Raw genomic sequence first — 144,179 nt, forward strand, 5'->3', positions numbered from 1 at the left:
CTCACATCCTTGAATAAAATTACTTAATGTTTTTAATTTTAAAAGAGTATGGAATAACTATTATAATTTTTAAAATACATCGTATCCTTGAAGAAGAAAATTAATAAATCATCTTATATTATTAGTTTGGTTGGATATATACCCATCACCTATTGTGACACCATAATTTATATTAACTTATTTTAAAACAAATTTAAATTTTTATATAAATTTTACCTACAACTGAATTTTTTTTCTTTCTAGAAACCGTAAACAAGGGGTCATAAAACATTCCTTAAAAAAAATGGTCTTAAAACATCAAAGTTAGGTTTATCGTTTTCTTATTTTAATATGTATATGAGTCTGAAGAATATTTGAATGGCTAGTGTCTTTCACGTGGACTTTGACATTTCAAAGTCTATACTCTATTCTATTAGGGCGGCAGCCGGCTCTGATTTGCAATTTGTAAAACGTTTTTTTTTTTCTTCCAATCATTGATGATTGATTGATTGGTATATCCATCCATAACATAACTGCATCTGTGGTGGACCATCATCAGCCACACAAGAGCAAAGAAGCAGCAACAAGCATAAATGCACAATCTTACAAGGAATTGAAGAAAATCATCTTTCTTATGCATGTCAAGTTAAGGCCCTAGGGTTCATTTATTTTCTGTTTGACAAATGACAATGACACACTGTAGAATATCCCCTTTTTATAATATATCCGATTCCAATATTCCATTTTATGATTAAACTTTCACACTTTTCAACTTAGATAAATCAAAACGAAAAAAATAAGTCTTTATATGAGATGAACTTTGTCTATCATATATAGATCACAAGGCATATACTTCATGCGTTTGTGAATCAATGAAATAAGTATAAAATATACAAGGTGCATTGGGGATGCATTGCATATGAGGTGAAATATCACGAGAGAAGGTTGGATTTATGTATTGGATGGTGGAGTTGGGTTTGGAAAAGGAATGAGCGGGAAGAAAAGAGGAAGGAGTGTACACCTTATTTGATACCAACTAGAAAATGGAGTAAAAGTATTTTGACCTATTCTCCAACAAAAAAATAAGTATTTTAACCTTGGTATATTTCCTAAGATACTTTGTATATTTTTAGAGCAATGATATATCTCTAGAAAAATAACATCAAGAATTCTTCAAGAAGAAAGAGCAGCCAATCACAATGCACTATTTGCCACAATTTAAGGAGGTGTGGCTGAAAAATAGGAAGTAAACAAATAAATCATGCAATTAAAACTTGTCAGCTGTGTCTTGACAAAATTTTGATGCTATTTTTCTATAGAAATAACATTTTCCATATTTTTATTACAAAACACAGATACTGTTTATGAGTGCACCAATTTTATTTTTTTAAGAAGGCAAAATAAATTATATTAAATAAAAAAGAACTTCAAACTTGCAAAAGCGTTTGACGATGACTTAAAAGTAGTTTTTTTTTTACAAGTAGACAAAAGAACAGAAAAGGAAAAAAAGAAACGAAAAAAAGAACACTAAAAAAACTACTCTCTAGAATAGTAAGTTCCAGTAGCGTCCATCCTAAGGAGATGCAATAGATCTTCTGGAGGGGAGGCATGGTAAAGCAGCTCGGTATCCAAAGAAGCTCCGAGCTTGCTCGTGAAATCCTCATAATGAATACCCTCTCCGAGAATATGGCAAACAATTACATTACTCTGCTCAATCAAATCATTCACATCTTGGATCAAAACCGCATAAATATGATACCTCATTCTTTGAGGAGGTTGATACAATGTAAAGGGTCAAAGTAGCAAACAAACTCGATTAAATCTGACTTAAAAGTAGTTACAACCAATAAACCAACAAGAAGAAAAAACTACAAAACCACTCACTAGCAATCAAAACAAAACACTAGCTCGATAAACATCATCAAGTCTAATTGAGGACGCCAAATTTGTTTGGATTTATACCAATTAAGTTTTCACATAAAATATGCCTACACAAAATAAGAAATTCATAGTAGTGATTAGATAAACGATGGTAACATTCAAAACTAAGATTTTTTTAGAGAACTTTCAAACTAAGATTGTATTTAGTAAAAAGTGAACATATATTTGATAAAATAAATTCACTAATATCATGAGTTTATATTATATCGGATAGCCGCCAGTAGATTGATTTCGTAGTGTTAAGTAAAATTAACCATTAAACTATCTCATAAATTTGAAATGATATAAAAAAACATTTTTAATTAATATAAATTTAAGATCTTCCCTCTTTTGAATGGGGCATCATCCACTCATCAATAAATTTTTATTAGTTCCTTCAAAAAAAATAAATTTTTATTAGCAAATATTATAATTTGGACTTTTTTTTCAAGGAATGATAATTTAGACTTCTAAATACTTATTATTATTTTCTGAGGGGTTCTAAATAATTATTATTGATTTGCTTAAATTTAACGTGAAGTATTCTCAGAATTTTTTAAACATTTCAACTATATCATAAGTAAATTTTGTCAAAAAAAAAAAAACTATATGATAAATAAATGAATATCACCGTAACAAGGAAACATATTTTGTTTTCTATCATTAAAAGAGTAGAAGAAATATATTAAAGTGGCATGGGCCAATGTATGATTATGGAGTATGCGTAGGAATCAATTCATTTGTACCTAATCCCGGAAACTAGAAGAAATGGATAATTGTGTCTTAATCAACAACAACAAAGTCAGTCAATAATCCAAGAGATCAAGAGTGTGCCAACCACCATATGGTGATTGGTGAGCGAATACTCTACGCTACAGTTGTAAAGCCATGCATATTTTTTATTGAAGTTGCTTATTTCTTTCGTTTTTTTTTTAATTTGTTTCTATAATTGTAACATAAAAAGAAGGCGACTTCTAGCGTGAGCATGCGTTATAGGTCTCTCACGGTGAAACTGACTTTTGTACCGCATATAGTGGGCGAAACCGGTTTTTTTTCATTTTTTTAATAAATATTTAATAGTTTAGGTTAATATGTTTTTTCTATTTCTATATTTTCCCAAAAAACTAAACAAACAAATTAAAAAAAAGAGGCATACAGTAGATCTGAAAGAAAGAGAAACTGAAAACATACAAGTGCAAAGGATCTGAGGTTGAAGAAGGCGAAACCAGTTGATACCCGGTTGAAGATCATAACGAACATCAAGGTACTGACCTGTTTAGTTGTTGTGCATCTTATTTGTGTTTTGTTAAAAGCAAGATCGATTGTTGTTTTGTTAAGGGGTGGAGGGATTGTAGATGAAAACTACAATCATCTCCCTCGTATTTCATCACTATTAAAACCTTTGAATGTTGAATGAGGTTGAAGATTTTTGTAGAGACTTGTTTAGAAATTAGGCATGTTACTATTGTTTGGGGTTTTATGTATCACACACACTTTGGGAAAGTTAATTAACTTTATGTTACCTGATTCATTTAAAAATTTGGTATTCAGAGAAATGGACGGACGTTCGGAGGCTGTGAATCCTTTGTTAGAGCGCAATGGTGTGAGAATTTCAAGAGTAAGTTATCGTAGATGTGAAATTTGAAATTGAATGGTTTTTTAAATTAACTTAGCATGTGGCTAAAAGAAAATTTTCTTACAGGATTTTGAAGATGAAAGTGGAGGTAATAACAACACAAATTGCGAACAAAGCAATGAAGATGTCAGTGGAAGTTCAAATTCAGTTGAAGGCTTGGAGGATGAAACTAATGAAGTCAATCCGATTATGATAAAAGATATGGTTGATATAATGAAGATTGACCTGGAAAACTTTTGTGTGGCTGATGTGGAAAGATATGAATTTGTTGCTTTAGATGTTGCCTACATGTTTTACTCTTGGTTTGCCAGAATGTCAGGATTTTCAGTTCGTAAGGGGCAAGTGGTGAGGGATCGAAATGGTGAAGTCGTCCAGCAGACCTTTGTTTGCAAATGATTTATCTGAATTTATAACCTGAAACTATTAATAGAATTTTTAATAGCTAATAAACACTGTTGCAAGAGGTTTCCAGTAAAACATCCTGACCGCAACATTTAATAATGATATATCTAATGGACACCAATCAGTTTGCACCGTGAGAGACCTATACTGTATGCTCACGCTAGCCCGACCCTAAAAAGAATGTTTCTATAATTGAAAAACATTATTCATTTTTTGAGGAAGTAATTGAAAACCATTATAGTAGTGTAGTAATTATTTTAAATAATGGGATTGGAAGATTGATCGCGGCGAAGGCTATACAATTAGTGGTATGTATATCATATGTTGTTTAATTTAGAGCAATTTGATCGATCAGACATTACATATATTTTTTTGAAATAAAGTAGTTTTTTTGAAGGTCTCTATGTTTGTTTGGCGTTTGTTATGTAATAGGATTCTTGCGAATGACAATTTGTTTCGTCGTATAGCTATTCTGCCAGATTCTATTCTTTGTACGAGTGATTGTGGCTTGGAGGAAATCGTTGATCATATTTTCGGGAGTATTTCGTCTCTTGTTTTGGAATAGTTACACGTTCACTCGACGCGTCTGAAACGTCTTTCTGATTATCTTATTCAGTTTGGCAACTTATGAGTGTTTCCTGACTTAATTCGATCTTGTATTCAACTAATTTGGATGACTTGTGTTTGGGTTGTTTGAAAAGAAAGAAATTTGCATATCTTTTAACATAGGGAATCTTTGATTCAACAATTATTAGAAAAAGTGAAAATTTTAGTCTCTTGATGGTTGAAAACGAAACATGTGCATTTATCTTTTTAATTTACATTCTTGGTGGTTTAATCCTATTGTTTATTTGGGTTTTGTCCCATAGTTTGTGATGTTTTTTTATGTTATTTTTGTTCTCGTACTCTACTTGAAATTACTTTTGAATCATGTATTTTAGGGATGGCAATGGGTACCCAATGGGTAGGGTACTATAGTACCCTTCCCCATACCCGCGTTTGTAAAAAATGCATGTACCATTCCCCATACCCTCGTGGGTAACAACTTTAGTACCCTTCCCCATACCCTATGGGCACCTAAGTGCCCATACCCGTACCCATTACCCACACTTTAATTATAAAAAGACAATAAAAAATATCACAATTGAAATAAAACTATGATCCAAATTTTTTTAAAACAACTCATAAAATAGTAGAAATTGTAATATTTAGCCAAATTAAAAAACATCCAAAATATTCCTCGAAAATTAAAATAAAAACATTAAAAATACATATAAAAAAAGTGCATGATAAAATAAACATCAAATTGATTTAAATCATAAATTTGTAGCTCGTGAGCTTATGGATGCATGAATGAAACGATTACCATATTAGTTTTTAGGTTTAAGTTTATATTTAAATAGCTAAATAAATTAAATAACTGTACACCAAAAATAAATTAAATATTTATTATATTATATAAATATGTATATGCGGGTTGCGGGGGCTGGGTAGTATAGTGCCCTTACCCGCACCGATACCCATCTAAATTTGCGGGTAATTACCCGGACCCAAGCCCATACCCATAAATGCGGGGTTTTACCCTACCCATTGCGGGTATTTTTTGCGGGTGCCCGTCGGGCCTGGGTCCAATTGCCATCCCTAATGTATTTGCACTCTTTGGGTTGATTAGGATTTTTGTCGATTTTAATGTATTACATTTTTACTTCTTAGAAAAGTTTCTTGAAATATTATAATATTAACCAAACATCTTTTTTCTAAATATCTTGGAGTAAAATTCACATCTTTATATTCTAAAAAATGTTATTCTTAAAAATAAATTTGATAAACTTTGAAACAAACACAGTCATATCTTTATAGAGATATAAATTAAATCTATTAAGACGGTATCTTTAATCAATTAAAATAAAATCCAAATTAAATCATCTTTATAATTATTATTATTTTTTTTTGAAAATGATCTTTATAATTTTTATCTAAGATTATGATTTTTATTGCTTAAGAAATCATAATCTTCTTGCCGTGGGCTAGAGTTAGTTTAATAATTATTGATAATGATGCTAAAGTTATGAAAATGGGTCCAACGGTCGGTGCAAACGTGATGTTTAGTTTTAGAGTAGTGTTATTTGAACAATCTTTTTTGTGATAATTTTTTGGACAACTAAATTATACAAAGAAATTTAGATAGTGGCACAAAAATCAAAACAATAGAGAGAGAAAGTAGAAAAACCATGTGAGTGTGAGAGAGAAAGTTATCACAAAAGTTATTAAAAAATAATTGTTCAAATATCATTTCTCTTAATTTTAATAGGAAAAAGATAAAATATATATTTCATTAACACGCTTATGATAAGGAGGAGAGTGATACAATTTTAAAATCCTTTATTCAAGATTTTTTTAGCATGTGTAGTTCTAATCGGTTTGATAATTAGTCTTTGTTGTTACTGGTAAAAAAAAACAAACCTAAAATAAAAAGAAAACAAAGTAGTGTACCCCACCCAACAACATGAATAAATCCGAAACAAGTAATTAATGTTGAAGCTGAAAATTCAATCACTGCAAAAACAAAACAGAATAAGAGAGTAGAGGGAGGAGGAGGAGGAGAAAGTTTAACACTTTTTTTTCTTCTTCTATTGCTAAATCAACCCTTCTTCTCTCTCTCTCTCTCTCTCTCTCTCTCTCTCTCTCTCTTTTGTGGTTGGTAAGAGATGTTTGGTTTTGAGTGTTCTTGTTGGGATAGTTTGCCAGAATTCTTTGACTCTGATCCACTTCCCTTTTCTCTTCCTTCACCTCTTCCACAATGGCCACAAGGTATTATTATCAACCTTCCCTTTTTCTATTATTTTTTTCTTCTTTCTAATTAAAGCAACATATTCCTGTTTTAATCATCAACTCAAACTAGACAGACACTTTTATTACTGTGTTCTTTCTATTTTGGACAGATTATTCAATCATAATTTGTTTTGGTTTTTTTATATTTGTGCTGTTTTTTATTGGTATTACTGTGATTAATTTTGGAAATTGTAGTATTTTTTGCAGATATTGGTTTTACTTAATTTTCAAGCTTACTTCTTGATTTTGTTTCATATTGATGCATTAAATAAGTATCTTTATTGCATATTTTGCTATGTCAATGTTTTACAAAGTTCTTGCTACATATATCAAAATTGAATTTTTTACTATGAATACTATTTGATTTCGTTTTGGTTATTGGCTATGTATAATGTCGAATGTTTGTGACTTAAATTATCTTATTTATAAACTAAGTTCTAAGCTTGTGAGTGATCTACTCAGGTGGTGGTTTTGCCGGTGGAAGAATATCCCTTGGGAAAATACAAGTTACAAAAGTAAACAAGTTTGAGAAAGTTTGGAGATGCACAAATTCTAATGGAAAGGCACTAGGTTTCACATTTTATAGACCTTTGGAGATTCCAGATGGATTTTCCTGTCTTGGTTACTACTGCCACTCCAATGATCAGCCGTTGCGAGGACACGTTCTTGTCGCTCGGGAGATTACTTCCAAATCTCAAGCTGATTGTTCCGAGTCAGAATCCTTGGCTCTTAAAAAGCCACTTAATTACTCGTTAATATGGTGCATGGACTCACATGATGAATGTGTTTACTTTTGGTTGCCTAACCCTCCAAAGGGTTATAAAGCCGTCGGCATAGTAGTTACCACCAATCCAGATGAACCGAAAGTTGAAGAAGTTCGATGCGTGCGAACCGATCTAACAGAAGTTTGTGAGACATCTGATCTCTTACTAACAATAAAGTCAAAGAAAAATTCTTTCCAGGTTTGGAATACACAACCTTGCGATAGAGGTATGCTAGCTAGAGGTGTATCTGTCGGAACATTCTTCTGTGGCACCTACTTTGATTCTGAACAAGTGGTTGATGTTGTGTGTTTGAAGAATCTTGATTCTTCGTTGCACGCAATGCCGAATCTGAACCAGATTCATGCTCTCATTGAGCATTACGGGCCAACGGTATATTTTCATCCTGATGAGAAATACATGCCATCATCGGTGTCGTGGTTTTTCAAGAATGGAGCAATTTTGTATACTGCGGGTAATGCAAAGGGTAAAGCTATAGATTATCACGGCACAAATTTACCTGGTGGAGGATATAATGATGGTGCGTTTTGGATTGATTTGCCTACCGATGAAGATGCGAGAAATAATCTTAAGAAGGGAAACATAGAGAGTGCGGAACTCTATGTTCATGTAAAACCAGCATTAGGAGGAGCCTTTACTGATATTGCAATGTGGGTTTTTTGCCCATTCAATGGACCTGCAACCCTTAAAGTGTCATTGATGAACATTGAGATGAACAAGATCGGTGAACATGTCGGTGATTGGGAACACTTCACCCTTCGCGTGAGCAACTTCACCGGAGAGCTTTGGTCTGTTTTTTTCTCTGAGCACAGTGGAGGTAAATGGGTTAATGCATTCGATTTGGAGTTTATTAAGGAGAATAAACCAATAGTTTATTCATCAAGACATGGGCATGCTAGCTATCCTCATGCAGGGACTTACCTTCAGGGATCATCCAAACTTGGAATAGGAGTTCGCAACGATGCTGCTAAAAGTAATTTTATTCTGGATTCGAGCTTTAGATACAAGATTGTTGCTGCCGAGTATCTTGGTGATGGAGTCATTACAGAACCATGTTGGTTGCAATATATGAGAGAGTGGGGTCCTACCATTGTATATGATTCACGTTCTGAAATAGAGAAGATAATAGACATGCTTCCAATATTTGTTAGGTTTTCTGTGGAGAACCTTTTTGAATTATTTCCAACAGAGCTTTCTGGTGAGGAGGGGCCAACTGGTCCAAAGGAGAAGGACAATTGGCTAGGTGATGAATATTGCTAGTCATGCATTATGCTAACCATATGCTACTAGCCATTTCTCATGAGCTGGATCCAATCATTCTTATGGTAAAGGATTAAGACATCATCTTTCTGTCCTAATAATGGTATGTTTTCGGATTTTGATTTGGTGTTGTCCCAAATTTACGCATTCACGCAGTCGGCAGGCACGTCAGTGGTCATTGGATCGAGATCAGACTGTGCAGAAAGCGAACAGATTTTGATTTTTGGTTACTCTAAAATTCCAAACTTGATATCTGGTCCGTCCAATCTAGATCCAACGGCCACCGATGTGCTGATGATAGTGTGAATGTGTGGGATTTGCGATTCCAGACAATCCAAATTCTTTTGTTTTCAGTGTGTCATTGATGGTCGATGTGACCAAGATATCGTCGCCATGTATCAACTGTATGTATAGAAGGGGTATAGGAGGTGTGCCTTGGATAGTAGTTACTTATAGCTTTCTTGGTTCGCAAGAAAAAAAATATGTGTAGCTCCAATGTTTATGTTAGTTAAAAAGAACATGTATAATTACGCAAAAACTTAGGACATGTATATACATTTGTGGTCTCTTTGTAAGATAATATTATTGCTAAAGGTTGATGGGAAACATGAATGTTTTCATTCGTATTGCTTGTAATGGAAGAGGAATGTGCTTGGTTCAGTGTTGCTATAAGACATAATATACTTGCATTGCATTTGTTTGTTTGAAATTCTTTTCCATCTATTCTGGCTTACTAACTTTACAAGTTACATGTCAACCTATGAAGTAAGGAAGTAATTAAGGGAAAAGATTAGCATGAGCATACCTCCAAGCTCGATAGATAGCCTGAAGATCATATGTTGGATTCCAAGAACCATCAACTATAACAACACGATTAGCTGCATGAAGATTAATACCCAAAGAGCCTGCTCGAGTTGAAATAAGAAATATGAACCCACCTATACCAATCTCTTCCCTTCTTCCACAGCTTCCCTCGCTTTCCACTTCGTGGTAGCTTTGAGAGATATAGTTCTATGAGGTCCAGGGTTGGCATGCTCTGACTAAAAACTAATACCTATCACCCACGTCCGAACTCATGGTGAGTATATCAATTACTAAAACGATTTTGCCATTTTGATCAAGCTCTTTAAAAAATGGGTCATGTTAACCAGTGCCCCCGGGGCACTGGTTAAAGAAACTAAAAAAAGAAAGTTATAAAATGAAAGTAACACTTTTTATACTTTTGAAAAGTTGACAGCACAAGTTCCAATGTAATACTTACCACATTTGACTCCTTAACCAGTGCCCCGGGGGCACTGGTTAACATTACCCTTAAAAAATTTGCCCTGAAGAATAATATCTTTCCACCAGCCCTGAAAAATTGTCAGGTAAGACCAATCACTAAAACTCTAGGAGCAAAATGTTAAAAGTATAACTTATCAGGTGATCAAAATTATGATCCACACAGAGTGATGTCAGAATAATCAAAGCGGGCAACATTGATGTATTCTAAGTCAAAATGTGTCAAGAGTATGTGGTATTAGCCTATAAGGTTATGTTTTTGTTAGCAAAGACTTTCTTTTAGAATTGTTAGTAAATAGTTACTGAAGCAGTTAGGTACTACTTCCTTCATATAAATACTAAATATTGTAAATTTAGTTGGTTATCAAATTATACACAACCTCTCATCAGTTTCTTTCACTAATCCCTTCTCTTTGCTTTCTTTCATCAAAGAATCAACTAAATAATAACATCGATGCTATTGATATCAAACTATTGAATATGAGAAATTGTATAAACTTATGTATTATTTTTGTTGTTAGAACTAACATTATTTTGAAATAAAAAAAAAAAAAGGTCTATGAATGATTAGAGAGAAATGTATCTTTAACATAGGTTAGTAAGAAGAACTCAAATTTATTGCATAGTTCTAGAGAACTCAAATTCAATTTCTGAGAGAAATAGTTCCTTGTCGTATTTTAATTACAACACAGTTATAATTTTAAACATATACAAAATAGTTAATACTTTTCTTAAAAAATTACAAAATAATCTCCTAAGTTGTTTATATTAAATTTTAATGGCAAATTTTTGTATGTTTAACCGTGCTATGTTAGTTACCATGACTTAATTTTGTAGTTTTACTTTTACTTTAATCTATGACAATCGGACACTGTAAATTCTGCAACGTCCATTGTTGCATAATAATGCGGAAAAACAAAAACAAAACATAGAAAGTGCAACCTCTGCGAACCACATTTAATCAACTTCATGCCATTTGAGTGATTTTTTGGTTTATCCATGAAATTAAAATCTCAACTTTAACTCAATCAAAATGATTCAACACAAATGATTCGAATATTTGATACACATTACATTAGCATCCACTAAAATCTCAAAGAGATAACGCTATTACAAAAAGGTTAAATACTTCAACATCATAAAGTATAGCAAAAAACTTGAAATAACTCAAGATGAGGCTCAAAAGAAGTAGGGTAAATAAGAATCAAGTGTCAAAATTCATTTCATAACAAAATTATGATTGGAACCATTTCCTAAGCTGTTTAGATTGTTTTTTCTCGCCGTCATTTCCTTGAGAACCCTTGTGTGAGAACTTGGATCTATATTGTTCTATAAGCATGTCAAGCTTATCTACTGTGTCCTTCCCTACTGAATCTTTGTTCTTCTTTGGCCTTTTCCTAGAAACCTTTTCCCCTGCTTGTTCTTGGTTATGCATCTTCCTCTTTCCAAATACTGCGTCTTCTTTCTTACCTGATATTTTCCTATTACTGTCAATGGAACTATTTTTACCTTCATGTAATTTACCACCATGATTCTGGCCATCTTGGTTATTTTTTAGCTTCCTTTCCGAAGAAGCTTTTGGACTTTCTTTCGATGAGATCACTTCGGTATTTGTACTCTTGGGGTCCCCTTTCTGTCTTTTGGATTTGCCTCCTTGAGGAGATTTTCCATTTGGCACTCTACCACCGTGTTCACTATTTGAATCTGGTGCCAAGTCTTTTGCTGGTTTGTCATGCTCTTGAGATTTTCGTTTTCTGTCAGTTCCATGTGCGTAAACTCCCGCATTGTCGGGTTTATCATTTTCGTTTCTGCTGTTGCCATTGTGAGGAGCCCGCTGCTGATACTGTAGCTTTTCGTTACGAAGTTTCAATTTCTGGATATTATCAAGAGCAAACTCCACAATTGGCCGATGTTCAGGACCAAAGGTTTCTGTGGTCAATGAAAGACAACATTATATTACGAGAAAAACACAGCACACCGCACATAGAAATGCTAGCAATACACTTTTTTGAACACACTTCTCCGTACACATTTTATGATTGATTCATTTTTATTTTTATTTTTATTTTGGAAGCGTTCAATTTATGGGGCCAGTTGACAATTTTAACAAAGTTAGTATATTCACACAGCTAATATCTTCACAATTGAGAAATGGGTGTAATTGTTTGTTACCAGGATTATTGTTAAGAACTCTCAAAGCAACAAGAGCATGTTGATGCTCTGAAAATTCAAGAAAAGCGACTCCACGGGAATACTGCTGTTCTTGAGTAGCCTTTCCTTTCCTGCCATCTTTCAAAATCTTTATCTGCAAAGTACATTTGTAACATTCAAAACATAATGGAAATCATAAAGCTATACAGAAACAATAATAATAATTGACAACTTCAAGTCATGACCTATTTAACCAACCTGCCGAATTACAGGTATTTGCTTGGTAGCTCTAGAGATGACTGCATCAATGCAAAGCGTCTTAAGTTGTTTTTCAGTCATTGACTTTGGTAAGTTGTAGATAACAAGTCTAGTTTTTGAAACATGAAAATTTGGAGATTGAAGCTTCATCTTCTTTTTCCTTTCCAAACTATAAATATTTCACAAATAATAATGTAAGATCACTACAATCAGTTACAGGAATTAGACTAAAAGCAGAAAAATAACAATAACTTTACCGCCCAAGTATGGAAGATCAAATACAGCATAAAATAATAAAGAAATGAGAATAGTAAAGTGGATGTAGCAATGATACATACACAGAATATAAATGTCATTTGCACTCAAAAGTCAACCATAAAATACTCACTTTTTGCGTTTTGACATATCAGTGGCTGAAACCCCTTCGGCAGCTGGAGTTCCGTCAAGAATAAGTCCCTCCTATTAATTACAATTTAAAAGAATACAATTACTCTCCTATTGCATATCAGCTACCATAGCCTGGAACACGAGGTACAGAGGAGAATACATACCTTCGCCAAGTAAAGATTGCGGTGGTCTTGAACTTCATTTTTTTCTTTCTCCTGTTCCTTGTCATGAGCCGATTTCTTGTCCAGAGCCTTTAAAACCTTTAATGGTCTACCCCTTACCAAAATACCCATCCCAGAAGCAGTATTGGCAGTTGAAATTGCATTATCAGCTGCTTCCGCGGTTTTAAACTTAAGAAAACCAGTCCCTCGTGGACGCCTGCATTGAGTAATAGAGGAGTATGAATAATAATCTGTGTAACACAGACACACACAAAATATTGTTCTAGGACATACTTGGTCACTTGGTGGAGAACAGGAGCAAAATATTCTACTTCACCAAATGCAGAAAACCGTTGCTTCACTTCTTCGGTATCTAATTCAAAGGGAAGATTGGTTATAAAAACTGTTTTGTGCAAATCATCTTCTGTTTCCTTGGAAGTTTCAGGCTTAGAAATATCTGAAACCTTGTCGGACTCTTTAGATGTTTTACTATCTGCACCCTTAACAGTTTCCTTGGATTTTGGCTTGTTCTTTTCTTCAGAAGACACGGAATCGTTATTTACAGATTCGTCTTTGGCAGAGGATGTAATCAAGTTGTTAAGAACTTTTCTTGCAATGTCTGCTTCCTTGTCAAAATCATCGTCAGAAGGAAAATCTTCCTCCACAACACTATCAATATCACTATCATCTCCTTGATCAGATTCTTTGTCAGTATTCTCAAGATCATCCTCAGTAGTAGTACTACCATCTTCATCTGTCACCTTTTGTTGTCCTAAAGAAATCATAACAGATGTCTTATTTAAATAGTTTGAAACAGAGTTAAGACAGAGTTAAATGATGTCTTGTTTAAATAGTTTGACCACATATTGTTCTAATGTCGGGTACATATTTCAAAGACAATGAACTTCAAATAAAAATAATTAAAAGATGTCTTGTTTAAATAGTTTGAGCACATATTGTTCTAGTGTTGGGAACATATTTCACAGACAATGAACTTCAAATAAAAATTAATAATTGTTATACCCAGAAACATGTGTACATACTGCAGATAAATGATTTAAAAAAAATAAAAAAACAAACAATAGTTGCCCTTTGGTAAAATACAATTTGCTATTATTGTATTGTTTCTCTTACTGTTGTATGTGCATTGGTTGAGACTGCACTGTCTAGCTGCCTTCATAGAACATTTTGTAGCTATGATGCATGGACAGCCCTGGATTTAGGCGAGTCCACGCTTCAGAAATGGACAACCACAGGATACTTATCAGACACCTCATTTAAAAAAGTACTTTTTGGCTGTTCCGACGTGGTGAGGTCACTGTTATGGTGAAGGGACACCTTCTTCATGATGTATTGTGCCTATTGTTTATAGTTTTGTTGCGGTAGTTTGTAATTTGTTGTGGATATTTGTATCAGACACCTTCATTTAAAAAAGTACTTTTTGGCTGTTCCGACGTGGTGAGGTCACTGTTATGATGTATTTGTGCCTATTGTTTATAGTTTTGTTGCAGTAGTTTGTAATTTGTTGTGGATATTTGTATCAGACACCTCATTAAAATAAGTAATTTTTTATGTTGAATTTCACCCTTTTTTTTTATCTTTAATCAGTAATGCTTATTTATTATATTTATGTATATGTGGCAGTTTTCCATTTTCTCTAAGTATCTTTCAGTCTCTTAGAGCATCCACAATGGAGACCCTCACATTTGAGGTTTTAAATGGGTTCCACATGGACACATCACTTTTTTATTATTTTTTAATAATAGTACTCCCTCTGTCTCGCAATAGACGACCCATTTGAAAATGTGCAATTTTGACCTAACTTACTTTGACCGTATTTTTCTACTAATACACAAAGATAAATAATATCATATAAGATGTCGTTAGATTCGTCTCGATGAGTATTTTCAAAATATCAAATTTTCATAATTTTTTCTGATATATTATTCAAGATATTTAAGCTCAAAGTTATGCATTGGCATGCGTAATAAGGTCAACTGTGTCAAGTATTATGGGACGGAGGGAGTACCTAATAGGTACTCAACCACTCCAATGGAGATCCTCTATCAAAAGGTCTAAATGGGTCCCACCAATAACTATTTATTAATGAAAAGCAACAAAAACAATTCAAATAATGATTATTTTATTGAAAAGTGGTCGTGGTCCACTTAAGATTGGGGGTCTTAAGTTAGACCCCGAGTCTTAAGGGCAACCCGGTGCACTGAAGCTCCCGCATACGCAGGGTCCGGGAAGGGGTCCCACCATTTGGTGTATTGTACGCAGCCTTACCCTGTTTTTACACAAGAGACTGTTTCCAGGACTTGAACCCGTGACCTTACAGTCACATGACAACAACTTTACCAGTTGCGCCAAGGTTACCCCTCCCCGAGTCTTAAGAGACCCCCAAATTTTTTTTCCACATTGAGGGTACCTATTAGGTACCGGGTCTTAAATGTTAAAGACCCTACCAATGTGGATGCTCTTACCTTCTATAAATCTAAGACCCAGAATTACATCAATAGGATTTTTTTAATCTTAATTATCTTTGTTTCTTCATATATATAAAAAAACAAAATGATTTTGACACTTGTGAGGAAGATATGTTGCACGTTCATTCAAAAAATGGTCAATATGTCTACATCTGAAGTATGATAATGTCACAGAACTCAAAATTCAAAAGCATTGTGCTTTAGCAAACTCTACTAGTTAACAAATCGATAATAAATCATTTGAAGATGCAGTATCATTTCAACAAAGAAACAAATTACCTTCCTCTGAAGCAGGAGCATCATTGGTATCACTACTAAATATCTTTTTTGGAACAGCCCAATCAACAGCTATGAGACGACTCCCAAACTTCAATCCATTGAGTTTTCGAATCGCCTGAAACAGAAACAGGAAACTTATATACAACTATACAAGTGATTTTAGAATACAAACAGTATGTAAAGTAAAACTTTTGAAACAGTTCATACATTTTCAGCATCTTGCTTGCAGGTGAATTTTACAAATGCAAAACCCTTTGAAAGACTGCACACAGGAAATGAGGCGATGAAAACAGCGTAACAAAACATAATGTATAATACAGTATCGAAACGCTTTATATCTGGAAAAGAAAAGGAATATATACCCTGTGTCGGACTTCTGTGGAATGAATACCTCCCATACAGTCCCCGCAGATGAAAATGCGTCCCTTATTTCATTTTCTTTGGCCTGTATCCATATATAGTCAAGTAGATAGAAAACAAGGTCTCCAAACAAAAAATTATTTTATGTTCTGTAACTCAACAGATCGAACCTTGAAAGGAAGGTTTCTGACAATAAGCTTCCATTTCTGAGTCTTGGCTCCCTGGCCCACATACAACAACAAAAATGTTAACAAACTAAGTGTCATAAATGGTAATATTCATTAAACAGGGAAAAGTTCATTCTGCCTATGACCAAATTAAAAATCAATACAAAAAATACGTGAAAAGCATGAAGAAAATGAAATCATTGTTAGAAACCAATTTACGAAATTCAAATTATAGGATAAACATAGTTGATAGAAATGTTGAACAGGGCAGATAAACAAAACTTCTACTTTAAAGAGCTGATTGTCACGTATCAGAATCAGATACAAGGAAAATAAAAACAATTTAAAGAATATCTTAATCTACAAACATGGGAAATTAGGACAGCACCAAAAAGAAAACCCTTTCAAGGCTCTAGACGCATAATATATCACAAATTCCCATGATGTAACTCCCTATTTTTTAAGACAATGCATATTTTCGTGATCAACGCTTAGCAGAAATAAACCTGTAGTTATTAAGATTTTTTGTATTTGATTTTTGGAAGAATATTAACACATCAAAATTTTATGACAAAGCTAAAATGATTTTTTTATCAAAATACAAAGCAAAATTATTCATTTTATTAATATATATCAGTACAAACTCTCCTAATCAGCTAGCAGTTATCACTCTATATAAAAGATACTATATGGTGCATGATGATATTATCCTCTGATGTGTTCTATGACGAGCACTTTACCTCCCCACCAAGTTGGCGTGCCCAAACAGTTCCTCCTCCTATCTCTTTTTTATGCAATGTTGCAACAGAAGCACGGGCTGATTTTACACTTGTATAAAGTACAGCTGAAGCATTGAAAGTACAGCCTTCTTGCAGCAGACCTGGGAAAAATACCATAATTACCTTACTATCCTAAGCAGTATAAAGAATCTTTATAAATATAATGCATGATTCAATCTTCTTGATTTGCATCCTAACTGGAAAACTATCTCATCAGAAATTTTAGTGAAAGAACAAACTTCAATGTCCTTATCAGCATACTCAACAATTGATCATATGGGATACAATACAACTAGATGTTTAATTATAAAATAAAAAGGCTTAGCATTAAAAAGAAATTAACAATAAGATTGACAGCTTCCAGAGCACATAAAACAGCACAAGACAGAAGCAAATCTATATTAGAAACTGCTTCATACACTAACCATGAGATGGCTCAACACGAAGTGCAAAACAATGGGAAAATATGAACTGAAAAGAACAGGAATACAGCATATCATAATTATTAAACAGGCGAAAATAATATATTTTTTAAATATTTTCTAATATAACATGACATAACACACCAATAACAATTATACACAAAACCTATCTTGTCTGTAATTTGAAAAGATAAAATCAGCAGTTACCATGCTGCTGAAGATCATTCCTTGAAAGGGGATGCTTAATAGAACACACAGTGCCGATTTCTCTGGCTTGGCGGTGAACATCTTCGGCCATAGCAGAATTCACGAGACCACCAAATATAACAGTTCTAGCAACCCTACCAAAAGAAAAAAACATAGAGCAAGGAACAGCTTTTTAGAAATAAGATATACATTCATGATACGAAAAGATACATCCATAAAGAAAGGATCAGATCAACTCATTATCTCTTAATCCCAAACATTAAAAAAAAAATTAAAAAAAAATATTTCATGGCTGAAGTACTACTAAGAAAAGGGAGAAGAGTAAATACTTCTGTTTTTCTGAGCCACCCCCCTCATCTGCTGTGTCATTACAAAGAGCTGCTTTTTTTATTTCCACAGGCTTCCTTGAGTTTTTCGGTTTATCCAAAACTTTCACTTCTAAAAGGAATGAAATATAATACCCGGTGCACTGAAGCTCCCGCATATGCAGGGTCCGGGAAGGGGTCCCACCATTTGGTGTATTGTACGCAGCCTTACCCTGTTTTTACACAAGAGGCTGTTTCCAGGACTTGAACCCGTGACCTTACGGTCACATGACAACAACTTTACCAGTTGCGCCAAGGTTACCAAAAGGAATGAAATATAATATCAATAAAAAAGCAATAAATATATAAATGAACAACTGGTAAAGCTAATCAAATGCACGTAAACTCAACCGCAACCTTCTTCCTTTGGTTCTTTTGGAACTGAAACAGGCTTCTCTGCTCCAGACAATCCGCTGTCTTTATCATCATTTTTTGATTGTGTGAGATCGCCTTCATTGCCCTCTATTGCATCATAAAAGAAAGAGTGAGAAAAGAAAACAAGGGAGGAACAATGATAAGATCAAATCATCTGTACATCATTCGGAAAATATATATAACATCTCTATCTGAAACAGAATTGGTAGCATCAATCAACCTTGATCCGGTTTCGATCTTCGATTTTCACGGGGAGGACGAGGCATTGCGTGCTTCACTACAATTTTCCGGTCACCAACCAATGAACCGTTCTTCAGCTCAATGGCTTGGTTAGCGTCTTTCTCAACAGCACTGAAGATGACATCAATTAATAACAAATCAGAAAGTCATGCTACAAATTATACAATTCTAATAATATATGTAAAACGGAATTGCACAAAAAAGAGTCCATCAAAATATTGTGATTACGGATTAGTTTACCACAAATTACCACAACACGCATAGTGAACATAAAAAGACTACCCGGATACTATTGAAGCAAGCACTATAAAACTGATAAACCTATAATAAAGTTCAAAAATTGTATCCCTCCTAGGTCCTCATGATATCAATATTCTCCTCTTAACTAAGCTTTGTGAACCAACAGTAGCATGTTTAGTATTATTTCTTCGATTTTTCAACATCCAGACAATACACTCAAATTGTACTTACCAAAAATGGCGAACTCTTTTTACTTACAAAGATGGGGTTGTGGTGAGTATTAATCATTCAGGTCTAATCAATCGCAGATCGCAAATATAGTTGTAAATTGAAATTCAACTACACAACAATGCTACAACGCTGATATAGCTACTATTTGGAAACATTGAACTAAATAACATATCGGTATATCACATAATAATAGCGATTTGTTCAAATTTTGCAGTTTTATTTACTGAGTTCTACATTCTTATTTCGATTATTATCAAATAGGGATGCTCGTGTTAAACAGCGGAACACTATAGTGCGTGCCACCATAGCTGTTATTTGACAAAACTCTATTAAATATCATATCATAGGATAGAACAGTAGTGATTTGTTGAAATTCTGCTACTGATTCATAATCATATACATACTTAGCTACACTTTAGTTCATACACAAATGAGTTAACTGAACTTACAATTGAACATAACCAAAACCACGATGTTGTGTAGACCCTGAAAAAAAAAAACTTATTTTATTAATTCAGCTTAAAATGTTGATTAATTAAGTTAAGCAATTAAAAATTCATATTTAATTCATTTCATGTCAGAAAATTCTAAATTTTAGTAAACGAACCTTTCATAGTGTTCTAATCTTTTCTCAAAAAAATCGTTCAAAAATTTAAGAGTTTAAGGATAATTAATCAAACTTTGTTTTAGCAGGGACTAAAATTATAAGTAAATTTTTTTTTATAGGAACTAAAAATGCTATTAAAATTAAGTAGGGACTAAACTTACAAGGTCGCTATTTTATAGGGACTAAAGACATAATTAACCCTTAATTAAGTTAAGCAATTAAGTAAGTTACCCTTTTGTGTAACCATGAAACAGCGTCTAACAGGTCCAACTTCACTGAAAGTTTGTTCAAGCTGAATAAATTCAACAACAAATGAAATTAGCATAAACAAAAGAATGATAAATAAAAATGGAAAAGAATGAATGAATGAAAAAAAGAGCGAGTACCTGAGAGTTAGTGAAGGAATAGGGTAAATTAGAAACAAAGAGTGTTAACGGCGGACATTGTTTAACGGTGCCGTCGTCGCTATTTTCCTTCATTGCTTTGTTTTTCTTGCCCATCGCCTCGCCGATGATGATGATGATGAAGAAGAGATGAAAACGAAGAAAGAAAGAGAAAGAAAGAAGGGTTTGAGCGTGCGTGAAACAGAATCGAAAAACCATGGACCGGGTGGGTGGCCCCATATGGATCCGGGCTTTTGGGCTTTGTTGGTTACGATGACAAAGTCCGATAACATTTTGTGTTGAAATTGAAAATTGCTTTTCATAACGTCACAATGACACATGGAAACGACATTTTTATCACCAACGGTAGTTTGCTACCACCGGATTTATCCTCATAGAGATGTAAATTAAATCCATTAAGATTATATCTTTAATCAATTAAAATAAAATCCAAATTAAATTATCTTTATAATTTTTATTGGTTAAAAAATTATAATTTTGCTGCCGTGGGCTAGAGTTAGTTTAATAATGATAATGGTGTAAACGTGATGTTTAATTTAACACGAAAAAGATAAAATATTATTCCATTAACACAGTTATGATAAGGAGGATAGTGATACAATTTTTTTTTTTTATAAATTAACTCAACAATTAGGGACAAATCACGAAAAAGAAAAACAATTTGATATGATAAGGAGGATAGTGATACAATTTTTTTTTTTATAAATTAACTCAACAATTAGGGACAAATCACGAAAAAGAAAAACAATTTGACTTTAGAACAAAATTAGTGTGTAACAAAATATGGTGGTTAAAATAACAAACAAAGTAGTGTACCCCACCCAAAATAGAAGGTAACAACATGAATAAATCTGAAACAAGTAATTAAAGGTTTAAGCTGAAAATTCATTATTCATCACTGCAAAAACAAAACAGAATAAGAGAGAAGAGGGAGAAGAAATTTGAACGCTTCTCTCTCTCTTCTTTCTAATAAGAGGTTGCTTTGTGGGTTTGGTAAGGGATGTTTGGTTGTGAGTGTTTTTGTTGGGATAGTTTCCCTGAATTTTTTGACTCTGATCCACTTCCCTTTTCTCTTCCTTCACCTCTTCCACAATGGCCACAAGGTATTCTTTTTTTCTTTCTATTTAATCATCAACTCAAACTAGATAGACACTTTTATTACTGTTTTCTTTCTATTTTTTGGAGAGATTATTCAATCATAATTTACTTTTTTAATACTATATATTTGTACTGTTTTTATTGATCTTATTGTCATTAATTTTGGAAATTGTAGTATTTTTTGCAGATATTGGGTTTCCTTAATTTTTAAGCTTAGTAATTGATTTTGTTTGATATTGATGCAAATAAGTATCTTTATTTCATATTTTGCTGTGGCAATATTTTATAAAGTTCTTACTATATACATCAAAATTGAATTTTTACTATGAATACTATTTGATTTCTTTTTGGTTATTGGCTATGTATGATGTCAAATGTTTGTGACTTAAATTATCTTATTTATCAACTAAGTACTAAGTTTGTGAGTGATATACTCAGGTGGCGGTTTTGCCGGTGGAAGAATATCCCTTGGGAAAATACAAGTTACAAAAGTAAACAAGTTTGAGAAAGTTTGGAGATGCACAAATTCTAACGGAAAGGCACTAGGTTTCACGTTTTATAGACCTTTGGAGATTCCAGATGGATTTTCCTGTCTTGGTTACTACTGCCACTCCAATGATCAGCCGTTGCGAGGACACGTTCTTGTCGCTCGGGAGACTACTTACGAACCTCAAGCTGATTGTTCCGAGTCAGAATCCCCAGCTCTTAAAAAGCCACTTAATTACTCATTAATATGGTGTATGGACTCACATGATGAATGTGTTTACTTTTGGTTGCCTAACCCTCCAAAGGGTTATAAAGCCGTCGGCATAGTAGTTACCACCAATCCAGATGAACCGAAAGTTGAAGAAGTTCGATGCGTGCGAACCGATCTAACAGAAGTTTGCGAGACATCTGATCTCTTACTAACAATAAAGTCGAAGAAAAATTCTTTCCAGGTTTGGAATACACAACCTTGCGATAGAGGTATGCTAGCTAGAGGTGTATCTGTTGGAACATTCTTCTGTGGCACCTACTTTGATTCTGAACAAGTGGTTGATGTTGTGTGTTTGAAGAATCTTGATTCTTCGTTGCACACAATGCCGAATCTCAACCAGATTCATGCTCTTATTGAGCATTACGGGCCAACGGTATATTTTCATCCTGATGAGAAATACATGCCATCATCGGTGTCGTGGTTTTTCAAGAATGGAGCAATTTTGTATACTGCGGGTAATGCAAAGGGTAAAGCTATAGATTATCACGGCACAAATTTACCTGGTGGAGGATATAATGATGGTGCGTTTTGGATTGATTTGCCTACCGATGAAGATGCGAGAAATAATCTTAAGAAGGGAAACATAGAGAGTGCGGAACTCTATGTTCATGTAAAACCAGCATTAGGAGGAGCCTTTACTGATATTGCAATGTGGGTTTTTTGCCCATTCAATGGACCTGCAACCCTTAAAGTGTCATTGATGAACATTGAGATGAACAAGATCGGTGAACATGTCGGTGATTGGGAGCACTTCACCCTTCGCGTGAGCAACTTCACCGGAGAGCTTTGGTCTGTTTTTTTCTCTGAGCACAGTGGAGGTAAATGGGTTAATGCATTCGATTTGGAGTTTATTCAGGAGAATAAACCAATAGTTTATTCATCAAGACATGGGCATGCTAGCTATCCTCATGCAGGGACTTACCTTCAGGGATCATCCAAACTTGGAATAGGAGTTCGCAACGATGCTGCTAAAAGTAATTTTATTCTGGATTCGAGCTTTAGATACAAGATTGTTGCTGCCGGGTATCTTGGTGATGGAGTCATTACAGAACCATGTTGGTTGCAATATATGAGAGAGTGGGGTCCTACCATTGTATATGATTCACGTTCTGAAATAGAGAAGATAATAGACATGCTTCCAATATTTGTTAGGTTTTCTGTGGAGAACCTTTTTGAATTATTTCCAACAGAGCTTTCTGGTGAGGAGGGGCCAACTGGTCCAAAGGAGAAGGACAATTGGCTAGGTGATGAATATTGCTAGTCATGCATTATGCTAACCATATGCTACTAGCCATTTCTCATGAGCTGGATCCAATCATTCTTATGGTAAAGGATTAAGACATCATCTTTCTGTCCTAATAATGGTATGTTTTCAGACTTTGATTTGGTGTTGTCCCAAATTTACGCATTCACGCAGTCGGCAGGCACGTCAGTGGTCATTGGATCGAGATCAGACTGTGCAGAAAGCGAACAAATTTTGATTTTTGGTTACTCTAAAATTCCAAACTTGATATCTGGTCCGTCCAATCTAGATCCAACGGCCACCGATGTGCTGATGATAGTGTGAATGTGTGGGATTTGCGATTCCAGACAATCCAAATTCTTTTGTTTTCAGTGTGTCATTGATGGTCGATGTGACCAAGATATCGTCGCCATGTATCAACTGTATGTATAGAAGGTGTATTGGAGGTGTGCCTCGGATAGTAGTTACTTATAGCTTTCTTGGTTCGCACGAAAAACAATATGTGTAGATCCGATGTTTAAGTTGGTTAAAAAGAACATGTATAATTACACAAAAACTTAGAACATGTATATACATTTGTGGTCTCTTTGTAAGATAATATTATTGCTAAAGGTTGATGGGAAACATGAATGTTTTCATTCGTATTGCTTGTAATGGAATAGGAATGTGCTTGGTTCGGTGTTGCTATAAGACATAATATACTTGCATTGCATTTGTTTGTTTGAAATTCTTTTCCATCTATTCTGGCTTACTAACTTTACATGTCAACCTATTAAGTAAGGAAATATCTTCAAGGCAATACAATAATCTTGAGACAAGGTAAATGAAGATTGGTATCAATTTCATTCTTGTTACTTACTATCATCATTTTTTTTTTTTGAAGAAGCTAAATAGCCCACCCAAATTGGCACCAAAGAGAATCGAATCTGAGACCTTACGGAGGACTTACTATCATCATTTTATTGTCTTAATCCTCTGATTTACGTGAGAAGATGATATGATAATGAATTTTATAAGCATCTAGAAGGATACATATTTAGATGAACTGATGATATGATAATGAATTTTATAAGCATCTAGAAGGATACATAGTTAGATGAACTGATAAACTGATTCCTTAACTGAAAATTTATTCATTTAGTTTCAAAAACATATCCCTAAAATTACCAACTTAATGCCATTATGATATAAACTCTACAAATACTAATCGAGAAACAACTTGTTCAAAATTTTGCAATTCAATCTATCATTTTGAAATATATTAATGTAGGGTTCATAAACCTGATCAAAACTTTGCAATTCAATTGCATCCAACTGAATTCAGTTGATTGAAACTTTTTGGGGTCCGGCAACATACAGCTGATCAAATTTTCCACGTCCCTCAGGAAAAGCCATCAGCAGCCCAAAACACATGACAAACATTTCTATTTCATCAACATAAGATTATAAACATCCTCCTAATCAATTTACAACAAAAAAGAAAGTCGGTTATAAATGAACATTCGGATTATGCCATCCTTCATGTTACTATATTGCTATTATTTCTTCAAGTCTTCCCACCTTACCACCCGGGCACATTCCCCACAGACTGTATAGCCCCCAATTTTTATTCTCTGGCTTCTAAGTGTCAGCAAATGCGCAAGGTTGGTGCATTGCCGCTTTGTGAAACGATTTCTCAGCTTAGTTGAAAGCTGCCAAGTTTCTAATTCAGGTTTTTCGTTTTCTGCCTTTGACACTTCTGGCTTTGGATCAGGCACAGACTCACCAATCGGTACTCTTTGAACTTCTTCCCATTCCAGCGATTTGCGATACACCTCCCAAGCCATATCTTGCTCCTCTTTTGATAGCTTTTCCTCTTCGTTTTCTTGTAACAGAGATTCATGTAAATGATAATTGGCAATCCACCTATTATGAGAAACTACATCAGCTGATGTGTGAAGAGAGGAACTTAATAAAAATCATTTGTATCTTAGGTCTATTGACTCTACCGACAAATGTGGTCTAGACTCTAATATCATGTTGAAGCTATAAGTTATTTTTTTGTGACAACGTTGAAGTTATAAGTTATAGTTCTACGGATGAAAAAAATAAAAAATCGAGTAATGAATAGGGTTTGATAAAAAATGTTCTTACTCTACAACCGCATCTCCAACTGCGGGTGTTTGCGGGTTGGGTCTAATTTGACCAAACCCAAATCAATCAATTTGTCTTTGCTTTGGGTTGAATGTACAACATGTACTGTTAGCACTAAAACCGAACCAAACCAACGGCCATCAATGGGCTGGGTTTTAAATTCTAAATAAGTTAATCAATTAAAACATTTGCGGTACTTGAACATTCAAAAAATCGTAAAATTCCAGTACTTTCGAACAAAACACATCATTTAATGCTTAAAAATTCTTCCACAATTTGAATAAAGTCCAAAAGCAAAATAAATTTAGAGACCTGTTTTAGATATGTTAATAGAGAAATGAGGTCTCTCAATTTGGAATTAGGCTTCAGTTTTTATAATTAATAAAAACTAGAACCGTAATAAATAAATTGATTATGGTAAGGAATGTATAAGACAATTTATAAAGAAACATAATAAAAATAAGAGGAGTGCTAGGAACACTCGCTTTTAACAGTCTCTTTTCAACAGTCGCTCTCTTATTGGGTGAAAACATGTAAATCCCACCACTTCATGTAGAACCCATTTTCAAATTGGTGGGACCCACTTGAATTTCATCCAATAAAAGAGTAAGTGTTGGAAAGTGAGTGTTCCTACCCACTTCTCTTGGTAATAATATGACATGCCACATGTTGGACCCAAACTTGATTTGGTTAGGTCAAAATGCGGGTTGAGTTGGTTTGCGGGTTGGCTCTGACCCATGAATGCCTTGATCTACAACTATGCCTGCAATTATAGTCATCCCCTACTATGAAAGATTTTCCCTCAACAAGAATGTGAAGTCTGAACAATAGGTGCACTTAATTAAGATCTTATGAGGGTGGAACACTCGCAGCATTTTCATGTAACATTAATCTTGTTTTCTTCATGACTCGTAACCCCAGTATAAAATAACACATTTTGACGGGTGAACATGTTGGAAGAGAGAGCACTGTATCAGAATGGACAAGGTGGGGGAAAAGGGAGAAGAACATAACAGGGCCCTGCAAAAGGGAGACACGAAGTTGGATTGAGGCAAAAAACAAATGCATCCAAAGGTAAGAAAGAATAGGGACCGAACATAGGACTATGTTCTTCAATAATCCCACTTGGGGCTCTTTGGAGGAAAGTATTTCAGCAATTTCCATTGTGTGCCGCGTATCCCAACCCATTCATTGCGTGCAACCCACGAGCTCAGGATCGCACGATCTGGAGATTCATCCAATACATGTTCAACTTGTATGATTCACGTTGAAAATGATTCTTCATCCAATTTGAGTCAGTTACTCTTGATTGGTATTGAATAGACAAAATATGTGATTCTTTGCACACTACTTCTAAGTTCTAACAATCCCCCTCAAACTTACCAAGCATTAATTGTGATATCAATTCTTAGATTTTGGGTCAAACTCAACTCCACAAAATGGGTATGCACGGTGAGGTGTACTCGTTCTTTATCAGCCTTCTCCAATTTAAATCTCTAGTAAAAGTAGAACTTAGATTTATCTCAACATACCGCCTCACATCCAGCACTATTGGGCTTGGTGATCTAGGACAGGCACTTAAACCAATTTAGTTCTGTCTGACTAAACCCCACAAAACAAATTTTGAAGGTGAAAGGTGTCCATCTTTTATATACTTTTCAGGAATTATCTCTAATCAATGTAAGACTTAGATTTTTTCCAATAATATTCCGTGGACCATTTTGGGAAGAAAAAAATCATAGGAAAAACATATATAAGCCATTTTTTAAAATCTAATGACATGGATCAAGTCATCAAAAACATAGAAGTTACGTGTCACAATCATGAATTTAAATGAAAAATTTATTCCATTTTATCTTGCTTAAAAAATTAACTCAAAAAAAAATATCTTACTTAAAAGTTGAAATTGATCCTAATAATCAGTATTTAGACAATATTTTGTAAGCAAAGTTCAAGAGGCACTAGCCTCAATCTCTTAGACTAATGTGATGATGTTGAAGGTTAAATCCTCTGTCAAGCCAATAATAATTCTTAACGGAAATATTCTATCAATAAAAATGTTTTTCAGGGAGGTGAGATTTCCCTATTCCAAGGTCAAGGCAATGCTACAAAAGATGGCCAACAATACAATGAAAGACTACATATTGAATCAAATCCAATACCTATCTGTCAATGTTTTTATTTTTGAATGACAGATGTTAATTGCTAGTTGTTATTTTATTAGTGTTAAACACATGACCTCTTTATCACTCCCAACCCCTATATCCCTACCTCAAACCACAGAGCCACCTACACTCTCTTTCTGTCCCACTGATTCACCACGAAACAAGTTACACGGTTGAAAAGGAAAAAGAATGTGGATCATGCATATACCATAGAAGTCAAACTGAAGAAGACATCACCATCATGAAAGAAGACATAATCAAATAACAGCTGGAAGTAGAGAGCATACCGGGGATGATGCTTGCCTAGTAAGCTTTCCATTAACTTATCAGAATAACTGCTTCCATTTGAATGTGGTACTGTATGTTTCAGTGAATCCCCGGCCAAAATCGGATTACTTTGTTCACTTAGTTCAGCCAAAGTCTCAGGATTCTCGTCATCACCAAATTCAAAGAGATGCAGCATTTCTTCTTTAGATATGGTCCTATGCACCTGTTGTCTATCGACCACTCTAGCAGCAAGCCCCTCTTTTGTAACCTAGTGAAACCAATTTTATATATTAGAGAAAGTAAGTAATTAAAACACAATGAATAGAAGCAATCATATTGTATTACCTGGCGCTTATATATTTTCTCTTCCATAGTTCCATGAGCCAGCAACCGATAAGCAAACACAGGCTTTTTCTGCCCATACCTGCAATGAAAAGTTATCTAGATTTCAACCACATTTTTTACTTATAGATGCAAATCATCAACTATAAAATGTGTATCGTTTAAGATCTTTCCAGAGAGAAACCAGTCAAACTATTTAAAACGAAGGGAATATTTTGATTTGCAAATACTGTGGTATCAATTATGTATCACCATGGAAGCAAATTTTTGAAACCAGTCAAACTATCTAAACCCAAGAGCAAAAAAAAAATTCCAAGAATTGAAAAATATAGGTGACCATAATACAAAGTGGAAGGTTAAAAACTTTCAGATAATATCATAATGGCTTAGTGTTAATAAAAACTAGAGGTGGCAGAATAGATGGATTGATTGACTTTGGATTAGGATTGTAATGGTTGGATTAAAACAATCCATCATAAAATGTCGGTACATTGTAATCACCCCTCAATTTTCTAAATAAAAAATCGAGTTTAAACATATGGCGGGCGGGTAGATCTGTACATTAAGCAATGTCCACGTTTCAGGCCTAAATAAATCTTGCATGAGGGTTGTGCTATCTAGAGATGTAATAAAAACATCGTCCATGCATCTTCCTCCAACAGTCTAAACTAGAAGGGTTGGTATATGACACTTAACATTAACTATGAGAGAAGAACTCAACTTGACAGCCTTTTTTGAATTTATCATGTTTGCTTTTTAAGATAAAAGCAGAATCCTATTAAGGTAAAAAGAAGATAAAACAAAAAGATAGGAGAAGATATCCTTCTCCAAAAACGAAATATACACAGAAATGAGAACACAAATAGATAGGAGAAGATATCCTTCACAAATCTGTTTCATCCCTTAACAATTTTAAAAGGGAAACTCCTGTAGAAAGGCAATAAGCGTTGCACCGAATAGAACACCTTTTCACAACCCAAATAAATTTCTAACAATGCATATAATTCAAAACCATTACTTTACCAACATTCCTCCAAAAACTATTCCTATTAAGTGATGCTTCCCCCAAAAGAAAGCTTGTTTTTCATTAAGGGAAAACAGAGAAATTTCTAACATTGCATCCAATTGAAAATCAATAATTTACCAACATTCCTCCAAAATTTTATTCCTATTATAAGTGATGCTTCCCAAAAAAGAAAGCTTGTTTTAATTAAGGGAAAAAATTAACATGAGCATACCTCCAAGCTCGATAGATAGCCTGAAGATCATATGTTGGATTCCAAGAACCATCAACTATAACAACACGATTAGCTGCATGAAGATTAATACCCAAAGAGCCTGCTCGGGTTGAAATAAGTGTGCATTTAACCCTTTTATTCAGAGGCTCATTAAATCTCTCAACAAGCTTCTGCCTTTCCGAGCTCTCTGTCCTTCCATCCAGCCTGGAGCACCATATGCATTTTGATATTAAATTAACAGAGTTGAGAAGAAATAATTGAAACCTTTAAAAAGATACAAGACATCTACAGCTATGTGCCCGAAAATAAAATAAATAACGAGAAAATTTGCATACATTAATAATTTGGGCCTGCCTATATAAAAACATTACAGAAGGATGTTAAAATAATAAAATTAATCTGAATAACTTAAGGAAATCTAAGCGGCAATACTCACACAGGGAAAGAGGCCTTTATTCATCAAACTAATAACATAACAATGCCCACATATGGAAGTATTCAAGGAAGAAAGCATACATTCCCAATACCAAAATAAATTTACAAATAAAAATTAATAATCAGTAAAATAAAAACAAAGCAGAAAATTAAGAGTAGCAGAAAATTTTACTAATTTAAGAAAAATATGAACCCACCTATACCAATCTCTTCCCTTCTTCCACAGCTTCCCTCGCTTTCCACTTCGTGGTAGCTTTGAGAGATATAGCTCTATGAGGTCTAGGGTTGGTATGCTCTGACTAAAAACTAATACCTTATCACCCACGGCAGAACTCATGGTGAGTATATCAATTAGTAAAACCATTTTGCCACTTTGATCAATCTCTTTATAAATTTTGCCCTGAAGAATATCTTTCCACCAGCCCTGAAAAATTGTCAGGTAAGACCAATCACTAAAACTCTAGGAGCAAAATGTTAAAAGTATAACATATCAAGTGATCAAACTTGTGATCCACACAGAGTAATATCAGAATAACAAGAACTGAACAATCAAAGCGGGCAACATTGATGTATTCTAAGTCAAAATGTGTTGAGAGTATGTGGTATTAGCCTATATGTTTATGTTTATGTTAGTAAAGACTTTCTTTTAGAATTGTTAGTAAATAGTTACTGAATCATTTAGGTGCTACTTCCTTCATATAAATACTTCATATTGTAAATTTAGTTGGTTATCAAATTATACAACAACCTCTCATGAGTTTCTTTTAGTAATCCCTTCTCGTAGCTTTCTTTCATCAAAGAATCAACTATAGAATAACATTGATGAATTTAACTTGTTTTATGATTACCTTTATGAAAAATCCATTACCATCCTTCCTTGGCGGCAAATCATTTGTATACTTCAACTTCTCTGTAAGGTAATGAATTGTTAAAAAATAACAAAAACAATTAAATTCCAGATATGAAGAACAGATGGCATAAAAATAAAGAAAGCTCAAAATAGTCCATGGATTATTGGATTATGTATAAAAAGGTCAATGGATTTTTGGATTATGTAAAGGCAAGCCATGTGTTTATAGCCAACTGACAACTTTCATTGAACAGACAAATTTGTTGTCGTATTTATTTGTTAAAAATCAACAGAACATAGTTACCTCCAGCAAGCACATTAGAATCGGAATCATCACTTGAGATATCATCAACAAGTAAATTCTCAACAGCATCTTCAGGTCTAACACATTCCTTGTCTTCTTTTGCCATTTGCAAAATCCCAGGGTGGTTCCATATCTACTACAAACAACAAATTCATTATCATCATGGTACACTAAGACAAGATAGGAAATAACCATAATTTAACAAAACACAATAATCACTTGACATTCATTTTTAGTTCAAAAGTTAAAACATTTTTTTTAAAAAAAAAAAAAAAAAGTCACACTAAAATTAATACAAAATCACTAGGCAATTTTGACAAATGTTAAAATCTGATAACAGAGAAAGTATAAAGAACAGCATTGAACAATTGAATGATTAACTGATTGCAATACAACTGGAACTAGATCCAGCTAAAGATATTTAGAATCCCAATATTTAGTTAATTAAAGTAGCTGAATAAACGGAACTAACTGAAGGTAGTTCAGTTAGTAACAGAGGCCAAAGGTTCAAGAGAATACAGCCCAACAGACAAGTGAAAGAATATAAAATATTAGCTACGACAAGTACAATGCAAAACCAAAGCTGCGAGTTACACTGTACTCTTTTTTTTGGGTGAACAGTTACAATGTACTCTAAAAATAACAAATCTTTTTTTTTAATTAACAAACGTTACATAACATCTATACATTAATTTTATGATATTTAATAAAACTTTCCCCTCAGCATTTTATGTGACAGAAAATGAAATTAATAAGCAACTTAAATTATTTTATCTCCAGAAGCCATAATCTGCGGTGTTATGAGTGACTTGTCAAAGAAAGCACTGGTTCCCCGTGAGAGAGTGAGAGACCTTACAAGCCAGTTTTGTAAGGATGAGCTAGACCAAATATAAAAACCTAATATGGTCTTAGACCATATCCATTTGGGTCACACATCAAGCCCAAATCCCAATAAAGCTGATGTGAGAGGGAGTATTGGGAAAAACCCAGGTCCCGAATTAAAACAAGACAAAGCCTGAAAAAAGTTTGCAAAGTGCGGCACCCCTCACCTTACAAGAATATTTTGTAAGAATGAGTTAAGTCTAACTTAAAAACCTAATACTAACTAATGCAAACATTTATATTTATCCAATTTTTAACCCAAATCAACGGCTGTTCACAATTTCCCCCCTAATTTATTACCCCTCAACAAAATTAAGAAGAAAAAGAACACCCTAGCTTCTTTAACTCCCATCCTTTCCATCTAATCAAATTGCTCCTGCCTCTTGGAACCATCTTTTATTCATCAAATCATGATATCTACTGAATTTACTCCGACAATTAAATTGATTACGAAGTTCTCCAAAGGTGTACTTACCCGAGCTAATGCCTGATACCCAGCAAAAAAACTCCTCTTTCTTAAATTTTCCTGATTTTCCTTAACATTAGAGAACCCATGCACGTCAATGAATCTCTTGTACAATTTTCGTTGTAGGGGAGAAAGCTTGACTGTTATCACGAAAACAGTTTTGGGCGGTAGGTCCTTCTTCACAACATTCATGTCCATTCTTTGGACAAAGCCTTTTAATTGTTCATAGAGGATGTGAGACCTTTGGTTCATAATTTTTACATCAGTCTGAGTGGAATTAGTGTGTTGACCATTCTCTATAGGATTTTGGAAGCTGCACATACAGGGAAATATTTTCAGAAGTGCATATTATAAACCATAGTAAAAATCAGAACAGAGAAAGTAAACAAAGCCTTACCGGTTCCTAAACTCATGACTGCTTCCAAGAAAACCTTCTCGTACAAAATCAACCATCTATTTCAAATAAAACGATGAGGAGTCAAAGATTGTATGCAATAACTTAATGGTCTCTAAATTGTAACTTTTATACAAACTTACACAATAATATTCCATGAGATTGTTTTGAAGAGGTGATCCTGTAAGTGCAATTCTTCTCTGGCACTTTACTTGTTTCAAGGCATGAGTAACGTCAGCCTTAGTATTTTTAATGATATGGGCTTCATCACACACAAGAATGTCAGGGCCATCCTGCATTGACATGTAAACAACCTTAAAAAATGCAATAACAAATGACACAAATTAGAATACAAGTTTTAGGAGTCTTAATGAAGTCAATATTCTACTTCTGAGTTTCCAAAATATGCAACGAAAAAGTTAGAAGTCTGTGTTTCCACAGTTAGTTTTCGGTGGCTATCTCACTTTAAGTGTGCTTGTCTCTCTGCCATGGTTACCATATAAACTGGCCTTTTCCATGTCTAATTGGCAGTCCAATCCCACCATTGAAACCAAAATGAAAGATCTGTAGGACTTTCAAATTTCAAATTATTAGGATATTCACACCCTACCTATGTTACCCATCTCCAGCAGCCTTCTTCACCACATCTAACTAACCTGCCTATTGTGGTCTAGCCCCCCTTTTGAAAGTGTGGCACCAGTATCATTTGAAAAAACAGACAACACCATCATAATCCTAGGCCATTGACTCTATACAAAATGAAACATCGTGATCGAGACTTGGGGGTAATATGAGACCTAAATCCTGCATCTAGTAGTATGGGATACTCTGAATTACTTAAGTGGATTGGTTCTTCCCCTTTGACAACTAGCTTTTAAGGGAGGGTTCCCCAATTGCTTGGGTGCTCCCTTTGCTTTTTTCACATTTCTTAAGAAAAGCTGACAGTGTAATTATTATGTCTGTTTTGTATGTTAATATTACCATATTGTCCTTTGTTTGTATATGTATTAAATTTGACTTTTTAAATTTCAAAACAAGTTAGTAGTATTAATTAGGGGTATGTTTAGGAAAAAAATAATAAATGCATATAGTAATTTGAAAAGGGGTTTAGATTTAGGGACAAAAATAAAATCAAATGGGTGGTTAGATATAGGGACGGAGGGAGTAGCATGAAGGCACCTCAAAATACCAAAGTCCCTATCACAGCACTACTGCCAAGAGGCAGCATCTCGGTAGCTGCACTCTGCAATTATTTACTCAGCCTCTCTGTAGGTAGCCCTTATAACATTTGAGAAGCAAGGGCACAATCTTGATAGAGTACATGTATTGTACCCTTGCATGCTAAGAAGCCTAGGTACATAGTACGATACGATGTGGAGGATATGGGGATGCAGGAAATTAAGCTCAAAATTTCATAAAAGAGGGAATTATAATGAATGAGTGGGCACAAGAAAAAGTAGAAAAATATAAAATCATTATTTAGTTAGGATAGCACTAGCACCTATTAGGGAAAATGAGACAAAGTTTTTGTTCTGCGAACAATAACGATTTGTTCGAATTCTGCTATGATATAGCCGCTATTTAACAACACCACTGGAGAAGACTTGTGGACACCCCAAATAGGAGGATATATCAAATGGAGTAGCGGTCCAATATTTAGAGGAAGAGAAGATTAAGAAAAACTATAGGTTAAACCATTAAGAAGAATGTCATTGAGACGTTTGATTTATGTAGCCTACCTCATCTAATGGGAAAAGGATTTTGTTGTCATAATGTTAATAGAAAAGCTTAAGTATTCAACATTATCTAGGGGCTATGATGCATAGGTAAGGGTACGGTACCGGGTACAGGTAAAAGATGAGGCATTTTTAGAGGGAAAAAATGAGGTACAGGTACATCATAGTTTTTTTTTTTATAAAAACATAATAATATAACAGTAAAATATAAACGAAAATTATACACTATACAAACTCAGTTTTAAAACACTAATGAAGATTATATTAATATTTTAAAATTTAAAAGAATAAATCCACTGACTGACTGAGTGATTACAACCATGTTTTCAGAATTTACTCTTTCGAGCGTCTTTGGTGCAATAGTTTGAGTTGCCAACTCGCTTACATTTGATTAACAAGTTATAGGTTCAAGTTATTAAATCAACTAAATAAAGATATTGCAAATGCAAGGTAAGGCTGTCAACAATAAACCTACACTAGGTCTGACCCCTGTTATAGCAGGAGTTTTATAGAAATGAGAGGCCCTAGATTCACTAGCATATGAATAACAACACATGTAGGAATATTAATAGATTACGATTATGGCAGTCATTAATTTGTGGAAATCAGCTCTCTAATCGGTCCTTGGTTAGCTCTTATACTTGATGTGCTCGTACGATAAATGAGAAGATTATGCATAAGCTACACACTGAATTTCTCTCGAGCACATTTTGTTCCCAATATATTTAAACTCCCAAACTAATATCAAGAGAGTTGACAGCAATGCCTAAAGAGGTGCTATTTCAATAATTTTACCTGCAAAGCATGGCAAAGTTCTCTGGCCATCTCCCGGTCTTTCACGTGCTTTCCAAAAGACAAATTCCGGAAAGCAGCATAGCCGATTAACAGTACACCACCTTTTGCTCTCCATTTGGCGAGCAATTGTGCCCTCCTATCTCTGGGAAAAGGAAATTGTATTAGCACGATGTCGAGTGAACAAGTTGTTGGCTGGAAAAATTATAGAAGTGACAGGGGGTAAAGCCACATGGATTTTGCTGTTGCCTATTTGCTTTCGCAATAATGTCTAATTATAACAATCAGTCCCATAAAATAGTCAAAAAAATAAACGGAATGTTTTCATATATTTTTCTCGTATGATAAAAGAAGAATAGGAAACAGAAATGAATTAGAGAAGAGGATAAGAAATCCACCAAGAGCAACTCAAAAATAAATCACAAACATCCGGAGGCGGAAAGCAGCTATAACAAGATTTTCTAGGGAAATAAACATGTGTGTTACATCTATTCATACAGGACTAGAGCACAAATATCACACAGTCTCACTAAATTTGCTTACTGACGGGTCTTGAAAATTTCAAGATTCTTCACCAGGATTTAATCCTGATAAACGGACTGAGTTGAATGGGCCACTAAATTTACTAACTACGGATCTGACATGTGATCTCTAGTATACACTTGAAGAGTTTGCAACCTCGAGGGATTGGAATCAAGACACCCATAGCTTTCCCCATTTCAGCCTCAGTTAGCCAGTCCCCAACATACTTGCAATGGGAGAGCAGCAAACCACCATTTGAAAGATTTTTGGCTTCAATCCAATTAAGTAATCCTGAGAACCCAGTTGCTTAAGAGCAAAAACAGTATTGAGTTTTGGGATCAAGTTCTGGACTAGCTCCGCACTGCTCCCAGTTATGAAGGAACAAGTGGGAAACAGTGAGAAACAGAGAGCCGTAATTAACCAGTCAGAAAATGATGAATTCAGTAATGAGCTCTTAATATGTCACAGAAAGTGATGGAAACTGTTGCAATGGATTCTGACAGAATCGGAAAACAATAACTAACCAAATTGTCACAAACAGTAGCTACCTAAATAGACCAACAAACAGTCCAACAGCTTTAAGTCTCTGAAATTATTAAAATGTAGTATGACTATAACTCTATCTATCCAACAATTATTAAAATTTCAAACTCGAGTAGTTGGTGAAAAAATCCAGAGTAATAATAAGCAGAAAATACATGAATCAGACCTTATTAATGTTAAAGATGTTAGTTTTAAATAATTATTTACTATAGATCGAAGTGTAGTAATATCTAGTTACAACACAAGCCAATATGGTAACTTCGCTTGGCTAGTAAACATAATCGTATCAAAACAAAATAACAAACAAACCTAGATACATCTTCCAGCATGAAGACCTTTAGTCGCTTTAATTCTGATGGTGCCCATTTGATGAACTCCGTCCTCCAATTATGTAGCACATTTACAGGTGTGACTATAAGTGCAGTTCTTAAACCCAAATCAACACTTCTCATTGCCGTATACAAGAAAGCTATTACCTAGAAGTTCCAGCACAACCAGTAATAAGAACAAAACCGTAAACAGCAAAAGGAAAAATCAGAAAGAAAAAATAAATCATAAATTATTCCCAACTAAAAATGCACAGAACTAGAACCAAAATTCCTTTGCCTTTAAATTTATAACAGGATATATTTCTCATTTTAACTCTTATTATTTAGTTATCCTTTAGATGCTTAATTACTATAGAGTACTCCCTCCGTATTTTATTATACGTCGTTTTGATATTTTCACACATTAATAAATGTAGTTAATTTTGATTGGAAAGAGAAATTATGAGTGATTTTACAAAATTATCCCTTATTAATGACATGGAAAAAAGAGATTAAAGAATGGAAAGAAGAGAGCGTAATAAATGGTAAAGGGTATGATAGGAAAAAATCATTAATGATGCATTGGTATTGTAGAGCAACTTATAATAAAACACAAACGTTTTTTTTTAAAGTGACTTGTAATAGTATTATCCAGTACAATGAGCCTTGAAGAGAAGTACAAAACTTAGAGGTCCAAATATAAGATACAGCTCTGTTATCAACGCGGCGCGGCGCGGCTAACCCAATAATTGGCGCGATAAGGGAGCGGGGCGCGGTGCGGGCGCTATTTCGGTGGTGCGGCCACTAATAAATTTAATACTAGATACCATACTATTAAAAAAGAAATACTAAAATACCCTAAACATTACTCAAAATTTCATGAAGTATTCATCGTATGAAATAAAAGGGATGGCAAAATCGAAAATGGCTAATACCAAATATATACAACTATGCCACGCGCTGACGCGGCCTGGTGCGGTGGTCCTGATTTTTCCACTCCGCTCCGCTATAGCGGCGGGCGCGGCCGCTATTGACAACAGAGTGATACAGCATAGAAGTAAAGCTCCATGCAGTCTCCCGTTCAGATTAGTGGGTGCCAGCTTCACAACCTTCGTTGCTGGAAGCCTTGTTTTTGCCCTAGTGGCTACTGGTTTTTCCGTTTGAAAAGATTAAAGTATAATTACTTCCTATCCTCCAATTGCAATTAACTTCAAATTTTATGCAACTTCTCATCAGACACTTCATTTTGTTATTTTGGATTTGATAAAAAAATAAATAAAAAAATGCATATCAATAAGCATGCTAATTGTTGGTGGATGGTAATGTCTTTCCTCAAAAGAGACATCTAGTACCAGTGTACTGAGGAAGAAAGCTAGAAGGTCAAGCAAAACAAGAGGGATATGAGCAATGTCATCAAAATCACGATTCAAATCTTGATATGGCACACTTTTCTTTTTTGATCTTGTTCCACTTTTACATTTTGCGATCTTGCCGATCCTAGGTAACTATCCTGATCCTGGCAAGATCTGACAACATCGGATATGAGCCAAAAGACAGAGCAACGATGGCTTGGGAAAAAGTTGAAGGAGAAGGGTGCTCATTAGAAGAGCAACTAAAGATACTAAAAGAGGCTTTATTTGTTGGGGGTTTCTTGCAATGTTTCCAATTCAAAGTTCTTGCACCAATGGTAAGACTATGAAATCTTTGATCTAAAGAGGTTCAATTTTGCTACTGATTCCTGTTTCTCAGGTAGACACATAGTCACACGGTTTGTGGTTCGCTTCGGTACGCGGTACAAATTCGGGTACGCGGTACGCTACCCCTAGAAGAATTCGGTACGTGGGGGGTATACAGAGTTGGTACGTTATGGGTTCGTGGTTTGTTAAAATATAATAGCTTGTATACTAAGAATAAAAATATTTTTTAGTTTTTTGAAACCAACAAATATATAGTTACAAAAATAAAGATTTTGAAATATTTATCCTAAATATAAGAAATAAGATAACCGCATAAAATATTTAAATGAAGTTACTATTTTTGAAGGGGAGTTAAATAAAGTTCACTTCCCTATAACAAAAACTAAATAAAGTTGAATAAGTTTTGTACCAAAAAAAAAAAGGAGTAAGTTATTGTGAATCTTGAAAAGGCCACTTGTTTTGGACTTTGGAATAAGAACGCACGTGGTTGCATTGGAAAAAACCACTTGTTTTGGACTATGGAATAAGAACGCACGTGGTTGGTTAAACAAGTCTTTTCTCATTCTAACCACTTCATCTTCATCTGTAGAACAAAAAAAAAAAAAATCATCTTCTTTGAATCTCTTCAGCAGTTCTTCTTTCTCCAGTAGCTATTTCTTCCATCTTTCAATTTCGATTTACAATTAATAAGAGAATGATGAAAACTCATGAAATTGCCCCGTTTTTTCACCCTAAATTGCAATTCAAAGCTGAAAAAGGGGAAAACTGTGAGAATTTTGATCGGTTCTCTCTTCATCTTGCCGGTACGTTGTTTACTGCGAATTCAGACGCGGATTCGGACGAACCAGTTCGCCAAAGTACCGCGAACCGGTACGTGCGAACCAATTCGCGGTTCCTTGGTAAGGCAGCGAATTCTGTGACTATGGGTAGACATTTAAAGATGGCATGTAACAGCTTCTAAGGAGAAACAGGATCTCCAATAGAAATTAGTTAATCAACTATTGCTTTTACTCTGAGAAGATATTTAGAGACAGTGATTTTCAGGCTTTGTGTAGCGCAGCTTAGTCCGCCGTTTCCTAGTTTTAACATGAGTTTGCACATGAAAAGTGTTGTGGATTTTTTCCCACACCACCTTGGAATGGACACGGCTGTTACTACTAGTGAGGATGGTGCTAGATATGGAGATTGAGGACTGCAACCAAGACAATCTCATTGCGCCCGAGGTAGACACACTTCATTAACTTTGACTGCATTTTGATCTTAGTGAAAGAGAAATTGCAGTGGAATTGTGGGGTTGTCTGCAAAGTGATGAGGTTTATAGCCTTAAATCACCGGTTCTACTTGTTAATACCAACAAAACGGAGTTGTAGAAAGAACAGAGTAAGATGACAACACAACGGTGGTTGTTGGCATCGTGAATCTAGTTGCGGATAGACGAAATGGCAATAGCCACTTGAAAACTCACAACACACAAGTGGAGGAGCCGGGGTTCAAACCCTGTTCACAGCGTCCTGCCTAGCAATTTCGGCATTTTTGCCAGATGAGCAAGGACTCGGGACACAGTGTAGTTATCTCTATTGATGGTGATGCAGCCAGTGAAGATACCATACACGGTTTATGTGGTAGAAAGAGAGAAGTTAGTAAATGAAAGAACTGGCAGAATCTGGCTCTGGAAATTTGAGAGCTGGATTGATTGAGAAAAGTTAACCCCTTAAGAATGTTGGAGTTTTTCCAATTCTTGGCCTCAACATAACTACTATCATTGCTGCCCATCACAGCAAAAACTGTACTTAGGCATGAACCTGTGTGTAATAGAAAAGTGTGGTTGGTATATTCCAGCAGGTACAAAAAATGGGTTTATTTAATTAGAAGTAAGTTTGTCTGGAAGGTGAAGAATAACAATCCTGTCAAAGACTATAATTCATACCTGCAACATTCTGAACAGAAGTCACACTGTCGGATTATATTTGTTCAGCTTAATCTAAAGCTCAAACCATAAAACGCACATTATCATGAATTACAAAAGGTTGGTAATGACAATTATTTAAAAAATTAACAAATGAGAGAAGAAAAAATAAAGAAAATGCATACTCAAGCAAGAACTGTACATTATCATCAATTTCACAAAAGAGATGTAGATCCGCAACGTGTATTTTCTAAAAACAACAATTCAGAATTCAATTATATGCAAATATTAGAATCACCGGAATGAGTACAATACCTGAAATGTTTTACCCAGGCCCATGGTATGCGCTAGAATACACCCTAGACCTTTATCTCCAGACTTAACTTTTCTGATTGACTGTATTATATTTTCCCACATGAATCTTATTCCGGCAATCTGTAGATATGAAACTGTTAAGAAACCAGAAAAAGAATTGGAAAAATTGAAAGAAAGAAATGAAAAAAAATAGCAGAATTCTTGTGAAAGAACAAGAATAGCAGAGAATAGAGCCATTGCCCTATTTATTATGTACGCTAATTTCATGTAAAAGATATCAGAGAGAATATTTACTATTACTATTAAAATCAGTTTATATCATTGTTTCCCTCATTATTGTTGATCATGTCATTCTTTAATTTAAGGAATAGCCGCTATTTGACAATACTTTGTACTAAATAGTGTATCTTGGAATGTAACAATAGAGCGATCTGTACAAGCCACGCTATAGCGCCACTATAGCCGCTATTTAACAACATTACGTAAGTTAAATTTAAATCATGAGGAAAAGAAAAGGCAAAAGTCCGTAAGTTAAATGACCTGATGGGCTTTCAGCTTTGCTGAAATGCTCGGAGGTATTCTAACCGCTTCTTCACCTTTTTCTCTCACAACATTCACTATATAACCTGCCAGTGCATCACCAAGAATTTCAACGCTTGCACCTTCGGATGAACTCCCATTACAGCCAGCAGAGCTAGTGTCGAACGATGAAGCAGAAAACTGTACTCTCAAAGACTTCAGGCGTTCTTGACGTTCCTACAAAAATAGAGAGTAATGAATAATTTGGACTGGTAAGTTTAGTTTCGACAAAACAAAGACTTCATTGAAAATGTTACCTTTTCAATTGCTATTTTCTTTTTTGTTTCTTCTCCCAATTCAGTGTCATCAAGTATCCTCCTAATCTTCTTTTTGCGTCTTCGTTTAGTGCTGAAAAAAAAAATGACAAAATGTGATAACGAATACAACTCAACCACATAGTTAATTGGTGACTTGATGTCAAGTATGTACAAAAACAAGTTAAAATAAGAACAGCATGAAAACCATATAAACCTCAAAATCTTATTTACAATATTTCATTGAAATGAGACAGCTACAGAAATTCTTATTCCGAAAGATCGTAAAAAAGAACCTGGGTGAAACAACAGAATAATAACAGAAACTCGCATAAATCATCAAGTAAATTTGTTAAATTGAGATATACTTTCCTAAAATCACAAGAAAACAGAAAGCACGATGTTTTTCAAGCCACCTTTAATTCCTTTTCCATCATTGGAGCATATCAGTATAAGAATGACCCAAGAAATAAAAATGTATACATGTATGCATCACTGACAATCAGCCAGTATCATCTAGTGCTATGTCTCAACTGTAAGAATGTCTAAAGAACTACATCAAAGCATAGGCATTGAGAAAATCAGATGATTGCATGCAGTTCAAAAAGCCACCAGCAACCTCAGTGTGAGGATGAGGTGTAGATCGTGATTACCAAGCAAAAACATGGAAGGAACTATCCAAGCAATAGGAATTAGATCAAAAGATCACATTGGCTGCAGCAATAAATTTTCTGTAACATTACTTCACCTTATTGAAACATTTATCTCTGAATCATCTGAATCGTCTGAATCGTCTGAGTCGTCTGAGTCATCTGAATCACTACTACCAGAACTGGAAACGGGTATATCATCGTCACTGTTGACGATATCAGCCCGGCCCTTCTTTTTATCAGCATCAAGCTCACCGTCATTTAGACGCTTGGTTCCTCTCTGTTCAATATCATCACCCAGTGGAGATTTGGGAGGATCTTGCAAATTACCATCTCCCATAGGCTTTCCGTTGTCAAGATGAAAATTGGCATCAAAACCTTTAATTTTAGTGGCCTCCATATTCAAACCTGCAGCCTTGTTATTGTCAGACAGAATTTCCCCTTCATCGCTAGTTCCTTCCTTTGTATCAGGGTTAAATTGATCAACAGATGAAGACTTCTGTACATGGCTCTCCATCGACAGGATAGGTGTACTTGTTTCTCGCTGAATTACATTTAAATTTAGTTAGAGGATATGCTTATGTCTAAAGAAATAAAACAAATTGATTCAATCAACAACAAGTCAAGTGGATTCCTACAATTAGGTGCCATCGCCAAACTATGAACATCAATAACCACTTCTCTTTGCTCTATACAAAAAACTATTGATTGGTGTTTTTAACACCCAAATAATCATTTGCGTGTGAAATGTAAACAAAACTACAAATGACAACATCCTCTGCTAAGGACATAGAGTATTATCCGACAGATTCTGGATCAACCAAATGGAAAAGGAGAGTTAAAGTCCTAAAACTCACCTGTTTACTTTTTTTTCGATGCCTCCTGTGTTTCAAACGTACTTGAAGCTTCCTATCAACAATTGCATCATCCTCTTCTTTGACCTGTCATAGAAAAGCAGAAGAAAATTTGAAAAACTTCCTAAGCATGAATTAGAAAATATACAGATATGCAGAACATCAATTAACATGGAATGCCTCTATATGCCAGGATGTATCTAATAATACATTGGTTGGGTACAAGTTCCAATATCAGTGTGGTTATACAAATATGTTCACACCATGCATGATTTAATCCATGTAGTTGATTCCACCTAGGGGAAAGAGGTTTTTTTCCTTATTGTTGTTTGTTCGAAATTCGTATTCCCAAAAGCATGTTTGATTATAAGGCCAAAAGCATGTTTGATTATGATATTATATATAAACTATAATACTACTATTATGTTATTTAACAATTACGCGCGCACGCACACACACACGACCATATATTATTCAATTAATATTTTAATCTTTTTGTCAAAAAAATTATGATACTTTGACTTTACATAATACTTAAAAAATTCTTGCCCCAAATTTGTTAGATCTCTGGATCCTTCCCTGCCACAATAGTTTTCAAAACCCCTCAAAATTGAAAACCAACAAGCTACATATGTCAAAAATCATAACAAATTTGACAATTAAGACTTAAGGTGACTGAAAAAAATTATGACAAATTTAATTATACTCGCACCAAAAAGACAGATTTGATAACATAAGCAGCACCTGAAGTAATTATAAGAATAGCGGCTATTATATAGAAGACTTATTGAGAAAGCAGAAGAACAAACAGCGGAAGAATTAGGAATCCTCAAAAAAATTGTACCATTAATGCTCACCTTAATCGGGGAAAGTTAGACCATACAAAAACGTAAACAAATAAACTAATTCATTCCAAACAGGAAATCCTCAATCATAAAACAAAAATATTTTCCTACTGTGTAAAGTTGGTTATGTCTGGCAAGATTGGGATCTACAAATGACGGCAGTAGAGATTCCGGTTACGCATCGGGCAATGCCCTGAACATGGAAATCACAGGACGCTAACCCACAAGGTTGTCACCAACGACGCCGCCACTAGAAACATACATCTTGAGATGGTTGACCTAATGGGCATTATAAAGGAGAAACAAGGAGCGAAAGAATGGGCTTTGTACATGGGTCTAGTGTATGACCTAATGGGCCAGGCCCAAATAAGAGTAAATGGAAAGTTCTGCCAGCCAAGCACTGTTTTGAAAATAACGGACCAAACCCGAGCCAATAACATACAATGAATATATGCACACCCATTATCTTACTGTTCATGTAGCACTGTAGATTAGAATGGAAAAACAAGGTTGAATGAGGGTTTCCCATGTACCATCTTTTAGATTGCAACATGAGGAAAAAGTTGATTTTCGGGGGTGGTATTCTTAGGGCATTGTTGAGAAAGGAGAGAAACAAAAAAAAAGTCAGAGACAATTAGAGTAGGTTAGTGAGGATTGGTGAGAAGGGATAATTAGTCAGGGCAATTGGTTAGCATGAGGAGATTATTCAATATGGTACACAAAGATGCATGCGAATTGCGAACATTGTGTACATTTGATTTGTGAGTAAAATACGAGATCTTTTGTGAAGGGAAACCCTTGGGCAGAATTCCATTTTCTATTTTCTGATTCATTTTTCGATAATACATTCCTATTCTTTTGATCCATCCTATCTTTCTTGCATTCCAATCTCTTTTGGTTGCCAACAACTTTGTCAAGGAAGGACTTAAGATATGTATATTGTGTAACTTACAATACAGTATGGTCTCCATTTCGGCTGAAGTTAATTCTAGTGTAATTAGGATTCAGTTGTTTCGTCATGATTCAGAATCAAGTAAATTACTACATCAATATAATTTTATTATTCTGGGTAATTCATTTTCCTCCTTCTGTGCCTAAAGGAATAAGCACTACAACTACAGAGAAATAACAGAAAATGAATATCGGATATTAAACTTTTGGTTTCCATTGCATTATTAAGAATATGAACAGACTGCACACGACAAAGAAATTTATAGCAAATAACACACACTAACAAGGCTGTCAAACAATATATCTTAAAAATTATCAGTTCTAGAAACGCTAATAATCAACAATTGACGGTTACTGTACTATTATATTGATCTTGTAAGTGTACGACATTTAATAATTAGTTGATTATACAATTTAGCCATCGAACTTACTTCATTCATGTAATAATACATAAAAACTGAAAAGTAAAAGCAAAGACTAGTATGAAATTAGTTTGCATAATTTAAAAATTAAATCGTACACTTATTATCATAATCAGGGACAGTTTGGTATACTTTTATGGACCAATATATCAATTTAGTTTGCAATAGATAACTAATAATGAAATAAAAATACCTTTTTAAATTGTCGTCTTTGCTCCTCAGAAAGATCTAATTCTTTTTCATTAGCAATGGCTGCTGCAACAAATGGATCGGTAGAATTGCCATCAATATCATCAATTTCTTCCACCTAAACAAAATCAATCCAAAAAAAGGTAACTAAGATAGTGGCCATTCAACACTTACGAGAACATGTTACAAGAAATGGCTGCCAAAATGCATTAAAATATGAATGAAGCTGGAAATTAGAAATGTATTGATAGGATCAAAAAATCCAAATACAAAATAATAAACCAATTCTCACATCTATAACAAAACCAATAAACACACCTGAAGATAATTCATGAATCCCTAAAGCAATAATTAAACAATCACAGGACCCATGCACAATAGCGATGCCATATGGGGCAAAAAAACAAAGTTAAACCAGTATTCAAGGAAAGTGGAAGGGGATGATAGAGGCAAATAAGAAAACTTGCTCATATCAACTCTGTAATTTGTATCCGTTAGTTGTCAAGTCAATTGGAAGAGCACTTAAGTGACTGCAAGTTAGTTATGATATCTGACTAAATTTATGTACTCTATAAATCTGAGTTTTCAAACTCAGATAATCAGAATATTTACACATTTCAGATTCACTCTAAAGTCTAAACCTATCTTTTCTCTTTAATCCTCTTGTCTCAATTACTTTCAGGGGGAAAGTAACGCATGCAGCATTCTACAGTGTTAGGAAAGGTTACTTGGTCAAACCCAACATTTATGGGGAACAGAAGAAAAACCAATGATTCCCTAATACCCTTTTTTTCATTGGATAAAAAAATAGCATCCATAATACTTCCTCAGCCAATTACTGAAGAGTGTGTGTGTGTGTGTCTATATATATATATATATATATATATATAATGAACAACATATAGTCCCAATCATCAAGAATCCAAAATTCAGGGGGCTCAAATTTAAAGGGGGGAAAAGTAAGATAAACAGAACAAACTAATAACATCAATTATTACTTATTTTCTTTCCCTACCTTTGGTTTCTCAGACATATACATCCAATCCAATATAAAATATTAAAACAGTAAAACAGTCGAAAATATATAGCTACCTCGTTGACTCCAGGAAATTCGAGTCCCATCAAGGCAGCTTGCTGTGGAGTGCTGGCCAAATAAACAGAAGCCCAAGTCTTACTGCCAAACGAGGCATCAATACCACTCTCGTCAGAAATTATTTTATTGAACACATCCCAGTCCCCCTCAGTTTCTTTTTTTCCAAGTTCCAGAGTTTCAGGAGAAATTTTTTTTTGGAGAAAGCCACTAGCACCCTCTTCCAATAATTTTCCATGTCGCCTGAACCAAAACCACAACCTTCTATGAGTTCATGTTTCAGTTTTGCCAGATCAAATGCCAATTAAGAACCGTACCTTCTAACAGGTCTGTTTATTTGTAGATACTTTTCAGCATCAGAAACTGACGAAGCAATTTCAGTAGTTGCCTGAGACCCAACCCAATGATTTCGCTTTTTCCATGCTTCAGTGCAACAACGATCTGGAGCTTCTCTTTCAATCAACTTATAAAGGCTTGGGAGCTCAATTCCAGCACCATCAAGTTGTTCCTATTCAAAATCATATCAGTGAATAGCAGAAGATAAATATAAGCACATGTCAAGAAAGGAAGAGCTTATAATCTCAATAAAACTACAATTCATATCAATCAAGCAAAAATGCCAACACCTAGCAACATTAGGCTCTAGTGTGATTTTAGTATACACAAAATCATATAAAGGGTAGGATAGTTGCACAAGATTCCCACCATTGTGTGATCTGGAGGATGGTCAAATGATGCATACATCCTTAATCACAAGAATGAACGGACTACTTCCTTATCCAGAACTCCTGACTATCGTGCCACAACAAAGCAGAATTTGGTAGTGACAAAAGTGCCACAACAAAGGAGAATTTAGTAGTGTCAAAAGGCTAAACAACAACAAATATTATGGAGATGAAAGAGTAGCATAAGAAGCAGCTCAGGTCAGATTAGACCAATTTATAAAGACTGATAATGTGTAACAGTAGTCAGTCTGTTTAGTGGCTGGTGTGGGGGAGTTAAGGAGTGAAGTGATAAGGAGGTGGAGGATTTGATCTCCACTTCCAACATAATACCAACAATTACTAACAATAGTAACATTGCTTGGTTAAGAAAAAAAGACATGTAACGGCAGAAAGAAAGAAACAACTTTTAAAGAGAAGATTATAAATCATAACATTTAAATTAAAGTTGGAGATAGAATAAAACCAGTAAGTGGGAACTTTCAGTTTCAAGGTCATCCAGAACAGCTTCCCACTCTTCTTTAAAAGCAGCCATCTCATCAGCAACAGCAGTTTCCAGCTAATGACAAAGCAAGGACAAGTGAGTCGTAAGCAAAGAAAACAGAAAGATGATAAAGCAAGGGACAAAGAGAGAAACCAACATCATCCCCCTGTAGAGTTTGCTCCAATTCTTGTCTAACTTCACTTTCCACTTTGGCAAGAGACTCTTCTTCAAGAGTTTCTTGGGCCTCTGCAGCCTAAAAAAACATTAGAGAAGCTTGGTTAGACCTCTTAATAAATGTTCAAAATAAAAACATATGATTATAGGGTTGCATACCACAAAAAACACTATGCAAATATTTTAGTTAAATGATATTCTGAGAGCCATTTATTAGTTTATTCTTATACTTTCTAGCTACTGGATTTTCTCTTATCTAAGGGGGGGAAGAAAAAATAAAAAATATTCCGAAGTAAACTCTTGGGAGTTCGCTAAAATTTGGAAGACATGCATATATGGAACAATTATAAGTCATTTCAAAGGCCTCAAAAGGTGGAATGAGGTTATATCTCTACTGGGTTGTACATTCGTGCATGAGAATAGTATGGGATATATTAAGATGACTGTACAGCTGTAACTAACTGATGGGCCTCAAATCCATGTGCATCTTAATTAAGTCAGCCATAGAAGGGATAGGAGGAATAAGGGTGATGTTAGGACTTAGAATAAAGGGGATTTTGTTAGGATTTGAGCTAAGGATTTACTTAGGGTAGTTGCTAGTTGAAGGGTAGTTAGGTTTATCATGTATAAATAGGGAGGTTAAAGAATCGGAGAAGGCATCATTAATATTGTGAAGGGGAAACCCTTGGAAGAGAGTTTTTCTCCTATACTTTCTTATTTTCTCAATACAATTGTGCATCCTTTTCAACTCAATTTTTGGGTTCCTAACAGGCAATGGTGTACAAGAATCTGTTATGCATGACTCTAACAGATAGGACAGGTGACAGCCAGCAATTGGAAAGGGTGATACAGCAATCATGAAGGTTGAAGGGAGCCGTGAACTTGAGGGAGGGTGGTGAATATAGGGTCATTATTTTTTGGGGTTTATTTTGGATGGCTGAGGTCACAGGGCAAAGCGGGCACTGCCTCACTCTCTCCGATAATTTTCCTTCTGTTTATGCAATTTCCCATTGTAATCGTAGTTTTCTTCTCTGAATTTCTCGTAAATATCATATAGCAGTGTCAGTATCGATCACTAAGTCTGACTCTTGAGTTAGTAATATTTACCGTCAGATAAGAGGAAATAGCTTCAGGTTAAAGTCAGCTATCTAAAGATGATAATTGATACAGTTACAGACTTACAGCTGTATAGCAAATGCTGTTTTGAATAAAAAACAATCTCTGAACCTCTCTTTCAATGAACTATATCCTAATCCTAATAATCAATAATTGAGTATTCTAATCTAATCAACAAAATATAACCGACAATATAATTTAACAAGAATGCTAAAATTGTAACATTTCTGTTTCTATTCTAAAACCACTCCTAAAGCTGTTATGCTCAGTTTGTGACAGATAAATCCAGCAAAACATTGGCAAACACAGTCAAAACCTAGCCTATCAAACCCTAAGAACTCTGGCACCAATATACAAATACGAACAACCAAAAATATAGACATAAATGCCTATCAGACCCCAATAACTCAGACACAGTGTACAAATCAAAGCAACCTATATAACCAACACAACCAAATATTATAGGCATAAATATATTTGCGGTATTGCAGGGAGATCTTCCATTATTTCCTTTTATTTGCATAGGGTTGTATACTAAAGATTCATTTCCCATTTGTCCAATCGAATTCGTATTCTTAAGGTTGTAGTGCATATTATCTTTCCTTAATTAATATGACTCAAGTGCATGTCGCATGAGTTCATAGATCATAACTTTCGTTTGTGTTGTTGTGTAAAAGATGGAACTAGATGTAATATTTAGTGAATTCCCTCCTCTCTTTTCAATTTGATATCAAAGCTCCCAACTTGGAGGACTCTACTTCTACATAAAAACCCAAGCAGCCTTCACTGCAGAAACTTGGGTTGTCTTCAATTGAATGCAGTTAGAAGTTTCCATTCGCCACAGCAAATATGACTAGCAGTCCGACCAAGAGGAACACCTCTCTCAGATCGGCCAATCCTTAAAGACTCGGCTTTAAGGATTCACCAGGAGACTTTCCAAAGAGCAATTTCAACATATTACTTGCAAATTGGCAATGATAGAAAAAGGGGAGTGTTGTATTATAGAGAAATCATTCACTAATTCCTTTAATTTGTATATTTTTATCTCCTATATTTGTACAGCTGATTTCATATTTTTCAATTGTTAGGACCAATGTTGACTGTCTATTTATGTTGCACAACTGTTGGGCTCAGTCGCTCTGAAGATCAATGGGGATATGGAAGGTAAACCAAGGGATCGTGGGATCATTTGCATCCCTAGTCCTTGCACGTGATTTTAGAATTTTCAATGAAGAGTTTTATATGGTGACCCAATTTCGAAAAATCAAACCCAATCCTTTTTAGGGTTAATTTTGTGTTCAATACTCATTTTCCAAAACTGTTGTGGTCAATTTTTCCCGCCACTTAATTCTTTTTCAAAGGATCAAAACAACTTTTTTCACTTTTTAAATGTAAATGATAGAATTAATTTGTAGAAGTTAATGTCCATCTTACCAAATTAGATAATAATAATAATAATAATAATAATAATAATTTATTTTGTTATATAATTATCGCTATAGGTATTAACTTTATATAACTTCGCTTTAGATTATTTTATTCTTTTTAGAGAAATGATATTTGTACAACCAATTTCTAACAACTTTTTGACAACTTTCTCTCTCATACTCACATTATATTCTTATTCTCTCTCTACCTTTTTCTCTCTCTATTGATTTTGACCAATCAAAATAAAGAAAAACAAAGTTGTCATGGAAGTTGTTTAGAAAAAGGTGTACAAATATCACTTCTCTTCTTTTTATATGTATTGTATATATAAAATATAATATGTAATATTAATAGGGTAGATATTTCCTAATGGATTGTCACTTTTTTAAATGACTTCAATTTTTAGCTTCACTTCAATGGGTATACGACGTAATGAAAATGAGTTTGTTAATTTTCACCATGCTTCCCTGAGGAAAGTGAGTGAGAGGATAGTTAATATAGTTTTAAATGTATGGATCCATCTGAATTTTAACCAATAAAAAATAGTGTGTTGAAAACAGTGTGTTGCTAGCATTCCTTTTGAATGTTTCGTAAAATTTCATTGAGTATTTGAAATCTTATAAATCCATGAAGTTATTTCAAATCCTATAAATTCTTACTTATAAATCCATTAAAATTCAAACTACAAAATCTTAATTACATTCTTACAGTCTTTTAAAATCCGCTAAGACTTTTAAAGCGAAAATTGTCTTTAAAATCTCAATTCAAACCCCCTTGGAAGCAATTTCCTCAAATAAACAATGATCAAAGTGTGATACATGAGTAACCACGTAAGTGATTAGTTTTCCCTAAATTGAAATAAAAAATTTAATTGTAAGTTTCCCTAAACTAAAGATGATTACAATAAGTGGTCATTTACTGAAAAAACAGGAAAGAAATTTTAACCGATTGTACTGAACGTTAAGCCAACACACAACTTAGGAGGCAGAATATTACCCAATCAAGAGATCAATAAAGGCTGTGTGTGTGTGTGTAGCATCTATCTAGTAGCATAGCATGCCTATGTTCCTATGATGTAATGAATTGTAATACCTTACTCTCAACTTCTAACAGCTCAGAAATAAGGTCTTCTATTTCCGCCTCCGTTAGAGGTTCCTGCATGATGTCCATAAAAAAGGAAAAATAAAAAAAAAATACTCTGAAGTTTACATCAGGAAAGTTAACACAGACAGCTAGGTTTCTACATGAGTATACCAAATTTTATCATCAAAATGTTTAAAGGAAAAATGATAATGACAGACGAAATGTATACATGACTGACCTCAAGATGCAATTTGTCATCAATTTCAGAAGGCGAAGATCCCTCATCGTCTGAGTCGTCATTTGCAGAACCACCAGAAGCACTCTCAACATTTACCACTTCATCCTCAGGTATTCCCTCCATATATGGAGAAATTACTGTAAATGACAAACAAACATACAAGATTACATGTTAAATTGGATGGCCCTACAATAGATAATTTACAGAGTAGAAGATAGACCAACTGCAAACCCAAAATTTAATATAATGTGAACTGCACATCCATGCATTCAAAACACCCATCTGAATTCAAGTTTACCAACAAATTAGACAGACAAATACACCATATCTTAGGATAAACAGTTATCAAAGTTTAAAAAATCATGAATTGGGCGGAAAAACACCAAACCCAAAGTACGTCAAACATTCAAGCAGCACAAAACCACGCTCATATTTCAGGAATTAGATAGATTACAAGCCACACACACTTTTTCTTAATGCAATGCAAACAAGCTTGATCTCCCCGACACAGTCTCACTAAAACTCACAAGCAGGGTCTACAACCTATCTCGAAAGGAAATCAAGTATCAACTTGTAATAAAAAGACAATTAATGATAATCAAGACATGCCATAAATAGTTTCCGGGAAATCCGCCTTAATTGTGGCCGCCCTTGCGGTCTATTGCTGGACCATATTGTCTGCTTTCATTGCCGTAATAAAGCACGTTTAGTGTGCAGGGTCACCGCGTTGGTTTAGTCCCACATCGCCTAGAGATATTGCTTTCGTAGTGCTTATAAAGCTTGGACAGTTCTCGGATAAATAGTCGAGTGACCAAATCCCGATAAATGCACTAAAAGTAAAACCACGAAATCACGATCTTTTTTCAGGAATTTGATAGATTACAAGCCACGCATTTTTCTTAAAGCGGTGCAAAGAAGCCTGATCTCCATGACGCAGTCTCATCAAAATTCACAAGCAAGGTCTACGACCCAATCAAAACTCACAAGCAAGGTCTACGACCCAAAACGTAAGTAAACCAAATATCAACTAGTAATTAAAAGACAGTTATTGACAATTAAGACATGCCAGAAAGTCAGAAACAACCGTTGGAAAAATCCGCCTTTATCTCGGCCACCCTTGCAGTCTATTATTTGATCACATTGTCAGCTTTCATTGCCGCGTTAAAGTGCTGAATTGCCGCGTGGGTTTGGTCTCACGTCGCCTAGAGATACTACCGTTAATTGCTTATAAAGTTTAGGCAATTCTCACCTTACAAACCAATTACGCGGGATAGAATAAATTAAAATAAAATAAAATAGTTTAACATTCAAAATTTATTTTTTAAAACCTAACTACACTATTACATTTCATTTTACACCATACAAAGACTGTGATTATACAAAAAAATAAGAAAATAATAACTGAATAAAAATACTCAACAATAAAACGAAGCAAAAATACATAAACAAATGAGTGATGAATAATAAACTAAGTTTAATCAGTGTAATACGAATATCTATCTATGTTGTAATGTGAATTGCATAGCTTTAGCGCGAAATCGCGGTACGAAGTGAAGCTTCGGTAACACGCGATTCTACGATACGTTGCGTTTTGGAAGGAAAAGTAAAGAAATGAAGAAAAAGAATTGAAGGATTTTCTTCTTACTGTTTGATTGTGGCGGAAACGAGCTTTTGCTTCTAAGTATGGGGTGGACAACGTACGGTTTCGGCCGGGCTCAAAACTCAAATCCGAGCCAACCCGTGGGTGCTATAAACATTGCAGATGCCCAGTTCCGATCAGAAATATCTGGAGAAGATGAACCGGCGTTTTCCTGTTAGGGTAAGGATTTGTACTGTGACTTCTGAAAACAAATGAAGAAGAAGAAGGAGTGTAGCAAAGTGAGAGAGAAAAAAAGGAGTTAACTGCAATCAAACTTGTTTCTCGTAAGTGAAAATGAGTTTTCTTTGTTTTTAGGGTTTTAATTAAAATGAAATGAAATTTTTTTTAATGTCGAATATTATTATTTTTTTTGTTACAAGATAATGCAAACAGAAACAAAAAAAGAAAAAGAAAAACAGGAAACACAAGAAAAACTAGCGCCTAATAAAACGAAATTATGTGTAAGTATGTGTAAATGAAATTTATCAAATTAAAAATAAAATAAAATAAAAAATGGTCATGTAATAATGTTGTTTCATTAGTAGGGATGAAAATAGCCCACCAAACTAGACTTTGTAAAATAAGAAAATATTATTTCTTTCGAAAAGATTAATAACCGACAAAGTCAATAGAGATTAAGGGATGGCAATACGGGTCAGCCCGCCTCATTTAGGCCCAACCCGCTATTAGCCAGCCAAAAAAGGAGTGGGGCGGGGCGGGCCAACTTGAGGGGGTGGGCTCAAACTGTAACACCTTGTTTTCCCAACGTAAAAATTTCTTAATAAAATCAGAGTTTTTCTTCACAAAACGGAATGTCACATTTCTTAAAAATCATAAATGAAATAAATAAATATTTATCCTTCAAATTCAATTAACAAATTATTTAATATATCGCAGCGGAATTAATTCAACATCTAAAATAGTTTTGGCACGCAGGCCTCATCTTAAATGATCTCATAAATTCTTATTTCAATAATAATTCTTAAACTTCAAAAAGGCAATACGTAAAGGAACAGAAAATAGTATCAAAATCCTCATCCCGTTACGTATCAGAGCACCTAAGGACACAGTGAGAGATAGTCACTCACGACCGCAGCTAATCTTGATTACCTTCAAGTTACCCATAAGAAGAGCAACATTTTCAAGCAGAAGGGGTGAGATTTCTCAAACAATAATATAAAGCTTATAAATCATAAATTACATTTAACAACTTAAATATCATCACATATCTTAACAATAATCATGTAACATCATAGGATTATCTAAACATAGCATTATCATAAACATAACATTATCATAATCAACTTCATAATCAAATTCATAAACAACTTCATATTCAAATTCATAATCAATTTCATATTCGTTCAGCAACATCACTTGATAAATAGACTTAACACTTGACTCGACAGTGCAACTCAACTCGACTATGCAACTCAACTCGACTATGCAGCTCTTGTAACAGCCCAGGTGGGCCCCTCGCAAGGCACTGCACCCCCCTGCACTGCACTGTTACTCACAAGCTTAATCACTATCCCCCTGATAGTGTTTTTGCCTCCCGTGGGAATCGAACCTAGTACCTGGGGTTAAGTATTACGACGTTCTCCCAACGTCGTAATATTAAATATAATATATATCAGAGTCAAACAAATAACGAGGTATTACACTACATATCAAAATTTCATCATAAATAGAAATAATACTATTTATTTAAACAACCATCAACCTCATAAATATCGCAGCGGAAATAATTCTTTTTAACATAATCCAACGTCAACATAACTTGGCACAAAGCCCTCAACAAAATCATAATTTTCATCAATATTATTCTTCAACATTAATAAACCTCCAACAATAAAATACTTGCATAAATGTGATACATAAAAAATAAGGAAAACATTCGCGACGATCCCCATCCTAATATGTATCAGAGCCCTAGACACTTGAGTCATACCTACTAATCTTCAGAACCTGCAGGTTACCCATACGAAGGGCAACAATTTCAAGCAGAAGGGGTGAGATACACATCCAATAATAATAATATATAATTCATCAAATTAAGGAAAACAACAACAATTCAACAACAAGCATTATCAAGTTCATATATGCGTGTATATATATATATATATAACTCAGCATCATATTCATTTTCAACAACATTAAACAACATCAACAACAACACAAACGTCATTATCAACAATGAACACCAACTATTTAACCGACAACGACAACTAAGACAATGCAACTCCGACAACAACTAATGCATTATGCATGTGGTACCAACTACGCGCGTTGAATGCTAAGCATTCCAGGGCATAAGCCCCCACCAATTTGGATGGTTAAAACATCCCAGGGCATAAGCCCCCGCCAAGTGAATGATAAACATTCCAGGGCATAAGCCCCCACCAGTTGAATGACTAGCATTCCAGGGCATAAGCCCCCTCCAGAACATGAGTATGCAAATGGACTCGACTAGTGTATATCAACATACAACTCCAACAACATCTACAACAACAACAATGTGCCTAATCATTTATGACACATAACCCCACAACTTAAACAACATCGACACAATAACACCAAACAACGGAATTCATCGACATAACACATATACATTAATTGATTACATTCATATCAAACCAAAACATTCTTCAAAACAAATCGAGTTTGATCAGTAAGACATAAGCCAAATACTCGTCAAACACTTCAACTGAATCCCTAATACTTAAGTTTGAAGTTGGGAAACCAACCATAAGTTTTTGGACTAACTCGGAATTAGTATGCTGAGTTTGTCTTAAGTTTTTCTCAAGACCCACCTGGACTATTTACATCATAACTCAAAATCTACAAATAATTTTCTAGCCACTCCAAAGCCATTAGGAAGCCAACTCAATTATCTACAACTTTCATGTTTACACCGAAAGCTAATTCAAAACAGAAACGGGTGAAAAAGACGCAAGAACGTAAAACATGGAAAGCTGTCAAATCGGAGTACGATTTGGAAAATCGGAGTACGATTTTCTGGGTCAAAATTTGCATTTTCATTCGTAAATAATCGGAGCACGATTTGGCAAAATCGGAGCACGATTTGGCACAGGCTGTTACAATTTTTGCACCATTTTTCACCCCAAAACTCAATTTTTGATCCCCTAATCACCCAAAATGAATTAGGACAATGTTTACAGGTTCTATATACAACATAGCAACCAAAACAACATAGAAACATGCATCAAACAACACAATTCATCATATTTTCCTCAATTAACATAAAACTTCTAACCCTAAAACCAAGAACAACAATTCATCAAAAATTACAATTATATATACATATTATTGAAAGGAATCCCACCCTTACCTTAACTCCGTAAAATCTACAGCAAGAAATGGTTGGATTCTCTCTTCCTAACTTTTCTCCTAGCTTTCTCTTCTTTCTCTCAAAAACTCCCTTTTTCTTGTTTGTACGTGAAAATGTTTTGTCTGACTTTTCTTTCTTTTACTCAAAAACTATAACATCCTCTTTTCTCACTTAACTCCCACTAAACTCACATAATTACTACTTAATTCCCATTAACCAAAATAATAATATTTTACTCCTATTTTATTAAGTAACAACATATATTTAAATAAAACACATCACACCAAAAGTCATATATTTCACATAAAATCATATATATAACAAATAAAGTCATATAAAAATATTCACACAACTACTAAAAATAATTAAATAAAAATGGGGCGTTACAACTCTTACTCATCGTAAATCATCTTGATATGCAAATGCATGTGGTACCAATCCAGGGCATCAAGCCCTCAACATAATTAAGCGTAAAAAGGCTCCAGGGCATCAAGCCCCCAACATATTTGAGCGTAAAAAGGCTCCAGGGCATCAAGCCCCCAACATAATTGAGCAATAGCTCCAGGGCATCAAGCCCCCAACGTATTTGAGCAAAAGCTCCAGGGCATCAAGCCCTCAACTTTGAATGAGTATGCATGGACTCAACATCTTACATCTTAGACATCTTAAACTTCTTAAACAACTTATATGATTCCAAAAATTTGGACAACTTCTTACGACTTCACAACTTAGACCGAGACTTACAACTTTATGACATTAATGGTCAACAACAGCAAACAGCAACAAGTGCAGCATATAACAACTCTTATATAACACATCTTTAAATCACACAACTTCAAATAGCACATCTTTATATAACTCATCTTTAAATCACAAATCTTCAAATGAACATCATCGTCAAATAATTCATATCTGCTAATCATTTAAGGTTAAAGTACAATTTTGATGACTATGATTCCGGTCAAGGATAAAATACTAAAATCTTAGAAGGATATATTCATACTCACGTGTAGCTTATAACATGTAAGGTGGACTATAACCTCTAATCTATATTATAGTAATTCACTTTTCCTTCTTCTATAACTAGAGATTTTCAAGGACATCAACGTAACATTGATCTACCTAAGTACAAAGAGAGAAACTTGAACCAAAAGGTTTTAAGGCTAGTGGCTATTTAATGATTCATTCAATTAATATAACTCTTAGTATGAATATAGCTATAACAGTAATGTACTTATCTCTCTTTAAATTATTATAAGAAAAGAATGTCATATAAACTGAAATCATAAGACCTACGGCCAGTAGCTAGACATGTTTCGCTAGTTTTATTTCTCAAATGATAGTAATCCAAATAATTTTAATAGCGTTGCATTCAGTTACTTTTAAATTACAATTAATGGCTATCTGTATGTGTTCTCTAGGAACTTGTTGGGACCATCACAAAAAGCCTTCACAATTACTTTATATTCAATATCAGTAATATTCCAATTGCTAATGATCGTGAATCAAAATCGTAGGGTTGAACTATCATTCATAAGAGATTAATTCGAAATTCACGTATCGATTCCAAAACAACAAGTATGCTAACCAATTTCAATCATATTCAATATAAAAACATCATAACTCAGAAAAATGAAAATCGAACATATAATAATAGCAATATTAAGGATACAAATTTGACAAAAGAAAAAAAAAGCATTAAAAGATCTTGATAAACAATTAAAAACAAAAACCCTTCACTACCAAATGAATATACAACCCTTACGATGAATAGAGACTCCCCCTTTACAAACTCATCCTAAAGACTCCCCCTTTACAAACTCATCCTAAATCATGTTAATCGTAATCTAATGATTCACAGACGTATTATTACTGCAAGATAGTCTCACCCTTACCTTAGATTGTTTCTCTGAAATCAAAAGCAGCGTTCTTCGTTCCTAGGGTTCTCTCTGAGTTCTCCTCTTTCTCCTCTTTCTCCAAAAAGCGGTTTAACGTAAAAAAACTTTCTAACCTAAGTTTCCTTATTTATAATACTAGATACTCTTCCTAAATCTATTTAGGCCCAATAACTTATTCTTCTTTCTATTCTAACCTCCAATTCTACTTACACTAATAATTCTCATATTCTAATAAATAATAGAATAATGCCACATAATAAAATACTAACACCTCATATATATAAATAAATCACATAAATAGATTCTAACTTAATAAAAATAATTAAATAAAAGGAGGGCGTTACACAAACTCACACCCCGCCCCGCCTAAAGGCGGGCTGGCGGGTTGGCCCGACTATTTTTTAAAATATTTTTTTGTTGATTGTTATTAACAAATACGTTGCTATTATTAAAACAATAAATTCAATATAAAGACTCTAACATTAAACAAATCTCAAAATAAATTCACCATACATTGAACAATGTCCTGTAAACTAAAATAAGTTCAATTTTACCCATTTTAAGGATATTTAAATAGAAACTTTAGTTTTTAGAAATTAAGACAAGAAAGAAACTAATATAACATATCATGGCTTCAAAAAAGAACAAAGGAAGAAATAAGCAGATCAAAGCAAACATTAAGTTCACTCAACACAAACAACAACTAAGATAAATGAGCAACAAAGTTTACCTTAAACCCAAGTGAATCGAGCAAATCAGACTCAGACTGAGAGTGTAAATTAAAAACATGATCACTAATAGTAAAAGAAAGAAAGTTTAATAAGCATGCGGGCCAGCCCGCCCCACCCCCATGACCCGCTTTTTTAGCAGGCTTAACTGGGGCGGGCCAACTATGTTGAGGACAAAATCCTTATTTGATGTTTTAAAGATCACAAACATTATATATGTTTTTACTTGTTATCTACTAATATGTTTTGTGAGAATTGTTTCATGAAGAATGTTCTTGTTAAAGAGAAGAACATTCTAAGCTTATAAATATCTCATCAAAGCAAAAGAGCAAAAAGACACAAGTGCACTTTCTGCCAATAACACTTGCATCATTGAAAGCAAGAAAATATTGTTCCCTTTGTCTCACTAAAAAAGGATAGAAAGATACCTTTGATAAATGACTTTAAGGAAGCAATCTAATGACAAGGAAAGGCTTGACAAACAAAAAGAATATTCAATGACAAAAGGCCAAAGACTCACGTGAGTCTTAAAGAAAAGAAGAAAGAATCAAAGCTGCACAAGAAGAAGGTTCTGGTGAAGCTTACAACAAACAAAGAATGTTCTCAAGCTGGTCTGCTGAAAGTACAACAAAGATAAAGACAAGTTCACATGGCCACCACATCACAGCTGGTGATCTTTCACGTGTATGCTTGCTGTAAACAGCTGGAACTCAAAGAATGTTCTCAAGAACATTCTGCCACTCACAAAGAGTTCATTTTTTGCATCCTTGCACTTCAAAGAAGAAAACACACGCACATGGGATGTTTCATGGAAGGACAACACAGCTGGTTCTGTCTTTAATTCATGAAGCTCAAAGCTTCTATAAAAGCAAGCATGCCTCCACTTAGTTTCTCAAGAGCTTAAAAACAAGAATACATAATCTCTCAAAGCAAAATCAATTGTCTCTCTCACGTGAATATCAATCAAGAATATTCATCAAAGTTCTTCAAGCTCTTCAACTACAAATGTAACACCCCGTTTTCCCAACGTGAAAATTTCGTAAATAAATCAGAGTATTCATCGTAAACGGAATGTCACATTTCATAAAAATCATAAATTGAATAAATAAATATTTATCCTTCAAAATTATTCAGCTTAATCTTTAAAACTTCGCAGCGGAATTAGTTCAACAACATAAAAGTCTTTGGCACGCAGGCCTCATCATAAAAGTCTCATAAATCTTAGTTCAAAAATAATTCTTAAACTTCAAAAGCAATAAGTAAAGGAACAGAAAATAGTATTAAAATCCCCATCCCGTTACGTATCAGAGCATCCTAGACACGATGTGAGGAGTCTACTCACGAACACAGCTAGTCTTTATTACCTGCACATTACCCACGGTCGAGGCAACATATACGCAGAAGGGGTGAGATTTCTCAAACAATAATATTAAGCTCATAAATCATAAATTACATTTAACAATATAAACATCTTATAATTTAACAATTATAATCAAATACATAGACATCATCATTTCATCTTAGCAATATATCATCATATAGCAGTCACAATCATCATTGCATATTATCATACTAAAAGGCATCACAAAGTAATTCGTTAAAACATCACAACTTAATAACTTGACTTGACAATGCATCTAGACTTGACTATGCAACTCTTAACGTCTTAAATCATCTTGAATCATCATGAAAATGCAAATGCATGTGGTACCAATCTAGGGCATAAGCCCTCGTCGCTTATGAGCATAAATATACTCTTAGGGCATAAGCCCTCATCGTCGTGGTTGAGCAAAAGCTCCATCGTCGTGGTTGAGCAAAAGCTCCATCGTCGTGGTTGAGCAAAAGCTCCAGGGCATGAGCCCTCATCTATAAATGAGTATGCATGGACTCAACATCTTACGTCTTAGAAACTTCATGAACATCTATGACATCTTAGCATCTTGACAACATGACATCTTAACAACTTGATGACTTCATAACGACTCGACGACTTAACAAACTCTTTGACTTAGACCGACATTTACATCTTAAATAAGATCAACAACAACATATGCAACACTTATAAAGTCACATCATATCAGCATCATAACTTAACAGTATCAAATGATAAACATCAACATCTTAAACATCGCATCAACATAAGCATCATAAATAACACATATTTAAATCACACATCTTAAATAATACATCTTTAAATATCATCAAATATTCATCATCATTGATTCATGCACTAACATAATATAATAATATATATGTATATCTATATATTAATCATAAACACGTACTGTAGACTAAAAGAATAAAACAAGTATAATATTAAGTTAATAGGATACATGTCGATTTGGTTTAAAAAAAAAAAACAGGAGAATAGCTACTACTCATATCTCATAATCTTCTTAATAATTAGGCAAGAGCAAGATATAAAAATCATAATCCAGAATAATTGATCTTGAGTTTATCGATAAGGTAGTTATTGAATATTGGCCCTAGTTCCTAAAGCATTTAAATTACAAGAACCTTAAAACTATGTTTCATGGGTTTAATTCAAATAAACATTATATTTATTATGATAACTAACTATAATGAATAGAAAGCAAATTTTCTAATCAAACAGGAAGGTACTAATCACAAGTTTTCGGTTCCTTAGAATGTGGATCATTTCTTCTTCTTTTAACAAACACAACTTGGCAAAATCATATATACTGTGTTTGTAACTAATTATTATATGATTGCAAAATAAACCAAATAAAGAAAAGATGATTTGCCTTTTACCTGATGCATATCACGTTTTTCTTTTTCTTTATGTGATAGAGAATTAATTTGTGTACTTCTATGTAACAATTTATCAATTAAGTTCAGCGAAACAAACATAAATCCCAAATAAATAATTCAACAAACTATAATCTAAATAACTCGGCAAATCAAATATATATTTACATCAATATCAAACAACACGAATTTAACAAGTTAGAAAACAATGAAAATTAACAACCCTTCACTACCCATATGATCATGCAACCCTTACGGTGAATAGAGACTCCCCCATACATCAATTCAACGGTTTTTCATCATCTAATCATCAATTCTCACTCAAACCCTAATTCTCATAATCTTACAAAACTCATCCTAAAATACGTTAGATGCAATCTAATGATCTACAGACTTAATATTAGTGAAAGATAGTCTCACCCTTACCTTAGATTGTTTTTCTGAAATCAAAAGCAGCGTTCTTCGTTCCTAGGGTTCTCTCTCTCTCTCTGAGTTCTCCTCTTTCTCCAAAAAGCGGTTTAACGTAAAAACTCTTTCTAACCTAAGCTTCCTTATTTATAATACCAGATACTCTTCCTAAACCTATTTAGGCCCAATAACTTATTCTTCTTTCTATTCTAACCCCCTTCTTATTTCTCTTACACCTCAAAACTACTCTATTCCTCATAATCTTATTTATTTCTAAATTAAATATATCTCTCACAAATAACAAATATATTTCTACACCAAATAACAAATATATTTATAACAAATAACAAATATATTATTTTAGTAAATACCAACATATAACATAACAAAATATCACTCATCAAAATAAATCGACTAAATCATAAAAAGACATCTAATCTCAAAACTACCTCCAAATCTACTTACTCTAATAATTCTCATATTCTAATAAATAATAGAATAATGTCGCATAATAAAATACTAACACCTCATATAAATAAATCACATAAATAGACTCTAATTTAATAAAAATAATTAAATAAAAAGGAGGGCGTTACAACAAACAAACAAACTTCTACTCTTACACTAGATTTGGATCATAATCTTTTAAGTTTGTTTTATCATAATCTCAAACAAGTGTTGAGAAAATAGGATCCACAACCTAAACCTCTCATAAACAATTTGTATTTAAATCTCAAGTCTATTGGGCTTAATAGTTTGAGATAGGACTGATCTGGTGTGATCAAGAATTGTGACTAGACTGATCTGGTGTGATCAAGAACTGTAGTGCTACTAAGGACGATTTGGTGGCTTGAAACTATAGTGGAAAAATCTCACACTAAAAGTGTGGGGACTAGACGTAGCCCACGTTGGGTGAACTAGGATAAATCTCTTGTGTTCTCTCTCTTCTCTTATCTCTTATATTCTGGCCGTCACATATAACTATAACTAATCATATTAATTTTCCAGAGTGTTCTGGTCCTTAAACTAAAATTAAATAATTAACTTACTACTTAATTAATTATCCAGAACCTTCTGGTCCTTTATCGCTTTATTTATTTCAGTTATATATCCAGAGTTTTCTGGTCCTTTACTGCTTTATTTATTTCAGTCTTTTATTCCAGAACTTTCTGGTCCTTTTACTTATTTTATTATCCAGAGTTCTCTGGTCCTAATATTATAATATTCTATTATTACTCACGTAACACTAACCAAGAACTTTCTTGAGCATACATATACTTAATTTTCTTTTCAGAATTAAAATTTAAAAAGGGTCACAATTCAAACCCCCCCTTTCTTGTGACGTTTATTGCTACTTCAATTGGCATCAGAGCCCGGTTCCAAACAAAAAACACTTAGTGTTGGAAAAAGATTCAGAAAGAAGCAATGTCAAAAGAAAAATACATACCAGAAGGTCTCTCATGTACTAGACCACCATACTTCAATGGAAAAAACTATTACTATTGTAAAGGAAAAATGGAACTATTCTTAAGATCTCAAGATGTGGATATGTGGAAAATAATAACAGACGGAAACCATATACCTATGACAACTGATGATATTACTAAAACAAAAGTAATTACACCAGAGGCTTCATGGACAAAAGAAGATAAAGAAAAAATACTCTTAAATTCTAAAGCTCGACTCTTTCTATCATGTGCACTAAGCATGGAAGAAAGTGAAAGAGTTGATGAATGCGATACTGCAAAAAAGGTGTGGGATACTCTCAAGGTTCATCATGAAGGAACAAGCCATGTTAAAGAAACAAGAATTGACATTGGTGTTAGAAAGTTTGAAATCTTTGAAATGATTGAAGATGAAAACATTGATGAAATGTACTCTAGATTCACATCTATAGTCAATGAACTAAGATCACTTGGAAAAACTTATTCTACCCACGACAGAATAAGAAAAATACTGAGGTGTCTTCCAACTCAATGGAGACCCATGGTCACTGCAATCACTCAAGCTAAAGACCTAAACACTTTAGCTCTTGAAGATCTCATCGGATCACTAAAAGCTCATGAGACATTACTTCAAGAAGATAAACCAATAAGAAAAGGCAAAATGATCGCTCTAAAAGCTTCCCAAAACGATCAAGAAATTTCACCCACACAAAATGAAGAGATCAAAGAAACCGAAGAAGAAGAAATCATTCAAGAAGAAGCAGAAGATGAACTAGCACTCATCACAAAGAAAATTCAAAGAATGATTAGAAGAAGAGATCAAATAAAAAGATACTTTCCAAATAGAAAAGAAAATCCTAAAGGAGATACAGACAAAAGTCAAGTAACCTGCTATGGATGCAACAAACAAGGACATTACAAAAATGAATGCCCACTAAACAAGAAGAGTCAAAAGAAACCGCCCTACTCAAAATCCATGTTTACATGGGATGATCTTGAAGAACCAAAAGAAGAAGACATTGAAGCAAATCTTTGTCTAATGGCAAACTCAGAAAATGACGAGGTATTTCTCTTTGACAAACCTCTTTTAGATTTTACTATTGATAACGAAGAACAAATTATTACTAACAATAAGGATCTGGAGAATACAATTGATAGTCTATTATTCGACTCAAATTTCTTAACAAACAAATGTCATTCTCTGCAAAAAGAAGTTCTTGAGATAAAACAAGAAAAAGAAAAACTTCAAGTCTTGAACGATAATCAAAAGAAAATCATTCAAAACTTGCAAGATTCATATTTTCAAGCAACTGAAAAAATCAAAAACCTTAGCAAAAATAAATTTCCAGAAACTTCTAAAGTTACTGAAAATGATTTGCTAAAGATCGAAATTAAAGAACTCAGAAATGATCTTAATCATTTTATCAAATCAACTGAAACATTTCAAAATATTATGGGTTCTCAAGCAGGAATATTTGATAAAGCTGGTTTAGGTTTTGATATTTCCAAAAACCAAAAAATGTATGAAAATTTCTTTATACCTGAAAAGGATAAAATGAAATGTTCCTTTTGTAACAAAAATGGACATCTTGAAAGGTTTTGCTTTCATAAGAAAAGAGAAACAAGACTAGAACATTCTCATCAAATGAACCCAGAACATTCTCAAGAACATTCTCTTAGATTGAAAAGAAAAGAATGTTTATATTGCAAAAGAATAGGCCACTTAGAAATAAATTGTTTTCTCAAGATTAAAAATCTTGAGCTTAAGAAAACTAACCACAAAGGACCCAATTCATCATGGGTACCTAAGGGACAACTAACTCAAAATGCAGGAATCCTCTCAAAATGCAAGGAAAAAGCCATGGTACTTGGACAGTGGTTGTTCAAGGCACATGACAGGGGATAAACAATGTTTCATCTCCTTCGAAAAGAAAGAAGGAGGACTGGTTACCTTTGGAAATAATGACAAAGGTAAAATTAAAGGTAAAGGTATTATTGGTAAGAAAAATACTGCAAAAATTGAAAATGTTCAATATGTTGAAGGATTAAAACACAATCTACTAAGCATAAGTCAATTATGTGATAGTGGTTTTGAAGTTAGTTTTAAAACCAACATATGTGAAGTAAAACAAATATCCTCAGGAAAAACTTTTTTCACCGGTTCTAGAATAAAGAACTTATATGTTTTATACTTAGATGATCTTCCAGCCGAATCATGTTTTATGGGTTTTGAAAAAGACAAATGGATTTGGCACAAAAGAGCTGGACATGTAAGTATGAAAACAATTTCAAAAATTTCTCAACTTGATCTAGTTAGAGGGCTTCCAAAAATAAATTTTGAAAAAGATAAAATATGTGAAGCATGCACAAGAGGAAAACAAGTTAAAAGCAGTTTTAAACCTATAAATGATATTTCTACTCAAAGGCCTCTCGAACTTCTTCACATAGATTTATTCGGCCCTGTTAGAACTGCTAGTCTAAGTGGAAAACAATATGGATTTGTTATAGTTGATGATTTTTCCAGATATACATGGGTGTTATTTTTAAAACATAAAGATGAAGCTTTTGAAGCATTTAAAACTTTTTGCACATTAGTTCAAAATGAAAAAGAATTAAAAATCATTTCTGTAAAAAGTGATCATGGAGAAGAATTTGAAAATACATATTTTAAAAACTTTTTTGATGAACAATGAATATCACACAATTTTTCATGTGCAAGAACTCCTCAGCAAAATGGAGTAGTTGAAAGAAAAAATTGAACATTACAAGAAATGGCAAGAACAATGATTAGTGAATCAAATGTAGAAAAATATTTTTGGGCTGAAGCCATAAATACTTCTTGCTATATTATAAATCGTGTCTCTATTAGAAAAATCTTGAACAAAACCCCATATGAACTTTGGAAAAATAAAAAACCTAACATCTCTTATTTTCACATTTTTTGGTGTTATTGTTATATTTTAAATGATAAAGAAAATCTAGGAAAATTTGATTCAAAATCAGATAAAGGAATATTTCTAGGATATGCAACAAATTCCAGAGGATACATAATTTTTAATCTAAGAAACCAAACTATGGAAATTAGTATGCATGTTATCTTTGATGAATTCGATGATCTAATAATTAACAAAGAAGATGAAGAAGAAATTTCTCAAAAAGAAAATGAAGACAATCAAGAACAGTCTCCACAAGCACCACCAAGGAGTTGGAAGACCATTGGTGATCATCCTCCTGAGCAAATCATTGGAGATACATCTGATGGGATAAGAACAAGACGATCTTTTATGAACAATGATGGTAACATGGCAATGATATCACATATCGAACCAAAAAATATAAAGGAAGCAATATGTGAAGAATCATGGATAAATGCCATGAAAGAAGAACTATCTCAATTTGAAAAGAATGAGGTATGGACTCTTGTTTCTAAACCTAAAGATCAAAGTGTAATTGGAACAAGATGGGTCTTCAGAAACAAACTAGATGAAGAAGGTAAAGTCATTAGAAATAAAGCTAGACTTGTTGCACAAGGATATAATCAACAAGAAGGTATTGACTATGATGAAACTTTTGCTCTAGTGGCAAGGTTAGAAGCAATTCGTATTCTTCTTGCATATGCATCTCATAAAAACATTAAACTTTTTCAAATGGATGTAAAAAGTGCATTTTTAAATGGATTCTTAAATGAAGAAGTTTATGTGCACCAACCTCCTGGTTTTGAAAGCACAAATAAACCTCATCATGTCTTTAAACTAACAAAGGCACTATATGGTCTAAAGCAAGCTCCTCGAGCTTGGTATGAGAGGTTAAGTACATTCTTAATCAAAAATAATTTTTCTAGAGGAAAAATTGACACAACACTTTTTTAGAAAAGATGATAAAACAAATTTTCTTATTGTTCAAATATATGTTGATGATATTATATTTGGATCAACAGATGAAAAAATGTGTGAAGAATTTTCCGGTCTCATGCAAAGTGAATTTCAAATGAGTATGATGGGAGAATTAAGATTTTTTCTCGGTTTACAAATTAAACAAGAATCAAATGGAATATTTATTTATCAAGAAAAATATATTAAAGATCTTCTCAAAAAATATAAAATGAATGAAGCCAAAATAATGGTAACTCCCATGCATCCATCTTCAAGTTTAGACAAAGATGAAAACGGAAAAACTATTTCTGAAAAAGAATACAGAGGTTTGATTGGATCTCTGTTGTACTTAACTGCTAGTAGACCAGATATTGTTTTTGCAGTTGGACTGTGTGCACGTTTTCAAACATCTCCTAGAGAATCCCATTTAACTGCTGTAAAAAGAATTTTTAGATATCTAGTTGGTACTACTGATCTTGGCCTTTGGTATAGAAAAGGTTCTTCTTTTGATTTAATAGCTTATTGTGATGCTGACTATGCTGGAGACAAAATCGAAAGAAAAAGTACAAGTGGTGCATGTCAGTTTCTTGGAAATGCACTTATCAGTTGGTCATGTAGAAAACAAAACACAATCGCTTTATCAACCACTGAAGCAGAATACGTGTCAGCAACAAATTGTTGCTCCCAGGTATTATGGATAAGAAATCAACTCGAAGATTTCTCAAAAAGGTACACAAATATTCCAGTATTTTGTGATAATACTAATGCTATAAATTTATCAAAAAATCCCATTCAACATTCAAGATCAAAACATATTGAGATAAAACATCATTTTATTCGAGATCATGTGAATAAAAAAGAAATTGAATTAATCTTTGTTGACACTGAAAATCAATTAGCAGATATATTCACTAAACCTCTGGTAGAAGATAGATTTAATTTTATTAAAGAAAAATTAAATATTATTCAAAATCCTCATAAAAAATAGGATGTTAACTCTTAGAATGTCTTTAGAACATTTTTTATATGTGTACTTGTGTGGGGCTCACGCTCAAAACTTGTTTAGTTATAATTCTCTAGTTAAGTGAACCAAATCATCATTAGCTTACTCTAAAAATAAATTTGACACTGCCCAAGGCAAGTTTGATGCTAATCACATCACTAAGTAAGGCCCACCTGAACTCTCTATTGTTCCCAAAACCACTCTCAATCAAATCATGTTGTACTTCCTTCTCTCTTCCCTAAAACGAAACTCTTTCTCTTCTTCTGCAAAACTACCAAAAACAAAAATCCATCATCTCCTATAAAACCCCAAACTCTCTTCCATAAAAAATCAAACTTTTCACTCTTACAACAATGGCAAGAACAAAAGGAAACCATGCAAACTTTCGAACTCCTTCACCACCCTCACGGCCATCTTCGCCGGCAAATCCTCCACCGGCCTCACCAGAATCCTCAGAACACCAAATTCCAACTGAAGCTACTCCTCACACCTCTCCCCAGAACGAATCAAAAACCAAACTTTCTTCAAACCCTAACCTCATTAAAGAACCTTCTCTCCAAAATCCTTCAACCAAACCCTCTCCTCCAGAACAAGCTGTTCCTTTATCTTTCTTCCTACCACCACTCTTCCAAGCCATAGCTCCAAACATAAATCAAACACCCCCACATCTTAAAACTCAGGCAAAGAAGGCAAACTCAGCTCCATCACTTCGTCCACCACTCGTACGAAGAAGATCCAACAGGTTACTATCTGCAAAAGGAACGAAGAAAAAGGGAGAAGCAAATAATACTGTTTATGAAATAAGTGACTCAGATGAGGAAATTTCTCAACAACCAAACCCTAACCCTATTCCTCAGAAAACCGCTCCAGCTGCTGAAACGACTAATCCACCTACAAATAAGGAAAACGAACAAAATCAGAATGATTTTGTTGAACCAGAACCAATCTCTGCTGAAGTTGCCTCTGAGAAACCTCCTTCTCCAATCGAAACTCCAAAGGAAGTTCCAAAGTCTCCTGTGCAACAAGAGGAAGAAGCTCAAGCTGCTCCAGAACGTTCTAGAGAAAGCGCTCGAATCAGGAATAAGGGAAAGAGAAAGCTCACTGAAGACTCAGAACCTTCTCCAATCAAGCAGTCAGTTTCAAAAAAGGGTAAATCTCATAATCTATCTGTGTCTAAGTCTAGTCGCATTCCTCTAATCAATCCTGAGTTAACCAAAACTTTTTTTGACAAATGGGCATCTAGACCTATTGGGGTAGGTAGATACTTTGATTTTGAAAAACTCCAAGATGCTGAAATCTTTGTCAAACAATATCCTGATGCTTTAGGTTGGGTTCCATTCCTACAAATTAGGGAAAAGTATTACCCAGAAGCTGTTCAAGCTTTTTATTATATGGCTGAATGCTATCCAGAAAAGAATTTGATCATTTCTCACATTAAGGGAGTCAAGATAGAAATCAACTTAGAAACAATAGCTAAATTATTGAACATACCTCTAGAGGGTCCAGTTGTGTTTGGTGATGATTGGTATGATGTACTTCATCTAGATCGTACTACTGTTTTTGATACAATTTACCAACCAAATGCAACTGATTTATCTTATTCAAATCTGTTACACACCACACAAATCCTTGCAAATATGTGTCACAACAGCCTTCTTCCTAAGAATGGCACTTTCAATCACATCTCTCACAATGACATTCTGTTAATCTATCACATGTTCACTGGAGAACAAGTTAATCTCCCATTTATCATTCTTAAAAATATGATGCTTGCTGCTAACTCCACACACAAAACAAGCACTGTCCCATATGGAATGGCCCTATGCAAAATCTTTAGGTTACTCAAAGTCCCTTTGCATGATGAGATGTCCAGTTTCAAAATCTCAACATTTGGACCTAAAAATGTTCACCAAATGAAAACCAAACCTGAGTCTGTAACTCCTTCTGTTGAAAATGTGTCTCAATCTCATGGTCTCAAAAGGAAAAGCCCAATCTCTATGGAACACCTTTTGAATTGTCTCCAAAATGAAATCACAACTCCTAGAGAAAGTTCTCCTGTCTCACAAGAACATGCTAGGCTATTAGACAATTTTGCCAAACATCCCATTCTTCCTAAATTTCAAAATTTGGATCCAATGAAAAGCTTCTTTGCAGAAGCTGCTCCAGCAAATAAAGTTTCTGTTGTTGCTCCTATCTTTATCTCTCCACCAAGGCACAGTTATTCAGCTCTTTTTCGATCTGAATCAATAGACAAGTTCTTTGCTGATCCACCATTCTATGACTCTTCTGTTCCTATGAAATCTGCCTCTCCTTCCTTTAATGTTCTAACTGGGGCTTCTCTTCCTCCTTCAATGAATGAGCGCCCTCCTAAGCGTTCAAAAATTGAGAAAAACATTAGAAGGATTAGGAAAGACATTCTCAAACTGTTTGAATTTCTGCATGGTATTATGAATCATATTGTATATGATTCCATGGAAAGAACTTTGATTAGGCAATGGTTCACAAGTCTTGCTGCAAGATAGGGTGTTGATGCACCACTGGCAAATCCATTTCCTCCACCACCTGCCATGCCCATGCCGGTCCCTTCAGAATCATCTTCATCAGATGGATCTTCTCCATCATCTTGATTCTCTGATGCATTCCCTCCTTTTTTATGTGACAAAGGGGGAGAAAAATAAGAAGTACTTTTGCTATTTGGAGTGGTATTGCTGCGCACTTAATGTATACAAGGACATATTTTTTAGGTTGCTAGCTGCTTCTTAGAATATGTTGCTGCCTTGTATTAATATTCCATGTACTTCTGCATTATGCTATGTTATATTTTGTCTTTATGCTATTTTGCTATCTTATGTATTTGAACCTTGTTGGACTTAAAATATGTATCAGCATCATTATATGAATGCAATGTTATTTCGGTTCAAAATTTGCATATATTCTCAAGTTATTTAAAAAATCTTGAATGCTAAAATTGAGGGGGAGCTATTGATAAAATTATTTCACATTATTATCAAAATCTCAATTTCTAAATATCAAAATCAAAAACAAATTATAAATGTTTGTCATCATCAAAAAGGGGGAGATTGTTGAGGACAAAATCCTTATTTGATGTTTTAAAGATCACAAACATTATATATGTTTTTACTTGTTATCTACTAATATGTTTTGTGAGAATTGTTTCATGAAGAATGTTCTTGTTAAAGAGAAGAACATTCTAAGCTTATAAATATCTCATCAAAGCAAAAGAGCAAAAAGACACAAGTGCACTTTCTGCCAATAATACTTGCATCATTGAAAGCAAGAAAATATTGTTCCCTTTGTCTCACTAAAAAAGGATAGAAAGATACCTTTGATAAATGACTTTAAGGAAGCAATCTAATGACAAGGAAAGGCTTGACAAACAAAAAGAATATTCAATGACAAAAGGCCAAAGACTCACGTGAGTCTTAAAGAAAAGAAGAAAGAATCAAAGCTGCACAAGAAGAAGGTTCTGGTGAAGCTTACAACAAACAAAGAATGTTCTCAAGCTGGTCTGCTGAAAGTACAACAAAGATAAAGACAAGTTCACATGGCCACCACATCACAGCTGGTGATCTTTCACGTGTATGCTTGCTGTAAACAGCTGGAACTCAAAGAATGTTCTCAAGAACATTCTGCCACTCACAAAGAGTTCATTTTTTGCATCCTTGCACTTCAAAGAAGAAAACACACGCACATGGGATGTTTCATGGAAGGACAACACAACTGGTTCTGTCTTTAATTCATGAAGCTCAAAGCTTCTATAAAAGCAAGCATGCCTCCACTTAGTTTCTCAAGAGCTTAAAAACAAGAATACATAATCTCTCAAAGCAAAATCAATTGTCTCTCTCACGTGAATATCAATCAAGAATATTCATCAAAGTTCTTCAAGCTCTTCAACTACAAACAAACAAACTTCTACTCTTACACTAGATTTGGATCATAATCTTTTAAGTTTGTTTTATCATAATCTCAAATAAGTGTTGAGAAAATAGGATCCACAACCTAAACCTCTCATAAACAATTTGTATTTAAATCTCAAGTCTATTGGGCTTAATAGTTTGAGATAGGACTGATCTGGTGTGATCAAGAATTGTGACTAGACTGATCTGGTGTGATCAAGAACTGTAGTGCTACTAAGGACGATTTGGTGGCTTGAAACTATAGTGGAAAAATCTCACACTAAAAGTGTGGGGACTAGACGTAGCCCACGTTGGGTGAACTAGGATAAATCTCTTGTGTTCTCTCTCTTCTCTTATCTCTTATATTCTGGCCGTCACATATAACTATAACTAATCATATTAATTTTCCAGAGTGTTCTGGTCCTTAAACTAAAATTAAATAATTAACTTACTACTTAATTATTTATCCAGAACCTTCTGGTCCTTTATCGCTTTATTTATTTCAGTTATATATCCAGAGTTTTCTGGTCCTTTACTGCTTTATTTATTTCAGTCTTTTATTCCAGAACTTTCTGGTCCTTTTACTTATTTTATTATCCAGAGTTCTCTGGTCCTAATATTATAATATTCTATTATTACTCACGTAACACTAACCAAGAACTTTCTTGAGCATACATATACTTAATTTTCTTTTCAGAATTAAAATTTAAAAAGGGTCACAATTCAAACCCCCCTTTCTTGTGACGTTTATTGCTACTTCAAACTAGAGAGATGGGATTAAAATCTCACTCCAGCCCGCCTAAAATGGCGGGTTAAACGGGCTGGCCCAACGGTCCGAGCCCATTTTGCCACCCCTAATAGAGATGGTATACTCATACTTTCAATATTGATTCTTTCTTTTTTAGTCACATGTGTGCTCGATAACGGAAGATCTAGCTATTTAAAACAAATTGTGATATGATCACGGTTTTTAAAGTTATTTATTTTTGTACGTGCATACTGACTTTTAGAAATTGTTGTGTGGACAGTGTGGTATACTAGTCTAAGTAAAGATATATTTTATATATTTGTCGAGAAAAAAAATCTAGTTGATATTAAAGTTTCTTACTTTCTTTAAATCAGACAAAATCAACTCATTTCATTATTCAGTCAATAGTTAATACAAGGAGAAACATAATCAAAAACTCGGTGATTGGCATAAGAAATTGTCGTTTTAGCTAAATAATGAGTTTTCGTATTTGTTTGCCTCTTTGCAAACGTAACCTCAAAGTTGCAACTTGATATTGATAGACATCTAATATTCAAAGCCTTTTTTCAGTTATAGCGTGGATAATTTTGAATCAATAAGTAATGTCACACTTTGTATTCCTATCTTCTGAATTCAATGCATTCTATTCAGCAACGCCATTGCATCGCCTTCGTGAACTTACATATTAGATCGGGACCATCAAATTAGCGTCTTCGCAAACGTTTCAGCCAATAAAGAAGTTAACATAAACACGACAAATAAACTCTTTTTGAACCTCTTTTTGAACCGGTGGTTGATTGATTAAATCTTACAAATTGCCTGCAAGCAAAATTTGTGAATTATGGGACCATGGTGGAGACTTCCATAATCATCCACCTTGAGGACAAAGTGAATTATTATTATTATTATTATTATCAGTATTAAATATTGTTTGTGTAGTAACTGCTTGTAACTGTTGTTGGTAATCAGAATTATAAATATAGGTTGAAAGGGAAAAGGGAGGATATCAGATATTATGTATATGAGTTGGTTTGAGAGAGACTAGGCTCTATAATTCCTAAAGGTTTGTTAGTTTTATCCAGTCACTTTCATGTGCCAACAGTTTGTTAATGTGTCTATCTCTATTGACATAGAATTATCATTGGTGTTTATTCATATGTGAACCGATATTTATCAGATTGCTGTTGTGATTTTGGGTATGTGAATATTTATGATTGCGTGATGTTGATATGTTAAATCCATATTCCAATTGTGTTTATGTTTTATTTTTGAGTTCTATGTTAAAGTGAGTAAGAATCGTAAGAATTTTTGGACAATTTTTGTAACGCCCTACTTTTATTATTTAATATTTTATTGAGATTAGATGTCTTTTTATAATTTAGTCGACTTATTTTGATGAGTGATATTTTGTTATGTTATACGCTGGTATTTACTAGAAATATATGTGTTATCTGGTGTAGAAATATATTTGTTATTTTGTGTAGAAATATAGATGTTATCTGGTGTAGAAATATATTTATTATTTTGTGTAGAAATATATTTGTTATTTGATGTAGATATATATTTGTTATTTGGTGTTAAAATATTATATACATATATATTTTGATGAAATATGTTATTATGTGTTATTTGGTGTATGAATATTATTTAGTGGGAAAATATATTTAGTGGAAGAATATATTTAGTGAGAGAATATATTTAGTGGAAAAATATATTTAGTGGGAGACTATATTTAGTGGAAAAATATAATTATTAGAATAAATAGATTTGGGGGCTGAAATAGAAAGAAGAGAGTTATTGGGCCTAATTAGATTTAAGAAGAGAAGTTAGTATTATAAATAGAGGAGGTATTAGGTTGAAAGACTAACATAAAAAAAAAGGATTTGGAGAAAACAAGGTTTAGAGAGAAGAACCAAGAGAAGGGCTGTCAATCGATAATTCTAAGGTAAGGGTGAGACTATCATTCGGTAATATTAAGTCTGTAATTCTGAATTTGCAATTAACATGTTTTAGGATTAGTTTGTGAGAATTTGCGAATTAGAGTTATGAGAGAGAATTGATGATTAGATGATGAGAAGTTGTTAGATTGATGTAGAAATTGTGTACAGGCCTTAGATAATCAATGGGTAATCATAATCATAGAGCTTGAAGTAAATTTATGTTGTTCTTAAAGGTTTTCATGAAAAATGGGTCAAATGGTGATTTTTGTTGAAAGGGTGTTTTAGTTCAAGTTTTATATGGATTTGGGTGTCTTTTCATGTTTAGAAATGTTTAAACAAACTCTGGGACCAAATTTGGGCTTAGGGGATTCAAAATTGGGATTTTGGGATGAAAAATGGAGTTTTTCCGAGAGCTATCTCTGACATCATTCTCTGTTTCATATTTTTGCGTTTTGTTCATATGTTTCTGTTTTGAATTGATCTTTGTTGTAAACATGAAAGTTGTTGATAATTGTGATATCTTTCCAGTAGCCTTGGTTTGACATGAAAATATGTTGTGCATGATTAGTTATGTTCTTACAAAGATGCATGATGAATTGTTGATACTTGAATACGATGATATATGATGAATTGTTGATGTTTGAATATAATACTAATGATGATCTGTGAAGTTGTTGTAAGATGATTTTATGTTGAGGCCCTTGTGCCAAAGATTATTTAAGATGTTGAAATATTTCCGCTGCGAAGTTTTAAATATTACGTTGTTGAATTTTTGAAGGATAAATATTTATTTATTCCGTTTACGATTTTAAGAAAAGAAATGTAACATTCCGTTTACGTTGAGAAACTCTGATTTATTTTTGAAATTTTTATGTTGGGAAAACGGGGTGTTCCAACTTTGATGAATTCTTGAGGACCAGACAGAGCTTTTTATATCAGTCGTAGCGTCTACGTCACAACTGGAGCGCCTAGCGCCCTATAACCCGAGAGTTGGTGCCCGAGGATACTAGTCCTGGCGACCAACGTCCACTAATGGGTCATTTCCACCCTTTTCTGTTCTTAATTTAGTTTAGGTGTCTTCATGAAAATTGTAGGTATGAATGTTAACTTTTATTTGTCTTTGGTTTGACTCCATTTGGACATCTACAACTTGAGATGTGAATAAAATACTGCACATTAGGTGTAACGCCAGCTTTGATATTTAATTATTTTTATTAAGTTAGAGTCTATTTATGTGATTTATTTTAAATATGTGAGGTGTTGGTATTTTATTAAGTGGCTTTATTCTATTATTTATTAGAATATGAGAATTATTAGAGTAAGTAGAGTTGTGGGGTTATAAATAAGAGAAGTTAGGTTTAGAAAGACACGGAACGTACGATCAGTTTTTGGAGAAAACAAGGTTTAGAGAGAAGAGAAGAGAAGAGAAGAGAAGAGAAGACAAAGAGAAGAGAGAAGAGGCTGCATCGATAATTCTAAGGTAAGGGTGAGACTAGCATTCAATCTTATTATGTGTATGATTCTAACGATTAGATTTAACGAGTTGTAGGAAGAGTTTTTGAGAGATCGAGAATTAGGGTTTAAGTGAAGAATTGAGAATTAATGGTTGTTGTTGTTTGATTTTGATGATTAGAGAAATTAGGTTTCACTCAAAATTGATGAAATATAATATTGTTGATGATGAATTCATGGCTGCTTGTTGCTGTTATTTTTATGATATGTTTTTGTTAATGATTGATGCAATGGGTAATCATAATCATAGAACTTGAAGTGAATTTATGTTGTTCTTGAAGGTTTTCATGAAAAATGGGTCAAATGGTGATTTTTGTTGAAAGGGTGTTTTAGTTCAAGTTTTATATGGATTTGGGTGTCTTTTCATGTTTAGAAACGTTTAAACAAACTTTGGAACCAAATTTGGGCTTAGGGGATTCAAAATTGGGATTTTGGGATGAAAAATGGAGTTTTCCCGAGAGCTATCTTTGACAACATTCTCTTTTTCATGTTTTTGCATCCTTTTCACACATTTCAGTTTTGAATTGGCTTTAGGTGTAAACACGGAAGTTGTAGGTATGGATGTTAGCTTTCTAATGCCGTTGGTTTGACTTCAAAAGGATTTATAGAACATGAGTTATGGTCAAATTACTGCACGTAGGTCACAGTGAATTTTTATGGACTTTCAGCACAACTTTTCCAAATTTAAAATGAAAACTGGTATTGATCGGTACAGAATTGGTCTTAGGCGTAAACATAAAAGTTTTAGATAATTTTATTAGCTTTCCAGTGGCTTTGGTTTGACGTGATTATGATTTTTAGTTTTTGAGTTATGATGAAAATACTCCAAGGAGGTCTTAGCGAAATTGTACGGTGACAACATTCTCTGTTTCATGTTTTTGCGTTTTGTTCATATGTTTCTGTTTTGAATTGATCTTTGTTGTAAACATGAAAGTTGTTGATAATTATGATATCTTTCCAGTTGCCTTGGTTTGACATGAAAATATGTTGTGCAAGATTATTTAAGTTGTCAAACTATTCCGCTGCGAAGTTTTAAATATTATGTTGTTGAACGTTTTAAAGGATAAATTATTATTTATTCCATTTATGATTTTTAAGAAATGTGACATTCCGTTTTATGATGAAAAACTCTGATTTTATTTATGAAAATTTTACGTTGAGAAAACGGGGTGTTACATTAGGCATGTTGCGTTACCGTGGAATTTCAACATAAATCCTTCAGTGGACTCTAAAACATCATTAAAACAAGGTCTTGTTAACCGGTGCCCCCGGGACATTGGTTAAGACACTAAAAAGTAGAAAGAAAAGTTATAATTTACATTGAAAATAGCAGTTTTTTTACTTTTAAAACATAAAATACATAGTTTCCAAGGAAATATTTCCTTTTACAACTCCTTAACCTGTGCCCGATGTTATACCCTAATTTTGGACCTAAAAATACTAGCTCAACTCTTCTTTTCTTGTATTTCAAGTCATTTGATATGTCTCTGATCAATTGCATCTTTCTCTGCATCTTATTTCAATGTTATTTGCAAAATTCATGAAAAAGGGTATTTTGGTCATTTCCTGCATTCAAACTCATTTTAGTCTTTGAAAATTGTTTGAGTCCTTTCAATTGGTTTGTATAAGTACTTGCTTCAATCCCATGTCAAAATCCATTTCAAAAATTACATTTGAAGTCACTTTGAGTCAGTTTAGCCCCTAGGGGCATTTTAGTCATTTCCAGTGTTAAAAGCTCTGTTTAATCTCTTAAGATTGTCTCTGAGTCTTTTCAATTTGTCTGAATAAGCTCTTGCTTTAATTCCATGTTAAAACCACTTTAAAATTGCATCTGAGTCATTTTGAGTTGTTTTAGTCGCTAGGGGCATTTTGGTCATTTCACACAAAATGTTGACAGAGAGAGGTTACTTTAAAGTACCTCATTTAAGTAGTTGGTTCATTTTAGTCCGTTTTGTGTTTTTTATTAGTTTCACTTTACGTTATTGTCCATTTACCAATTTTAATTCAATTTTATTTTTAATTTTCATTTTAAGTCCTCAAACTTCTAAAAATTGCACTTTGGTCCTTTTTCGTCCATTTCAGTCCTTAAAAACTTTAAAGTTTGCATTTCTAATTCTTTTTTTTTTCCATTTCAGTCCATAAAGTCTTTGTCAGTTTCAGTTTTAGCCCTTTAAGTTTTAACAATTACATATTGGTCCAGTTTGTCAAAATTGCATTTTGGTCCAGATACTTTCGAAATTGCAGGAAGGTCCTTGAGCCAAGTTCAGTCCAAAACAAGTCCGAGATTACGTGGCAGTCCCACATTGGTCCAGAATATCACACCTGGCCTATAAATAGAGGCCAACTCATCATTACACAGCATCATCACCATTCATTCATTGACACATAACCACAGAAAAGTCTAACCACTTTCTCTCTCTTCTCCAAGTCCTCTCCACCGTAACAGAACCCTAACCACCGTAACAGAATTCTATCACCACCATAACAGAATTCTGAACCACCCTAACTACCTCAAATCACCACCACAAGCTCTCAGATTCACCACCGCACCAATCCTCCATTGAATTTCTCATCAAAAACGCAAAATCAACACAAATTGCCAGAGAATCAAAGCTAAAAGCATATTCAATTCAACAAAATCTTTGCGAATTAATCGAAGTCCTCAGTGGTTCTCTGTGAGAATCCTCATCATTGGACTTGATTCTTTGCAATTCAAGCGTGAATCCGTCCATAACTGTGACGAATTCGACGCGATCACAAAGAAGGCGTCAAGAGAAAGAAGAAGAGAGTTCGAAGCAGAAACAGGACCGGCGAAGAAGAAGAAGGAAGATACCTTTCAGTTTTCAGTTCGTTCACGTTACCTGAAGCATCAAGAACGAGTTTCGTGAGGATTTCAGCTCTTCATCGTCCTCCAAATTCAACAAGGTAAAGATCTTACCTCTTCTCTCTAGTTTAGGTTGTCCTTTTCTTCATGTTTGAACTGTGCATGTAAAAAAGGTGAAACGGCGTGAATCTTCACCTCTTTCCTCGTTTTCCCTTGAAAACGTTTGTAAATAGAGGAAGAGAAGAGGATTTACACCGTAAAACAAACGCCATAGCCTCGTTTCAACTCGTTCTTCGTAAATTTTCAACCTAACCGAACCATAAAAGTGTAGATCTAGAAAGATCTACGAGTTTTTCACAATAAACAAGGAAAGATTCAGAAAGAGAACGAAAAAACGAGTGTTATGGTGTTTCGTTTCATTAAAAACGTTAGGGTTTCATGTTCATCGGAATCTGGAGGCTACGACGGAGAAGATGAAGTTTCCGATCAGTCTTCATCCTCTCCGACGAGCCATTTGCAGAGCTCTTAGAGAGAGAGAGAGAAGTTAGAGAGAGAGTGAGAAGTGAGAAATGAATCGTGGACCGGTCCTTGTGCTTTTAAAGGGACGTGAACCAGACCGGTTCACCTGAACCAGTCTGGTTCATCCTGGACCTTGATTGCCACCGTCTGATCTAGGGTTTAGGATCCTGGATCAATCCAACGTCCCTGATGTGTTTGGATGATCCAGGATCCATGCAGGTATGGGCTTGGGTTTATGTCTGCGCAGGCTTTAGTTTTTTTGTGTTTTTTTGCTATCTTTGCACTGCTCCTTGCTATTTGCACCTCTGTTTCATCCAAAAAATCTTTTAAAAATTCCTAAAAGTTTCTTACATGTTCTTGACAATTTTATTGGCATTTTTGTGATATTCTTATATGTCAAAACTTAAAGGGAAATATGTGGTGGTTTTCTTGCTTCTTTGTGATTTTTTTTAGTGTTAAAACTTGGGGAAAAATTGCATGTTCTTGATGCTAGTTCTTGATGCATATTATTGAATTGATGATTATGTGAATTTACAATGTGTATCCCCCTGAGTTGATGTTATTTTCTGTTGTTTTGATGAGTTGACTTGTTGATTGCTTGTTTCACAAGTTATGTGTATACTTTAATATGTGAATAATGGTAAAATAGGCTTATAATGAGTCATAATCTTTAAGAGCTTGACATGGCTTTGTAGTTTTCATGTTGTGGTTGAAATAAGCTTTTGAAAAACTTGTCACAACATGAGAATTATAGGGCATAGCCTTGCCTTGATATTATGATGCATATTGTAACGCCCGTCTTAACTATTTAATTAATTCAATGAAGTTTAGAATATATTTATAAATATATGCTTATATGATTTATAATTTGTGTAATTTATGTGATTTATGATTTGAGTAAGTTATATGATTTATGAATGAATTATGTGGAGTATTTGATGTTGTGAAGTTGTTATGTTGGTGTGACTTATTTTATTATTAAATAAAATAAGATATTAGAAATAAAATAAAAATATTAGAAGTTGGGCTGTGAGGTGGAAAGAGTAAGTTTATAGGTGAGATGAGTAATAAGAGTAAATAAATAATACAGACATAACTGGGAAACGTTTTTACGTGAAACGCTTTTGGAGAAAAGAGAGAAAGAGTCAGAAGAGGAGAACCAGAGGGAGAGGCTATCGATTCTGCAATTACAAGGTAAGGGTGAGACTAATTCTCAATATTATTAAGAGTATGATTCTATAGGATAAATTTAGCATGATTAGACTAAGTTTTGGTGAGAATTGGGAATTAGGTTTAAGACCGAATTTGATGATTGATTCATGAAAAGATGTTAGGTTGATGTTAAATTAGTGTACAGAACTTAGATACACCATAAGATGATAATTAGATGTTGAATTGAGGATAAAATTACGAGATTAAGTGAAAAGTTGGAATTTTTAGGTTTCTGGCCGTACTGACATTCATCGCTCGCACCTGCGAGCAAGAACACTCGCATCTGCGAGCTAGAACCCAGAACTCGCAACTGCGAGCAGCACAACTCGCAACTGCGAGTGACCTGTGAGCTCGCAACTGCGAGCAGAATAACTCGCCACTGCGAGTAAATACGTAGGAACCCAGAATGCACACTTTGCTCGCCATTGCGAGTGAAGTTACTCGCCACTGCGAGTTAGGCTGTTAGTTGCCCAAAATTGTCCCGATGCGATCCTTTCGCACGTGTAGTCTTGAGATGACCTTAGAAGTAAGTTAGAGAGCTGTTTAGGATGCTTTCATAAGCTCCAGAAGTCTGTTATGGTGACTGAAATTAGAAGTGTTACTACATGAATGCTATAGTGATGTTTTGTGCTATTTATATTGATGTAATTAATTCTTTATGTGAATGTTAACACATTCCAGTGTTGTTAATTGTTGTATGTTGCTGCTGTTTTCTGTTGTCGACTGTAGTGTCTTGAGGTTGCATGAGTCGGTCTATGTTGTTGGAATTTAAGAAGTTGTCCATGATTATGAGTCGTATGAGTTGTACACGTCGTTGTCTAAGTTGTTGGAAGTCGAGTTCATTGCATACTCATTAAAGTTGGGGGCTTTAGGCCCGGCAGCCTTTGTGCTCATTAAAGTTGGGGGCTTTAGGCCCGGCAGCCTTTGTGCTCATTAAAGTTGGGGGCTTTAGGCCCGGCAGCCTTTGTGCTCACACGTTGAAGAGCCTATTATGCTCATTTTGTTGCTGATTGGTACCACATGCATTTGCATATCAAGAAGTTCATGATGTTTAAGTTGTCAGGTTGTTGTCGAGTTGATAGAGTTGCATGGTCAAAGATGAGTCGTGTTGTTAAGTTGTTGTTGAGTTGATAGAGTTGCATGGTCAAGGATGATTTGTGATGAAAATTAGTAATGGTATTTGATGATTGTATTTGTTATGTAATGAAAAATGTGCTAATTGTTAATTGTTGATATGTTATTAATGTTTAAGTTGTTAAATGCATTTTATTGGATTATATGCTTAATGTATTGATTATGAAATCTCACCCCTTCTGCGTATATGTTGCCTCGACCGTGGGTAATGTGCAGGTAATAAAGATTAGAGGCGTTCATGAGTGGACTCTTTGTTGGTGTCTAGGTGCTCTGATACGTAACGGGATGGGGGCTTGCTTTTACTTCTATTCCTTACGTGTCTCTTTTATGAACTAATTTATGAGATTTTCCAATAAGGCCTGCGTGCCAAGACTTTTAGATGTTGAACTATTTTCCGCTGCAACAATTTTAAGATTTTCATGATGTTGAATTTGAAGGATAATTATTATTATCCGTTTTATGATTTAAATGAAGTATGTGACATTCCGTTGTGATCAAAATACTCTGATTTTAAATGAAATTTTTATGTTGGGAAAACGGGGTGTTACACATATTAGGCATATTTTACTATCTTTTTTTTGACTAAGTCTTTTACTTCATGTTTGTTAATATTGCACTTTGTTTTTAGTATTTCTTTTTGCTTACAATTTCCATTCTATACCATGCCTTTTATCACTAACCATTTGTTCATTGTTTCATACATCATGAGTATTCCATACTTCATCTCCTCCTTCACTTTATTCCTTGCACTTTAAATTTTACCAAGGGTTAGAATGTAAAAAAACTTAGGATTTTTTTGTACTTTACTTTTATGCAATTTTAATTTCTTGCAAGACCATAGAATGTAAACTAGGGCATGATGTAAAGGACAATGGACTCTAATGATGTACACCGACACAAGCACCGACACATGCACACACATCACATGGATACTTTTGATGTATGACTAGGATATGCATGCTTAGATGTATGTTTAGGATTGAATGTTTAAATGAATGCCTAGGATTTACACTTAGAAAAATCATTTTCCAAATAAATATGAACAATATCACTCAAATCATTTTCTAAATAAACCTTTGGGACCAAAATCCCATTGTATTTTCTCTTTATTTTTCTTAATCAAATTTCAATGAAAATTAATCATACTTGACTTCTTTCCAAAATCACTAATCAAACCTCACAATTTCACAACCTTATGCCCTTGAGGCCTCTCCCTCTCATTCTTCAAATTCCAATTTTCAAACTTAAGGTCAACCAACAAAAACAAAAACATTTTTGGAAGAGAACTACGGTGGATTTGATCCCTTAAAAGGGTCGTAGGCAAGGAATCAAAATTCCTTCAATTCAAATAAAATAAAAATTCAAACATCTTCTTCTCCCTCCAATTCTTGACTTAGTAAACTTTAGGTGTAAATATCATTTTTTAAATAACATGTAAAAATAAAGCGCGCGCGTAGAAAGTAAAGACGGCTCCTATAGGATACTATAGTCGTTATGGGTGCCTAACACCTTCTCGTAGCGAAAACAACTCCCGGACCTCGATTCTCAAGGGTTTTGCTTACTTTTCTCCCTTCCCAAGAAAAAATGAGATATCAACGGTTAAAAAGGTTCAAACGTAATCAATGTTTGACGACCGAAAACCAAAGTAAAACACCCGAGGGCACCAGTTAACATTTCCCTTAAAGCAATAATAAGGCCGAGATAGAGATAGATAGAAGAGCGTATGACCATAATGAACAATTAAAATGGTGAAATTGTTTAAGATGAATTAATGATAATATGTTAGATTGGAATAGGGATTATGATGGTTAGAAAGGTTTTGAGGATGAAGCTTAGAACATGTTTTAGTATAGTCGATGAAATAACCTTAGAATGCAGTAACATATTCAAACGATAGGAAGATGGACTTATGAAATAATTTTCACCGGTAACGAGTGAGTATGAGTAGAGAAACTTAGCAATTTCAAACCCCAGACACCTCAATTATTAATCTTAAAAATGTGAATTCTTAGTCACAACCTGAAATAAATTTGGCCAAATACCGTTTGCGCTCGTTTAAATCTATGTTTTTTTTTTTTGTTACAGATTGATCACTTAAGTCATAAAATATTCACATCATTAACCTATTTTTATCAAACTCGGTTAAAAAGTTTTTATGCGAATGTTTAATATTAAGTTGATATTTTCAAATTCACTGCTCTTAATAATAAGGTTCGTACATGTATTATTTAGTTTTGATTTAAAACAATATTGATCGGTTACTTGATTTATAATATCGTTGATGAAATATTTATCCATATAATTAAACTTGAATTCAAAAGGATTAAATTTTATACCAAATTTTGTGTTTAGTTCCTATAAAAAATTAACATATTTTGGTCCCTATGAAAATGTCGAGCACAAAATTTTTGTCCTGTTAAATAAAAATTTATTTAACAACGATTAAACTTATGATTTTTTGAATAATTTTTTATTGACACGTTGAAATCATTATAAGAATTCCTCAAAAAGAATCATTATAAGAAATTTTGTTTATGAAAAAAATCATATTTTTTTAACATGTAATAAATTAAACATGAACTTTTCTAAATGTAAAAAATTTAAAATGAAAGTAATGAAAATTTGGACTTAAAATCAAATTTTGAGCTAATTTTTTTTGCAGAGAACTCTATATAAATAAGTATGTTAAAAATCATTCAAAAATTTAAAAATTCAAACACAATCAAACAAATTTTAATTCTACAATGACTAAAAGCATGTGTTGAAAAATTTTATATGAATCAAAACATGTCCTTTTTTTTTTACGAGGAGCAAAAGCAAAATTTACTATATTTATAGAGATAAAAAACTTATTTAACCCAATTAAAAAACAAGAAGAAGAATATGTCAAAAAACAAAACAAAAAGAAGAAGAATATGTGCATAAGTAATCATGTTTGATGTTATAAATTTTTTTAGACTTATCAATTTAATGTTAAACGATTAATAAGTACTTTATAAGGATGTGGATTGAAAATATTAATAACGGTGTAAATATTCTATGACTTAAAAGATTAATTTGTAATGAAAAGAATTTAGACTAATATCTAAAAAACTTAAAAGTTAATTTGTTGTAAAAATCTAATTTAAATGAACTTAGATGATATTTCACCAATATTTGTCATTGTAATAATAGTCTCTCTGGTGTTCTTCGCTAAACCCATTTCGTTCAAAAATCTCAGGATAACGCTGCTACTCTACTACAACACTTTGTAGTTTCTACTCAAACTCAAATTCAACCTCAATGTATATCTAAACTGATTCATGGATTCCATTCTCTATTCTTCTTCTTCACCATCTCTTCGATTTCCATCACACCTTCCTTTCACCTCTTTCCGCCCCCTTCCAAATCATACACTCCTCTTCAAACCACCACCACGCGCTTCCATCACTCTCTCCGCAAATCAACAGAACAACCACACCGTTTTATCCCTACCAACAAACTCAACTCTTGTTTTATCCCAATGCTGCTTAACAAAACAACTCATTCTTCGCGCGTTATTCTGTTTCGCCGTCGGTGTTTCCACCTTCGGAACATTTCAAATTGCGCCGGCGTTTGCACTTCCGACGATACCTTGGGTTCAATTTTTGAGTAAGAAGAAAGAGAAGAAGAATCAACACGAGTATTCTGATTGCACGCAAAAAGTGTTGGATGCTGTGCCGAGTGTGTTGAGGACTATTGAAGAGGTTAGGAAAGGGAACGGTGATATTGAAGATGTGAATGGAGCTTTGGAATTTGTGAAATTGAAGAGAGATGAAATGGAGAGAGAGATTCTCGAGAGGATGCATCCGGTTTTGATGGATTTGAAGGAGGAGTTGAGGTTGTTGCAGATAAAGGAAGGTGAGATTAGTTGGCAGATGGCGGAGGTGAATAGGGAGTATAGAAATTTGATTAGGAGGGAGATGGATACGATGGATAACGTAGTGAATGAGTTGGAGAAGAAGGTGTTGGACAAGAGAATGGTGGAGTTGGAGAAGAAGTGGAATGAGATTTTGGTGAAAATTGATGAAATGGAGGATGTCATTTCGAGGAAAGAGACGGTGGCGTTGAGTTATGGGGTGTTGGAGATTTGTTTTATTGAGAAGGAATGTGAGAACTTGGTGGAGAGATTCAAACAAGAAATCAAACAGAAGAAAATCGAAAGGTTGAATTCTATGATTTGATAATTTGATAATGCACTCATTTTTAACACTAATCACATGTCATGTGTGTTTGTATTCATTATTACCTGTAGTTTTCTATGTGTAATTATATGGATATGGAGGTTTTATGTGATAAATAGTTAAGGGAGTGGCCTGGTGGTATATGACTTGGGATCTCTAGGTGCTAACAACTCTTGAGTTGGGCCAGTCCATATAGGTTTTGCTCTGGCTTCAATTTGGCCCGAGCCAGTGGATGGTGAAATTGGTCTCCTGGATTAGTCGGTCCTTGATACCCAGTTTTCAGAAGGAAAAAAAAGTTAAATTAAGGATGGATTTTAGGTTTTTTAGGCCGTGACTTCTCTACTATTTAATAATTTTGGAATATTTGTTGTATCTGGTTACCGTTGTTTATTTACTTGGCCGAAGTGCTTAGTTGAAGTCTTGAAGAGAGAAGTTGACTTTACATCTTGACTGGGACTGAATCTTATATCTTGAAATTGTGTTTGAATTGGAATATCTTAGAATTAAGATCGTATAATACTGTTGTTTTCTTAATCGATTTGATTGACAGCGACACAATTTGTTTTCAATGTTGGATGCAATAGCTTTGTTGGTTGCATAATGTCCTGTCATGCTAGTTAGTTTTTCCTACAACTCTGTTGAAACTGTATGTGATTATGCAAACATTTTTCATGTGGTTGCAGTTCATTCGCAAGCTCAGTTAACAAGCTATCAAAATCCGTCATTCAAAAAGACTTGGAAACTGTGCAAAGAAAGCAAATAGAGCAAACTATTCTACCTAGCATTGTGGATGTTGATGATCTCGGGCCATTCCTTCATCAAGACTCTGTTGATTTTGACCCACATTTAGAAAGATGTCTCAAAGACTCAAGGGAGCAGCAGAAGAATTTAGAGGCCCAGATAAGGAAAGATATGAAGTATGACAAGGAAAAGCGTAGTGTTGTGTACTCACCTGAAGAAGAGGTGATTAAGGGTTTACTTATTTGTATTTTCTATGAACAATTCTTTGGAATTCGAGAAACAAAAATGTCATATATGCTGCTTACTAAGTAGAATGGTGATTAGACAGGTCAAGTTGTGATGCAAATTGCAATTCGTTCCCTTTGATTTTCATTAATGATAATCTGTCTTTTTTTAAGGCATAATAATCTTTGTCTTGTTAGTTAAATATCGTATATATTATATTTGATTCTCATGTTTTTTTTCTGCACATCAATGTTGAGGTGTTGACGGTGGATATATTATTTTTAACATATGTTTTTCTGCACATCGGAAGGCATTACCGCGTTCCTTTCACTACTCACTACTTATCCATTGCAGGAAAGGATTCTTTTGGACCGAGATAGGGTAGTGTCAAAGACTTGGTACAATGAAGAGAAAAATAGATGGGAGATGGATCCAGTGGCTGTTCCTCATGCTGTCTCAAAAAAGCTAATAGAGCATGTTCGGATTAGGTATGATGGGCGTGCAATGTATATTGCATTGAAGGGGGAGGACAAAGAGTTTTATGTAGACATAAAGGTATAACTGTGCATGCATCTGTGTATATTCTTCTATTTCTTATTTATTTTAAATTTCTTGTATGGTGATTATTTGTTTGCTTTCATATTTCAGGAATTCGAAAGGCTTTTTGAAGATATTGGGGGTTTTGATGTGCTATATAGGAAAATGCTAGCCTGTGGTATTCCAACAGCTGTTCATCTAATGTGGATTCCTTTGTCAGAGTTAAGTGTGCGCCAACGGATTTCTGTGATATTAAGGTTCCCTCTTCGATTTTTGAGTGGCCGGTGGAATTTCGAAACTGTCTTGACTACAAGAAATTTGATCTTTGACAATATTAAGGAAATGACTGATGACATAATGACAGTGATAGGGTTTCCTATTGTGGAATATATACTCCCTAACCCGGTATCCTTGAGCCCAAAACTCGCCATTTGCTAATTCAGGTTATTGGTTTGGAATAATAAGTTTTTGAAACATTTGTTGTATTATTTATGATACAGGTGAGGGTAAAATTGGGAATGGCTTGGCCAGAGGAAGAGACAATGAACACTCCATGGTACTTGAATTGGCAATTAAATGCAGAAGCAAGAGTTCAATCCAGACGAGCAGATGGTGATTTTCGATGGATCATGTTGTTTATCGCAAGAGCTGCTATTTCAGGATTTGTTTTGACTAACGTGTTCCAATTTATGAGGAGAAAAATTCCAAGACTTCTTGGTTATGGTCCTATGCGAAAAAGTCCGAATAGGAGGAAACTTGAGCAAGTGGTATAAGTTTTTTCTTGCAGTTAGCATACGCTCAACCTCATGATATCAAATTTCCTTTTTTTTTTTTTTTTTTGAAGGGTGGAGCTAAAAGTGTAGTTTGTAACTTCTGCTTTTATATATCTGCATCTCTGTTGTTTTAGGTTGAATGATGTATATAGTTTGTTAGTTCTTTCTCTCTCTACATAGATAGATAGGTAGATAGATGGACAGATAGATAAATAAATACATAGATCTTACGGCAGAGACCATGGTGCAACTTATAGTTAGGCATTATAATTATAATTTTCATTGCTGTTTTTCAGGCTTATTACTATGACGAAAGAAAGGGACGTATGATGGATAGGAGAAGGGAGGGTGTTGATCCTATAAAAACAGCTTTTGAGCACATGAAGGTTAAAATTTTGCAATTAATTATTTTGTTTTAGTACTGTTTACTATTCATCTAGGAAAAACTGTAAGACTTGTAGCTGTCCTGCAGAGGGTGAAGAAACCACCAATACCATTGAATAACTTTTCTAGCATTGACTCTATGAAAGAGGAAATCGGTGAAGTTGTGGCATTTTTGCAAAATCCAAGGGCATTTCAAGAAATGGGAGCGCGGGCACCTCGGGTATGATGTAGCATGAGTATTTTACAATATGACCAGGCATTATTGTCTTTATTCTTTATTTTAGCAGAAAAATCGTGATATAAACATTGTCTTTATCCACTTTCTGATTCTTTCTGCTCCCTTGTAGTTTTATGCACAATTTTTTTTTTCGATTAAAGAAACCAAGAAATTACTCAAAAATGCTTAAGTGAACCATGTTTGTTTGGTTCCCTTAAGAGTAAGAAAAGTTATGGGATTTTACATCAATTCTTCTTCTTAAGTTTTCTTTCACCCTACACATTTTCATTCATCTAATTAAAAAAGTAAAAAATTGAGGTACCTTCTTACATCCGATGTTGTATGCTTCATTCACCCACATCATTCGTTTCTTGTGTTTTTCGATGAATTTCGTGAATTAATCGTTTATTATTATTTATATAAAATAAATTGAAATGTAAAACAACACGGATTGTATACCATTTCATTAGAGGTTCCCTGATTTCAATCAATTCCATTAAGCTCTTCATTTTGGGTCCATAAATACGAGTCTTGATATTGGGCCACCCACATATCTCTGGTCTCACAATATTCGCAATCTGGATGTCCAATCAAAGTTTGGCTCAGACAATCCTTTCCCCTTGAGTTAGCTTTTAGGGTTGAGTTAGGCTGTTAAGAGTCCCACATCAGATAGGAGATGACCTGACAATGTGTTTATAAGTGTGGGCAATTCTCACCTCACAAGCCGGTTTTGTGGGGTTGTGTTAGGCCCAACCACGATTTCTAAGATAGGCCAAGTCTATTTTCAATTCTAATAATTTCAAGCAAAGTAAACTTATGGTTGAATGTCTTTCCAAACCGTCTCATCATATAACAACTGTTAAATGCACTATGGTTTGCAGATGTCTATATTAACTGCTAAGATCCGTACCTGGGAACTTTTTATATTGCAGGGTGTTCTTATTGTAGGTGAGAGGGGTACGGGCAAAACGTCTCTAGCAATGGCTATAGCTGCTGAGGCTAAGGTGCCTGTTGTTGAAATTAAGGCCCAACAATTGGAGGCTGGGATGTGGGTTGGACAAAGTGCATCCAATGTTCGTGAATTGTTTCAAACAGCAAGAGATTTGGTTATACTCTTTAAACCTCCTTAATGTCTACTATTATTACAGTTTTCTCGGTTCTTACCCTTTATTGTTTAGATTTATACTTTTCTTTTATTTGAATCAAATAAGTAATTAGTCCAAAGTTGCCCATGAGGTGTCAGCTCAGTGGTAAGAGTTTGACTTTGTAAATTCAAGGGAAAGAGTTCAAATTCCCTCGGCGACGGTGTAAAATGACCATTGGTACCACATTAATTAATCAATAATAAATTCTCGCTTGCCAATTTATTATTATTTTTTTAAAGTAACTAATCAAAGTAGATATATTCACTAGAAAATACTTTGGTTTAAATGCCTGTTAATATTTACTCTGTATTAGCAAGTTTCGTTTGGCTTTTGTTGTTACCAAAATTTGATCAATTTATTTATTATTCATGTGTTCTGATAGTTATGTAAGTCATGTGTATATGTATGTTTGTACCAGTAGTTTTGGAATCGGAGTAGCTAGTCCAATGATTAATGAGCCCCATTTCTGCTTTGGTTGCCCCTCAAAATCTGAAATGGGTCTAAACCCAGTCAACGCCCTAGATATAATATAATATTCAGTTTTTTAGATTCCATTTCAAATCATGTATGTAAAATTTATTATCAAAATATAAATTTGCTAGGTTGAGAAAACAACATTGCAAAATGTATTTATTTGGATATTAGACAAGTATATGATAATGTTGTAATACTGTTCATCTATTTTTCCTTCTATTTTTCTGGTTGGAGCTGTGGACTTGTGGGCAAACTATTTAGAATGTACATAAATTCTCCGTAGTTTAATATCCTGCTGTTTGTCTAAATTTGGTTTCCATTTATGCACTCTATATACTAGCCTGGTTGTATGAGTTTGTTAATCTTGAGTGCGAGATTACCTGTCTCCTCTTTTCCTGATTTGTTTGTAGCTGCTTGTAGGCTCCTGTAATATTGTTCGTGGAAGATTTTGACCTATTTGCTGGTGTACGTGGCAAATTTATCCACACCGAAAATCAAGATCATGAAGCTTTCATTAATCAATTGCTTGTGGAACTTGACGGGTATATATAGTTTAGGGTTCTTTTGACTAACTGAGTTTGATGATAAGCTCAATTGTAAATATTTATTGATCACTGTTTGTTATACTATGCAGATTTGAGAAACAAGACGGTGTTGTTTTGATGGCTACTACAAGAAATCTTAAGCAAATTGACGAGGCCTTGAAGAGGCCAGGTCGCATGGATAGAATATTTCATCTTCAAAGACCAACACAGGCAGAGAGAGAAAACATTTTGTACTCAGCAGCGAAGGAAACCATGGATGACCAGCTTGTCGAATATGTAGACTGGAAAAAGGTTTATCCAAAATTCTTTTTTTTAATAGAAACATACATAATATTTTTTAACAGACAACATGAAAAGTTCAACTCTGGGTATTACACGATACCCAGCAAAACAGAAAAGTGAGATACAACAAAGAACAAGAAAGATATTGAATGCTGCAAGAGTACCCAGTCTCTGCATATTTATTGGAAATGGTGATTCTACTTAACAGCTGAGTAAAGTACCAAAGAGAAGCAATGAATAAAATCATATGCTGACACCTCATTAATCATATGCTGAACAACAAGTAACAATCATATGTGTGAGCATTCTGCTCCAACTAAAGACACTAAAGAACTGCATAAACTTGTTACCTTTATGACAAAACTTCTCCAAAGTAGAGGGAGCATTCCCAGTGCCCACCAAGAAGCCCGAATTTTTTTTTTCAATGAGCATGTAGCTGCCTTACAATGTAAAAATATAAGTGGTTTACTGTCTTTGATTCCTATCGACCCTCAAATTCTATTTTTAATATGAAAACAAATATTAAGAACATCAATAGCTTTTCGACATGTGTATCCAACACAAATAACTTATAGATTTTAAGCGCTTGTGTCATAAGTTTTCATATGATTATAAGTGCTTAGTGAATAAGCATTTAATTAAGAAATTATCCTTACATCCCTTATGCGGGTAGCTTATAGAATGAGAATACATCACTTGATCCTATGAACACAAGGATTGAAAGCAAATGAACAATGATGAGAATAGAGGACACTAAGAAATTAAGAATGATGAAACAGAAGAACTTGGCTTGGTTCATAACTGGTAACTGACATTTTAATAGTCTAGCACTCCAGCTTAATAAAAGATAGATCAGTCCATAAAAATATAACCCTTGAATGCTCTTTACTAGTTTTTTGGTACTTGGTTACGACTGATGTTTGCTTCTACCTCTGGACTCAAAAAGCTACTCGTTTTCAGGTTGCTGAGAAGACGGCTCTTTTACGACCTATCGAGTTAAAACTTGTTCCCATAGCTTTAGAAGGAAGTGCCTTCCGGAGCAAAGTTCTTGACACAGATGAAATAATGAGCTACTGTAGTTTCTTTGCAGTAAGAATTGAGTACTTTATGTTTGCATTACATAAAATAGGGAAATATTGATTTTGTCATTGGATTCATCACTATGGGTTAATTTTTTTCTCTCCTTTGCCTCAAACCCTCCTCTCCCTAGCTAAAAGCAGGATATAATTCTAGGTTTTTGTGCTTCCAATTTCAAGTGGTTTTACTTTACACATCAAGCCAGCTGACACCTCATTTAATAACTAATACGAACACTGTCCATATTTGTTTGTATATTACTTCATATTTATGCTTGGAAAAATAGCCTCAGAATTTATGCTAGGTGACCTGCCTTCAACAAAAGAATAGAATTTTCCCTAAAATGCTTTCTCCAGTTAAAAGAAGTGGCTCGAGTTTGTTCATATAGCAATGAGATAATGACTCACATGTTTCATTTGCCAAGTTACTTTTTTCTGTTTACTTTGCAAGTTTTCATTTTACAAGAGTTAACTAGTAAGCAGATTGATGCATTATTGTTCTTTCTACTTTTTTATCATCTTCATATAATTCTAGATCTGTTTCTTTTGCAACATGTTTTTATATATCTTTTTCATGTAGTTTTTGTGTAGGGAATGGAAAATACTCATTACCTTTGTTTAGACTTTCAGTTCTTCGATGCCCCAATGGCTGAGGCAAACCAAAATTGTCAAGAAGTTAAACAAAATGTTGGTGAATCACCTGGGACTGACATTAACAAAAGAAGATCTCCAAAATGTTGTTGATTTGATGGAACCATACGGCCAGATAAGCAATGGAATAGAGCTTTTGAGCCCTCCTCTTGATGTAAGAAACTATTGACTCCATACTGCTTATTATGTGGTTAACTTACTGCTTTGCCTTGTACAGTATCTTCTAGTGTGTAATCACTGACTTTCTTCGTACATTTTTTTATTGAACCGAGTTGCAATATAATTTATTTCTGTATCTACCAAAAAAAATAACTGATAAAGTTTCTTTGTTGTTAGTGGACAAGGGAAACTAAATTTCCACATGCTGTCTGGGCTGCTGGTCGTGGTCTTGTTGCTCATTTATTACCAAATTTTGATGTTGTTGATAATCTTTGGCTTGAGCCTCTATCTTGGCAGGTTAGTCTTATTCATTCCCAGCCTGCTTTGTATAACCTTCCAATGCTCTACTTGATTGTTGAAAATTATGTGCTATAGCTTTCAGAGACTTCACATATCTCTTGTAACCTGAGTGTCTACTGTCTAATCTACAAGTAGGACTGTCATTTAGCATTTTGCACTACTCTAAAAGAAATCAGGGCCTGCGTTAATGTTAGCTGTTATGAAAATACACGAATGACAACTTTGCAATATTGCTCTACTTCCTAGATGACCAAGAAATGCAATAGCTTTTAACTTTACTTTAAATGTCTCTTGTAATTGTTGAATGTCTAATGTATTAGATCTCATGTTTTTTTGTTTTTGGAAACAATGATATTTTTTATTTGAAATTTAGGGTACATAAGGTTGAAAAGAAAGAGAAGGGCACCTAATAGCATCAGAAAAACCTCTCAAAACAGATCTTAGAGATAAGAAAAGGAAAATATGACTGTCATACAGCTTGTAGATACAACACCCCAAAACTTCCACCATTTTTCCCATTCCCACCTATATGTTCTTCTACTCCCAATGTAATGTCTGCTGCCCATTTTGCCCATTGATTCTTGAATATCCTGCCCCAATCACAATGTGATTGGGGCCTGTCTTCATTCTATTATAATTTTCCTTTCTAGAAAACTTTTAGACACACACGTTCTTTTAGCCCGTACTTCTATTTCCCATGTGTGGTCGAACGAATGACTGTCCAGCATCATATGGTTCTTACATTTCTTTTTGTCTAGGCCATTTGAAGAAATTGTAGGAGAAACATGGGAGATTTGATTCTCTTATGCCTGATTTTATTTTAATATATTTTATATGTTGTTTGATTTGATTGATTCTAATCTGATTTAATTTGTATTTATTTTCTTCCATTATTAGTCCTAATTATTGAGACAGCAGTTATTGTAATCTGTCCTATATAAACAGTCATAGACTGCAATAATAAACATTAAAGCATTTTCCCCATAACTTTCTACAGAAATTATAACCAAGTTTTTTTATTAGCAAAAAAACCCGACTTATCATGTTCCCTTGAATAATCGGTAGGTTGTAATATTTTCATATACAGGGAATTGGATGTACGAAAATCACGAAAGCAAGAAATGATGGTTACATTGATGGGAATATAGAATCAAGATCATATCTTGAAAAGAAACTTGTATTTTGTTTTGGTTCTTATGTTGCATCCCAAATGTTACTTCCTTTTGGGGAAGAAAACTTACTGTCTTCATCTGAGATGCAGCAGGCACAAGAGGTTGGCTGATATTTTACTTGTTGCAACTCAAATGATATTAAAAATTGTTGTGACTATGAAGTCTCTGATCGTTTTTTTTTTATAACAGATAGCTACACGAATGGTCATTCAATATGGATGGGGGCCTGATGATAGTGCTGCAGTTTATTACTGTAGTAATGCGGTATAAACCTTTCTTACATGCTTTCCAACTGTTATTGATTTGGTTGTAATGCATATATGTTGTGTGATGTTGAATATGTGATTTATGTTTCTCAATCAGACAACACTCACCTCTATTTTGTAATAGCATGTTAAATAAATGTTAATTGAATTCTAATCCTAATTTTAAATATTGGGATTCAATTTTGGATTCTAACATGTGGCAATCCAAATTAGATTGAATTATTTATTAGGGTGTTTGAAGCATACTTTTGACATAGCACGATATTAATGTCTGTAGTGTTAAAATTGTTCATTATGGTTAAGGTGATTTTTTTAGCCAAAATAATTTACTGGATTGCTAATTGAGCTAGTACTGAACAACCAATAAACTAGGAGAAATAAAAAAAAAATGGTAGATTCGGCAATCTCCCAAAAGGCTTTAAGTGCAATTGAATTTGACGCTCTAAGTTCCAAGTAAAATGTGCTCTATGCTCGATTTAACTGTCTAGAATATGTGTCATGCATTACATGCTAAAAAAATCTCTTATCAGTCTAATCTTTTCGTCGTCTTCTTTTTTTGTTTTATTTTAAAAAGGAGAGTACTGCTTCCTGCTTTGTGAATCTGATAGATGAAATTTACCTAGGGACTCACTTTCTCATACTAGGTCCTAACAATGGTAAATGAAATAATGGAAGATATCTTTTTTTGGTGGTGGTCAGGGTTCGAACCTCAGACCTTGCATATATTATGCATTGTCCATATACCAACTGAGCTAAGCTCACAAGGACATAATGGAAGATATCTATCATAACTGGATAAGAAAGACAAAATGTTTATCGTCTTTAATTATTTAATGTTAATATGCGAGTATATTGTAATGTATGCCTCTTTTATGTCTGCTGTCATAGGTTGCTACATTAAGCATGGCAGGTGACCATGAGTATGTGATGGCAGCTAAAGTTCAAAAGGTAGCCATATTTTAGTGAAAATTTAACTTCTACCGGAAAACATCTAATACATCTAATGTGATCTCTTGTGATGTTCCTAGATGTATGATTTGGCATATCTCAAAGCAAGAGAAATGCTGCAGAGAAATCGCCTGGTACTAGAAAAGATTGTAGAGGAATTACTTGAATTTGAAATTTTGACTAGAAAGGTACATTACGAGTGTTTGAGATGCTGAGTTTGGTATTTTATCTACTTGCTACTACTTTTCTTGAACATTTAGGCGCACATATAAAGTCTTTTGATATCTAATGGAACGTGGGTATGTATTTTCTATTTTTTGTTGGAAATTCAGTAACTTGAGAAAATTTACTCATATAGAAACCTAATCTCTTGATTTTACGTGCTTTTGCATTCTCTTATCCTGTTTTGAAATTCATTTGTGGGGTTTGCAAGTAGGGGTATGGTATTTTTTATTTTATCTTTAGATAAGAAACAGTAGGGCATGGTATTTTATGTTTTGCTGAATACTATTTCTTCATATTTTGGTGGCCTGGGAATATTAATCAATCCCTGTATTATTTAATGTGAGATATTCCTGTCTATTTAGTCTGAATATTTTTAATTAACAATTACCACACAAGATGCTTTAAAATTTGTTTGATGACCTTAGTCGGATCCAATTGTATAGTCATCTCCAAATTTCACAGTATTTCTTGATAAAAGTTCATTTGATATTCGTTATGTTCTCGTGCTTGGAATACTAAAATAGCAGTATTATATCCTATATAGTATTTCTTTGAATTGTCAGTCCATTGAGCTCATTTGTTGTTGTCAAGTAAGGATAGTGCCCCCTACTATTTTTCCCCACACGGTCCTTTTGCAATCTGAGTTATAAGGCAAACTTATTTCTCTGTGTTTCTTAACATGATTACTCACCCTCTGGCAGGATTTAGAAAGAATTACTGAAGCTAATGATGGAATCAGGGAGAAAGAGCCCTTTACTCTTGTTGAAGTTCAAGCTAGTGAGGTATATGATTATTATGTTTAAATAAGATCTGGGAGAATTTATTCTTGTATAGGAGGAATAAAATCTGAAAATGCATATTTTTTTAATATTCTAAATGCTCTGGATCTTCCAATTATTCTGGCAATATTAATAGATCGGATGCTTATTTTTTAATTTACCTTGTCACTTAAGGGGAACCAATATTTACTGTTCTCAAGCTTTTATGGATTATATTACATGTCAACCCGAGTTTGCAAACTGACATACACATATACAGTGATGCTTAATTTTTGTCTCTTCCATGTATTTTTTGTGATATGTCATATGGGCGTTGTTACCCAGTCACCTAGTATACATGTCTTGACCAGTTTCACTATTTCTGTTACCATTTTCCAGCCAACGTCAGGCAGCCTCCTTGAAAGAGGAAATGCATCAGGAGGTGCTTTGCTAGCATCCTAGATAAATCTATCAGGATTTGTACATTTTGAGGTGATTTTTTTGTTTTTTGTTTTGGGGAGGGGGTTTCAGAATGTTCATTTGTACTTGGATAAGCATGTATAGTTTATAATGTAACATTCTATATGATTATGATGCCTGTGTTCGTTGGGATAAGAAGATATAGCAATATCCCAACAACTTTTCCTTAGAATTGTAATTTAAATTCTTTATTTTCTAGTTACTGGACACTTCTCCAAATTTTTTTCTTCTTTCAGTTATTGGACATTTTATTTTGACATTTCAACTTGGTTAACATTTCATTTAGTTTGGCTACACACATTTGCAGAGCTATATGCAATGGTTCTGGTTGCATTTTTTTTGTTTTGTTTGGTTTTACTTGAATATATTGGCACATTCAATCTGAAAAATAAATACTAAAACAACAAGGTTATGTAACTATATGATTTTCTTTAATTTGAAACTTCTATAAGATTTAAAACTAGACGGAATTACTGAGGATTGAATTCTGAGTTTGGAAAGGATGGAAACAATGGTCAGCTGTGAAAGAGAAGTATTAGCGTTGACTGTGGAAAATGGCTGGAAAAAACGTCTGCATTTTTTTTTTTTTTTTTTGCAGAGTTAGAAGACAATACTTATAAATTAAAATGACATTTTTGGGACTCTATAGTCTTTATGTGCATCTTAGCTACATTTGTTGTTGATAGATCGATTCTAGTTCTGGAATGACCATTTCTTTAACCGAAAAAGAAAATAATGAACAAAACAAAATACATGTATTTACTATCTGCTAAGAAACTGGTATTAAGCAAAGCATACAACCAAATTTTGAGGCCAAAGGAAGTCAACATATTAAGCTAAACTTGGTGCTACAAAAGACTTGCTACTGGGGATGTGGTAAAGATTGTTCCTTTTTCCATGCTACTCTCTTGCCTTCCATTGCCACAAATGCTTTTCCTTCTTGGCTTCGCCTCTCCAAGCATTGTGATAATGTCTCTCATGGATGGTCTTTCCTTTGGAAGCTTTGCAGTGCATAGAAGTGCAATCCGCAGGACAAGAAGCATCTCTTCCTGAACATGTTTGCACTGACCAGCTATGGTGGGATCTAGTGCTTCTAACAGGGCTTTATTGTTTCTCTTCTTTTGAATCCATTCGACTATGTCTACAGCTTCTTCAAAAGTAGGGTCTAATGGCATTTTACCAGTTAGCAGCTCCAAAAGTACCACTCCATAACTGTATATGTCAATCTTCTCATCAACCTTCAGAGTGTATCCATATTCTAAAACCAGAAAAACAACAACGTTAATCATTTACGACCTCTATCTTTATCTTGTAGTGATATTAATTGAATGTGGTTGCATTTGTATATCCTGGCAAATAAGTAAAAAAAAAGTAGCGAGAGCCGAGTACTAACCTGGTGCAATATAACCGTAAGATCCAGCCACCATTGTAACAGTCTCATTCTTTTGAATCATCATCCTTGCCAAACCGAAATCTGCTATCCTTGCCTCCAAATTTGCGTCAAGGAGTATATTATTAGACTTGATATCCCTGTGAATAACTGGTGGATGACAATCATGGTGTAGGTAGTTCATCCCTTGTGCAACTCCAAGAGCTATGTTATACCTTGAGACCCAATCTACAAGCAACCTTGCAGATTGTTCACCATGCAGTGCTGTTCCAAGGTTCCCATTAATCATGTACTCATAAACCATTATCACATCCCTTTCATTGTGAACATACCCTAATAGCCTTACAATATTCCTATGCCTCAGTCTCCCTAAGAGTTCCACTTCTCTTAACACATCATTCCCATTTTCTATATCTGGGTTTGACCTCCATAGTTTCTTCACTGCTACTGTTATCTGAGGTTTATGGATTTCAGCTTTGTAAACAATGCCAGCACCACCCATGCCTATGACATTTGATTCCTTTATGCAAGTTAGGATCTCACTACTTGTGAAGCTGATTCTTTGAAAAGCTACTAACCTCCAAGGCCAATCTTCATTGTTATGTTTGAACCAATCATAGATGAAATTGTTATACATATAACATTTATTGTACAACCATTTCCCTCCAAAATATGCTGCACCAAGGGATAAAATGACCGAAATGCCGGTCACAAAACCAATAACAATGTGACTAATGTGTGAGCTTCTTTTCTGACTTGTCACGGTTGAACTCTGAGAACATGGAGGGAGAATACCACCACAAAGACCAGCATTGCCGACGAAATCGTTAGGATTCATGGTCAGTAGAATTCCATTTGAGGGTACTGGCCCTTCCAGTTTGTTATAGGACAAGTTCATTGTTTCAAGAGCCGGGGAGCTTCCAAAGTTTTCAGGTATCCGACCGGTCAGAGAATTGTTGGACAGATCAAGAACTGATAAGGTAGGCATGTTTGTGATTGAATTTGGTATTTCACCTGTCAAATGATTGTTTCTAAGGTTAAGGTTGACTAGTTTTTGACAAGAAGCTATACTTTTTGGGATTGTGCTGGAGATATTTGCATTTGAAAGATCAAGCACAGAGAGAGATGGACATCCTTGGAACTCATCAGGTATAGTTCCTCCAAGACTGTTGTGAGAGGCAATGAAGGTTTGAAGGGTTGGAATAGAAAGAATTTCTGAAGGTAGAGATGACTCAAGGTGGTTCCAAGATACATCAATGAAGGAAAGTGATGTGGAAGAGATGATATCTATGGGAATTTGACCAGTGAGGTTGTTCTTCGCCAACTCCAGCCGTTGAAGGCTCGGAAGACTGCCAAATCCAACCGGAATAGTTCCGGAAATAAGATTGTTTTGAATCCGAACACGCACCAACGACGAACAGTTCGAAAGTCCACTCGGAATTGGACCGGAGAACGAATTGTTGAAGAGGATTAATTTAGTTAGATTGCCTGTTGTACACAAACCTGGAGGGATCTCACCTGACAATGAGTTAGAGGACACGTCTAACCACTGCAAAGGAGAATTCCTTCCAAGGTTCATTGGCAAAGAACCTTCTAAAGAATTTTTCCATAACTCAAGAACCTGTAACTTTTTCAGTTCACCAAGCTTCTTTGGTACAGGACCAGTTAGTTTATTGCTCATCAAATTCAAAAGCTGCAAGTTTTCCAATTTAGCAAGCTCTTCTGGTATTTCTCCTGTGATCTGATTATCAGAGAGGTCTAGAAATGCTAGTGACATAATGTTGCCAAGTTGAGGTGGAATTTTCGCAGTGAATTTGTTTCGGTATAAGTAAATTGTAGTAAGATTCTTGAGCTTACCTAATTCGGGTGGAATTCGTCCACTGAGAGTTCCAACTGCCAAATCAAGATATTGAAGATTTGTCATGTTGCCAAATTCTGCAGGAATCTCACCTTCAAAGTCATTGTATCCCATAATCAATGTCTCTAAAGAACCGAGTTCACCAAGATATTCTGGAATCTTCCCTGTGAAGTTATTGCCTGAAAGGCCTAGAAATTTAAGATTTTTCAAATTTTTAAGACTCTTTGGAATTGGACTTGCAAAGTAATTTCCACGAAAATCAAAGCTTTCGAGCAATGTTGCATTTTCGATATCTTCAGGAAGAAGACCTGAAAATTCATTGCTTGATGCATTGATTGATTTCAACTCTGCAGCTCTTCCGAAACCGGTCGGAAAGCTTCCAGTGAAGTAGTTTTGGCTCACATCAAAGCTTTTTAGAGAAGTGAGGTTGGAAAGTGATTTGGGAAGTGTTGAAGCAAAGTTGTTACAACTTATGTTGAAATAAGATAAACTTGAAAGGGATTGAATGTGGTTTGAAACAATGCCACTTAAGTTCATATTATAGAGTTCAAGACTCTCTACAAAGCCTTTAGTGTTGCAACCAATTCCAGTCCAGTTACAATGGAGCCGACTTTGCCACCGCGTTGCGTCGCTCTGTGGCTGCCAATCCTTTAGATGATTCATTGGATCAATGAGACTGGATTTGATGGATAGAAGAGTTGACAATTCATCATTTGTTGCACTTTGAGCTCCCTCAATAAAAATGAGAGAGACAACAATGTAACAATAGAAGAGAAACAAATGAGTTTGCATTTTTTGGAGGTTTTGTTTGTTCTCTTCTGAGACTTTGTTTGTTCCTCTTAATATTGTTGCATATTTGAGAGCAAGGAACAAAGAAAGAAGGAGAAGGGAATGAAAGTTATAGGAAACTATTCTGAGAGAGAGATTAGTTTATAGTTAAAAATATATTGGTGACAGATATAGTTAATTATGAGTTAAAAGGATAATCATTTATTGGATATACGTGGGGACTTGGGATCTGAACCAGGTAATCATGTGCAACTTATGAGTGTCAATCTTTGGACATATTTGAAATGTCATAGACATCATAACATGCACAGAATGTGTTTATGAACTGCTTTTGGCATTTGATAGGGTCAACCCAACCCAAGTGATTAATTTAACTGTTGTAAGACTTATACTTTTCCTTTTTATTTAGGTTGAATTCTAGATGGTCAATTGTCATAATGTGTTGTATTAAGGGTATGTTTTAAGATACAATCATGAATGAATGTTTGTACTCATGAGTCATGATGTAACATCTTACACCTCAACTGAAGATACAATGACACTGTTACTTTTTAAGCAAATATTTTATGGTATATTTTAACCATTTATGAAAAGTGGTTTACACAAATATACAATAAAATTAATTACCATTTTATTCATTTTAGAGATTAAATAGGAGAAAAAAATGATATATATTTAAGAAAGTAAGTGAAGGATTTACTCTTGGTAACAAATGAAAAATGATATATATTAAATGCACCATGATCAGAAACAAGAGACAAGTTGGAACTTTCTCCTTGAAGAAGTGTAAAAGAGATAAAGCAAGATGGATATATGTTATTAGGGAATGTGTTTTTGTGACAATCATTGTATGTACCTACCAAACCCCATTCCCTATCATAAATCAAATGTGGCCACCACATGGGCACATCTGGCTCTTTGCAATTATTATAAATATATAAAATATAACTTATATGAAGGCATAACATGAAAGGATGAGATAGTAGTATTAATGTATTATACATTCTTCTAGTTTTTTCAATCAAAGATTAATAATTGGACCCATAAATAATGAAAGTGAAAGGGTGGAAGCCATGTGAAATGGGCAAGTTCCCCAAGGGAAAGAGGAATGGTACTTAGATTCCTCATTATTGGAATTGGTACTTTCATTCACCAAAAGATAAAGGAAACTGCTTCATGCTAACGACTTTTTCATATATGATACTAATATTTTCTACCAATTTTGGAATCAAAATAAGGCTGAAAAATTAGCTTCCCCACATGGCTCTATCACAAGGACTTGGGTCTACCACCGCCATTCATCATTTCTTCATTGTACAAAATACAAATAGACACCATTTACTATATTGCTGAACCTTCCTTGCTAAAGGTAATGATAGCTATTATATTATGGATGATGCTCTTGAAATTAAACATTTTATTTTAGAGTGTAAAATAAATAATATTAACATATGATAAAAAATTTACGGTTGATATTATATGCTTAGTAAACTGTGGATGATTACCTTATCAACAATTGATTATCTCATTTTAAAGAAGTCATATCTCTAAAATGTACATTCTAAATTTTATATAATAAATTTATGATAATTACAAATCAAGGAAGAATATATGATCTAGAGATTTAAATCATCTATAGAGACTAATGCTGTGTTTAGATGCACGTTTTCCAGGTCAATACCACGTTCCAATGCACCTTTACCGCTAAAAGCATGAAGCTATTATATACAACTTCTGCTCTACCGTGACTTTAAACGTGAGTTTGAGGAAAAGAGACGTCAATCCAAACAGGCACTAAGATTTTTTGTAGTTATTATTAGATAACATGATGTGCTTTTGATGGACATGAAGGAAGTTAGCTGAAGCCTAGTGAACCCAAGACCTAAAGATGCATTAGAAAGACTTCTGAGACGAATGAAGTTAAAAACTAAGAGAACCGAGATAGCTTAAGAGACTTTAGACAAGAGAATATATTTTCGGCCCCCTCAACGTCCTACCATTTAGATCTTATAATTTTAAAAAAATGAGAGGTTTTTAACGTATTTTACACGTTTCGAAATCTAAAGTCCGAACTGCTATAGAGGGTCATACGGTCTTTAGATAAATGCGTCAACTCTCTAGCACTCAAGCCCATTCTAGAAGAAGCAAGCACAAAAGTGATCCAAATGCTCCAAATTATTGAAGAGTCTAATGGAGGGTGTGTACCATGATGTTTTAAGTCTTTTACTTGTATAAGATTTTATTTTATTTCGGTTGGTTTAAATATGTAAATAGGGATCAAGTTACTCTAACTAGTTAGGTGAATCACGTGACAATTGCTCTTTAGAAACCTAGCAATTACCCACAAACACCTCAAATTTTAGGAACCGCTCAAACTCAATCATATATAAGAACGGTAATTAACTACCGTTCAAATCACTATTGTTCATCAATGTTGCAAAGTTAGGTACGTCTGCATGGTGGGATGTTGAGGGGAAAAATTACAAACCAAATTTGTATAATCCAGAGAAGCCTAAGGGTAGGAGGTTTAAGGTGACGAAGGCTACTCAAATTGCGAGAATGTATCATACCATCATTCAACTTCGGCAGTGCTTCTCATAATAGTAAGATTTGGGTTAGTGGAAGGAACACACACGACTCTTATAGAGATAAAGATAGGTATCCAACTGAGACTAGAGTTGAATCCTTCTTATATGGACGAGGCTTTTTATAAGTATAGGACACAAATTAATGAAGATGCATCTCAAAAAGAACCCAATTGAGACCGATGTGATTTGAACAATATTAACCACCGTTTCTATATATGGTTGAGTTTGAAGAATTCCTAACTACCGTTTAGAGGCGAACGATAGTTAACTATTATTAGAAGTATTTTCGAAAGTTTAAGATGCTTGTGAACAATCACTAGAAGCCTAAAGAACAATTTTCAAATCACATTGCGAGGGGTTCAAATTGTACAGTAAGCCTGATGGAGATGGATTTGAGAGAGAAGGGCACCATTTTGATCTTTAAGTGGAACCCGTGTTGGTAGCCTAACTAAATCAGGAATGAAGAGAAAATTGATAATCATTAAGGCTATAAATTGACTTATGGTGTATTATGATTATGGGGAAGGGACATACGTTATAATTATAAGAAGATCATGAGTTTGACTTATGGTTTTCTCTATTAGCAAAATAACAAATGACATTTGCTATTTTAAATAAGGGTTATGCTAACAAGTGTCTTTAGGACACTTGTGATTGTGAATGATTCAAATGAGAAAATATAATTTATAAATTTTAGGTAAATAAAGTTTCTTTTTCGAAGTTTTAATATGTTGAATACACAATTTTTTAAGAATTTTTTTCTTCTTTTAACTTATAAACAAGTGTTCTAAAGGCATTTCTTAGCATTTTTCTTCAAATAAAAAGCAGTGTATCCTCGGTGTTTTGAACTTTTGAAAGAATTTAAAATTTCACTCCTCTAGTGAGTTTGTGAGGGCACCGCCTTTTTTAGATTCTTGGATGAATCGTCATTAATTCTTGTAAAAAATATCCTTATTTGTGGCAAATCTTCATTCAATTTATCAATCTCTAAAAGTATAGAGTCTTCTTTCATTTTATATCTCCATCTATCTTAAAACATGTTTTGTTTATTCCTTTGTGCCACTTTTTTTTTGTTTGTTTTCCCTTTTAATATTATTTGCATGAAGGGAACATGTGTGCTAATTTTGTTGCCAAACTTGATGCTAAATCGAGTTACGAGTTAATGGTTATGATTGATCGTCCAGACGAGCTTCGTTTGCTTCTCATGGGAGACACCGTGGAGGTTGCATACCCACATAGCTAATTTTCCCCTTTTCTCATGTAACGAAAAATAAATAAATTTGGGTGTCATTATTATTACTATTACTATTATTATTATTAAATAAATTTGGGATTAATTATTATACTACTACTATTATTCATTCATTCATTCATTCTTGATCCTTTATTTGTTTTGAACTCATCTTGTGTCATTTATTAGTTGTATAGTCTTGTTTGTTCTTTCCTCCTCAAAGAAATTGTATTGCGTGTCATTTAGTTCCAAGAAAACAAATTTATTATTCCATGTTCTTTTCAAGCCATTTATATATTTTTTTGTTGTCGATAGGAAGCCATTTCTAATACTAGTAACAATAATGAATTCGATCATGATCTGTAAAACTAGATGTGGCCAACAAAAGACCACTTCACCTTTTAACTCATCGACAATGTTAGATATCAAATATTGTTGGAGTTTGCTAAAGGTAGTTACAAGTTAGTTAGTATTAGTTACAAATTAGTTGAAGTTTGTTAGTTTAGTTAAGATGATGTTTCTCTTTCTACGGTAAATATTTAAGTTTTGTTTTGTTTTTTTTTTTACTACAAAACAAGGTGACAATGACTACAAGCATCGATATGGTTTAAAATATCCCAGCTTTGGATAAGGATGAAAAGCAATACAAGAAAAATACAACGTGTTACCCCTAAAGTGATTAAAAAAAATGATGGAAAGTATTGAGAATAGGAAGGAATGTAGATGGAAGTTCTCTTATCATTGCAAATTAATGACATATATATGGTTTAATTTTGTTAATTTCACATGTTTGGTGCTGGATTCTTATATTTTTAAGTGGATAATCGATGCAATAGCAACTAAATTGATCGAGCAATTGATTGAAATTTGTGACTAAAAAGTAAATAGATATAAATGCCTTACAAATAAATAAAAAATTGTCTTAAAAGAGAAAAAATAGTCTGCACCACCAAAAGACTAAGCCTAAAAAGTAAAAAGAATACACTGTCAAACGCCTTCGTCGTAAAATATTTCAATATATTGAATACATAAATCTTAAGATAAAATTTCTATGCTTTGAAAGCAGTTGTTAACGTTTCTCAAACTAAAATACAAACTTTGATAACATATTTCAAAATGAAGGTTCTACATGTTATCATGTTGTTAAGAAACATGAACAAGTGAAATAGAAAGAGCCAAGAAAACAGACTTGCCGAGTGTATAATCCGTCATTTTACTTACTTGCCTTGTTTCATTTCTGTAGTTATCTAAGGTTAAGTAGCAAGCATAAGCAAAATACAGGTATTATATTATATCAACTGTGGATGATATTTCTCTTTGAAATCAACCTTAGAACTCAAAAGCCACATGAACTCCATCAAATTCATATTTTGAGAAGAGATAGAACAAGGAATGAAGAGAATGTGCATAACACACAATAATATAAGGTCTGTATATATACACGCAATAAATTAATACAAAGCTATTTTTTATTTTTCTTGGAGAGTCTTGACTTGGTGGTGCACCTATTGAGGAATGAAGAGGACTACTTCACTTTGTTTGTCACATAAGTCTTGGCCTCTTGTAAAATATCTCATACTCCCTTTGTCCCGGTTATAAGAAAAAATACATGAGTTTACAATCCCTTTCTCCTTAAAACACTTGTTAGGAACACTAATTTAGAATTTTTTTGGGTACAAAATTTAGAATTATTTTGTCTTGAAAAGTGAATAGTGATGTATCCAACTCAACATTTTGAGACATAAGTATAAGTTATTTCTAAGTGTTCTTTGACTTATAAGATTTTTTCTATCTTAAACTGAGACATCATCCTCTCAACCTAAATTTTTCTATAGAAAAATAAAATCTTGATAATTTACTCATTTCGGTCACTATTATAAGTAAAAAATAACTTTTTAGAATCATTCTTTGGAGTGTGCTTCTCTCAAAGCCTCATGTTCGATTCTCTCTGGCGACAATTTCGGTGGGCTAGTTTAGCTTCTTAAAAAATAAACTTTTTAAATTCATTGAATAACTGATTTATTTGATATATGATATAAACTATATACATTAATTATTCAATAAACCTAAAAAGTAATTTTTTTTTACTTGTAATAGTGACCGGAAAGATTATGCATCAAAATAATTTGATCGTATACACACACCATAAGACGAGTATGAACTTTATGCATAGTTTGTTTATTGTGCTCCACTCCATAAGTACTTGTGCATGCCCTTAATATGTTATAAATAAGAAAAATCATGTTTTGGCTTATACTAGAGTTCGTAGGTAGGAGTTCTTCAACAGGGGAGAAAGGTCACGACGTTCAGCATTCGCAAGATATTCGATGGCATGAAAAATCATTACAATTTATTTTCTTCCAAAACAATATCATTATTTGGACTTTTGGAAGCCAAACAGTGGAATAATTATAATTTAGTCATAGAAATAATCTTTGGTACTACTATTTGTCAAGTCTTGGGAATCTTTCCTAAAAAAAAGTCGTTAACGGGAATCCTTAAGACATTGTTTACACATTCTAAATAGCTTTAATTTCCAAAGCATTAATACACAATTTTTTTATAGAAAAAACTTACTTCATTAACAAGCAATCGCTCCTGCAACCAAACTTCGGTACCAAAGTTTATTTTTTGGAACACTTCAGTGTCCTGTAGTTATTTTTGTTTGGTTTGAAGACGAAGTAACAATTCTAATTGAAAGATCACACACACAACTGTGGGGTCTCATATCTAAGCTTGGGTGATGGTGTACGTGGTTGGTCATGAGATTTTTTTTTATGTGTTGGGCAAAAAAAATAATGGTGCCCCAACCCTCTCATAATATTATTGTTATAATGTTTTCGCATGGTGCATATTGGTGGAACTTGAACAAAAACTTGGGTGGCGTGCGTCATGCGAAAATGAAGATAAAGACTTTAAGTTGCAAATTTACAAAAAAAAAAAAAAAAAAAAAAAAAAAAAACTTATAATATCATTAATAAGACTACATTTACATTCGGTCAAAATAAAGAAAGATATTTCATTGTGTAATATACAAATAAATCTTAGAAACATCGTAACAAATAATATTAGATAACATCCCAACTATTTTTTCAAAACCAATCAATCCTTAATCCCAATAAAAACTATATTTTTTGTTAGTATGAAATGACCTAACAGTTAAACAACTTAAATCTTACTCTTGTTAAAAAAAAACTTAAATCTTACTAAAAAAATAATCATTACAACATTTAATGTTGTTGTAATTTTTTTAATTAATGTTGTAAATTGATTCACAATTTTCTTAAATCAATTTTCTAAGAGAATAATCAAGTAATTGGATTCAAGTGGTCAGTGAACTCCATCAAATGACGAATCATTTTGGAGAACCCGAATTCGATTTCAGAGAAGAACAATTTTTTACCAGACTTTACCTACCTCGCGGTCGAACTCCAGATTACTAAGGTTAATTCCCCAGGAACTAGAGAGTTGACAACAACAAATTTTTTTAAAAGAATCATTTCAAAAACCTATTGAACTTGGTGAATGCATGCTTTTTCAATTAAATAGATATAATTACAATTAATATATAATTATCTTTAAATTAAAAAATATATAATTTGGAATATTAGATAAATCACATACTATTGATTTTCTCTCATTCTCATAAATTAGACATATGACTTTGAAGTAATTCATCTCAATCACAAACAACATACACGAACCACCAATATATCTTACAAAAAACACATATCTATCTAATTTCTCATGTATTAAATACGACTCTTGAATTCGTGTATTTCAATCACAAACAACAACACCGACTATATGCATTAACAACCAATATATCTTGAAGAAAAAAATATATATTTTCCTCCGTCTTCATGTATTAAGTAAGTAAGTCACTTTGAATCATGCATGTCATGTGAGAATAAATATTATATATGTTAAAAATACAAAGTGATTGTAAATTTTAGCTCTTATTACATGTATGTATTATGCATATATTATCTGTCAGTTAAGTAAATTAATTTTTTTTATCAATAATTGCATAAAATTTTGTAACGTTATATTATTTTAGGTGCATGTTATAAACAATGGTGTATCCAAGACCCCAAGTTAGGGGGTAGCAAATTTTTTAACTTCATTAATTATTATTAATATATTTTTTTGAAGGAATAAATTCTAGTGTGTGTGGGTTATCAAGTTTTGATCTAGTCATTTTTCGTAGGATTTAATTAATATGTGCCGATAGTGTAAAGTGATTTTACACATCGATCTAATGATGTGTTGTCACATTTAATGCGATTCAAACCCTAGTCTCATTTCTTTTTTTCTTATTTGTTCCTTCTTGAGCTTCATCTTTCTTGTCATTCTTCAATGGCTTCTCAGGAGGAGAAAAATATTATGGTGAGATGCTTGAAACACCTTCGTTGCCACTATACGATGATACATTTCACTGCAAGCTTTGAAATCTTTTCTCAAACACAAATGGATTGATAATCCATATGGTAGAGGATTCTCGCATAAACAAGGTCTTACATGCTAAGAATACACTACTTAAAAAAATCGTTGGTTTTTTCTCGACGGTGTTTTGTTGTTCGATTTTGATACCAGTGAAGATGCTTCAAACCTAAGTACTGAAGTTCTTGAAAAAATGGCAAAATGTCGTTAAAGGAAACCCTAAAGCTTGTTCTCAACATTCATCAATCAATTAAACATTGAAGTTGTTGATTATGTTAAAAAAAGGAATTAAAACATATGACATTTGTGTCTGTAAGCACCAAATTCAAAAACAACTTGGAAAGACAAGTTATATGCAACTTGTGACAATGTCTACACTTATGAATTCACTCATGTATAAAATAAATATGATTTCCTGGGTTACATACATAATATTAATATTTATGTTATATATATAATATTCTTTAAAAGTTTATATAATTCAAAAGTAATGAAAAAAATTAATATATTATAACTCGTATGAAGTTTCCACTGTCACTTAGCAATGACCGATTTCTGTCGAAAAACTTGTGGGACACATCAGACGGGTTCTCCCTTTTTAATCAGATTTTATTCATATGTATGAGTCAAAAATCGAACTACCATCCACATGTTTAAGGAACTCAAATCCTTACCTCAAATGCACAAACATATCTTTTGAAGAGATTTCCTCATTTCACGTGCCATTTCAATTTTTTTTATTATCTTTACCATTCATCCGCATGTTGTAAAATATAATAACAAATAATAATCATTACCCACTATGACCGGTCATTTATTAAGGACCATGGGTGCACCTTAATAAAAAGGGTCCATATTAGGGGATCCATATTCTTTTTGGTTAAATATAGTTTGGTCCATAACATCTTTTTTTTATAAGTTTAAAGATAATTATACAAATTTTGTCGGGTTAAATATGTTTTTGATCTCTATAATTATATCAAATTTTTGTTTTAGTCTCTCTAAAAATTTTCTTCGAATTTTAGTCCGTATATAAAATTTTATCACCACTTTTGATCCTTATTTTTAAGTCAAACTCCTATGTAACCTTTGTATTTTTTTAATGAAATTCTACAAAAATGTGTAGGATATTATAAAATTAAAAATACCTTCCAAAAAAATTAGAATTTTTTAACAAAACATGAATTAAATATAAATTTTTAACTGCCAAAAATATAATTTTTTTATTTAATTCATGTGTCGTGAAAATTGTAACTTTTTTTGAAGAGATTCTCATAATATTATAAACTTTTCAACAAAATTTTATTAAAAAATATGAATTTTATGTACGTACAAAGCTTTTAGGACTAAAAAATCGAAGACAATTTTTAAAAGACTAAAATAAAAAATTGATATATTTATAAGGACAAAAAAACATAGACTCTTTCTAGTTTCACCCCATATAATCATAGTTACACCCAAATTTATTAAATTTTTTACAATAATACCAAAATTGCCCTCTTCATCTAAATTTCTAAAAACCGTTCTTTTATTATCATTCTGAACCCTCACCCCCTTTTCACCCACAAACCACCATGGATATGCAATCAATACCTACTAAAATTGTCAATTGAATCAACATTTCTTTCATTGATACATACTCGATTAATCCAAGTAAGTGAATTTCATAAATTTCTTCGAGTTTCTATTGATCGTTTGCTCTATGATTTATTCGATGTTGTTAATTTTACCATGGATGTTTATAGTTGTTGTTAATTTCACGTTTGTCTATCGACATCGATTTGTTTGATTTAAGTTTACGTAGAAAGGTAACATAATTTAAGTTTACATAAAGGTCTCACGTGAATTTAGTTTACGTACATATTCTAAAAAGGAATAACATACACCTAAACTCAGTTTACTTGGTGTATGTAAACTTAGTTTACATAAACTACGTAAACTCAGTTTACATGAACTAAAAACTAAATTCAGTTTACATAGTGTATGTAAACTCAGTTTACGTAGTGTATGTAAACTCAGTTTACTTAACTAATGTAAACTGAATTTACATACACTACGTAAACTGAATTTACATACACTACGTAAACTGAATTTACGTATACATAATTAATGTGAACATGAATAAAGGGTATATTAGTAACTTTGGGGTGTAACTTGGATTATTTGGGGTGTGGGTAGTATCTGTCAAAAACATATTTAACCCAAATTTATTTTAAGGGGAACAAAATCTACGCATTAAATTTAATCCTTTTTTTCAAAGGCCACGATGTAATGTAAAGAAAACTCGAAATCACAGTGTAAGAAGCATCAATTCTCCCGTGTACTACACTCTACACGATCACAACAGTTTCTTCGTTCAGTTCAAGAACACCACTGCGAAATTTCAAAATCCTTCAATCAAATTTTCTTCAGAAACACAAATTTTCACATCAAATTTAGTTACAATGAAAGCATTATTATTGTTCATGATTTTGGTGTTTTCAGTTAACTCATTGGGATCTGAATCAAAGAGAACGGAAGTGGCATACGCGAGTTTGTTATACGGAGATGAATTCTTGTTAGGCGTTAGGGTTCTTGGAAAATCGATACGCGACACTCGATCAAACAAGGATATGGTTGTTTTAGTCTCTGATGGTGTTTCTGATTACGCCAAAAATCTCCTCAAGGTTCATTCTCATTTCCATTTTTCATCAATTTTGTAAAAGTTCATTTTTTTTTCATCAGCATTGTTAATTTAATTCATATATTGTAATTAGGGTTTATGGGTTAATTAATTTGTTTATGTGTTGTTGTAGGCTGATGGGTGGATAGTTGAGAAAATTAGTTTACTGGAAAATCCTAATCAAGTTCGGCCCAAGAGATTTTGGGGTGTTTATACTAAGCTCAAAATCTTTAACATGACTAATTACAAGAAAGGTATGTTTTTTTAGTTGAGTTTAATTTTGGTACAATGTCGGTGTAATTTTTTTATACTGTCATCAAATCATATGCATGACACTTTAGAAGTTGTTATGATTAAATTTAAAGTCAAATTTTTGAATGGTCTGACGGTTACGATTGATTGCTATTGTAAAAAATCTTTACACCGATAGTATGAATGAACTAAATCATTTTTATTTTCATGTTTTTTGTGTGTATCTTGTTATACAAGTTATTGTGGATACATTCACTCATGGGAGTTTCCATTTAGGTTGTTGCTTTTTGAATGTGAAGTAACTTTTTGGATTTACGGTGTGATTATGTTGACTATGTATATGTGCAGTTGTATACCTTGATGCCGACACTATTGTGGTTAGAAATATTGAAGAGCTTTTCAAATGTGGAAAATTTTGTGCTAATTTGAAGCATTCTGAGAGGTTGAATTCAGGAGTTATGGTGGTGGAACCATCTACGACCCTTTTTAATGACATGATGAGCAAAGTCAAAACTCTGCCATCTTACACTGGAGGTATGGCAATTTTTGCATACTAATATTTGAACCTGATTGGTTTGAGAATAATTGGATCTTCCTTCTTTCGCAGGGGATCAGGGATTTCTCAATTCATATTACTCTGGATTTCCCAATGCACATGTTTTTGAGCCAGATTTGAGCCATGAAATTTTGGATACTAGACCAGTTCCTGAAATGGAGCGACTTTCCACACTTTATAATGCAGATGTTGGTCTTTACATGCTGGCTAACAAGGTACTGGAATATAGGTAATAAGAGAATGGTTCTTTCCTTTAAGTAACCAGGGAAATCCTTAATCCTTGAGTGATACATCCACCTTCTGTTTCTTCACTTTTGAACTCATAGCCTGGTATTTTTATTTGAGTTTTGAGTTCAGATGGATGCCTGTTGAATCAAGTTGCTTATATTGTCTGACTCTGTAAAAATCATGCATGCTTGCTTTGTGCCATTCAAAGGAAGAAACATCATACATCTTTTTCAACAATTGGATGTAGATAGATAGATGCAATGACTAGGAGGGTGAAACTGCAATCGCTAAAATCACAAAAAAAAGTCATTTGTATTGAGATGGTTTTCTTTTGTTTTGGTTTACTTATGGTAGAAATTAGAGTAATTGCTGAAGCAGCTCTTTGCCAGCCATGACATTAAAATAATGTTAATAATGATAAAAGAACTCTTTAGTGCTGTAATTGGATTCAAATTTTACTGTTGGCAACATGACAACTATAACAGTTAGGATCAGCACTATTTTATGTAGCTATGTGGATGTGTAAAGGTGTCAAGATGGAGGAAATTTTCCATCATCTCAACTCAATATTTCCATCTTGCTTTACTTCCCGCTAGAAACTGTTGTTTTAGCATGCATGTATTGTAAACCTATGCCAATTGATTCCAAATGTTCTTTCTGACTTTTAGAGCAGTAAGAGATGGATGAACAATTGAAAATGATCTCGTTAAGAATTGAGCAACTCTGAATTTACTATATTGTATTTGTCATAGCCTGAGTTAGCTGCAAGAATGTTTCATAGTTCATACACTCTTTACACATACCAAACATATACATTTGATTTTCTGAGTGTTCCAGTTCAATTATCTAACATGTACGCTGACTTATCCAGTGGATGGTAGATGAGAAAGAACTCCGTGTGATTCATTATACTCTAGGCCCTCTTAAGCCTTGGGACTGGTGGACATCTTGGCTTTTGAAACCTGTTGATGTTTGGCAGGTATTTGTGCAATTTATTATCATATTTCTTGAAATATCATGTGTTTTACTAATTTTTTCATTAGTCTATGCTGTTTAAGTAATCATGTCGTCAAGTTGATGTTTTGTGACAAACGTATTATGACTTAACTTATTTACGTTGTTGGTGCTGTAGAATGTAAGGGAACATTTGCCAGAATCCCTTCCTGGAACCAGAGGGGGCCGGAATCCTAAAGATGATTTTCTTGTGAAGTTTCTTTTTCTGATACCACTTTGTGCTGTACTCTTCTACTGTTATCGTTCATTTCGAAAGGTCAGCTATCGTGGACTAGTTTTATTCTAAAAGCATTAAGAATTCACATAATCCTGATAATATTTTGTATTCGTGTAGAATCAAGGGTACTTTGGTTTCTGTTGTAGAAGCTCACTATGCGATCATGTCAAACACTTTTATCATAGGATTAAATCTGGTGGCCCGGTTTCTTATACTGGCATTTCTACTTCTACAGTCAGTTCTACCCATCAGGTCAGTTTTTGATCCTTTATCTTCTAGTTTTGGGATTTGAATTCTCTTATGTGAGGCTTTCACAACCACTTTATTTCACAAAGGAGATGGACACAAACTCAACAGTGTATCTTTGTCATCAGATGATTAAGTCGTGAATGGCTTCATATTTTTAAGATGCTAAAAGTATTCTTTATGATATAAAACAGCTCTTAAATGGTACCCCGTACAAGCTGCCAGCATATTTGGGTGGTGTTTCTGTTTGTGTCTCTTTTATGGCGGCAGTGGTGTCTCTTGGATTAACTCTTGTGATAGTACCTCGACAAGTGACTCCATGGACTGGTTTGCTTTTGATGTATGAATGGGCATTCACAATCTTTTTTATATTATTTGGAGGTTATCTCAATTTGATTTATCACTGGGGAAAGATCACAGCATCACGGGCTGTTTCCTCATTATCTCAATCTGAACCTTCTGATGACGATTCAGGGAAAGGTATGTTCTCTGGAAATAGAGCTTATTTGGGCTACATGTTTTTCATTTAACTGTGTCCTTGAGATGCTTATTCTTTTCTTTTGATTCATTAGTTTTTATGTCATCTGTTTTCACAGGCCACCAGCATCAGATATCATCTTGTGATGCTGCTACATGGTTCTATGGATTAGGGATGGCCTTTTTGGCCATTGTTGCTCCATCTTTGCCTTGTCTTTTTGGAATTACCGCTTTGTTTCTACGGTAATTTTCATTAAAATTGATTATTATGGATAGATATCATATATTTTAGGTGAAGTTTCACTTTCCATCTTTTTGGTTTAAAAATGCTCAGTTTCCAGCATGTTTTTTGTTATCATTGGCTTTAATCAATCATTGAATTTTAAAATTCAATCAAATATAAAAGAACTAGGATCTCTGGTTAGCCTTTTATATATTTTGAGTTGTAATCTCATGCATCTGATAAATGGGAGCTGGAACCCTGTCAACTGTATGATTGTTTGACCATTTAATTGGTCTTTTCTTTGTTATATTTCTGTAAAGAGCGACATAATTGTCTCAGAAGGTTTCTTCTGTCTTGTTGCTTATCTACATGCAATACAAGCGCTAGTCTGCATGAAATGGAAATTGAATAGAATCCTGCCAAAATAATCTTATGTTGATTGTTATGCGTTCAGCTTGAAGTTGATTTAACTATATTTCTTTTGTATATTTATGATCAAATGATCATGGTTTACTCCTCAATCTGACAATTAAGACTCACTTGAAACGTCACATGTGCTTGTGGGCTCATATATACCTCAGTTCTTTCTATTCGAATTTATAATTTCATTTATATTTCTAACAGGTTAGGTTTGATGATTGTTGGGGGCATAATATTAACATCGTTCATGACATACGCCGCTGAACATCTAGCCATGAAATCATTTCTGAAAGGCCTTGAAGAGAGGGATATTGCACAAAATGGGAAGTTCTGTTTCTCATGTTGATTGATTTTTTTGTAAGTGCTGAGTGGTGTAAATTATGATACGTTATTATTCCATTTACCTTTATTTTCATCAACATTAAAATGTGCCACTGATCCCTTTAAGTATTCAGTTAAGGTCCCATACACAACCCTTGTATTTGCTCCAGGCCTCGACTGGATAACCAAAGTTTGGCGACGACAAAGCATGACAGTAGGCCTAAGAAAACCTTAGCCAATATTTGATTCTTGTAACTTAACCCTTAGAAAGAGACTTGGAGGTAGTTGTTACTGTGTTCAATCAACTTGTAGCATTAACCTTGTGACAAATGTAATATTTTTTTTTTGTCTATCACGCATATTGTAATTTTTTTTTCGAATTTACATTGCTCCATTGAAATAACGTCTGATTGACCAAGTTTTTTTTATTTTTTTATTCTGGCAGAATAGAATTGATGTTAAAATAATGGATTCGGCTCCTCTGAAGTGAACAATATCAACCATTAATTAACAAATTAAAGATATATATTGTAGATACATCATAACAAATCATGAGTTTGTTACGGTAATAACCTTTGATTTTCTCACTTTACATCATTTTAGAGGATCCTTGTCCTAAAATAATTGTCTTGTTTAATAATATATAAAGGACAAAACATTTACTTAACAATATCAATTTTGCTATACTTTTTGATTTTTTTTGTTACTTGTTGTTAGTTGTTTAACTCTTCTACATCTGGTCAAATTCAATTTAATTTTGAACTCTTCCACAGCTGGTAAAATTTGTCAACGTAAAGTTTATTTGTTGTTTACAAAATATTTGGTCTCCCAATTGAGTTTGCTTGTTTGTTAGATGTTGAGTTTCTTTGATCAATGACAATGATGCCAGTGGCTAGAGTTATTTTTGGCAGAACAAAATCAGTTAAAAGATGACAGCACTGTTAATGCTTTGACCAGGTAGTGAGTGGTGGGCGTTAGTTATAAGCCAAAACCTTGTATTATTTTTTTTTTTTTATATATCCCATATATCTTGGACAATATAAAAATGAAAGCGATATAAAGTTCATCTTTTGTCATTTCCTTTCTTTAAATCTTTGCTTTTCTCAACAAAGAAAGCTGATTTGTATCTTTCACTATACTTTTCTTTTCCTTTTGGTCCATGTATAATTTTATGGGATCCACTTTTATTCGATATGAAGATTGATATTACCATTATTCGTGTTTTAAAACGTGTTAGAATATCTTTTTAGAGTAATGATATTTTGACATCCATTTGATGACAACTTTGTTGACAACCTTGTTTTTCTCGCTTCTTATTGGTCAAAAACAATGGAGAGAGAAAAAGGAAGAGAGAGGATAACAACATCATGTGAGTATGAGAGAGAAAGTTGTCCAAAAATTGTCAAAAAGTGGTTGTCAAAATATCATTTCTCATCTTTTTATGCCCTAGTTTTATTTTATAACCCTAAAGTTTCTTGGCACCTCTTGTGAAAAAAAGAAAAATCTTGACACCTCCCGAAAAAATAAAAGAGAAATTCTTGTGTGAACTTGTACCTAACACCTAATCCTTCCACCCAGCCAATTATAGCCAAACACGTCATTAATTTAATTTTTTTTTGAAGGAATTAATTAAAATAATTAAAATCAATTTTTATAAGATTTCTTTTTTTGAACAAATCAAAATGGGATTTCAATAAAACCTCAATGATTCATCCTGCACAAAGTGTGCAAAAAGAGAATCAAAATGGAATTTTTATAAGATTTCTCTCTCCCTTCTCCATTTCCTTTGATCGGCACCACCGCTCCAATTTTTTATGAGAAATTTTCTAGATCAGTTTTCCTTTTTATTGGAGTTGATTTATATTGGAATCAACAAAAGTGGAAAACCAGCATCTAACAGTTTGGATTTGATTTCTCTCCCTCATGTTTCAATTTTGATTTCCATCATTATGTTTGAAATGAAAACCAGCAACTACCTTCTCTGTCTCTCAGAAGTAGGGCACTGACTGCGACTTTTCAAATTAGGGGAGCAGCATAAGAGAAGGATTTGGAGAGGAAGAGTCAAAAGAGATAGACGGTGGTTAGCACAAAACCATGGCCGATGAGAGACTGTTAACGCTCGTTTTTTCATTTCTTAATTAAATCACACTTTTTAAGTTAATTTAATAGTGTGTGTCATGTTTTTATTGGTTGAGTGTAAGGATTAGATGTTAGGTATGAGTTCACACACGAATTTCTCAAAATAAAATGGAGCAAAAGACTATGTTTGGCCAAAATAAGTAGCATCCAAGAAAAAACAACATTTTGCTCTCTAAATTAGATAGAAATATCACAAACTCGTATTTACTGTTTGTAACCAATAATTTATATCATTATTACTGTCAAGCGATTTAAACCATCAAATAACAATTGAAAGAATCACATCGTGATTTCAAAAAATAGAGATATTGAATCGTCATGAATCATTAACGATTGCAATGGTTGATCACATCAAATCTATTTCCAAATTTTCACCTAAGCATGTAATGTGTATGATGTATGTTATTGGAACAATTATTTTTTGGACAATTTATATAAGACAATGAAAGATATACAAAAAAAATGTAGATATTGACGCGAAAACCAAATCAATTGAGAGAAAGTAAGAGCACTATAAAAGTGTGAGAGAAAGAAAATTATCCTAAAAATTATCATAAAATGGTCGTATAAATGTCATTTATTTATGTGTGTATATCCATAATTCAAGCTCATTTTATCCCTCAAAAAGTTCACAAAGGACGTATACATTCCATGTTTGCCACTTGAAGTCAAAACAAAATAATGGAAAGTATCAAAAGGGAAAAATAACAGTCCTTGATCACAATGTTGGAACCTTATATTGGATTATGGAATTTATCAAGTCTTGATTGAATTCTCCTTGATCTAATCAAACAAAGTAGTCGTCATGTTTGGTTTGTCTTTATTTCCTTTTGATGACTCATAGGGCAGTAAAAGTTAGTTTATTGACAGGCCAAGTTATCATTAAACTAACTTGGACTCTTTTGTTTGTTGGTGCACATCATTTTCTTCCAGGTGGGACACTTGGACTCTAACCCATATTTATTATCTTTAATAAAGGATGTTATCTTAAATAAGGGATAATGAATGAATGAATGAATGAATGAATTAGATGATGGACAATGGATGGTAGAGTTGATTATGGAATTATCATGCTTATCCTCAAGTAAAGTGTGGTAGATAAGAACTAAGTTATTGGAGAAAACTACAGATCTATGTCCTTAATTTGGATTTATGTTGAAAAAGTACCACCTCGCCTAATTAACATTTCCCCACTACAAACAAATAGTCATGACTAAAAGTTTCATAAGGAAACTAATTAAAATAAAATAATTCTCCTAATTAACATTGTCAATAGTAATATTAAGATTGATATTCTGTAAAAAATAAAACAAGAATAATATTGATAAAGATAATTATTTTCGGTGAATTAAAATGCAAAATACCATTCGGGCACGCCACGGTTGCTGAACAATAATATATTTCACTCTTGAAGCAAAAAAATAAATATATATTTCACTCTTAATAATCTTCTTTTTTTTTTTTTAATAATCTTCTTTTTTTTTTTTGACAAACACTCTTAATAATCTTATGTTGTACATTTGTTGTGGATTTATTAAACTCATCAATACTATGATATGCGGAGAAAAATTAGCAGCACCCAATAATTTGCAATTAAAAAAAACCTGTAAATAATATACATTTAAAAAATTTATTCACAAGTATTAATTCTTTCATTGGTTTCAAACTATTTGAACTTGTGTTCCTTAATCATTCTCTCCTTTCTTCCTCTCTCTCTTCTCTCCTTCTCAAACCTTAGTCGTCACCCTTTTTTTCTTCTTCTTCTTGTCAGAGGGGTGATTTAGGGTCAATTTTGACCAAAAAATCACCCCTCCGAGTTGTTTTTTCCTTCTATCCTAATTAAATAAGTGATTTCACATATTTTCTGTTTTCTTTCATTTGTTTTTGTGATTTCGTCGTCTCTGAACGACTCTGTTTGTTTTGATTTCCCGTCTTTGTGCGGTGTGTTTTTTATTTCCCGTCTTAGTGCGGTGTTTATTTGATTCAGATTGAAGGATTAACTTTGAGCAAGTGCAGATCCGATCAATGACAATGACTTTGGTGTCGTCAATGTTGCAGATCCGGAGACATGAGTATTCCGGAGACTTAAATATAGTCATATTAGTCATATTTGTAGGCATAGATACTTTGCCGTTTTATGCTATTAACATGGATGTTGTGAGTTTGTTCACATATTCATCCTTTTTGTTTTTAGCGAATTTGGATTTGTATTGTATCGATGTACTCTATCAATTTGAATGAATGAATATCGTTTACTTTTGTCAACAAAAAAAAAACTATTTGGACTTTGCTACTTAAAAAAAAAAAAAAACTATTTGAACTTTTTTTTTGGGTGGTGTCCCGGATAATAATGCATAATATACTATTTGGAGTTTGAAACATAACGTTATATTCCTATTGAGAAATTTATATGCGGTTAATAATATATATATATATATATATATATTTTTTTTTTTTTGACAAAGTACGTGTTTAATAATATTATCTATCGTTGGAATTGCATTGTAGTTAACCGAACTTTAAATAATCTAAATGTATATTCCTTCAAAAAAATAATCTAAATGCATATAGGTAGTGGCCGGCTGCTTGTGTAGTACACTAATTGTTTTCTTTTACTCCGTTTTATAAATTACAATTTGTTTACTATTTTTCCTCAAAAAATATATTATTTACTATTTCTCACCCTTTCACATGCACTACAATAAGTCATAAACTATTAATTAGTACTTTTAATAATGTAAAGCTAGAAAGGACGACATAATTTTATTATTTCCAACACAGTACTATATCTGGTTAATTAATTTACAGAAAAAGCAATATTCTTTTGCTGTTGTTAGTTTTCTGACCTTTCTATGGCCATGCCAGATGCATATATACATGATAAATACCTAAGAAACACAACACATATACGAACACGACACTGACATCAGTATAATTGAAAAAAATAGAAGTAATTAAATACATATGTCAGTGTCGTGTCAGATCTCTATATGAGTTAGACACCAAATACACCTTTAATCTTTAAATACATATGTCAGTGTCGTGTCAGATCTCTATATGAGTTAGACACCAAATACACCTTTAATCTGATGTGTCTCTCCTACAATATTCAATGCAAGCATGAAAAAAAACTGATTTTGATTCATACAAATTGTAATGTAAATGCAGCTATAACATATCAGAGAAGGCTAGATAACATGATATATATGTCATTATCAACCCAGCAGAGTTGTTTCCATGACAAAGTGATATAGATAACTTGTAATATTATCTCATAGACTCATAACATGATATATATGATAATGATATAAATATACTATAGTAAACAATATTCAATCCAATCCCATGCCTTATTTGATTATGAGGAAATTAAACCAACAAACAGAGATGAAAAGCCAAGCATCAGACTTGCCTAGAGGCATACTTCTTGTGTGAGGTCAAATAATGTCCTCACTTCCTTGTGCCATCATCTGGCCATGGCTCTAACAATCCCAGAAGAAAATACTTCAACTTGGACCAAATTGTTGCTGTTCTCAACCTTAAGACCCTCATGATAATTTTTGTCTGCTGCAATAATTTGAAGAAGAAAAAAAAGGATAAGATGGTTGTGAGATATATTTCTGACCTAAGTATGTAAGGCAGAGATATGGATGAAACAAAGGACTTCTTTATATTCTATTTGAACATAAACAAATGACATTTATATTATATTATAAAGTAGCGGTTACTTGTTGTGTATGTATATAGTGATCTCCATGTGTATAGGATTTGTTTTCATATACTAATAATACAAACATAGAAGGAATATTCTGTTATATCTTTTAGTTGGAATCAGATGTTCTATTATGAGAAGAAAAAAAAAAACTAAACTATTAATGTTAAAGAATAATTATCTAATTTGTTTTAGAATTTAATAGTCCAAAATAAATTTGGACACACAACCAATCAAAATATTTAGAATTGTCACATCAATTAATATTTTTGATTTATGTAACAATTTTGAATATTTTAATGGAAAATGTTAACAAGTGCCCCCGGGGCACTCTTTAAGCACTTTAAATAGTAAGTTTTTAATTAAAAGTTGTGTATTGAATGCATTGAAAATTGTAATAATTGACTTTTTAAAAGAATAATTACTAAATATGAGATGCTTAAGCTATAAAGAGTGCCTCGGGGGCACTCGTTAATAAGTCCCTATTTTAATTGTTCATGTGTGCAAAATTAGTTTCAACCCACCACCATTAAACTCTTTGTTTAATTGTTTTGGAAATGTTGGACGGACCAATTTGTGTTTATACTTTATAACATGGTGGACCTCTCTCACCAGCTATTTTGTCAATACTACAGTCAAGGTGATTTTAAAAACTAAATTTCATTTTATTAATCCATGCATTGTTAATTTGAGTTAAATAAAGATCTGTAATTGTGATTTGAGCTTCAACATAATGGTGTTTGACATAGTTAAAATTGCAATGCGATGTACCAAAGTCTGTATTTGATCACAATTCTCCACAATATCAAGAATGATGCGGCGACTGCTAATTAAAACCCGAGTCAATGTAATTTTTAAAAAATGTACATTCTATTGGGAATGAATTTTCATACCCCACAAATTCAAAGTAATTTATAAAGTCACTTTTGTGGACCTTAATAAAAAGAAAGAATGCAATTCCCACAACAACAAAAAATGCAATTTGGACACCCACACATTAATCCTTCTCAAATGAAGTGGTTTTCTCTTTCACGAGAAAGTAAAGCTTTATAAAAAGTGTGTATCAATGAGAAATTGATGTTGCTTTAGATGATTGTGATGGATTCTTTCCATTTTCTTCTATCGTACTCAACCATTTTTCTTGTAGTAGGTCAGGAAGCAAAGAATTTTCCAAATTCATCAGCCATAATTCAGTCAAAACTGCATTAAGCATTTTTTTTCTTTGTTTGAAAAGAGAGTTTAGTTTTTTTTTTTACGTTTTGCATTATGTGCTAAGTGCTAATGAATTATGCATGTTTTGGCCGTATGCTCTTTAGAAGTAAAAAAAATTATTTTCAGTTGTGATAATAATTTTGCTACTTAAGATAACAACCACAAACTATCATTTCATACTCCTATCCAAATATAATACAAAATTATTGCTCAGTTGGGATCACAATGGATTGTGCTACGAAATTATTGCTCAGTTGTTTTTTTTTTTCAAGAATCTTTGGTGTAGTTTAGTCTATGTTTAATTGACACACATTTTAGCAATTTTGTTAAGGATACGGTCCTCCTTTCTCTGGTGAGAGGATGTGTATCATTTAACAGAATTGAGAGGAAGTAATAGTATGTACAATTTCTAAACAAATAAATATCTATTTTTCATTTTAAAAATTAATAAAATGTGTATGCGATATCCTTAAATTCCAATTTCCTCTTCCTCTTTTGTAAGCCTAGTGCTAAATGCTAATTGCTGGTCATCTTCAACTGAATTATTGAGCACTCAACACGTGTAAATATAAAATCACATACCTAAATTAAAGTCATCACAAACAAGATGCACCATTAGTGCGACTGGTAATGGACAACATACGTACAACAACAAAACAAGTACGGACAACAACCCATGTTACATCCTCGTCAATGATTTTAACATAAGGTGGAAGAAAAAAACATAATCAAGTTTTGGAGAATAAATAATGTTTACATTACATATGCTTTAACAGCATGCTTTTGCTCCTCATTCAAACAAGCAATTAAACACGATTCTGGTTGGCTCCATGTAGTTGAAAACGAAATTCCATTCAAAGTAGGACCAATAATTGCTTCGGAAAGAAGTATATAGAATATTTATTGAACTTATTATTAAGCTAAAATCCAAGTTCAGTGTTCACATTTCTTATCATAACTATGATGATGTTCTTGTGCATTTTAAGAGATAGAGAGGAACTATTTTACAAGGAAGAAGAAAATAATTTTCTAATAGTTACAAGGAGAAAAAATTAACAATGAAAAGCTTGTCATAAAAGTTACAGAAAATAGTATGATTTTGCTGAGCTTATATAAGTGGGTTGTGCACTTATATTTGTTTTCTTATCAAAAGCTAAATTCGCATTTTCTTTTTCAACCACTAAAAAAACTTAAAACTCTATGTTGAAAGATACGAGAATTTATTTCCTTCTAAATAAAATCAATCACATGTCATCCAATTCAATTGAAAATAAAAACGGATCTTTTTAAAGAACTCCTCCTAAACAACCAAATTGAATAAGATGATCAATAACACACCGGAAGCGCCGAAAATATGCTTAACCATCGAAAAACCAGCGACCAAATATGGGCATACCGGGTGCGTTTGGCCCAACTTTTGAGGGGCTTATCATCTCATTAGAAGAAAAAGTTAGGCCAAACATAATTTAGACAAAGCTCCTTAATTAAAAAGTGGCTTTTTTATATAGAAGAAAAACAAGGAAAAAGAACTTTAAGAAGGAGATGAAACTTACTTTTGCATGCATCACGTCTTAAAATATAAAATTTTTAATTTTATTTTTCATTTTAAAAGTATTTATTGATTATAATTTACAAATAAAATAAGAGCTTTCTAAAAATAAATTGATTTTATTTGAAAATATTATCAAACACTTTAATGTAAAAAATATTTTGAAATAAAACTTTAACTATATTTAAAGGAGCTTTTATGCTATAAATAAGTTAGGCCAAACGGTACCCTAATCTTGGACCTTATCTATCTATATAATTGTGTATTCTTTTCTTACTCAATTTCGTTAACTTTTCCTGCTAAATAACATATTAACATTGCTTCAAAAAAACATATTAACATTGCTGAAGAGTATTTAATTCGATATCTTATTCGGTAATAGCTTTTAAACTGTTTAATTGATTTTTATTTTTATTTAACAACATTACAAATCAAACAATACATGTCAAAACAATAAAAGCTCTCTCTCACCCACCAGTCTAAACGTTCAGAATATAAATATCATTACCTGCTCAAAATTTGAAGGGATTGGCAAATCCACTAAACACCCAAAAAAATATAAACAATGGATTTTGTTGCACATTTAATGAATATTATGGTAGATTTTGTTGCACATTCCATCGCTTATACCTGTATTCTCATTTACAAATCACAGAAAATAGCAGTTCAAATTTCACTATGCTACATTACAACGCGTGAAACAATAGTTATTTGTTCGACTCCAGTACGGTATAGCGCCACCATTGCAGCTATTTTACAATACTGCTTTATACCAATTTCAACCCTTCTTTTAGTTTCTCACCATACCATACAATTAATCAGGAATGACTTCCTAAGGTACTGAAATGTTTAGAACATACGTAAGTCACTCAGCCGGTCTGAAACTTCACATATCTAAAAAAGTCCCATAATCTACTGGAATTGATAAAAAAAAAAAAAAAAAAAAAAAAAAACCATTAATCTATAATGAAGCTGCTAAAAAATGAACATTTATGCATATGAATTTCAAGGAGTCAACTAAAAAATACACAGGATCTCTCTGCTGAATCCTTAAAATTATGGAACAGCAGTAGCCTACTAAATACCAGTACAACACTTCAAAGTCTGAATTGTGTCCTGATCTAACAAGCATTTGAAAGATTTCTGTCTGAAATTTCTCATTCCTGGCATGATTGGAGGAGACAGATGATATCAATAATAACTAGCAACCAGATGCTTCGAAGAACCACTAGAGAAATCAGAATGGCACCATGTCTCTGAATTGCAACATCCTGAAAGAGAAATAAGAGAGACAGCAGGCAATCTGTGGCCGCTTATAAAATTAGCCACCTGCTTGTGTATTTGTATTGCACTATATATATGTTTCTTTTTTTTTAGCCTAGCATGAATTTGGGCGCATGAGACACAAAATAACACTAGCAACCCAAAACAAAAGCATGCACTTCAGCCCAACTAGAGACTGTGTAAAGAATGCCAGATAAACCCTTCCAATTGGAAGAGCTTTCTTTGTTGTATTCTTTCTGTTTCTTAACCAAGCCAGAAAACAATGGGACAAATGAAACACCAAATTGTGTCCCTATGGTTCTAAGGCTTGAACTTGAACCAATCACAATTCCTACATCTGCTTCAAGTAGACAAAGTAAATCACCCACCGAGTCTCCAATGTAAACAGTTAATTTTTTCTTGTCATCGTTGCAATTTTCCAATATATTACGAAAAGCCTGGACCTTGTCAATGGGAGACTCCACCTTCTTAACAATGTCACCGGTAGAAACAGATCCGTCATAACTGAACTCGTTAGCATGAACATCCATCTCAATTAAATCAGCTGGCCAAAAATTAGGAAAATAAATTTATAAGACAATAGGAAACTAAATATATCAGCTGCCAACTTCAATCCGTTTAACAGCGAAGATTTGGCCAACCCAAGATATGCTAGGAATCACAGATATGCTAAAAGCAGGTAACTCAAAAAGGGCTAGACAAACACGAATGAAGAACTCATGGTGGCTCAAATATCAAAAATAATTTCCCCAATTGCTTTGCATCACACTAACAAAAATTTCATATAACTATTGGCAGAGTAGAAACAACTTAAGAGCCTATCCCTAACAAATTGAAGGATAAAAAAACTCAATATGGTCACATCAGAATTAGTTGCCTTATTCCAACCAAAACTTCAAAAAACATCACATGAAAAGCTCCGAGATGAAAGGAGACTCATGTTCACCAACAATCCAAGTCCTAAATAGGCTATTTTATACACCCACCAAGACTAGGATGACTCCTGTCTCCCAGAGTGCGAAATGGACACAATTGATTCAGATAGAAGTATCTTATTATTTGATTCCGCAAACTAACATTGAAAATGAACATTTATAATACTACTATCATCAGAGAGAACTAAATCACATCTCATGGTAAGAAATATGTACCTGAAGAGAAAGCAGACCTAATGAGGTCACCACACCAGCAGTATGAAAGAACATGCACATTGGCATTCAAATTTTTATTCTTTACAACTCTCTTAAAAAAGTCAGTGCAACCATCCTGAAGAATCAAACGCTCTCCAGCGCGCTTTACATCTTCTATATTTATACCCTTAAGAACCCCTGACTCAACAACCCTATTATTTGCTGAGTTCTCGAACTTTGAAAGTTGCTCAAGTGCTGTAGACAGTTCTTTATAATCAAAATTTTCCACTGCAAATCACACAAGGTCAAAGCAAATTAACAAAATATAAGCTAAACATATTCTTTGTAAAGCAGTTAAGACCATAGTAGAAAGAATGCAGAGAATCATCATACATTTATTGGCAGGCATAATGCTTTCTATACATTGCTCATACTCCTCTGTATACTGTTTGGATAGAGAACCCCATGTGTTCCTGAGGTCAGAAGACAACATTCGAGCTATTTGATCTTCAGGCTGATTGTCGGATTTTGGTGCTGTCACTATAGCAATTTCTGCCAAGATGGCAGATGAATCAACAACAGTGCATGTTAAATCAAAATCGGAAAAAATCACGAGACGATCTTCTTCAGGGTTATGTCCTTTAGTCAAGGGTGCTATAGTTGGCTGAAAGAGTGGTTGAGCATTGAAGAAGTCTATTTCAAGCTTCATTGCCTGGTAATAAAGCTTTTCAATGACATCGAGTTCTTCGCCAGTTAAAGAGACACTTAGTTTGTCGAGCAATTCTTCGGTTTGCAGAGCAGAAGCCTAAATTCAAATATAAGAATAACTGAGTAGCTGGGGCACAAGAATTCCATGATTAAATGTATATTTGATCAAGGCTCAAAATAGTATCAAAGCAACCACAAAGGCTATATGGTATGGCCCTACTGTCAACATGACAAACCTGGAAACCATCAGAGGAATAGTTGTCGATCCACTTGCAATACGGGTGAGTACTTTCTTCGAGGTCTGGAAGTTCCTTGAACTTTTTACCAAGAAAGGCATACAGCCTCATGCAAGGAGTCATGGCACCTAAAGTATAAGCAGCAATTTTGGTTTTCTCAAATGGTGTTGCAAGTTTACCAGAACTTTTCAGTCCTTCAATCTTCCCAGAAGCAGTAGCCAACAGAAAGTCTGTATACTTAACTGTTGCTGAGTTAATACTGTGCTCTTTGGCAAGGTCCAATCCCCATTCCTATACACCATTAACATAAAACCACAATAACATAGGCTGTATGAGTGAAAAGGGGAGAAAACTACAAGCATGTAAAGCACATGTTGACTGTTACAAAATTTCATGAAGCAAGCATAAGATGAGACATTTTGTTCATTTAAACTGTAAATATCAACTTAAACATAAACATGGAATCAACACAATAAACGAAAAAAACAACAAATGGGATTTAGAAAAAACCCAATTTTCCTCTCGATAAATAAATTATAAGTTCTTGTTCCCCATCGGAAAGGATGTCCCTCAGGGTCATACTCCAACCACATAAAACTTCACTATTATGCACAAATTGTTTCAAGTTTTTCAAAAATTGAAAAGGAGTCCAATCAGCATTTAGAAGGCAATATATCTCCTTTACTGTTAGTATGCAACCATTAAGTATTTGGGACCAGTCCCATTCACAAGTTGAAAATTATGACAACAGCCTTCTTCCCCTTAAATACTTTATAACACAAGTCACAATTCACAAACAAAAGTAGCAGAATTATAACAAGATAAAAAAAAAAACCTGCCCCAATTAAGGCCCATGTTACCGGGAAAAATACCTTACCTTTACCAGTGAGTCATGCATCTTCAGCTCCTCTAAAACATTCTTCCTCAACTGAGAGAGTCCAAGCTTATCGTCATCGTCATCAGCACAGTCTTCTGCCGACTCATACCTATGAAATCATAGAAATTCAATGAATAAACTTAAACAACCAAATTACTTACCATAAACTTTCAATAGTTTCTTCCTTTCTTAAAAAAGGACAGAAAAAGTAGTGCAAGGGAGATGGGTAGGTCTTGCACGGTGTTCTAGATTTTAAAGACCAAAACTCACCTCAATAAAATGTACATACAGTTTCACCAAATAATCAAACTCTCCAGTTTTGGTTACTGAGAAAACTGACAAACAGAAGAAAAGAAAACAGACATAAAATAAAATTTCATACACATGAACTTTTAGATGCACTCATTTCTAAAATCCACAAGTTCAGTTGCACTTACTTAAAAATCGCATTAATTCAGCTCCACCATCCAAGACAACAACCATATTCTAATTAGTGTTGTCAACAAATTCCGCTACGCAACACCTATGGCGCCACTATATCCATTGTTTGAAAATATTTTAAAAGGTTTTGAAAAACAGTTCGTTACTGCAAAATCGGCCACAACAAAAGGGTATAGGTAGGCCGATACCGTTTTTCTCCGTTTTAAGACAGTGAACAAAAATCACAAGCAACAGGTAGGGAATAAATTTATTGTCTCATTTGGTTTTTTATGCTCTTTTCTCTTCTAAAAACATTAAAACCTAAATTTATTAGTGATTAATTTGATTTATAGAAGAAACAAAATTATTGAAAGAATTACATTATGGAATTATGAAGAAACAGTGAGAAGTTAAGTTATTATACATTATATGCTATGTTACATAGGTACGGGTACAGTACCCGGTACAATACGGGTACCGGTACGAGAATACAACAATTTTTAAAATATTACAGTATGGAGCACGTCAATAAAATCATGAGTTTTGTTATATAATATAACATGAGAGCTGAATTCTTCAATTTACAACAAACATCACGATAAAAGTTTAAAAAGTCGAAAACTAGAGTTGGCTACAACAACAAAAAAAACTCAAATGCACGAACAATACTATATTTTCATAAAAATGGAGTATCAGTGCATCACTAGTACCGTATGCGTAATTCACCATTTTACAAGTACCCATGCTTCGGAGATTATATGATAATATAACTAATTTTAATAAGATTTCTTAATTATTTTGATTAAATAACATCACAATGACCGCAAATTGTAACGCAGTATTCTTAACAGCCGAAATCGCAAAATCCTTGACGCACTTTGATATTTTGTATTAAATAGTGTATTGCACAACAATAGCAATTTGTTCAAATTCCGCAACGCTATAACAGCTATTTAACAACACTAATTCTAAAATAAACTACATAATTGTCTACAAAGATCAAAATCAAACACAACTTAATCATCTATGTGAACTTTCTCAGCAACCAAAACTTGATTAGCGATAATGAAGAATATTAAATAATAATCAAGAATAATGAAATCAACTTACGCTTGAACAAAAGCGCGAAGAAAATGAACATCTTGAGCGATGTAATGGCGGAAAGAATCGATCTTCAAGTTACCGGAAGCTAAAGAGATAACAAAAGGAGTGTACATAGAGAAGATGGATTCACGGTTGAACTTGATCCAGAAACGCTTCGCAAGTCCAGCTTCACTGTGATTGTGAATTGCTGCCATATGGATTCGGTTTCTATGGAACGATCTTGAATTGAAAGGAACGAAGGTTCGAAATGAGATTGAAGAACGGATGATTGGAAGGGTTTTGATAGGGTTTGGAAGGAACCACCGCATGCGCATCGAGTGGATGAAACACACGGCGGCGATGTTTTTCTCTCTTTCTACACAGAAAGAAGAAAGAAGAGAGAGAGAGAGAGAGAGAGAGAGAGAGCAAAGAGACGAGTGCCTCCTGCAGCTGGTGCAACTGCTTCGCTTGTGGGCTTTGCTGCGTGGGCTATGAGTTTGGGCCAAGTCTTATTTGAGATCCATGGATGAAAGATTGAATAAAGACGACTTCTTTTTCCACGTTATGAGTTTCTCGCGCATCCTATGCAGTTTGGATTATAGAATCCGGTCGGCATTAAAAACCTCCAAAAACATGTTGAAACATTTCGGATTTTGGAATCCGAATAGGACGCACGAGAAACTTATAAGGTGGAAAAGTAATAGCCTTAGATAAAAATAGACTATGACTTTATTGATTTCAAAATAAATAAATAAATAAAATGAAATTATGTTTTAAGAGACTATGTTTTAAGTCCTATAGTAATGCTTCTTTTGTTGTAATTAGGTTAAAGATAGTTTAGTCTTTTTTAGTAATTAGTATTTATACTCTCTTATAACCCTTACTCTCAAAAACTTTTGTCATGTCATGTCATTCTAATCTTACGAAACTTTAGCTGTTATATATATATATATATATATATATATATATATATATATATATATATATATATATATATATATATATATATATATATATATATATTATAATGGGTCTAACTTAGACTATTATAAGTTAAAGTATGCATCTTTATTATTTAAAACTAATAATTTGTGGGTTACTTTTGTAACTTTCATTAAAAATGTTTGTTAATTTGCACTCACTTTGCTAACTTAGACTCACTTTGTTATAAACACATTTATATTTTGGAACACACTTATAAATATGAAACCAAGTAAAAATAAACACAAATGTATAGAAATATATTTCATGAATTTTTTTGGTTCATAAATAAAGTTGATGTAAATTAGCCTAGTAGTTGTAAATTAGAAAACATTATATTCAAATATACATATTTGTCATTTAGTTATAATAACTACTTTAAGGTGAATTCTAGGGTGAGGGTTCAATCAAGTCCCTCACCGATGCACCACTAAATTTGACCATTAGATTAAATAATCTCATTAGTCACTACCACATTGAATCTAATCTCTCCTCTTTACATTCACTTTCTTTCTCCCCCCTCTCAACTTCTGCATTTACGTGAAACCCTCCATCCCCATAACCTTTTTAAAATAAATTCTCATTCAATTTTGCTGTTTTTAATTGCCAATAAAAATTAATAGATTAAAATTTGAATCTCTCATGTGAAGTGATGTGAACATTCTTTGAATTGTTTTTTCAATTAACAATCTTAAACCAAAATGATATCAAACTTAAGTACACATGATCTCTGTAATCCTGCACAAGAATGAAACAATATACTACCAAGAAAAAAGATGAAGAAAGAAGCGGCTTTGAACAAAAAGGATCGTAATGAGTACAGAGAAAAACATTTTCATTCTCAAAACTTGTTTCATTCTTCCCAAAAGTTCTCAATATCTAAATTGTTTTTAATTTAGAATAAAAAATTTTCACAGAAATCCCAAACACATATTATCTAGAATGGAAAGGCAATTAAGCTTCGAGAAGACAAGAGTGTGGCCATATGGGGATGGAGAGAGTTTCACGTAAATGCAGAAGTTGAGAGGGGAGAGAAAGAAAGTGAATGTAAAGAGGAGAGATTAGATCCAGTGTGGTAGTGACTAATGAGATTATTTAATCTAATGGTCAAATTTAGTGGTGCACCGGTGAAGGACTTGATTGAACCCTCACCCTAGAATTCACCCTAATTTAAACAAGTGGCAAGGAATTTTAATGTCCAAATAATTTAAGGTTGTATGATTTTTTGAGTGTCATATGAAAAGTATGAACTTGTTACCTTAATTTTTTTACAAGTCACGCGCACACACTCAATTATAAGCCACACAAGAAAACTACGTCAAATTGAAATTAAACTAAACACTACACATCTAAATAACTAATGGCCACACAAGAAATCTTCACTTCAAGAAATGTAAAGCTTTCCTCCATAAATACACCACCATTCTTCTGGGTAATATTCCGCAGTTGTTGTCATGCGTTTTCCTGGATCAACCCTCACCATATCTGCTCTGTAAGGTGTGCATTTGCTACACTTGGCAATGCACACCGGTGAGATGAGCCAGGGATCTTTGAGTTCTCGTTAATTGCCACAGTGAAGAAAAAGATCATAAAAATATACATTATAGACAAAAGAGGTGCCTTACTCATTGTGAAAAAAAGAAAGAGAGAAAGAAGTAAAATTTGAAACAATTACGAGTTGTTTGCCAATGAAGTGGGCTTCGCCAGAATGTAGAAACTATATCTTCTTCGAAGACCAGTGGCATAACTATGTTGTGACAAGGGGAGGCCACGACATCCCCAATGTTTTAATAAATTTCATACTATGGGGTTATTGCAAACTATCCATGCTTAATTTCAATATGCCAACATGAAATTATATTGTATTGGCTATAAATATTCTTATTATGTGTGTTTAGTTTGAGAACAAGTCTTACATATGTACAACTTAAATATTCTTCATTTAACGGAAGATAATTGAGTGGTTACAATTATTTGAGCACATCATTCAAACACACGCAATTAAAAATGGAAAATGTTATTTCTCTAGAAAAATAGCATCAAGAATTCTGGCAAGTTTTAATTGCATGATTTATTTGTTCACTTTCTATTTTTCAGTCACATCTTCTTGAATTGTGGCAAATAGTGCATTGTGATTGGCTGCTCTTTATTCTTGAAGAATTCTTGATGTTATTTTTCTAGAGATATAGCATTGCTCATTAAAAATACATATCATTTGGTTATTTAAAAAAAAATCATTTTTATATCTTTTCCTTTTCTACCTTTTTTCAAATATAATATGCATGTGTACCTAAATAGTGTTCTCAAATGCTTGTGACCATTGAAGATTCCCTCTTTTGAACCTAATTTAATTATTTTCTTTTTTAATTCTTTTTATTTGTATGTGTGCCTATCCTTCAAAAAAAAAATTGTATGCGTGCCTAAACATCTTTTATTTGAGATTGTGTCCAAGACGTTTGTCACTCATAAGGTCTCAAAGTGACAGTTTCCTTGATGAGTGTGTTGTCTTCGATGTGTTTAGATCTTCCTAATCCACTCATGTTGCTCTTTATCTAGATGGTTTTTGAGTTGTTTTGCTTGGTTAGTGTGGATTTTTTCATAATTTGATCACCAAGACTGACTTCCTTATGTTGTTACGTGGCCTGCTATACTTTGAACGATATATTCCTAATCTGATTATATTTTTCCATCATTCAATTGACTTTGTGTGACAATTTGTCGTGTTGGTTTGGGAATTATAGTGTAATAGAAACAACCTGGTTTGTAATAATAATAAACTATAGTGATGTGACAAGAGTGGATGTTGCTTCTTTTTTTTTCTTCCACCTCTCGGAGGAAAATACTTCTGTGGACCAGGGACCAAACCTCATTGTGTGGTCACAACCAAAGAAATGGGAGAGAAGAGAGAGAAGAGAGAAGAGAGAGAAAATGGAAAAAGTAAAGAAAGAAAGAAAAAACTATGTGTGTGATCAAACCCAATTGTGTGGTCCTGGTCCACACAAGTCTTTCTCCCTCTTGCATTCATAACTTGATTCAAACTAAAGAATGTGAAGCTCTTAGCCTTCTTGCAGCTATGCAGTGTACTCTCAGATATATTTGTTGAATGTCAGCTTCTAACGGGATTCTAAAATTACGGTTGATGCTATCCATAGTGCAACTACTAATACATCAAAATTTGGCTCTATCATTGACAATATTAAGAGTTTTATGTCTATTAATTCAAACTTTGTGGTAAAATTCATCCAGCCACAAACCAATATAGTTGTTCATTCATTAGTAAGGACAACCGTTTTTTGGGTAGTTACAAGTCTTTTGATTTCCCTCGTATTTGTATTGATACAATGAAATGAGTTGGATTTGTCTCTGTCAAACAAAAAAGAAATCTGTAGGTTGTGAAAAAGTAAATATTTATAAAAGGGATCTTGTCAACAAGTTGGTGCATTTGTTAAGAAAGTAAAAAATAGAAATTTTACATTAAAAACAACAACTTTTAAACATTCATAAAGTTGAATATACACTTTCTCAACATTTTCCAAAAGAATATTTATATTTTAATTTCTTTAACAAGTGCATAAATACACTCTTTAGCATTTCATTTATAAAATATATCCATTTGATAATCAGTTAACAAGCACACGATCAATGAACCATTGGAAGCATCCTCCTTGCATAATTCATGCGTAAAAAGTGTTACGTTTTCGTAGGCCTAATTTCATGTAACAATGAGCAAGTAAAGAAATTGTGGAAGGTGGATGAAAATATTTCCCAGCCAACTCTTAGGGTGTGTTTGGATTGGAAGAGAAATTGTGAAGAGAGAAAGTGGTGAGAGAGAGTATGAGAAGAGAGAATTACGTGAGAAATAGAGTAGATTTGATGTATTGTTTGGTAGAAGAGAGATTGAAGAGAAATAGAAGAGAGAGAAGTGTTGATTACTTTCAAAAGTACTAAAATACCCCTCAATTAAAAAACCTTAAAAAATAAATTTTATAAAATATAAGGGTTCATCAATGGTCCTCTATAAATGACTTTCTATAACAGGTTTTAAAAACAAACTGTTCCATGGACCCACACAACAATAAAACTCTTTTTCAAAGTGCAACAACGGAGATTACTTTTGTGCCCTTCCATATAACACCAAAGTATCTAGCTGCAAAATCATTTCTCTCTATTCATAGCCAGATTCCTTCTTCTTCTAAAGTAAATATACAGCCAGATTAGTTTTACTTCAATTAGTAATGAGCATCTAGTCAAAAATAAAAAAATCTAATTGACAAGCTAGATGAGACCCATATGGATCTTAGTTCTTGTTTTGGTTTATCACTTGTGTTTTTTGTGCAATGCCAACAATTTATAATTCACTGTGAAAATGATGATTTTGAAATACAGCATTTAAAAGTAGGTCTTGGATGATTTGTCTTTAAGGGAATTGATTTCATGAAAATGTACTCTCAACCGATGGTCACATACACCTACAATTCCTCTAAATCTCACTTTTGTCCCACGTATATTTAGTAAAAAATAACATTTCAGCAAATTCATGTATATCACAACAAGAAGGGGCTGGGATCTCGACTGTGAATTGATCAACGAACCAAGATAATTGCTCTGGGATGAAATGATTTTGATTTAGAAATTTATGGTTTAAATGGAAGGGGTGAAGGTGAAGATGAGATAGAGGAAGAAGGGCAGGCCTGAAGCGATTAAAAGTGAGAAATGGAGAGAGGAGGAAAATGATTACCAACCTAGGGATTTTAGGCATAAATGTAATTACATTGTATGGGCCATGGACAAAAAAAAAGTGAAACCTGCAATAGAAGGTCAATTAGAGAGGATCATGGGTGAACCTTTAAAATTGATGACCATATTAGGGGCTCCCAAAATATAATTTATATAATTAAATTATCTAAACTATTTTTATCAATTTAAAGTAATTAATTAAACTATTATATTTAATCAAATCTAACTTTTTGAGATATCTGTAAAAGAATTGTTGACATAAGCAAATTCTTGATTGATTAAATTGTTAACATATTTGTAATATACTACTAAACTTTTATTAGATGAAATGAAAATTCCAAAAAAAAGTAAAAAATGGATCAAATGAATTAATATGCGGTTAGCAAATAGTACATTATAAAAATCAATAAGCGTGCATGAAACAAAACGATAAGCAGTTAAGCATAACAGCAACTTTTAAAAAAATAAATAAAATAAGCACAGCAGCAAAAATAAATATTGCAACTAGTGAATGTTGAGGAGGGTATTAAAGGAAAAGCATGAATAAAGTTGTGTCTCTCCTTGTTTCTTCGCAGAGTTGGCGAGAAACAAAATCACGTGGGGCCCATGCCAAGTTTAATCTCTCTTCCCTCTTTCTCTGCTCACCAAACAGGATGACTTTGGCATTTCTCTCCATCTTCTCTCGTCCCTCTTTCTCTCTTCCCTATTTCTTGCGTTCCAAACACAGGCTTAGTTAGGCAATTCAAAAGCAATGAAAATGCAAGACAAGATAAGCCGCTATAAATAATGAGCTCTTGTTGCCATATATTCTGAGTCATGGACTCCATTCCTCACTACAATCTTGTGAAATTCCTATCCTTCTATATACAAAATCTTATTGAGAGCAAAACCATGACCCGAGAAAACAAGGCATTTGTAGTACGTTGCACAACGTAGTGGTATACGTCGTGTCGTCCATTTTTTAAACTACTAGGTAAATTTGGCATGTTGAATACTATAACTTGTTTCTGACACAACCAAAGTCAACAGTTCAGCATTTCATGATAAGAACTGATCTAAATGAATGTGACTTGATATCTCCATGGAGGAGCATAAGAGTGCAGGGCCAGTCAATTCCACAATAAAAGTGGTCGATCCGAGCAAGGTAAGAATTAGCTAAAGCCAGAGTTTTCACGTACTAGAGTCTCAATATCTGAGATTTCTATCTGCTCCCTTGATTTCAACATGTCACCAATAGAGAACGGAATGCTGCAAAATCAATGCTTAAAATGGTTAATGTTGCATACAATATCAGTATCACCATGCCGATTTTCAAAAGGATATATTAACTACTACAAGCCTGTCAAACTAGTATCTATTATTACTACTACTACTACTACATATAAAACAAAGACCCCCTTATGCCACTGTCGTGCTTCCAAGCTCTCAATTTCCTACCATGCAATTCTAGGATCACGGGTTTACAGGATTAGTCGGTCTTTATCTACCTGTGTTTTGAGTCAGCTTTCAAAGGGTTGTATTTTGAAAATTAACTGCCCAAGGAAAGAGCTTTCAGCCGAATGAATGTGGTTATAAGCTCAGTAGGTTATAAGCAACATGTCAAATTTTCCCTTATTATTTGTATGTGTTACATGCTGCCACATAAAATTCTTGCATTTCTTGTCAAACACCCCTCGCAACAATAAGCATTTTCCTTGTGGGAAAGAGGACGTAATGATGAAACCCAATTCACCCAGCTGTTGCAACGCCAACATGCACAAGGTCAGATTCATTAAATATAATGTGAACCAATGCCAAGCAGTTGAGATTTGAGAAGAATTGAAGTCAGGGATCATAGCATTTAGAACAGCCCCAAATCACGGGGCTGACACAAGCTTATTTCAGTTTATGTTTATTTAGTATTTGGTTTCCATGTGTCATATCTTAAACAAATTAATAAGAAATATTTGGTAAAAGCACCACTAAAATGAGTAAAATCAACTATTAGCAAGTTTGAAAAATTTACAATTATCAGATTGGCTTATGGCATTTGGCTTACCTTGAATCATTATCCAACAAGAAAGAAGTACTAATTGCATTATTTGAATCTTCAGTCATCAACACTCACATATTGGAAATGACCTAGAAGAAAACATTGATAAGAAAAAGATCAACAGTTTTTCTGCATTATTTGAATCTGCAGTCATCAACACAAGTCATGGCTTATTTCATCCAAAGTTTTCTTTGGTTTCTGATGGATGGATGACCTAAATAAAGGTAATGAAAAATAAGTTTACCATACTTTCCCATCTCTGACCATTATAAGGACAAACAAAATGCTTCTTTTTTTTTTTTTTTACTAGAGAAAATAATGCTGCTATGATAGAAGAGAATGGAAAACTGGGGACTGGTTAGATAACTAAATAGGTGTGAGGCCAGGTATCATTGAGATTTGTTAGCATTGAGTAAACTGAACAAATATTCCGTAGTAAGGGCAAACCCTTCAAAGATAACCCTTTCTCCTATTCTTAACCATTTAACAAATTGTTCCTAATATCTGTTTCCATCATTTTTCCATTTCTCCTCTCTGCGTTCCTAATATATGCAAGATGGTATCTAGTGAAGAATATAGATACCAGAAATCCAATAGCTTGTGTAATATGTTCGAGCTCATCCCAGTCCGAACCTGTGTACCACATATTTTTTTGTTTTCGAGAAAGGATAGGTGGGTTAGTATGTACCTATTAAAAGACCTACATGCAATAACAGCAGTGTTAAGTTCATGCACCTCACCTCTTGCCACATAACACCAATGCTCTAATTTAGCCAAACCAGCTTTGACAAATTCTCCATTACTAAATGAGCAGCACTCCCATCTTTAAAGAAGATTGTAATAAAAAATGAACACTTGAGGATATAAAAATGAGAATCCAAAAAAAGTATACATTATTTTATCATAGTGGTATATTCAAGGAGAAAACCAAGATGTAATACCATAAGTACTGTTTTTGTTGTTCCTCTAACAAAGAGGCAGTTATTTTACACCCTTTTAAATTTTTTTGCGACAGTTACATTGTTTTTTAGTAGAGAGCAGTGGGAACAGTCCCTATGAAATTGTACCCAAATATATACATCAAGAGCTAGAAGAGCCATAAGGGTTGTTGGCACAAATTGCCATAAGGAGGCAGAATCATAGAAATAATGATGTCACAGAGGTCTTACTGACATGATTTGCTTTTGAAGTATTTAAAAAGTTTCCTAGGCTCTTCACTGTCCCATGCTAGTGGGCAATCATTATGCGCTAGGCATTGGTGTTTACAACAGAACATGATGATCACTTGACCAATCTTGCTCTGGAAGTTCTTGGCGCCAATCTCATCACATAAAAACAGTAATATCTCAATTGATTGCCTGAAGAAAAAAAACGAACTGAATTTCAAGGGAAATGTATCAAATGGAGAAAAATGGCCATTTATGTCAGCATGCATGCTAGATCAGCTCATAGAAGCTTTACTATAGAGTAATAAAGAAATTGTCGTACCTGGATGCATAATCCAAGTAAAGGAGAAATTTCTTTCTTCAAGTTATCACGAAGAACCCTGACTTAGACTCGAAAAGGAAATCATTCCGGAATTAGGAGTGACCTTGTTTCCATTTCTGTAGATTTGTATCGTGTTATTATATGTGTGTGTGCGCGCGCAGGTGTGTAGACACGTATTGTTGTCCACAATCTTTTCAATAAAACAATAATCACTTAGATTCCATTTATGGTTTTGTTATTTCACATTATCTGAAAAATGAAAGCTTTTCAAAGTGAATTAATCTATTCAAAACAGAAGCTATGTTTACTTGAGTCATCCTCCTAAACAGGGCTGCTGATGAAGAACGGCGGCATTGTGGAGCCATTCCATAAGAACCGCTTGCTTTGAGTATGTTCAGGAGTAACAAGAAAAGTTTGGAGGCATGGGATAACCAATAGGCCAAGACATTGTTGATAGCCTGGGTCTGAAGTCTAAATGGAAATATCAGTGACTTGAAGTAATATGTTAGGAAAAGGAGCAAGAAAAAGAGTATTAGCATGAGCAAGTTTTGCTTTTCATACCTTAATTGCATGGCCAATAGTTCGGGTGATACGATCGAAAACACCCTCAACTTCAAATGATCTCCAATGCAAGAGACATTTGTCTATGATACAAGCGGCAATTAGTCTGTTCTCAGCCAATTCTAGAAGTTGTGCAATACATCTAATGGATTACTCTTGATTATTCTGTTGTTCTCATTTCATGACATTTGCGGCTTATCCTCTATTTCAGAGGATTCCCTCTAGGTCCTTGATGTGCTATGCAGTTCCTGATTAATCCATTAGGTGACCAAGAACAAAAGTAAAAGGTACATAGAAATGCCTAAACCAATCACAGTTCATTAAAAAGATTTTTACAAAAGATGTCTTTTGCATCCCACAGCAAACATGACCACTTTCAGCAGCTCTCTACCAACAGAGACAAGAAACTGTTTTAAACCAATGTCAAACTTTAATTTGTTTTCATGCACAGTATTGAATAGGAGGTGTACCTGAACAATTGATCCGTGGTATCATGAAGGGAACTTATTAAGTGCCATGGAGACAGCTTGTTGACGTAGAACCTGCTTCCCTGGTTCTAAAGTAGTCATCTTCTCTTATAGCCCAGTAATAGAATTGTGAGATTTCGTTCAACCATCCATGCAAATTAAGAGTGGGATTGACTTAGCTTTTGATGATGACTTCTGAAATTAGCTAGAAATTCTTTTGAGAAGTAAACCTACGGTAAGGAAAGATAAATTTAAGTTAGCCAATGAGATTATCCCATAATTCACAAGAAAGAAAACCCCCACAATAACTCAATTTAAACATTTCATTCAATATTTTCAGAAAGTCATTATTGATTATCATGAGTAGACGTAAATCAGGGATTATTGTTCATTATATATATTACCTGATCATTGATTCTTGGAGCTGACGAAGCTTCTTCTCCGTGTCTTCTAACCTTTTACCTCTTTCTTCACTACAAATTTTAGCTTCGTTATATTTTCTTTCAAAGCTGTTGCATTTCAGTTTCTCTAACTTGAGTGAAGTCTGAAGATAATGACAAGAAACAGGCATATCACCATGTGGCAGCTTAGAAGGAAATTGTGATCCTTAGTCAGTTTTGCGATAAACTAATCCAAAGGCATATTCAAATACAAAACATTTTACTTGAATCATTACACATTGTTAATAATACGTCGAATTAAAACATATCATGCTAATGCAAACTATTGGCGATATAAAACCATTCATGTGCCTTCATCTAGCCTCTTAATTTTTAAATGATTTGTTCCTAACATGCCTAAATGTGGTATCAAGGCCTCCATGATGGTCAAGAGTTCAATCTTGATCCTTGCCATCCACATTCTTCACAACTGTTCATAACCGGTAAGTTTCAGCATAAGGTAAAGTGCACTTGTATATTGTCCACGCTTGAAGCCCAAAGAGCTTATTGTTCAGGAGGGATGTCATTGGATATATGTGAAGCATCAACCCTCCAGGGTTTAGGTGTGTCCATGTGTCCAACATGCGTCAGAAACTAACACTCGCATGACACAAGAACAATACATGTCAGACACCTTAGATAAGTTTCCAAGAAATTCCCGTTTCGACATAATTGTTCATATCTAAGGTAGGTTTCAGGTAAAATACACTTGCATATTGTCCACACTTGGAACCCCAATGGCCATATTCTTCACGAGGGAATACATTGTACATCTATGAAGCACCAAGACAATGGGTTTAGGTGTATCCAAGTGTCCGACACGCATTGGACACCAACACTTGTATGACACCACTCACCACACCAGGAAGATCGTGCTCAGACAAATGTCCAAAAAAAATTCTCACTATGGTATATCTTCACTGTTCAGACACAATCACACAGCTACAGTGAGAATAGATAGGGATTCAAAAAGTTTCCACATATGCATGTCTTCCTTTTCTTCGGTCTTTATCTTTCTTTCATGGTTTCCCTTTTCTAGTTTCCAATTTTGTCTATGTTTCGGTCTTCGTCTTCAGTCTGTCACGGAGCTCTATCTTCGAGTGATGTTTCCTTTCCTTCCACTACTCCTTATGTGGTCAACGTCTTTGTTATATTTGCAGTTAGCGTCCACTTTCAGACATGTCTTGTTGTTTTGCTTTAATCTTGGTGTCTCCTCAAATGACGTTTCTTCTTCAGTCTGCATCTTCAATCTGCATTCACTGCTTAAGGTACCTCTTTGGCTGGTAACTTGATGGTTTCAATAGTAGTTTTATGATGGACCGGTTTGAAAATTATTCTGCCACAGTTTCTTCATTTACTAATATATTTGTCAACATGTTAAAATTACCACCTGTGTGATGCATTTTTGAAGCATTTGGTGATCATCTTGATTCTCAACTTAGATTTATTATAAATGATGATCATATTTAATTTTATTTAATAATATGTGTATCCGTGTTAGTGTCGGTGTCTTATATTTTGGAAATAATGTTTGTGTTGTGTCCTATGTCCATGCCTTTGTCTCATTGACGGACATCAACTGTCATTCACATGTTGGACCACTTACTAATAATAAATAATAAACATTATAATAGGAGACCCAAGGAGGTGTGTCGATGCTTGAAATAATTTGGGCATATATGTAATGTATTCATGGCAGTTATGTATTGTATTTTGGCAGTAATGCATTTGTAGAATTATAGCAACTCTTATTTCAAGCATCGACGCACCACAAATGCTTCAAAGCTCTCTAATTCCATTTGTAGAAGAGGCCATGGTCTGTCCCTATTTTGGCAGTATGGCAGTTAATAGCATCTTCACATGGAAATTCTTTCTGGCCCTCAATCTGATAATAGCAACTCTTATTTATATCTGTTACATTTTTCTTTCCAATTAACCAATGAAGTTTTGAAGAGGCCCAAGAATCAATGTATTACTCTAAGAACTCTATAAGCCATATAAAACTGAAATATATAGTCACACCAGATTCCAATTTGAAAGAA

General features: G+C 33.7%; 10 protein-coding genes, 2 long non-coding RNA genes and 1 pseudogene across 17 annotated transcripts in view; 5 read left to right on the forward strand and 8 right to left on the reverse strand.

Moving 5' to 3' along the window:
• Nucleotides 1–6,475: 6,475 nt before the first annotated feature.
• Nucleotides 6,476–9,417, forward strand: LOC146957069 (hypothetical protein At1g04090-like). The gene is made up of 2 exons (XM_085733921.1): nt 6,476–6,748; nt 7,232–9,417. The coding sequence occupies exons 1-2, from the start codon at nt 6,646–6,648 to the stop codon at nt 8,809–8,811; spliced, it is 1,683 nt and encodes a 560-aa protein (XP_085590047.1). The 5' UTR covers nt 6,476–6,645; the 3' UTR covers nt 8,812–9,417.
• Nucleotides 9,418–11,198: 1,781 nt separating this feature from the next.
• LOC146957070 (uncharacterized) lies at nt 11,199–20,387 on the reverse strand. 2 transcript variants are annotated; one of them, XM_085733946.1, is made up of 18 exons: nt 20,197–20,387; nt 20,042–20,102; nt 19,653–19,689; nt 18,713–18,843; nt 18,475–18,579; nt 18,082–18,187; nt 17,753–17,886; nt 17,085–17,224; nt 16,348–16,398; nt 16,180–16,262; nt 16,025–16,079; nt 15,818–15,932; nt 13,344–13,821; nt 13,053–13,266; nt 12,890–12,960; nt 12,502–12,670; nt 12,265–12,397; nt 11,199–12,021 (listed from the first exon to the last, which is right to left on the reverse strand). In XM_085733946.1, the coding sequence occupies exons 1-18, from the start codon at nt 20,308–20,310 to the stop codon at nt 11,327–11,329; spliced, it is 2,892 nt and encodes a 963-aa protein (XP_085590072.1). In that variant the 5' UTR covers nt 20,311–20,387; the 3' UTR covers nt 11,199–11,326. The 2 variants fall into 2 exon arrangements, with proteins under 2 accessions (XP_085590072.1, XP_085590067.1); XM_085733941.1 differs by having other exon boundaries at nt 18,082–18,190.
• Nucleotides 20,388–21,088: 701 nt separating this feature from the next.
• On the forward strand, nt 21,089–23,936 carry LOC146957071 (hypothetical protein At1g04090-like). The gene is made up of 2 exons (XM_085733953.1): nt 21,089–21,317; nt 21,751–23,936. Exons 1-2 carry the CDS (start codon nt 21,215–21,217, stop codon nt 23,328–23,330), a joined length of 1,683 nt encoding a protein of 560 aa, XP_085590079.1. The 5' UTR covers nt 21,089–21,214; the 3' UTR covers nt 23,331–23,936.
• Nucleotides 23,937–24,594: 658 nt separating this feature from the next.
• On the reverse strand, nt 24,595–53,621 carry ATRX (P-loop containing nucleoside triphosphate hydrolases superfamily protein). 2 transcript variants are annotated; one of them, XM_085733934.1, is made up of 25 exons: nt 53,332–53,621; nt 51,687–51,823; nt 51,458–51,520; nt 47,805–47,900; nt 47,630–47,722; nt 46,759–46,949; nt 46,444–46,684; nt 45,356–45,469; nt 42,948–43,031; nt 42,189–42,634; nt 41,444–41,534; nt 41,148–41,363; nt 40,608–40,727; nt 36,691–36,857; nt 35,320–35,461; nt 32,932–33,081; nt 32,792–32,847; nt 32,404–32,707; nt 31,047–31,179; nt 30,741–30,802; nt 30,090–30,316; nt 29,458–29,661; nt 28,223–28,301; nt 27,898–28,145; nt 24,595–25,217 (listed from the first exon to the last, which is right to left on the reverse strand). In XM_085733934.1, the coding sequence occupies exons 2-25, from the start codon at nt 51,807–51,809 to the stop codon at nt 24,851–24,853; spliced, it is 4,017 nt and encodes a 1,338-aa protein (XP_085590060.1). In that variant the 5' UTR covers nt 51,810–51,823; nt 53,332–53,621; the 3' UTR covers nt 24,595–24,850. The 2 variants fall into 2 exon arrangements, with proteins under 2 accessions (XP_085590060.1, XP_085590054.1); XM_085733928.1 differs by having other exon boundaries at nt 51,678–51,823.
• A 6,794-nt stretch (nt 53,622–60,415) lies between these two features.
• LOC146957073 (uncharacterized) lies at nt 60,416–62,172 on the reverse strand. Its single transcript, XR_015022112.1, has 2 exons — nt 62,076–62,172; nt 60,416–60,667 (listed from the first exon to the last, which is right to left on the reverse strand). It is a non-coding gene; the product is annotated as an uncharacterized LOC146957073 (long non-coding RNA).
• Nucleotides 62,173–63,905: 1,733 nt separating this feature from the next.
• Nucleotides 63,906–65,831, forward strand: LOC146957074 (uncharacterized). Its single transcript, XM_085750019.1, has one exon. The coding sequence runs from the start codon at nt 63,906–63,908 to the stop codon at nt 65,829–65,831; it is 1,926 nt and encodes a 641-aa protein (XP_085606145.1).
• Nucleotides 65,832–85,789: 19,958 nt separating this feature from the next.
• EMB2458 (FtsH extracellular protease family) lies at nt 85,790–98,385 on the forward strand. The gene is made up of 19 exons (XM_085733646.1): nt 85,790–86,789; nt 87,492–87,771; nt 88,129–88,329; nt 88,423–88,716; nt 88,812–89,078; nt 89,381–89,470; nt 89,557–89,688; nt 90,618–90,791; nt 91,725–91,846; nt 91,939–92,140; nt 93,092–93,220; nt 93,830–94,012; nt 94,195–94,314; nt 95,405–95,590; nt 95,679–95,753; nt 96,644–96,703; nt 96,784–96,891; nt 97,630–97,710; nt 98,086–98,385. The coding sequence occupies exons 1-19, from the start codon at nt 85,909–85,911 to the stop codon at nt 98,146–98,148; spliced, it is 3,648 nt and encodes a 1,215-aa protein (XP_085589772.1). The 5' UTR covers nt 85,790–85,908; the 3' UTR covers nt 98,149–98,385.
• A 478-nt stretch (nt 98,386–98,863) lies between these two features.
• On the reverse strand, nt 98,864–102,285 carry LOC146957076 (Leucine-rich receptor-like protein kinase family protein). The gene is made up of 2 exons (XM_085733650.1): nt 99,560–102,285; nt 98,864–99,424 (listed from the first exon to the last, which is right to left on the reverse strand). The coding sequence occupies exons 1-2, from the start codon at nt 102,204–102,206 to the stop codon at nt 99,015–99,017; spliced, it is 3,057 nt and encodes a 1,018-aa protein (XP_085589776.1). The 5' UTR covers nt 102,207–102,285; the 3' UTR covers nt 98,864–99,014.
• Nucleotides 102,286–112,860: 10,575 nt separating this feature from the next.
• LOC146957077 (inositol phosphorylceramide glucuronosyltransferase 1-like) lies at nt 112,861–117,499 on the forward strand. Of its 2 annotated transcripts, XM_085733665.1 has the most exons (11): nt 112,861–113,131; nt 113,261–113,381; nt 113,728–113,913; nt 113,987–114,150; nt 115,035–115,142; nt 115,296–115,433; nt 115,512–115,646; nt 115,835–116,120; nt 116,237–116,360; nt 116,965–117,117; nt 117,216–117,499. In XM_085733665.1, the coding sequence occupies exons 1-10, from the start codon at nt 112,910–112,912 to the stop codon at nt 117,104–117,106; spliced, it is 1,626 nt and encodes a 541-aa protein (XP_085589791.1). In that variant the 5' UTR covers nt 112,861–112,909; the 3' UTR covers nt 117,107–117,117; nt 117,216–117,499. The 2 variants fall into 2 exon arrangements, with proteins under 2 accessions (XP_085589791.1, XP_085589783.1); XM_085733657.1 differs by having other exon boundaries at nt 116,965–117,499.
• A 4,459-nt stretch (nt 117,500–121,958) lies between these two features.
• On the reverse strand, nt 121,959–122,968 carry LOC146957078 (uncharacterized). Its single transcript, XR_015021935.1, has 2 exons — nt 122,300–122,968; nt 121,959–122,232 (listed from the first exon to the last, which is right to left on the reverse strand). It is a non-coding gene; the product is annotated as an uncharacterized LOC146957078 (long non-coding RNA).
• Nucleotides 122,969–126,655: 3,687 nt separating this feature from the next.
• On the reverse strand, nt 126,656–131,913 carry LOC146957079 (heme oxygenase-like, multi-helical). The gene is made up of 6 exons (XM_085733680.1): nt 131,459–131,913; nt 129,929–130,037; nt 129,052–129,342; nt 128,501–128,912; nt 128,129–128,395; nt 126,656–127,521 (listed from the first exon to the last, which is right to left on the reverse strand). The coding sequence occupies exons 1-6, from the start codon at nt 131,764–131,766 to the stop codon at nt 127,109–127,111; spliced, it is 1,800 nt and encodes a 599-aa protein (XP_085589806.1). The 5' UTR covers nt 131,767–131,913; the 3' UTR covers nt 126,656–127,108.
• A 6,006-nt stretch (nt 131,914–137,919) lies between these two features.
• The window catches only part of LOC146957080 (myosin-9-like), an 18,020-nt gene continuing 11,760 nt past the window's right edge, over nt 137,920–144,179 (reverse strand). For both annotated transcript variants that reach the window (XM_085733980.1, XM_085733970.1), the window contains 9 exons: nt 142,102–142,241; nt 141,701–141,927; nt 140,670–141,617; nt 140,355–140,539; nt 139,922–140,004; nt 139,765–139,814; nt 139,188–139,270; nt 138,637–138,885; nt 137,920–138,397 (listed from right to left, as the gene is read on the reverse strand). In XM_085733980.1, coding sequence (XP_085590106.1) covers nt 141,903–141,927; nt 142,102–142,241 — 165 coding nt within the window. In that variant the 3' untranslated portion in view covers nt 137,920–138,397; nt 138,637–138,885; nt 139,188–139,270; ... (3 more) ...; nt 140,670–141,617; nt 141,701–141,902. The remainder of the gene's footprint in view (nt 138,398–138,636; nt 138,886–139,187; nt 139,271–139,764; nt 139,815–139,921; nt 140,005–140,354; nt 140,540–140,669; nt 141,618–141,700; nt 141,928–142,101; nt 142,242–144,179) is intronic.
• On the reverse strand, nt 140,864–141,799 carry LOC146957081 (myosin-11-like; annotated as a pseudogene). Its single transcript, XR_015030041.1, has 4 exons — nt 141,773–141,799; nt 141,567–141,617; nt 141,231–141,478; nt 140,864–141,133 (listed from the first exon to the last, which is right to left on the reverse strand). The product of XR_015030041.1 is annotated as a myosin-11-like (transcript).

The sequence above is a fragment of the Medicago sativa genome, chromosome 1, assembly GCF_051527215.1.
Source record: "Medicago sativa cultivar Bolivia chromosome 1, Bolivia_mono, whole genome shotgun sequence".
NCBI lineage: Eukaryota > Viridiplantae > Streptophyta > Magnoliopsida > Fabales > Fabaceae > Medicago > Medicago sativa.

Bases quoted from the DNA above. Each gene is read 5' to 3' on its own strand.
- LOC146957076 (XM_085733650.1), bottom strand. From the start codon at position 102,206: ATGCAAACTCATTTGTTTCTCTTCTATTGTTACATTGTTGTCTCTCTC. The intron at 99,425-99,559 runs GTTAGTACTCGG...TTCTGGTTTTAG, and splicing joins TTACGGTTATATTGCACCAG to AATATGGATACACTCTGAAG.
- LOC146957071 (XM_085733953.1), top strand. From the start codon at position 21,215: ATGTTTGGTTGTGAGTGTTTTTGTTGGGATAGTTTCCCTGAATTTTTT. The intron at 21,318-21,750 runs GTATTCTTTTTT...TGATATACTCAG, and splicing joins TCTTCCACAATGGCCACAAG to GTGGCGGTTTTGCCGGTGGA.
- LOC146957069 (XM_085733921.1), top strand. From the start codon at position 6,646: ATGTTTGGTTTTGAGTGTTCTTGTTGGGATAGTTTGCCAGAATTCTTT. The intron at 6,749-7,231 runs GTATTATTATCA...TGATCTACTCAG, and splicing joins TCTTCCACAATGGCCACAAG to GTGGTGGTTTTGCCGGTGGA.
- LOC146957077 (XM_085733657.1), top strand. From the start codon at position 112,910: ATGAAAGCATTATTATTGTTCATGATTTTGGTGTTTTCAGTTAACTCA. The intron at 114,151-115,034 runs GTACTGGAATAT...TGACTTATCCAG, and splicing joins TTTACATGCTGGCTAACAAG to TGGATGGTAGATGAGAAAGA. The intron at 116,121-116,236 runs GTATGTTCTCTG...CTGTTTTCACAG, and splicing joins TGATGACGATTCAGGGAAAG to GCCACCAGCATCAGATATCA.
- EMB2458 (XM_085733646.1), top strand. From the start codon at position 85,909: ATGGATTCCATTCTCTATTCTTCTTCTTCACCATCTCTTCGATTTCCA. The intron at 87,772-88,128 runs GTGATTAAGGGT...TATCCATTGCAG, and splicing joins TGTACTCACCTGAAGAAGAG to GAAAGGATTCTTTTGGACCG. The intron at 91,847-91,938 runs GTATATATAGTT...TATACTATGCAG, and splicing joins TTGCTTGTGGAACTTGACGG to ATTTGAGAAACAAGACGGTG.
- LOC146957079 (XM_085733680.1), bottom strand. From the start codon at position 131,766: ATGCGCATGCGGTGGTTCCTTCCAAACCCTATCAAAACCCTTCCAATC. The intron at 129,343-129,928 runs GTAAGGTATTTT...AATGGTGTATAG, and splicing joins TGCATGACTCACTGGTAAAG to GAATGGGGATTGGACCTTGC. The intron at 127,522-128,128 runs GTACATATTTCT...ATTTTTGGCCAG, and splicing joins TAGGTCTGCTTTCTCTTCAG to CTGATTTAATTGAGATGGAT.
- LOC146957074 (XM_085750019.1), top strand. From the start codon at position 63,906: ATGTCAAAAGAAAAATACATACCAGAAGGTCTCTCATGTACTAGACCA.
- ATRX (XM_085733928.1), bottom strand. From the start codon at position 51,809: ATGGAGGGAATACCTGAGGATGAAGTGGTAAATGTTGAGAGTGCTTCT. The intron at 46,685-46,758 runs GTACGGTTCTTA...GTTTTGGTTCAG, and splicing joins ATAAACAGACCTGTTAGAAG to GCGACATGGAAAATTATTGG. The intron at 32,708-32,791 runs GTAAGGCTTTGT...CTGTATGTGCAG, and splicing joins AGTCATGAGTTTAGGAACCG to CTTCCAAAATCCTATAGAGA.
- LOC146957070 (XM_085733941.1), bottom strand. From the start codon at position 20,310: ATGGGCAAGAAAAACAAAGCAATGAAGGAAAATAGCGACGACGGCACC. The intron at 17,887-18,081 runs GTATTTACTCTT...TTCTTTTGGTAG, and splicing joins GGTGGCTCAGAAAAACAGAA to GGTTGCTAGAACTGTTATAT. The intron at 15,933-16,024 runs GTATGAACTGTT...TTTCTGTTTCAG, and splicing joins GCAAGCAAGATGCTGAAAAT to GCGATTCGAAAACTCAATGG.